We start from the raw sequence: 144,179 nt of genomic DNA, 5'->3' as shown, positions 1-144,179 counted from the left end.
GAACCATCACATGGCATGCACCTTAGATGTCAGTAGTTAATTTGCATGTCAGTGAAACATTAATTTCATGAAAATTTTAAAGCTCCCTGCACTATTTATATCATAAGTGGAAGCACAGTAAGTGTACTACATGTATTTTATTGCACCCAATGTGCTTTTTTTAAAAGGCCAAGTTTAAATGATCAGTATTTATCATAGTCTGATAGTTTGCTTCAGTTCAAGACAACAGATCTGTGTTTTAGACTTTAAATTATTTTTAACACTAACTATAATTGAGATGTCTGGAAAAAATGGTGTGTATGTGGGAGATAGAGAAGATGAAAATCAGATTTATACCCAGAGGTAGCTGGTTAAATTTGGAAGTTTAATTCAGAGTTTGTAGTCTTAGTCATAAATATGTCACCCTGGGTCAATAATTTAGTTCTTTCCCTACACCCCCCCACCACAGGTTTACTTTTTTTTTTTTTTTTTTTCTTTCCCTGAGTTTTTCTATAGTGAAAAAGAACGGTTTTGCGGGTGGTCCCTTCTAAAAGCTGAAAATGGTTGTTGATTCAAGCACAAAGGGAAACAACCAGTGGGCACTTAAACTTAACTACTGTATTTAAGTACCTATGGTACTTAAAACAAATATTGTATTTACATAGCAAGAAATTTCATAAACCGAGGAGTCTGGTGGGGTTTAGCTTGACACTTGGAATTGTCACACTTGTCAATCAGGTCAAGCTACTGGCTGACTGGGGAGCAAGGAGAAAAGCCAGTAGGAGAGTGAGAAAGAAGAGAAAGGGAAGAGAAATGTCTGGAAGTCTCCAGTCCATTACCACAGATTCGCAATGACTTTTCAATATTTATTTTCATCTTCACATCATCCTCAGACTATTTGGAGCTTAGTATACCCAGAGGGGAATTCTTTTTAATGAAAATATTTGGTTACTTTGCTTTACCAGTTGGTCCTATTAATAGTGTTTTCTAGAAAGTGGAAGCTGAGAATCATTAAAGATAAGGTCTAGGTTTTCAATTTAATGCAACAGATGTGTGTATATACATTGAATCATTATTAGCTAGTCTGTTATGTGTTTATGGCTTCTATATCCAGCTAGATTATAAGTATCTTTAGATCAGAAATCGTTTCCCCGACATTCCCTCAGCATTTGCAATGTTAGACCTTAATGATATTTACAGACTTAATTGTATTTCTAAACACTTATTCAAATTAATTTTGATGGTCTGTCTCCTTCCACAATGAAAAAAAAGACATCTTGACAAAGAAAATATGTAAGTAAAACAAGATAAGGTCATTCAGAAAGATAACACACAAGTGCATTCTGTAGAGCCGTATATGATCGATAAATTAGATCTCTGATTGGCTCTGAGCTTTTTAGTGGTCAAAGAGAAAGTGTGATCAGTTAAGAAATTCACATCACCCCTAAGATTAAAAATACTAATTTATCAGGGGGGAAAACTACATGTTAAAAGTATATACAATCATTAATTTGCAGTCCTTTAGATCTTCATTTCATAAATGTTTACATTTTTGTTAATCCTGTTTATCTCCATTTTCAAGATAATCTAAATGAATATTGATTATTAAAAATAAAACCTAGTGGAATACTTTTCTTCATATTAGTTTATGGGAAGGAAAACTAAATTTAAGATCTAAATGCACTAATTTGAATCACTTAACCAATCTGTTTCTGGTTGCATCTGGTTATGAAAATTGAGTGTCAAACCATCTTCCTCAGTAAACACTGAATAAGCACAACTCACAGAAGAAACTGAACTTTTTAAATAAAACTTTTCCAAAATAAGCATTGACAACTTTCATTGTTACATAAATAGAACAGTGCTCCCTCCCCTCCCACTGATACCCACTCCTGGCCCAAAAAGAAAGAAAGAAAAAACCATAAGAAAGCAGTGGGTAGTTTTCATTACTTAGTATGAAGAAAATGAATGGAATTAAAGTCATCATTGAAATGCAACAAAGCAAAGGCACTGTGATACTCTATTACTTCTACTGTTTGCCTTACCATATGTGAAGTTAGTACCTGAATTACCCAAATGTAAATTTTGTGCTTCAAAGCTTGGACTTTTAAAGGTCAAAGAAGTATTCCTCAATGAATTTTATTGAGGTGAAACCTGCGCTCTCTGTGTTAAGCTTAATTCCCACATTTTCAACAGCAAATTCCCTAACCAGACAATGCTGAAGATATTTACAGATAAACTTATGACACAGAAAAATAACAAAAGATTCAGAACCAACAGGGTATTAATTTAAAAGGCACTTAATTTTGAAGAAGAAAAGGGGATCAACAAGAACTCAGAAGGGGTCTGAATGATAGTAAGTATATAGCACAAATAATTCTCTATTTGGGGGTCCTGAGAAATTTCAGCAAGTGGTTGTGGGGTAATGAATGTTTGTAATTCATTAGCTACTATTTTAAAATGCAAAGCACACCATGACATCAATGATGTTCTTTTTAATCTCAACAAACAGGCTATTACAATTAAAGCACTTGCAAAAAGACAGTATATTTAAATATAGATTTTGATGAGATTTCAATGTTTTAATAACAATGACTTAAAAAGATTTCAAAATTCTATTGGAAGAAGAAAATGTCTTATGAGATTGGTTCAAAAATGCATGTGCTTGTATGCACCAATCTTTTATGAGTATTTAGTAACAGCCAGCATTTCTATCCTGAAAATTTCTTTTCCTCGGGATCCTGTAATAAGGTTTTAGTATATCTTTAAGAAAATAATCACTATTTACTTAAAATAACATTTTCCCAAGTAGAGAAAATAATAGCATTCTAAAGTGCTTGATTTTCTTTTCTCACTTTCCATCTTCCTTCAGCTCCTAGACAACAAAACAATGGTTCTTTCTTCATGTGGAAGAGTAAACTCCATAAACACAAATGGCTAGAGGGCCTCACAGCAGTGAAATTATGGCTTCACAAGGACTTTTTTTTTTTATGAAGAAACAAGTTTAAAAGGACCTTTCTCAATTTCTCAACATACTTTAAAGTCATGCATATTTCAATGATATAATTAAACTGGCAACACTAAACATTGCTGACTGATAAATGAGGCCAAAATAATTAAGTTCTGTTCTTTGTACAATCAAGATTTAGTGTAGCAATCAATCTGGGTAAGAATTTGGAGTCTGGAGACTTCAGAAGATGAACAAGCAAGTAGCTAAAACTGGTCATGTGGGAAGCTGGTTAAATGAGTATACATTTTATACATAGCTGTGGATACCTTTCATATTTTAATCTTCATTAGAACCTGGTTGATTCATCGCTCATGTGGTCCCATACTAAGCTGGACATGGCATGCACAGAAACAAACAATAGAACTGTATAAAAGATAAGTCTGTGTATTCAATGAACACTATGGATATTTAAAATCTAAAATAATGACAGACTGAAAATATATAAGCTTTTTTTCAAAGTCAATCCCTCACTAACGAGAGACACAAAAACTGTGATAAAAAGCAATAAGGATCTAAATACTAAGAGTGATAAAAGGAGAAAGAGAACACACTATACTTTCCACATATATATTTGTGGAACTATGAGTGTGATTGGGATGCCTACTCAGGCCTTCCATTTTTATTTTCTTCTGCCTAACTCTTGCTTCCCTCCTTAGAATAAATCACACAGCTTTCATTACCCTAAGTAACACTACTGCAAGAGTTTCCCCTGTGGAATCAGACTATGGTCAGAGAGAGGTACTCATATTATTTCTCCTGGGGTCTGGAATTCCAGATTTCAGCAGACTGATGCACTTAGCAAGTCCATCAGGCAAGTCAAAGTAAATATAACTAGCGCAGTTAAGTAAGTGTGCTAGTAACTATTGAGATTTACAGAAATATATATACATACACATATATACACACGTACACACATATATACACATATACATATATATAATTTTTAAAACTCTCTCTTGTTGGATCAGCTTAAGAAGAAACATCCTTCTCAGGAAAATGCATCTTCCTTTGTAGTGGGCTAGGGAACAGACATCAGGATATACCTGATGTCTATCAGGTATCACTGCAATTTAGGGAATTGGGGAAACGAGTGTCCTCCTTTTCAACAAAATGAGCATACATTAGTTATGTTTTGGCATCTCCAATTAGGGATAGCTGGTTCCCTTTGACTCTGGGTGCACATGTCTGCCTCCATGAATGTCAGCATGCGGCTAGAGTGGGGGAGCAAAGTCTACACCAGCGCTTGGCCCTTTGTAAAGTGGGAATTGCACTTTCCCTAAAAACTGTTTCTTTTCCAGAAACCATGCAACTCGACCAGCTGAAGGCACAGACAGAATGATAAACACACAATCCCCCAAATGAGGGGGAAAGGGGAAAGGGTGGGGAAAAAAAAAAAAAAAACACCCGCCCAAAAACCTTTGAAGATAAACAGGTGCTAGCAACAGAAAGCAGCCAGTTGCCAATAACACTTAAAACTCCATTTTCCTTACTCTGTAAACAAATTCAATGGGGAAATACCGCGCTGTGTTTCTGAAGGTTTAATTCGCTAGGCTGTCGCCGTGAATTAGAGTCAGATCTAAGTTTCACACTCAGCAGCTGTTTTCACTGACGACTACTGTTGCCCTCCCAGCTCCTAGAAGTCTGCTTCCAAACTGGTAAGCCCTTTCCTCCAGGCACCCTTGACCTCACTCCTCCAAGTCGTCACTTGTATGTATGGCCCCTTGAGCGGCGTCTGTCGCTCAGCCCGGCCCCAAGAACAGTAATCGCGAACAATGAGCCAGACAAGGGACCCACCCAGCGAACGCCTGCTCGCCAGCCGCGCGCGAGCCCGCCAGCGCGGGACGCTCGAGCTTCGGGGCTTTCAGCGGCCCGTCCTTTCCCTTCCAGAACCAGAGAAAAGCAAGAAGGTAGGTGGATCCCACACCCGGACTCCCGTGAGCACCCAGTCAGCCTCCCTCTCAACACCCGCTGTTAAAGATGCTGTATCTAAAAAAGAAAACCAAAAAAGGGGGCGGCATGGTGGTCCGGCCGCTGCCCACCCGAATCCAACTGGCCCAGCAAGGGCGCGTAGGCACTCACTTGCGCCCGAGTCCGTGGCAGGCTGAAATCCCGAAGGATTTGGGGTGGGGGCAAGAGGTGGGGCCAGGAGCCATAAAGTGGCTTCCGCTCCTTCCCCACCCCCGCTCCCTCCCCGGCCTGGCCCGGCTCTGGGATCGGGCAGGACACAAAAGACGGGTCGCATCCGTGCCAACAACTCTGCCACCGCCTCCGTCTGCGCTGCGCAGGGCCACCCGGCGGCGGGGCTTTGCGGCCGGGTCCCGGTGCCGGCCGGGGCGCACTCAGAGGCTGGAGCATCCCTGGACGCCGGCGGAGCTCTCTGGTCCGCTTTTCGCGCGGCACCCCGCAACGGGAGCTCAGAGCTCCACAGATAAAAGAGGCTGAGGCGGCCGAGAAGAATTGAGAGAAAAGGCGAGACTTACTCGGGGGCGGACTCCCGCTTCGGACTCGGCAGGTGTCAGGCACCGCGGGCCCAGGGCTGAAGGCGCTGGCGCAGCTCCGAGCTGGGCTCCACTTGGCGAGCACGGGAAACTCCCCTCGCCCCTCGGCCCCGCGCGCGCTCCTCGCTGTCCCCGCACCGAGCGACGCAGGCACGCTCCCCACTGTCTCCTCAGCCCCGGTGGGTCTCGCTGCCCTCCTCCCCCGGTCCGCCTGCTCCCCCACAGACCACACCCTGTCACCTCAGCGGCCCTCCACTCCTTCCTCTTTGACACTTCCACCCGTTACTCCTCCGTCTGCGTCCTCCCACCCCCTCAAGCCCACGTGCTTCTGCCGCTCCGGCGGCTCCGAACTTCCCCTGCCCGAGCCCCCACCTCGACTCGGAGAACCCCACCGTCTCCAAGAGGAGACCGGGTCCAGCTCTGGGTAGCATGGCGGCTGGCTGACCTTTAGGTCCTCGCCTATGTTCCCCAGCCCCTGGTGGACACAGGACCCATCATTTTGATGTTGTTAATGCGATGGGTTAGGCATTGAGTACTATATATAAGGATGTAATTTTTGATGTGCCATTTGTCACTTTTAATATCGTAGACGTTTGTTCCCGTGTGTCACCTAGTAATTACCTAGCAGCTATTCACTGGGCGTTGGGGATGGACTGTCAGCCCAGCTTTTTCCAAATGCAAAACGCCCAGCAAAATGCCTGAACAATTTTTTTTACCCAATCCAAACCCAAAATACCATTTTCTACTGACCCCTCCCCTTTCTTTTAGCTGTTGTTATAAAAAGATTTTTATATTCACTTCTCCCTATTCCGCATAGAGATTTCTTTCCAAGGGCTCCCTCAGCACTATTCCTAGTTCCATGATAGTGCTTACCACCCATTTGGTGTTCTGCCTTCACCTGCCTCTGTTACTGGCCCATAACTTTCTCTAGGCAGAACTTTGTCATGCTGGTAACTTTCTCAGCAGCTTCTTGTATAGTCTCCACTATGTACTATATGCTCAGTATTTAAAGGAATGAAGTGTGGAATTGCATACTTGCCAGTATCCCAACTAACAGGTCATGTAGAAAACAAAGCTTTTTGCATTTTATTTGGGTGATTTTTCATGCATTCCTTAATGTAATAATTAAAACCTCATTTGTAGGTATTTCCTACTTTTTCTACCTTGGTGATGGTCATTAAGCTTGAATTGCTAAGTGTTTGAACTGAGGCTCAGTGTCTCTGCAGACTAGCATAAGCTGCCTGGGCTGATGTTCTTATATTACCATCCTGCCCTGACTATTCAGCCTGTCCTGACTGTCCAGTGCTACATCCTAAAGCTACCTACCGGATCTACAACCTGCCCAACCAGCTCTCCTCCAAAGAGAAAAATTTACCCTTTTCATACCCTCTTCTGTAACTCTTAACCCCCTTAAGTTCAAAGCAAAAAACAAAAAAAATTATCTAAGCTCAGACTGCATATAGTACTTATTATCTTAACTCTTACACTTAAAATTCTTTTGGTGTATATTTTGCCTCAGCTATCCTTGTGTCTTACACAAGGATTCTTATTTCTTTGGTTTCTTCATTGAAATAAATATTAACTAACATTTATTAGAGACAGCATGTAACAACTAGTTATTGTTCTGAGTACTTGACATATATATATGTGTATATATATATAATCTCATTTAATGCTCAACAACCCAACAACCATATGGAGACTATTTTATAAATGGAAAACAGAGGGACAGAAGAAGCAGGGTCACATAGATAGTAATGAATGAAGCAAGGATTAGATTCCTGACAATCTATTTAGAAGCTGCTGTCTAATCACCCTGCTATGTGACTTTCCACAGTCCCTTGCTCCTAATAAATGTTAGCAAATATTTTAAAATAATGAGTATTTATTTTTCTACACTTAGTTTCATAGCAGGAGAAGAAAGACAGTAATGAAATGAGAAGAATTTTACATTATCAGTGGCATATGATTGGCTCCGACACCACCAGAACTGCTTTCTTTGGGGTATCATGCCCCCCCCCCCCGTAACTGGTATTTGAAATATGTGAGGGACCCAATTCAGGCTCATGATTTCAGGTGTGTGAGACAGCAAAGGCTTCAAGGTTGGATTGCGGATCTGTCTAGTCTAAAAGGACAACCTCACCTAAACTGACTCCTGGGTAAGGCTACCAACAAGCTGATTTCCGTTCTTCAGGGACCTTGATCCATGCAAGGCATCCCCTCAGTCCCTGTGGCAGACTGAATAACGACTCCCAGAGACATCCATATCCTAATCTCTGAAATTTGTGAATGTTACCTTATGTGGCAAACAATGGGCTTTGCACATGTGGCTAGTTAAGGATCTTGAGGGCAGATTAGCCTGGATTGTCAAGGTGGGCCCTAAATGAAATCACATGTCCTTATAAGGGGGAGCCAGAGAGATGTTCAGCACAGAAGAGGAGGAGGCAGTAGGACTAGAGGCCAGGATTCGAGTAATACAGCCACAAGCCTACGAGTGCCACCAGTGCTAGAGGAAGCGAGAGAGGGATTCTCCCCAAGAGCCTCTTGAAGCAGCATGGACCTGCCTGCACGATGATTTCAGCCTGGGAAAGGGATTTTGAATTTAGCCTCTAAAACTGTATGAAAATAAATGTGTGTTGTTTCAAGCCACCAAGTTTGTGGTAATTTGTTTTAGCAGCCAAAGAAAATGAATACAATCCCCAACTCTAGAAATAATTTCTATACCTGGAAATGAAATAGAAGAAAGATCTTCCAAACAGTTGTTCAGGCCCCTCTTCTGTGGCTGGCAGAGCCAATCATTTGGGAGAGGAGAGGGGCATTTGATCCCTAGCACAATATTATAGGGACTTACCAGGTGGGTAACTCCTGCCAATGCAGGAGACACCAGAGATCCTGGTTTGATCCCTGGGTCAAGAAAATCCCCTGGAGGAGGAAATGGCAACCCACTCCAGTAATCTTGCCTGAAGAATCCCATGGAAAGAGGAGCCTGGTGGGCTATATAGTCCATGGGTTTGCAGAGAGTTGGACATGTCTGGGCACACACATAATATTATAGAAAAGTCTTCCATTTTAGGTGTTGTCATTACTTCCAAACAATAAATGCAAGCAATAACTGAGATATACTTTTATAAATCTATTTATTCTAATAATTTTTGAGGTTTTTATTATTGAACCACCAACTAAAAATCTTAATTTATCTACTTAAAATAATTGTAATATATACTGGAAGTATATATAACTTTGCTCTGTATTTCCAAGTCCCCTGTAAATGTGTTATCATACTTTCATAATTTAAAAAAAAGAAACTTGAAATTTTAAATTTGTTTCCCATTATCCATATTTATAGTCCCTAAAATGTATAATGGTTTAAAAATATATATTCTATAATTTTCTAGTGAATAGCAAAAGTATATTTTCATTGAGTTAGATGTGTTAATCTGTAAAATGAAAAATATACATAAACTCTCCATAAACTTTGTAAACTTTTTCTCATATTTTGCCATATTTGGAATCTCAGAACAAATAAACAAAAAATGTGGCCCAGTCTTTCAAACTCTGTGAGACCCTACTAGCTGAAATTAAGAACTAGATTTTTCTATCTGCTTTTTTTTTTTCTTGTTTAACTAGGGCTACCAGATAAAATAACCCAACTAAACTTGAATTTCAGATAAAAATAATAATTTTAAGTATGAATCACTGTGCCATGCAATATTTGAGACAATAAAATGTCTATTTTTCAACCTGTTGTGAGTCATCAATGTTTGGGATATGGAGACATGCTTATTCTTAATAGTTATTGTTTATCTAAAATTCAGATTTAACTGGGTACCCATATGTTTATTTTTTTCAATCAGACAAACCTGTTTGGCTTTTCTGTTGCTTGTGCATTTTCCTGTTCTTCAGCTTTCCCCTGACCCACTACCCCTCCCCACCTCAATTTTTATTAGAAGTAACTAAAATGTTTTCACTTAAAACAAGGCTAAAGTTAGATTTGATCTCTCACTGCTGGCCTAGGGCTGATGCCTTGCTCCATACAGAAGAAAAGAGAATAATGTGACTCTTCTAAGATTTGGTTGCAGAGCATAAATCTCCTCCAGGGGGAATTCCCATTGTCACACAGAAACACAGAGTGTTTCGGTCAGTTCAGTTCAGTCGGTCAGTCGTGTCCAGCTCTTGGCGACCCCATAGACTGCAGCACGCCAGGCTTCCCTGTCCATTACCAACTCCCGGAGATTACATGCTACTATTTATCATAGCATGCTACTATTTATCATACAAATAGTAGATTGGATTAAGCTGAAGACTGTTCTTTCTTTTGAACTAGTATTCCCCTGTCATTCACAGCCCTTTTGCCAGCAGTAGATGAATATTCTTTGCCCCTTTCATGTCGTTTCCAATTTCTGGCACTTGGATTTATAGAGGGTGAAATGAAAGGGGAAGGGGAGGATAGATGATAATTTGTATGACTTGTATTGAAACATAAGGGACAAATAAAGCAAGTCAGGTAAATCACTAAGTTATCTGAGATTTAGTTTCTTCTTCTGTAGAAATAGAACACAAACCCTTTACATATACTTTATAAATCTCTAAGCTCTTACTTGCACCATTTTTTACATCCTTTTTGGATGTATAATATTTTCCATTTTGAATTAAAATTAACTGGAGACTTGAGAGAGTCAGATAGTTCATGATTTGAATTTCCATGATTTGGATTTCAGTTCCTCTGCTTATTAGTTAACTTGGTAAGTTTTTAATTTCTCTAAACTAATTCTCACCCTAGAATAGAGGGATAACACTAATCACCCCATAAAGTTGTCTTGAAATTACATGAGAAAATATCTGTAAAATGTTTCACACAATATCTCATACAGAATACTCTATCAATAAATGGTAACTATTAATATTTTTTTTGCCTCACTTGATACAATGATTCCATTCAGTGCTTTATCCCCCATTCTTGGCTACTACAATGATTTGCACATATTAAGGGCTCAAAAATATTAAATGCATGAAGGGATATAAGGTAATTTATATGAAAGTGCTGTGAAATTGACAAAGTGTTGTCAAGCTTTAAGAGGTTAGTACTGATAGTAATAATTAATAAGTAATAATAGATAACACCATTGAATCTTTGATTCTGGCTCAGCTTTGAAGAACTTCTGTGCAAGAAATGTTTGATGCTTAACCTTTTTCATCTAAAAATTAAATTGGGAGAGACACTGTCTACACAACAGCAACATCTCCTGATCAATGGAAAACGGTTTATTCATTTTGCTTTGCTCAATAAAAATTACCATTCTTCCTTCAAAGACTTTTTACTCTATTTCTTTCACTGTACCTATATGAATTAGTCTTGGGTGAATTGGACACAAATATCTGCTTCCCCTCAAAAGTGGTTTTCATTTGTCTCTCCTCTATCAGAGTGCAGAGTTCAGCAGGCCACAGCCAATGTGTTGGCCCCACAGTCATCAGGAATGCAAGCTCCAACATCTCTGCACTGCCTCTTAGCTGATGATGTCTGTTGGGACTCCAGTAATCCCTTCTCCTTTATGTACCTGAGGCAGAGGGAAAAGGATAAAGGGCAAAAAGGGTAAAAAGTAAGCCCATGCAGGTGAATGTCTTCTTTAAAGAATCTTTCCCAAGTTCTACTAGATGAATTTCACTTACTTTGTGTGACAGAAGAAGCTGGGAAATGTCACTTTCAGCAGGACTCATTGCTGCCTGAATACTATTAAGTTCTGTTACTCAAGAAAAAGATGGATATTAGGCAAATACCAAATATGTTTACCATCGACATCTTCACTTTTCCCTTTCATCTTCATCCTCTAGGTCCTGGTTTGCTATCCAGTTGGCAACTCTTTGAGTGTTCTGTATCTGAATCATTTTCTCCTCTCTTTCTGTATGTCTTTTTCATTATTTCACAAATCCATTGCCTGTTCTTGTATTAGTTACTTAAGCACCCTAATGTGTGTGCTCAGTCACTTAATTGTGTCTGACTCTTTGTGACCCCATAGACTATAGCCCACCAGGCTTCTCTGTCCATGGAATTTTCCAGGTAAGAATACTGGAATGAGTCGCCATTTCCTACTCTAGGAGATCTTCCTGACCCAGGGATCAAACCTGCATCTTTTGTGTCTCCTGCATTGGCAGGTGGATTCTTTACTACTGCACCAGTTGGGAGGCCTAATCACCCTAAAGTTCCTCATATATATCATTTTTTATTCAGTTCTAAACTACTCTTACTAGCCACTATTTTTTCTCAATGCTGGCCAACTCTGCCCTTTGACTACAATCATTGACTTTACATTTTTCCACATTTAATCCAGATGCTTTCAGAGTCTTTGATCCTTTGTGATTGAGAAAACATTAGCCTCTGATATGATATCTGTTATTTGCTTCAAAATAATCCAGTGTTGGGAGGGGGGAAAAGTCAGTGATGTGTAAATGAAACAAGATTAGCCATGTCTTGAAATTATTGAATTTGATGATGGATTTGTAGGGGGTTCATTATATAATTTGGAGAAGGAAATAGCAACCCACTCCAGTATCCTTGCCTGGAAAGTCCCAGGGACAGAGGAGCCTAGTGGGCTGCAGTCCATGGGGTCACAAAAGAGTCGGGCACGACTGAGCGACTAACATTTGTATTATATCATTACTTCTAATCTTGTGCATGTTTTAAAAACTTATACAATAAAAAGTAAAGAAAGAAATGATTGCTTGAATCTCTGTTTGCAAATCTGTTGAGGTATAAAGTCCTTCCCAAAATTTATTCACAAAACTCCAGGAGGCTTACATTGTGTTGGTCACCTACACTTCTAGGATCTTCTCTCATATTGGTGTCACTCTGCCATCCACATCTTCCCATATATGATTCTCAGTCTTTTCACCAAACACACACACATACAGATAAGATACATACAAAGTAATTTGAATCAGATAGTCTTTAAGAAGAGCTATTGACCATTGAAGTCTTCAGGTGACATACTGTGTAACAATGTAAAAGACTACATTTCTCTTCATTCCTTGTGGCTATGTGTATACTTTTTCTTTTTCTTCCTCCTCACCCCCCACACTAACTGAAATACAGACTTGAATTGTAGGGGCTGAGCACCTATCATAGACAATGAGTCAATACATTTAGATGGCAGAGCGTCAGGATACAGGAGTCTAATTTTCAGAAAAACAGAGGATACCATATCAGCTCTAGACTGTCTTGGTTTTGTTTATGAACTCAAGAGAAATAAACATCTATCTTTTTAAGCCACCATTATTATGTTGCATGTGTTTTTCTATTACATGCTGCCAAACATAATCCTACTTGATATACTTACCAAAGGATTTTCTTTTTTTAAACAAGTGCAATTCTGGGCCTAAGAGAAATTATATTGTCAGATCGAAATAATTTGTTTTTTTCTTCACTTCATTACATCAAATTCTTGTATCATTCTCAGGACCAGTTACAGACTTTCTGTTTATCTCCTTGACTTGCTATTATCTGAACCAGTATAATAAATAAAGTATATTGCAAAGGTCAAATCTAAACTAAAAATTTAAATATCACATTAAAAGAAGAATACATTAATTATTTCAATCATCTCTTGTTGCTAACAAATCACTCCAAAATTTATTAGCTGAAAACAGCAGCATTTTATTATTTCTCATAGTTCTGTGAACTTACTGAGATCAATCGCATGGTTTTTCTGTTCTGCATAGTGTAGCTGAGGTCATTCAGGTGGGTATACTCGGCTGGAAGATATGCTGTGTCTGGAACATCCACTGTGACCTTTCAGCCTCTAGTGCCTTCCTTCTTCTGGCCTTTCATAATTTTGTTGTCTAGCCTGGGCATCCTTACAGCATGATGGCTGGCTTCTAAGCAAGGCTGTTCCAAGATGACAAGCCCTAATATGCAAGCACTTATTAAGACTCTCCTTGCATTAGGCTTGCTAGTTTCTAGTTGGACCAAACCTATAGATGAGAAGATTGAACACAAGGAGTTTCAGTAAATTATCCAGTCTTAGATTTAGAAAGTAGTAGAATCAGGATCTAAAACTACCTAGGCTGACTCCACCTGATAAGAGCAATTATAGTGGGGGCTACAGAGTTTGGACGGAGAAGGCAATGGCACCCCACTCCAGTACTCTTGCCTGGAAAATCCCATGGACGGAGGAGCCTGGTAGGCTGCAGTCCATGGGGTCGCTAAGAGTCGGACACGACTGAGCGACTTCACTTTCACTTTTCACTTTCATGCATTGGAGAAGGAAATGGCGACCCACTCCAGTGTTCTTGCCTGGAGAATCCCAGGGACGGGGGAGCCTGGTAGGCTTCCGTCTATGGGGTCGCACAGAGTTGGACACGACTGAAGCGACTTAGCAGCAGCAGCAGCAGCACAGAGTTTGGAACTTGATAACTGTCTATTTAACATATGTAAACTTTGACTCTCCAGTTATTTCCAATTAAAAAAACAAAAGGCAGCATATTGTGTAACTTTTCTGGGTAAAGCCATAAGTATGTTTTGAAATTTATAAGCTATAATACAAAAGCTAAAAATATGAGAGCTGCCTTATCTTAGTGTATCCTCCATAGTGCTGGGCAGTCACTGTGCCACCCAGGAGCTGTCCATGATGTGGTTGGACGCTGTGTGCCCTGGAACATGGCTGAAGCACGGCTGTTACTAGAACAATGGGGATTGGGAGGAAGGCTGTGTCTTCCTCATGTTGAATTTCCAGGCATAATGCTGCCTCCCTGAGAGCTGAGACTCACTCTTCTTGCAATGAATGCAGATGTACAGAGACACTTAGGTTGCTGGCTGAGTTTGCATGAAATCATTAGCTCATTTCAACACCACTAGAGAAGCCTGAAGGGTATGCATGAGGCACTTTAGCATTTTTAATGACATCCATTTCAGTTCACATAATTATGCCAAGGATGCAGTGGACTCAAATCAATTGTTTTAGGTAGTAAATGGAGCCCAAAACGCACTGTAATATAATTTATTTTGCAGAAATATCACAAGATACTTCACAGGTAATTATGTTTGATGTCAAAAAACACAAACCCTGGATATGAAAATGTGTTATGTAGGTTGCATTTAGAAAAGTGTTGCATAAGGTTAACGTAGTTTGCAAAGATTAGGGAAAAGGAAATTTCACAAGTAGAACTCATTTAATTAAAGCAATGACGAGGATAAAATTTTAAGGGCTTAAGAGTGAGAGGGGATTCCTGTAGGGCATCAATTCCTATTGTCCTTTGGTTTAAAACCTACTAAATACACTTAATGCATATACTAACTACAGTGACGTATTTAATATCTGTCTTTTTTTGAGTGTATACCATTTTGGTTGTCTGTGCAAACATACCCTAAATTATCTGTCCCTCCTCTCCTTTACTGCCTGTTCCATCTTCTGCTATTGCTCTCTTTCTTGTTCCCTCTGTTCTAGGCACATTGGCATCCTTGCTGTTCTTCAAACACTACTGTTCCTTATGCCTGGAACATCTTTCCCTTAGCTGTATGTACACAAAGTCTCTTAACCCCTTTCAAATATTTGCTTAAATTTCACCTTCTCCATAATGTCTTATTTAAAACTGTACCCCACCACCATCCTCAGTATTCCCAACCTCCCTCTTCTACTCTACTGTTTTTTAGAGCAAAAACCACTTTCTAATATACAACATAATTTACTGCTTTTTATTATCTCTCTGTCTCTGCTGTGTCCAACTAGAAAGCTCAACAGCAGTCTGAATCCTTTTCAGTTTCTGTTTAATGATGTACCTCAAGAGCCTAGCACATTGCCTAGCACATGGAAGATAATTAATATTTACTGAGTAAATAATAAAATTCTAGACTGTGCAATGTCTATTCTTAAATAAGCCTTCAATGGCTACATGAGTTTTTGCATTGTCATGTAGATATACCAGAGTGTAATCCTTAATAGTATGAGAAATGGAGGGTGAATTGTCAAAGAAAAAATCGGAGAAAGGATCTGCACTCCCCAGAAGCAGTGTTGTTCTGAGATAAGGTAGGTAGGGTATGATGTTCTAATGCCACAGTTCTAGTTCAACATCTCCAGTAACAGTTGTAAAAATTGTCTGGAAGAGGCATAGGGCTAAGAATGAGCAGCATGACATTTTAACTTACCTCACTTTCAAATAAATCCCTATTTAAAAACTCTGTCTTACAAAATTGTTATTTAAGGGCATTCTTATGGATTTACTACTAATTTTTTTTAAATTTTAGTTAACAAGTTTATTTACTTTGAGGTAAGAATTTTTCAAACAAGTCTCATTAAAAAGCTTTAAGTGGTTAATACAAACTAGAATGGTATGATGAAAGTGATTTTTGGCCTATATCCAGTCGTAAATTAAAAAAAAAACAAAATAAGCATGCATTAAGATTGATTGCCAGTGTCTCATGAACAAAGGACGTACGAGTGTGCCTATGTTTAACATCCTGGGCCTAAAAGATTTCTAAGGTCTCTTTCAGATGTATCATTCTCTGTGAAAGAAAAAGTATTGTTAGCAGAAATTCTGATAGGGGAAATTTCAAGTGAATATATTAAGGATCATAATTCATTGAAAAGCAAAGCAATGAAAATAAAGCATCATTGAAGAAAGAACTTCCATGTTAATATATGGCCTTACTGATATATATTACTTAATATATGAGGTCTCTTCTCATCTCATTAAAATATACCTGAAAAACAATCAAAAGACAGGAGGGGTGTGTATGTGTGTGTGTGTTCCTTTTTCACTTATTTATTATCTGTTTCTCCAATGAGGCTGTATGTTTCATAATGGCAGGAACCATATCTGATTAGTTCTCTAGTCCCTAAGCATAACAGAAATTATTAAATATATTTTAAATGCATGAGTTGTAAAGATTGGTGCTTTTGCAACATGATCTAAAGGAGGAGGTCATAACATTTTGGTGGGAAAATAGTGGCAAGAAAATCATCATTTTGATTCAGATTTTTTTCCTTCTCTGACAGCTGCAATTATAACAAGTGTTTCTATTAACAAGTCATAGACCAATAGTAAATAGTTACTTTTTTCAATTTTTTACTGAGAAGTATTAAGGAAGTCCTAGGAGTAGAGAAAACTGGAAATTCATTCATTATGCTGTGCCCTACTCCAATTATGTGTAGCATTATTTGGGTTTCAGTTTAAATACATTTATTTTAAATGCATATTTCTAAGCAATTAACTTCAAAAAATAAATCATTAAAATATGCGAAAAACTTGACAACTTCCAAGAAATTAAAAATAAGATTTCTACCTAGCAAACTAAAAAGAAAAGCAAATTAAGCAAAGTTTACAAATTTAAAGGCAGAAGTAAAGAGTAGGTAGTAAGCAAAAAAAAAAAAAGAGAAGTTTTAAAACTGAGATTAAGTATATTATGACATTTATATGTGAGTTAAACTCCTCTGTTAACAGCAAATGCAAAAAAGAAAGAAAGAGATGGAGGTAGAAGTCACAATAATAATATCAAAATGGAACTCAAGGGGAAAAAGATATTGAACAAGACAGTGGAAAATTCTACTGATAAAATCCATTATAAAAGGATAACAGTAATAAATCTCCATGAAGACAAATTATAGCAAAAAATATTAGAAATAATTTGACATAAAAAACAATTACAGTAAAGTGCCTTTGCTTAGTACTATCACACTATGACTAATCAAGACACAAAGTGATTATGCACAGACACTTATGAGTAATATCACTGTATACTCACAGATAGAAAATATATATTTTGTCAAATGCCTGAGGAATGGTTATAAAATTATTCATATCTAAAGCCATTCAAAAACCTCAACTTTCTGAAAAATGGAAACTGGATGGGCAAGATTACATCTTTTGTCCAAGAATAAACAAAACTAAAAATTAATTAAGATTCCATTAGATACCAATTTACTTAAAGAGGGAATAGAAATGCAATTAAAAAGTATTTAGAACATAATTGGATTGAGAATAGTATGTATCAAAATTTCTGGGATAGTTAAAAATACACACTCAAAGGTAAACATATTCTTAGGCGCTGTCATTTAAGAAAGATAAAATAAATGAAATAAGCATTTTTATGAAGTTAGAAAGTTTTAAAAAAGGCAGCCCCAAGGAAAGCAGGAAAAACCAGTTAGAAATTACTAAATAGAAAAAAGTGTAGATAGATAAAAATTTGTAGATTTTTCTTAAAAGGATATTTTTGGGAAATATAATTATTAAAAAGAAAATTATTTTAAAAATAAAGTATTAAAAACAAAGGGGACAGATTTTAACTTTACACAACAACTTAATGTATAGTTGTATACAAGTATACCAGGAAGTCCTAGGAGTAGAGAAAACTGGAAATTCTTATTATATATGTAGCTATAAAAAGCCCTTGGTTAAGAAATTTTTACAAGCAAGTTTTTCTGAGTTTGCAAGAAACAGGTAATTACAGTGTTATGTGAAAAATTCCAGAGCCTTAAAAATACATAGAAAACAAACCAAATAATTTGTTATCTTCATATTGAAAGAAAAAAAGTATATACTTTTGTATACCCCATTTTTTCTTATGAGTACATATTACTTTTATAATCAGAAAAAATATAGGGCCAAATTTAAATGACTGAAGGAAATAAAATTGATTCAATTGTAATACTTTGGTTTATAAACTTGAGGGCAGTATTTTGCATAGTATGAGTTGTGCCTATTTATAGCTTTTTTCTGCTAAGAAAAATAATAAGAACTTATTTCTTAGGATTGTATAATCATGAATTAAGACTTAAGAGGCTTGCCTAAATAGACATCACTTACTTGTATAATGGAGAAGGCAATGGCAACCCACTCCAGTACTCTTGCCTGGAAAATCCCATGGACGGATGGAAAATCCCTGGTGGGCTGCAGTCCATGGGGTTGCTAGGAATTGGACACGACTGAGTGACTTCACTTTATTTTTTCACTTTCATGCATTGGAGAAGGAAATGACAACCCACTCCAGTGTTCTTGCCTGGAGAATCCTAGGGACAGGGGAGCCTGGTGGGCTGCCGTCTAACAGTAATTAAATAATTACATTCTGATTATATTTAATGTTTATACTAATATACTAATATCAATTCAATAACAGTTGTACACATCTTTATTTCTTAATCCAATAAAGAGATTGTATTTTTGTCAATCTATTCAGTTACATCAACATAAAATTCTCTCACAATTCTGTTCGGTTTTTTAGATCAGACTGCTTTTTAATGGATGCCCTTAGGAAAAATTCCAGGGTACAGGAAAGAGTATGAAGTCCTACAGTTAGCATTTATATGATTGTGATGCCATAAAGCTAAGTGATAACTCTGTAATGGGTTGGGTATGTGCAAGGGTAGTAGAACCCATTAAAACCTTATTGCCTATATTCATGGGGCTTCTCTGCCTCCACTTCAGAGCATCCTGATTGAGTACTATCATTGGGTTGTTATCACCAAAAATAATTATGATAAAAAACTGGAGCTCAGATTGTCTTGATAATAGTTAAAAGAAACAGAGGTTTTTGTTGTTGTTGGGAATATTTCCTTATGTATGTGTCCAAGAAAATGCACATATTTTATTGGGTTGGTTAAATTTTTATTAGTGCATTATAGTGATTCTTTATATGATTTGGATATGAGTCCTTTGTCAGATAAATGTATCACAAATATTTTTTTCTCAATGGATCATCCTTTCATTTTCTTGATAATGTTATTTGAAGATAAGAAGTTATTAATGTTGGTAAAGACTGTTATCTGTCTTTTTATTTCACAGACAATGCTTTTTATATCTTATCTCATAAATTTTTGCTTACCCCAGGGATATAAAGGTTTACTCTTGAATTTTCTTTTTTCATGTAGGTCTGTTGTTCATTCTGAATTAAATTTTGTGTATATTGTGATATTGGATTGAAATTAATTAATTTCTATAAAGATATCCAATTGTTTTAGCACATTTGTTGGAAAGACTTTTTAATTCATGGAACGGAATTGATATTTCTTTGAAAAATTATTTGACATAAATGTGTGGTAAAGTCAAGTAAAGTGAAGTGAAAGTCACTCAGTCGTGTCTGACTCTTTGCGACCCCATGGACTATACAGTCCATGGCATTCTCCAGGCCAGAATACTGGAGTGGGCAGCCATTCCCTTCTTCAGGAGATCTTCCCAACCCAGGGATCAAACTCAGGTCTCCAGCATTGTGGGCAGATTCTTTACCAGCTGAGCCACGAGGGAAGCCCTCATGGTATGTACTGTATGTTATGTATATATGTATATATTATGTATATGTATATTATGTATATATGTATGGTATGTTAATGGAAACTATATTTTGTTTCCATTGCTCTGTAAGCTTACCTTTATATCAATACAATGCTATCATGATTACTGTAGCTATATTCTAAGTCTTGAAATCAGGTAGTGTACATCCTTCAACTTTGTTCTTTTTTCAAGATTGTTTTGACGATTCTAAATCCTTTACTTTTCTATATGAATTTTATAATCAGGTCATAAACAATAACAAAAAAATGCTGCTGTAAATTTGATTGAGATTTTATTAACTACATTGATCAGTTTGTGGAAAATGAACATTTTATCAGGTTTGAGCCTTCCAATTCTTGAAAATGGTTTATTTCTGTTTATTTAAATATTCTTTTAATGCCTCTCGATGCTTTTCAGTTTTAAGTATAGAGTTCTTACATGACCACACCATCATGGTTATCCAGGTCATTAAGAACATTCTTGTATAGTTTTTTTGTGTATTCTTGCCACCCCTCCTTAATCTCTCTTGCTTCTGTTAGATCTTTACCTTTCCTGTCTTTATTGTGCCCATTCTTGCATGAAATGTTCCCTTGATATGTCCAATTTTCTTGAAGAGATCAATTTTTTCCCATTCTATTGTTTTCCTCTATTTCTTTGCATTTTTCATTTAAGAAGCACACACATATTTTAACATATGAAAAAACAGGTGATCTGGTTGGTTAGTGAGGTAAATGGCTTACATATTTGAACCCTTATTAATGTTACCCTTTAAATGTTACTTTTAAAGTATTAATATCTATCAACTCAAACATTACATTTTTGAGCCTTTAATAAATTAAGGGATTTAATACTAGTATTTTGAAGAGATGTGGTCATAAGGGTACATGGAAGAGGTCATTCCCAAAACTTTTGTGTTATTTTTAAATTTAACAAAGTACTATAGTTCTCTAAAAGTTCAAACAGGAAAGAATAACAACTGACAAAGACTGACTAACAAAATTATGTTTTCATGAAACATCACTATATTAAGGAATTTGGGAAGTTTATCTTCCAGATACATATGCCCATTATAAGATTGTGATTCTTCCATTTGTACCAACCAGGAAAGTCAAGACAATCATATTATTATCCTTGCTTTCCCTGTATCCCAAATTCCCTTCATTACTAGGAATCTTTGGCACCAATTATTACACTGTGCCAGTGGCCCCATTTGTATTCCCTATAAACTTGTGAACCCTCATCTCCACCATGAGCTTTGTTTCTCACTTCTCCAGGCCTGTCTCTGGGGTGTTCTGATCTGACCTCATGGGGGTTACGTGAATGACTCCTTTCCCTTTTTGCCTTCAGTTTGTTTATGGATAAGGGAAGGGAAAGTTGGAAGCTAAACTCACAATATTTACTAGACGCACATTGGAAATACACATTTGTGTCGTCTATAGAATTGGTCTTAAGTTCTGTAGATGTAGAACTTTAACTTTAGAAACAAAGCAGGAATAAAAATAGTTCTATTGAAGAATCGGGAGCTTGCAAGAAGTTACCCCATCCTTTATGGGAGATTCCTGACATCCGGAGAGTTGGCAAGCTCAGGCAGTACTTTTGTATTTGAGAACAAAGAGTGTAAATCCTTTTATAAAGTTAGGCATCCCTTTATTCACAAAATAATCACATCCTATTTTATCTGTTTGTAGCTTTGGATTTTTGTATTCTAAGTTAAAGCCAAGCACACCCACGGTAAAAACAAAAGTATACTGCTTTGTTCTGTAGTACTTTAAAGCCTCTATTTCCTATGATCAAACTACAGGGCAGCATACAAATGCGTTCAGTATATGTAGAAACTCTTTTTTTTTTTTTTTCAGACAATACACAAATATTTATTACTTTTGTTTTTAATTACCTGCTTACTGACTTTAAATGAGTTCTTCCTCTTAATATTTCACTTGTAAAGCTTTCATATACTATTTTTTTTTTTTTGGTTTCTTTTTTTTTTTTAATTTTATTTTATTTTTAAACTTTACATAATTGTATTAGTTTTGCCAAACATCAAAATGAATCCGCCACAGGTATACTCTTAACATGTGTTGGGAAGATAGATTCCTTTCCAGGTTCATCTCAGGCAGAGCGACTCCCACTTCCTATACCAGACCCCACCACACATTCCCTAGTTTGTTTTCTGTTGTAATTATAAACAACAAACTTTTTACCTCTGAATTGTTATCCTCTTTAAAATCTCCATTATGTTTCGTAAGCTGTTTCTGCCATTTGGATTGTCCTTTCTTTCCTTTTTACTGATTAATTCTCAACCAGTTCTTAAGATCTCAGGTAAAATTTTCTCATCTCTGAATCCTTCCCTGAATTGCTAGTTGCTATTGGAATCCCAGTAGCAGACTAAACCCATTTTTATTGGGTATTTACAAAACAAGAGTTTGGCTCTTCCTGTTGTTCACGTGTGTTAACTAGATTAAGCAGGGCATGTCTACTGAGACTATATTCCAAATGCTAAGGACAACACTGATGCTTGGGAAGTGCTGGCTGAGTGACTGAATGAATAAATGAATGAATTTTTAATTTTTCTTTCTTTTGCTTTCTTGAACTCTCATTTGCTCTAAATAGTTTTCCATGCGCTTAACACATTCTAAAATATTATGTACTTTTGTTATTTATTATATTTGTTGTCAATGTTTTCCCATTAAGGCAGAGTACCTCTCTTTAGTATGTGTTAAAATTTATTTAAGGAATGATTAAAGTAAATCCTACCGAAGCCCATGTACTCTGGAGCCCTTGAGTCACAACTAGAGAATGTGTGTGCTGCCACTAAAGATCTCCACATAATGCAACAAAGATCTCACATGCTGCAACTAAGACCCAGCACAGCCTAAATAAATAGTTTTTAAGACTATGCTGAATTTAAGTATAATTCTTATTCCTAGTTGCCCTTTAGGTCTAATATGTGCATGTCTGCTCAGTCATGTCTGACTGTGACCCATGGACTGTAGCCCACCAGGCTCCTCTGTCCATGGAATTTTCCAGACAAGAATACTGCAGTGGGTTGCCATTTCCTTCTCCAGGAAATCTTCCCAACCCAGGTATGCAACCAGGGTCTCCTGTAGATTCTTTAGCACTGCATCTCCTGGGAAGCCCTTAGGCCTGGTAACTTGATGTAAAATTCCTTAGCATTTACACAGGAAACTTTGTAAAAAACGTTTTGAGTCTCTGTTAAATATTTAACTATCAGCTGAATGTGGCTTCGCTGATGGCTCAGTGGTAAAGAATCTACCTGCAATGCAGGAGCTGTAAGGAGAAGCAGGTTCAATCCATGGGTCAGAAAGATCCCCTGGAAAAGGGCATAGCAACCTACTCCAGTATTCTTGCCTGGAGAATCCTATGGACAGAGGAGTCTGGCAGGCTACAGTCCGTGGGGTGGCAAAGGGTCAGGCACTGACTTAACACTCAGGCACTCATTAGCTGAACATGATCACCTTTTTATCAGCCTGAACAAGTTAACCCAAATAAGTTTATCAGATTGGCCCTAATAGGAAACAAAGCAGGGTAAAGCACTCTTTCATTCACCTGATATTTCTCTAGCATTGCCTCTGTGCCTCTGTTCAGTAAATTGGGCACGGTATACTCTCACAGAGGGCTTCCCTGGTGGCTCAGTGGTAAAGAATCCGCCTGCAATGCAGGAGACCTGGGTTCAATGCCTGGGTCAGGAACATACCCTGGAAAAGGAAAAGGCAACCCACTCAGTATTCTTGCCTGGAGAATCCCATGGGCAGAGGAGCCTTATGGGCCAAGGTCTGTAGGATCACAAAGAGTTGGACATGACTGAAGCATCTTAGCACACATGCATGCACTCTATATCAAAGATTGAGCACCGCTATATACATCAGCATGGATTAATTTCAGAAATATATTTTCTGGTGAAAGATAAAAATCACCAAGAATACATAGGTAGGATTTAATTTATGTATAAAATGATCACTATAGATTAAGAATCTGAGAATATTGATTATACTGGAAAAAAGCTAAGGAGATAATTAACTCCATATAATCAAATTTGTATTATTTATGAGTGGGCTGGGTAGAGTGAAGGTTGTTAGATAAGTGAGGCGAACACAAGGTCTTCAAAGTGTTGGTCATAGTCTATTTCTAGAATGGGGTATGGGAATATAAGGATCCTCAGTTATTACTCTTTTTACTTCATTATAAATATAATTTCAGAAATATTTGATAATTAATAAAACCATTAAAAATCAAAACAGAATAACACCACAATGAAAAGAAAGAAAAAATATTAAATTGTACGCCAATTTAGCAAATGACTAGACTAAAATTTCATATATAAATAAATTCTCAAAAAGCTAATAGATCTTGGCCATTTTCTTGAGGGGTATAAAACTTGTATGTAATCACAAATTTTCTGAAAATTGCCATGCAATTTTCTTGCCTCATGTTCTATTAATAACATACTAATTAAATATTAATAAAAGATTCATAAATGGTTAAACACATTTAATGGTGCAATTTGCTTAGGAAATTTTACTGCAAGGTATACACACAACATATTTTCAGAGGCGTATTATCTTTGGTGTGTTGTGTGTGTATTTGTGTGGGTGCCTGTGTCTAATTTCTCTATAAGACTCACAAAGAGATGCAGAAATTCAGAAACCAACCAAACTTACCTGTCTCTAAATTGTTTTCACTCTGCTTCCTAGAAAACATTTAAACTCATCCTCTCCTCCACATTCAGACTGTCTTTACCTTGGTTTAGTAGTCATTTCTGGTTTTTACTATTTACATTGCTTCATAGCTATTTTCCCTGCTCCATCTTCTTTCTCTGCCAATTCAGCTTTCACAGAACTTCTAGCCAGATTGATCTTCTAAAACACAAATCCTGCCTTAAATTCCTAATTTTCTACAAAATAGAACCTAACCTCCTCAGAAGAACATAAAAGTCTTTTAGAAATCCAGGTACAGCCTATTTTTCTGAGTCTTTGTGCTTCAGCTTTACCAAACTACTTCCCAAATAGTTCTGCTTCCCCTGCTGTGCCCTGCAGTTTCATGCAAGATCACCCCTCTTGGCAGTTAACTGTCATTGCTGCACTCTTAATGTTGGTGGCTCAGAAAGTAAAGACTCTGCCCATAATGAGGGAGATAAGGATTCAATCCCTAGGGCAGGAAGATCCCCTGGAGAAGGCAATGGCTATCCATTCCAGTATTCTTGCCTGGGAAATCCCATGGACAGAGGAGCCTGGAGAGTTACAGTCCATGGGGTCCCAAAGAGTCAGACATGACTGAGCGACCGACACTTTCATTGTGGATTAGTTTTTTTGTTTGTTTTTTTTTTTTAATGAACCCATATCTAAATTTCTAAAACTTGGCTGCATTTTTACCTCCCTTGTTCTTATCTCTTCTAACCTTAACCCATCCTCTAGCACATTTAGGCATTTTTGTCTCCTGTACTTCCCTAATATGTAGGACATATTTCTGTGATAGAGTTTTTAACAAAATGGTGGAATCATTACTCCTTTGTCTCTTCCTCTGGCCTTTGTGCACCTTGGGAGAACAGATTGAAGCCTATTAGTATTTCTGGGTCTAAACATTATCTGGAAAATAGTTTTGCTGAATAAGTAAGACAATTAAGGTGGTGAGACCAATGAAGAGGGAAAATATGGATGTGGAATTTGGCCTAAACATGGGAAGAAAGAGACATATCATGAATTTCAAGGTAAGGAGTAAGGAAATTAAACAGAGGACACAGTTAAAAAACGTTTCATTCATTCAGGGTGAAATATTCCTCATCAGGTACCTTTTATTGACTAGAACACTAAGAAAAAAAATCACTAAACAATGACAATGAGTCCAGACAATTGATGGTTAAAAAAAAGAAACAGAAAAGAAATAAAAAGATTTTATTTTTGGTGCCTTCAATCTGTGTCTAGAAAATGCCAAGCCAATATTTTGGGAAGAAAACCAGTGCACATAGGTGCAGAAGCTTCTTTTTGGGCAAACAGAATCTATGTGATGAAATGTTTGATCAAAATGTTTATTTGAAATGGTGGTGTTCTACGAGGCAGAGGAAAAGTTTCTATCCCAAACATTTGCTTTTTGTCATTGTAAAAGAGAGTTCAGTGAATCCAATTAACTGAGCAGAAAAGAATACCTAAGGCCAGATATATTCCTTTATTCCTTCCCAGAGGGTTAATACATTGTTAAGCTTATTTGGGCACTCTAGCATTTGTCTGGGCTTCTGAGAAGTCAGCTAGACTGTATGTACTTTCTGGGAGGAAAAAATAAATAAATAAATAAAGGAAGCACCTAGAGCCTGCTTGATCTGTGTAAACTGTTCCGAAGTCTCACTCTGTGGCTTCTGTCTGCAGCCCCACTAGCTACCATTTAATACAAGCCCACCTATGCCAGGCACTGTGAAAAGCACTTTGCATATAATTATGGTCTCATTTAACTGGCACAGCAGTACTGTAAGGAACAACATTTACCTCCATTTTACAGAAAACAATTTCAAGTTAAATGAGTTGCTTAAGGTCACATTTCACAACTAGTTAAGCAGTTGAGGTAAGAATCGAGCACAGGACTTTCTGAGTTAGTTGCAAGGTTTAACAAATACAGGATACTCAAGCATTGCTTACACTACAAAATTAGTCATTGTTTACTTTAAATTCAAGTTCAATTGGGTGTCCTGTATTTTTCATAGCAGGCTTCCCAGGTGGCTCAGTGGTAAACAATCCACCTGCCAATATGATGCCCTGGAAGAGGAAATGGCAACCCACTCCAGTAGTCTTGCCTAGAAAATCCATGAACAGAGGAGCCCGGCAGGCTATAGTCCATGGGGTTGCAAAAGGGTTGGACATGACTGAGTGAGTGAGCATGCACACGTTTGCCTAACAACCTTATTTTGAGTGAGTCTAACACCCCTATCACATGGTCGCTCTGTCGACTGCTTTGGAAGATAATTCCAGGGATAGTTCTGGGTGAACATATTGACAAAACACAGTCAAAGAGCAGGCAAATCTGGAACTAACAATGAGTTGCATGTCTTCCATGTGACAGATGCAGTCACTTACCCAGGTTTTTACTACCTGTGAGTCTTGAATTAGGACCATGGGTTGAAGAAATTGAAATTCAAGATCAAACCCAGTTACAAAGGTAGATGCCTATGATGTTGATGAAGATTTGGGGCTCACTTGCATGGCCCATAGTCCCCATTTTATTTTGTTTTCACATAGAAGATCCCATAAATTATACAAGCTTTGGACCCCCCCCCCCCAACCTCAGTTTGTCCTATACAATATGTTTATGTCAGAATCAGAATGCAAAGCCAAAAAAAGCATACTCTTCTCCAAATAGTTTGCTTTTCAATTATTTCTTAAAACTAGCTCATCAACATACCAAAAAAGTATTCAATGCATGTTTGGTAAATGGATGAATAAACAAATGTATGGATAGAATATTTGATAAAACTTCAGAAAATTCATGCTTTTAAACACATTATTGAGAATTTGGTTATTCACATTTTTATACAAGTCATGATCACCTGACTTTTTTCTTCATATTGTGCCATGTTTTCTCCCTGGAGATAAGTGCAGTTATTTAACAGTGTAACATCTGTTATGAAGAGCATGATTAAAAATGGGACCCTCCTTCATCCCATAGGCCTAGTGGATGGTGGTTACAAGGTGGTCCCAGAGTTGGTCTCTTCTGTGGCTATACTTTCTATTAATTAAGCTGGGATGTCCCAACATGATTCTATTGCAATTTCATTTGTGTTACAAGGGGGTTTCCCAGTTGCTTTTACCTTATTAGACTGTTTAGAATTTATCTTCTGCCTAGTTACTCTTAACATTATAGAATGTTTGGATAAAGCTTCATCTAATATGGACTCTAGGCATATTTTTTACTCAGTTAATTACTTTCCTGCACATTGGGATAATTGCATGTTTTGCCTTCCCTAGAGCAAGGGCATTCAAATCAGTATTAGGAAGGCTGGAGAGACAGGGGGACAAGTTAGGCATGGTAAGCTTGATCTTATATGTACTCAATAACCATGCAACCAGTGCAGAGTTGAAACTTGGTAATGAAGATCCTGAAGCCACCTCCCTTATAATTTGTCCTCCCAATACTGCAATCTGGCATCATAATAAAGCAAGATTCTGTAAAGACATATAGCCTCAAATGGTAAAGTTGAAACTAAGCTATATTTAACTTTAAATCTCTTTCTTCCACCAATAACCAAACAAACAAAACCCCAAAAACCTGTCTGTCAGAATCCTGTCAATTTTAGAAATATCTGTCTAATTTTATTCTGATATATTACAATATATTTATGCATACATAGTAGATCTGTAAAATATAGAAGAGCACAGAGAATAAAATAAAAATCAGCTGTATTATCTAATAGCCACTAACACATGTATGTTGTTTTCCAATATTTTCACACTTACATATGTACATGTGAACTTTTTTTAGAGTTGAGATCATATATTATATTGATGTTACTATAATTTTTATGGCATTCTCTTGTACAATATGTCTAGTAGAACTTAAGAAATAAGCAGGACATTAGTTTGCAAATGGGTGTGAGCCAACTTAATAATTAACATCATGTGAATACTTAGATTGTTCACTGCAATCCTCTGTTTAAATTCAGGTCTCTAATGGTTTATCATCCAATGATATCTATCAGTAAAAGAAAATATGCATAAATGTCTGGATTTAATGACTTTAATTTCATTAAATTAACCTAAATTTAAAGTATTTTTCCCTCTTAAACCTGCATTCAAAGAATGGGGTGTTACCCAATCTATAAATAACTCTGTTGCATTAGAGGTACAACTAGAACCACAATAAATGTGATAATTATTGTTGCTTTTCAGTTAAGAGTATTAGTATTCATTCATAAATCTGTTAATAGACTAAAAATATATAATGTGTTACTTAATTTAAAAGGATCCCAAAGCCAGTTAACACTTATGCTTTGCGAATTGACTTCTAATCTGATTTATCCAGCCATTCTTTTCTTTTTTTTTCAAATGAGTCACAACCTAGATCCTGACATCTGAGAATTCTTTGATTAGGTTCTCACAATGGGGTCAAAGCTCTACCTTGGGCTTCTTAGTCTTCAAACTCACATAACTGTTAAGCAATAAATTATGATGTCATTGATGAAAGTAATGCCAAATATTGTTTCTTCGTATTTTGACACCCATATGGATTAGATAGGTTGCAGAACTTTTTCTTTCAAAATTGCAAAGTAGAGCAAGGCAATGAGGTCTCTTTACCATTGCTGTTTCTAGCTATGGTTGCTTTTGTGGTCATGAGTCCTGTCAGAAGTTCTGGTTGCAGCTCCAATCAGAGACCAGTAGAAACTTATGCGCATTTGCTACCATGCACAGTAATGCTATCAGGTTACGGACCAATAGCAACTCTATAAATAATTATGTATAGTATTCTACTGCTAATCTGAAAAACGTTTCAGAGTATAGCATATTTATACCAGTTTCCTAACATATAGTAATTGTCATAAGAACAAATTTTAGCCTCCCCAGCTATATAGCCAGATTGTAAATATTTTAATAATTTCTATTTCAATTCCTCCATTCTCTAACTTATACCTTAAATCTTCAAAAAAGAGACTTATGGCTTAAATTAATTGCATATATATAATAAGACTTTTGAAAAAAATATAAAATCATAAGAAAAGGGAAGAAGCATATTTTATAGTTAAGAAATATTGACAATGGTTTAACTCTAAATTGGGGTCTAAGTATCCTAGCAGTTAAGACAAAACTAGAAGCACAAAATGTTCTATAACCTTTTTTCCATAATAAAATAAAATCTATTAATTATTCAAGACTGACAAAAATTTCCTAGTACAAATTAATGGAAAGAATTTATTGCAAGAGACTTTAATGAGAGGACTGTAATTGAATTATTTTCAATAAGCATTTTACAGAAAATGCCAACATTACCTCTAAAAGTTACCTTTTTTTTTTTTCCAATTGGCTGTAAGTTGCAGTCTTGAGTTTATCATACTCCTAGTAATTGTATATGATTTTTTTAGTGTTTGGCCTTCAAAATCAGGACTATATATATATATATATATATATATATATATATATATATAAATGAAGATTTTCCAGTGGTCATGTATGGATGTGAGAGTTGGACTGTGAAGAAAGCTGAGCGCCGAAGAATTGATGCTTTTGAACTGTGGTGTTGGAGAAGACTCTTGAGAGTCCCTTGGACTGCAAGGAGATCCAACCAGTCCATTCTGAAGGAGATCAGCCCTGGGATTTCTTTGGAAGGAATGATGCTAAAGCTGAAACTCCAGTACTTTGGCCACCTCATGCAAAGAGTTGACTCATTGGAAAAGACTCTGATGCTGGGAGGGATTGGGGGCAGGAGGAGAAGGGGACGACAGAGGATGAGATGGCTGGATGGCATCACTGACTCGATGGATGTGAGTCTGAGTGAACTCCGGGAGTTGGTGATGGACAGGGAGGCCTGGCATGCTGTGCTTCATGGGGTCGCAAAGAGTCAGACACGACTGAGCAACTGAACTGAACTGATATCACTGAGGAATGATTCTAGTAAGCATGTAGCTTTCATATGATACAAATTAATAGAGGTCTAAAGAGCAGCATAGAAAACATCTTTCATGAATAAAATTAGTCTTACATTTGTTGCTCCAGTGGTCTTCATGCTGGAATATATACTTTCCCCTGGGAGTCCATGTTCCACCAGGTCCTTAAGCAAGAATAGCTTTAAGGAAATCTATTTCCAAATATTCAACATGCCACATGTGTAGTTTCCTAGAATGGATATGCCTGACAGTTTTCTGGTGGCCAATGCATCATACTGAAAGTTTCTTGTCTGTTATACTTTCTCAATTTCTCTTTTCTAATTGTTTTTCTCCCAGTTTGCCATAGGAAGTCATAAATTTCATACAAAGGGAATCTTCATATGGTACATTGCCTCTGTGAGAGGGCCCAATCAAAGGGATAATTTAAATGATACTAATGACTGAGAAATGATTTCTTTTGCCAGTCAGGTGGCTTCTAATTCTTTGCTTTTGATAAAACTGAATGAAGAAACAAATCTAGTAATTAGATCATTACAGACATATTTTTAGTGAGAGATCAATATGTGATTTTGCCTTATAACTTGAAAGGAGTTCAATGAATTGTTTCATTGCCATAATGAAATTCTTTGAATTCTCATCTCTTTAGAGGAGAGCAAGTTATCTCACTGAATATGTCAAGTAAAAAATAGAAACAGAAATGAGTCTGAATTTTTAAAAGAGGGTGCATAAACTAATTGAAACAAGAGCATCCATCATGTATTTCATTAAGAAATGCATTCTTAATTATATTTTACTTCCTATCCTTAGTGATTATTGAAATTAATGATAAATTTATTTTGCTTCTGTCAACATAGATGATCATAGAAAATTATAAACAAATATATTTGTTCATATGTACAAGCTAAAATTAAGGGTTATAGGATTATCTAGAGAAGACTTTCATACATTAAATTATTTTATAAAGAATAGATTGTATATGGAAGTAGAATGGAACTATATGAACAAGATCCAAAAGGAATGATGGTAGATTTTCAAAAAAATACCTTATTCATTTTTTCTTCTTTCATAGAGGATGGTGGGCATTAAAATCACAATAATAATTAGATTTCCTTGAAAATATCTGAAATATGTTTCAATTGTTTGAAATCTAATAATTTTGTTTTTTAAAGTTAGTATTTTAAAAAACACCAGATCTTATACATTTTAAGTAGTATTTTAAACTTAAAATAATGACAGGAAATTCTAGATGTCAACTTAAAACGTGCAAGGTGATTCATAGGTTTGCAAGATTATTTTAGAGAATATAAATAAAATGTTAGAAAGTCCCTATTTTCATCTATGGTGTGTAGATATCATCTCTTTCACCTAGACATTTGATGAAGTATAGAAGTGCAAGGCTTTTTCATCTCAAAAGAACCAGCAGTGTGGAATTCTGTAATCCTGACTGATCTACTCTAAACACTTAAAAAGCCCAATCAGGATACAAGGTCATCATAGCTTGGTATGAAATGAGCCAATGTTTCGCCCAACAATGAAGCATCAGATCCTCCTAAAAACAAGACTTTGATCCAAAACCCACATGATTTTTGTTTTGTGTCTACAGTACATGGAGTCTTTCTCTTTTTCCAATACAACATCTTTTTCTAAGGTACACCCACTTTATCCCCAAATTTCATGGTTTAATGTATGTTTTATTTTTCTTTAAATATGTTGCTCTTGGCAAACACTATTGACATTTCTGAACTTCAATAATAAAGTAAATTTTGCAGGTTCTTCCAGACTGAAGAATCAAGAAACCTCTTCAGTGCTCACATTCCAAATGAGGGCATTCTTTGCTGTTCACTGGTTCTGTGTCCATTGGTCCTGGTCATATGTATTGTTGCATTTCTGTGGTTAGCTCTGTAGAGTGCCTAGCCTTCCCTACAGGGTGGCTCCCCGAAGGCAGTGTGGTACAGCAGAAGAGAACAAAATCCAGAGGAAGGAGATTTGAGATATTTAATAGATTTGACACTACTGAGGTAAGTAAGCATGCGTACTTTTCTACACTGCACATGACCTTGGCTTCCTTATTTATAACATAAAGATATTGGATAGATGCCACAAAATTTTCTTCAAGTCTTAAAAGTTTGTGACTTTATGTGGGAACATTTTAGGATGATGAAATATTCTATTTTATGGTGATTGTCATGGTTATGTTTTTGTATACATTGTAAAAATTCACTGGTGAAGTTGGTTGTACAGCTGACAAAAAAATTGTGACTTTCAGAAATAACACTAATAGTAACACTTAATGACTGTTGTGTGTCAGCTACTAATTTCTTTACATGTATTGTTTCATCAATGTATCATATATTCTCTAAAAATTTGATACAATTTTTATCCCCATCCTAGTGAGGGGTAACACTAAGATCTAAAGATGTTGGTGACCTGACTGAAATCTCACACATGGTGAGTGGCAAAGCCAGAACTCAAATATATGTCTGCCAATCCAAAGTCTGTGCTTAAATGATTTCTTTACTATTAGAAGAAAACCAGAGAATGGGGCATATTTACTGACTGACTCCCTCCCAGGTCCACATATCAGGAGCAAGACAACATTTTTGTTTGTTTCTTTATTTTGCTTTGGTTTTAATCCTTACCAAGGATTAGTGAGCATTTCTAGGATCATCCTAGTTTTCTCAGCAGGCCTAGGAATCCATTCCTTTCTTTGTGGACTCAAAAACATCACTACTTACATGGAAAAATGCAGAAAATGGGGCATGCAAACTGAAAAAAAATCATAACAGAAATTTATGTTTTTGTTGTTGATGTATATACATGTTTTAATTTAAGATGCACTCAACTGATTGTAAATCAGTGTGTACACATAGAGCCTTAAGGGAATGCTAAACTTTGCCTCCTTCCTAACCTGAATGTTGTCATATTCCCCTATAAATCAACTCTGCAATGTGTGCTTTTGTCAGAATATGTGCTGTGTCAGGCGGTTTTAGCAGTGAACTTCTATAATCAGCAAGGTTATGTGGGACCTTATTTTAAGTAGCAGCAGACAAACATGTCTAAAATAACCTATAGACGAAGGCTTGGCTAACAAAACCAAGTTCCAAAAAGTGGCCATTGAATTTTTTTTTTTTTCCCACTAGAATTCCTTATAGCAGCCCATATTGTTTTGGGTATAGTTAAATGCCTTTTTGAAGAAAAATGTAATGATAATATATGTATTTTAGTGATATATGGCATGAAGCAATGACTAAAATACTCTTTTTACAAATCAACATGAAAGATGCCTAAATTGGGAGAACTGATGTGTAGTGTTCAGGGGGACTGAAATGTGTCTACACATTAAAGATTGATACTGGGAGTCTTTCCCAAGAGAACATTAACTGTATTTGAGTTCTAAAAGTTCCACCCTCAGTAATTTTGTCTGAGAAAGTATCATTGGATTTCTTTGGGTCATTGATTTTCCTAAAGTACAAGTGCTATCTGTTTCAATCTTTGAGATCTAATTATACTCATTCTTACAAATTAAGAGTAAGTTTTTATATTATGCCCAGAAATTCTTAAGTATAATTTCATATTGGGGTTCTAGAATTAAATCTAGAAGATTTAATTGGTAATGTTAAAATACATTTAGAAGTATTACAGGTTATCTTTTTTTGGGGTTGGGGCAGAGGAAGCTAAGATTACGTTAAGGTTAATTTACAAAATGTGCTAGAAGGAAAAAAAAAAAAAAACAAATGCTCTCATTCGATTTCTCAAAATTTAGTGTCATCCATGTTAAAACCACCCAGTGAGATTCTCAAAGGACATGTCCTACCCTTGGCTTGCTTTTAAATCAAGCCTTATTTTTGTGTGCAGAAGCAGAATGAATTATAAATGATTATAACATTTAAATTCTAGGTTTATTTTCAAGTGTAGTTGATTTGACTTAAATGGGAATTCTGTAGCTATTTAGTAATTAGGAATGATAGTTCTCTGCAATTCATAATTGGACCCAAAACAGGTGTTTTCTTTCTTTTTTTAAAATTAGAAATATTTTCAGCATTGGCAGAAGAATATATTTTCAAGTGGCTATGAGGTAATGAAATTTTAACTGAATGTAAAAGACAGAAGGTTCCACTTTTGCTATATTTTTAGAATGTATTTTTATTGAACAAATCAAAGCAATCTGCATTCCTAATTAACCAGTTTAAATAGCAGTTAATCAGCTAGAGGTGGTGGTTTAAATGGGCATTAAATAATAGTGATAAGAAAATTAAAAGGAAATAAACTGATACAACTATGTGTAACTGGTTATTCCAGAATATATAAATATATGTACTCATGTGTGTAAATTTGAACTATTCATGTTATGAACTAAGTGTTAATTAGAATAAACACATATTATTTCACAATCAGAGTCAAAATCATGGATTGTAATTTATTTGAGACCATTAATGACCAAATGAGTCTAAGAATTATGTAATCCTAATGTTATTAATAAATGGCCCTCAGCAATTTCCCAACCTAAATTGTCAATTTAAAAACAGTTTAGATTGAGTATTTCCAATTACATTCCCAAAGTAGGATATACTTAAATGGTTTCGGACCACAAAATAGAATTAAGAGGAAGGTTATTACAAACTAGACCTATGAAGAGTATTCTTCCCCTCATTCGAATGCACCCTTTTTTACTAATAATACCAGTTGGCTCATGAGACTGTTCCCAAGACTGACCACAGAAACAAAACAGATAGTCTGCAACGAGCAATGTTACCGAGATAAAGATTTCCTTCTTCTTTCAAAGTAATGTAAAATAAAAAGTCTCTGATTTACATGAAATGATGAATTAGGAACCAATGACCTAAACTAAAGATGTTTACTGGAAGGTTACAGAGATTTGACAGATGGTAGGTCATTCCTCTTCCTGTTTTGCTTCATTATGTATCCAAATAGTCATATGTATGCTGCTGCTGCTGCTGCTAAGTCGCTTCAGTCATGTCCGACTCTGTGCGACCCCATAGACGGCAGCCCACCAGGCTTCCCTGTCCCTGGAATTCTCCAGGCAAGAATACTGGAGTGGGTTGCCATTTCCTTCTCCAATGCATGAAAGTGAAAAGTGAAAGCGAAGCCACTCAGTCGTGTCTGACTCGCAGTGACCCCCGTGGACTGCAGCCTACCAGGCTCCTCCGTCCATGGGAGTTTCCAGTCAAGAGTACTGGAGTGGGTTGCCATTGCCTTCTCCGGTCATATGTATAATGTCCATTTAAAGTTTCCCTGTAATTAACTACTTTTCTGTGTTTAGAATTTACCATATTTTAAAGTTTTCTTTGGCTTTTCCTCTTTGAAAAATTAGAGCAGACTCATTTGAAATATTCTAAATATAGAGTAAAGCAGAAAAAAGAAAAGAAAACCCACAAAGGGTCTTTTTTCTCAGTGATGAACATTTTGAAGAATTGTGTGATTTAAATGATTCGGAAAGCCCCTGATATTAGTACTATACTGTGTAAATACAGACTGTCGTGTTATCAACTGTATGTCCACAGGTAGAGCATAAATGACTACAGAATTAGAGACAGGTACAGGGGTTGTTTGGACTCAGTTCAGTTCAGTCGCTCAGTCGTGTCCGACTCTTTGCGACCCCATGAATTGCAGCACGCCAGGCCTCCCTGTCCATCACCAACTCCCGGAGTTCACTCAGACTCACGTCCATCTGGTGTTATCTGCATATCTGAGGTTATTGATATTTCTCCTGGATTCCAGCTTGTGCTTCTTCCAGCCCAGTGTGTTCTCATGATGTATTCTGCATATACGTTAAATAAGCAGGGTGACAATATACAGCCTTGACGTACTCCTTTTCCTATTTGGAACCAGTCTGTTGTTCCATGTCCAGTTCTAACTGTTGCTTCCTGATCTGCTTTCAGGTTTCTCAAGAGGCAGGTCAGGTGGTCTGGTATTCCCATCTCTTTCAGAATTTTCCACAGTTTATTGTGATCCACACAGTCAAAGGCTTTGGCATAGTCAATAAAACAGAAATAGATGTTTTTCTGGAACTCTCTTGCTTTTTCCATGTTCCAGCAGATGTTGGCAATTTGATCTCTGGTTCCTCTGCCTTTTCTAAGTTGGGACTAGGTGTCCATTAAATTGAAAGGGATCACTCTGTAAGTCACCCCATCTACTGCCAGTATCCTTAATTAAGGGGAAAAGGCAGGGGCAAGAGGGAATAGCTTTGAACCATTCTTGGGCTGTCTTAAGTCCAACCACATTGCTTTTCAAGGCAACAGTGCTTTCTAGCATACTCACTGGTGGTTTTATTCTAATTCCCTTTTCACATATTTTACATTCAGATTCTAGCTAAGTGAGAACCCTTGGGCTCTACATAGAATTATGACCTCGTCCTGGTTAGTGATGCTAATCATAGAAGAGGTATGAATGAATTTTCAAATAGGTTAAAGAATGATCTGAGAATTAACCAAATTGTATCACAGTCCTGACATAAATTTATTAAAATCCTAGTATGATAACCCATTGGGCAAAACTTTCTCCTCCTTTCAGTTGCTGCCTTATAAAATATCTATTCTTTTTTGAGCTTAAGAAATGCAGTAGCCTCAGAGAAATTCCGAATAATTCTGCTAATACTGAACATAATGGCTAAGACAAAGTTCATTCCAGAACTCTAAAAAGCTCATCTTGCCAGACAGACACCAGATGTATATAGTTTTGTATTAAACAGAATTCCTCCTGCTAGCAGGGTTTCTCAGGTGGCACTGGTGGTAAAGAACCTGACTGCCAATGCAGCAGACTTGCAAGAGGTGGATTCGATCCCTGGGTCAGGAAGATCCCCTGGAGAACGAAATGGCAACCTGCTCCAGTATTCTTGCCTGGGAAATCCCATGGACAGAGGAACCTGGTGGGCTACAGTCCTTGGGGCTGCAAAGAGTTGGACAAGACTGAACACACACACACACACACACTAGCCTTCTAGCATACTGGTTATTGAAATATGAAATATACTGTGATCTGTTTATATTGGATCTTTATCAGAGCACACACCTTAGTCAATGTCAGAATGTTGCTGTTGTTTAGTCACTACTGCTACTGCTAAGTCACTTCAGTCGTGTCCGACTCTGTGCTACCCCATGGACAGCAGCCTACCAGGCTCCCCCGTCCCTGGGATTCTCCAGGCAAGAACACTGGAGTGGGTTGCCATTTCCTTCTCCAATGCATGAAAGTGAAAAGTGAAAGTCAAGTCACTCAGTCATGTCTGACTCTCAGACGACCCCATGGACTGCAGCCTACCAGGCTCCTCCATCCATGGGATATTCCAGGCAAGAGTACTGGAGTGAGGTGCCATTGCCTTCTCTGTGTTTAGTCACTAGGTCATGTCTGACTTTTTTGCAACCCCAGGAACTACAGCCCACCAGGCTCTTCTGTCCATGGGATTTCCCAGGTGAAAATACTGGAGTGGGTTGTCATTTCCTTCTCCAAGGGATCTTCCTTACCCAGGGATCGAACCCATGTCTCCTGCATTGGCAGGCAGGTTCTTAACCACTGAGCCACCTGAAGCCCCAGTGTCAGAAGAGTGAAAGAAAAACCTAATATTGTGTCTGAGGCCTACCACTAGGAGACTAAGAGTTTGAACAGCTTCCTAGTGACATTTTCCATGTCAAGGTTTAAAAAAGAAGAGAACAAAGGTCACTTTGACAACTTACTTGATTGAATTACTTGGCTGAACCCACAGTATATGAACATATTGATGAATATTTTTCCATGATAGACAAAAATGATAATCCTCAGGTTTGTTTTGAAAAATGGGTTTCCATCTTATTTCAGCTCCTAACCAAAGAATCAGCCTATTTCTCAAGGAAATTTGTCTCTTGGCATTTCTGCCTTCAATGCATCAAGCTTGTACTCATATATATTTGTGTCTGGCCTTTTAACAGCTATGCCATCTAGCAATCAAGTATCTGATTTGATTTTCTTCAAATATCTAATCTCAGGTACTGTATCCTCACAGCAGGCAATTTTTATGTAAAATACTGGTAGCAAATCTAATGGATCTGATGACAGTTTTAAAACCTTTCTACATTAATGACCTTTCTATTGTATTTGTGTCATGTCTTCTATATGCTGTGATGAATGAAACACTGCCATTATAATGTCCTAAGTAACCACTCTGAATGGGACACCATCTATTCTTCAAAATTGTGATTACCTAATGCAATATATTGTTACAATTTATGACTTCCAGGGAGAAAAATATTCCTTTAACTTAGATGAGTATTTAGTTATAAATGTGTGATTATGTGGTTACTTTGTGATCTGAATATATTTAGAAAATGTAGACCTGTGAGAACTGGTCCTGTTTTGTTATTAGAGCTCCATGTATTGATTCTGTCGTGAAGTCTTCAAATTCCTCTTTTGGGAGAAAATATGGGACAGGTGATGTAAGGGATATTAGTGTGTTGTCAAATATGCAGAACTAAATTTAGCAATACAATGTAAAACAAGCAAGCTTCATTGAGTTATATGTGTCATAAAATAAATTGTAAGCACTTAAATTGTATAATTTGATCAGTATTGATCTATGTGTACACCCATGAAACCATTACCACAAAAGAAGGAACATATCCATCATCCCCCAAAGTTTACCTGTGTCCCTTTGTAAATCCTCAGTTCTACTCTCTTCTGTCAACCTCCAACCCATACCCAGGTGACTACTGATGTTCTTTCTGTCAGTATTGATTAGCTTTTCATTTATAGAGCTTTAAATACATAAAATAATACAGAATGCAGTATTTTTTGACTGACTGCTTTCATGGAGCATAATTACTTTTAAAATCCAGATATGTTCTTGTGTTTCTATCAATAATTTCTTCTTTTTACTGCTGAGTAGTATTCCACAGTACAGAGACCAAAATCTGTTTTCCTATTCATGTATTGATGAGCATTTGTTTGAGTGGTTTCCATATCTGATTGAAACAAATAAAGCCTCCTAATCCTACAAAACACTGATAAAAGAAATACAGTTTCTGCTATGTATGCCTTGAGATGAGAGAGATATAATCTGTGTTCTGGAATTGAAGATGAGAATTAAGATGTCACTTCTCTCCAGTTTGATCTATATATTTATCTCAATCTCAATGAAAATTTCAGCAAGCATTTTTATAGATATTGACAAGAAGATTCTGAAATTTATATGGAAAGGCAAAGCAACTAGAATAAATAAAATGATTCTGCATAAAAGTATGAGGTTAGAGCATTCAAAATACCTAATTTCAAGATTATTCATAAACTGTGGTAACTAAAAAAGTATGGGGTTGTTGAAAGGATGTAATGCATAGAAAATGGAACAGATTACAGAGGCCAGAAATTGGCCCACACATATATGATCAGTTTATTTTTGATAAAATTGCATAGGCCAGTTAATGGACAAATGGTTGTCTTTGAACAAATAGTGTTAGAACACCTGGATATCTCCATACTTAAAAAAAAAAAAAAAAGATGGGAGAAAGAAAAGAGAAACCTCAACACATATTAACACATGTTTCACACTTTAAATGAGAACTGACTTGAAATGACCCACACCAGTCTTCTTGCCTGGAGAATCCTATGGACAGAGAAGTCTGGTGGGCTACAGTCCATGGGGTCACAAAGAGTGGGATCTCCCCCTCCCCTCCCCTTCCCGTGTTGCTCCTCCCACGGATGATAGCTTCTCCAGGCGCAAGCTGCACCTGCGGAGCTCCCTGGTGAGCGACTGGGCACACCAACTGTAGGTTAGTAAAGCTCTGTGGTTTAAGAAATGCCTGCAATGAAGGAGATGTGGTTTTGATCCCTGAGTTGGGAAAATCACCTGGAGGAAGGCATGGCAACCCACTCCAGTATTCTTGCTGGGAGAATTGCATGGACAGAGGAGCCTGGCAGGCTACCATCCATAGGGTTGCAAAGAATCAGATGTTACTGAAGTGTCGTAGCATGAGCAATTATGTATATATTTTGCTCATGCATCTATTTCATTTCCTTAGTGAAGACTCACTTTGAATTTATTGTTGGAATTCTCAGTGGTTTATTCTCTCTTGCATGTCATTAGAAAGGCTACTTAGCAGTGTACCAAAAGGCATTTTAAATGAAATGCACGTTTGTCTTAACCAGTTTTTGAATATGAGTTATCTTAGAAGAAAATGGTGGTGAGGTATTTCTAATTAAGTTGGCCTGATCCATGTCACTTTTCCAAGTCTCTTTCTAAAGAAACTTGTTGCTTTCCTTCTTAACGCATTAGAATTTTGCAAACAAAGAATGATTTTAAGTAATCTGTTTTTGAAGAGCAATGTAGAATACCTCCTAAAGTTTAAGACGAGCATGCTCTATGATATATTGTACGTGTTTAGTCACTAAGTCGTGTCGGACTCTTTTGTGACCCCATGGACTGTAGCCTGCCAGGATCCACTGTCCATGAAATTTCCCAGGCAGGAATACTGAAGTGGACTGACATTTCCTTCTCCAGGGAATCTTTCCAATCCAGAGATCCCCAGGGATGGAACCTGTGGCTCTTGCCTCTTCTCCTGCATTGCAGGCAGATTCTTTACCACTAAGTCACTGGGGACGCCCCTATGATATAATAATTTCTCTTATTTTCTATCCTAGAAAAAATTTTGCACACATATACATATAGTAGGATTTCTTTATACAGGAACACTTTAACAGGAAAAATTGCAAACAACTTTTTAATAACACAAGATATATTTAATCAACCAAATATTACACTGAAATCAAAGTGATTTAACTAGCTCTACTGGCTTTTTCTCTGGGTGAGGCTAGACTGCAGAGCCTGTCTTGGTGTGGGACCTCTTGGAGGCCGTGTTCTGGGCAGAGCTCAGGGACAAACCACGCCCCTCCAAAGCCTCCCCTGCGCTTCCGGTCTTCCGGTTGCTCCTCACCTGATTGATAGCGTCTCCAGGTGCAACCGGCACTTGTGCTCTCTGGACGCAGCTATGACCGCTTCCCTGTGAAGGCCTGCCCTGTGAGCGTCCCGCCGCCACGACGACTTGGTCTTGGCACCCGAAGTCCTGTGGTCCTTGGTCGGTGTCTACAGGTGCGACTCCCTATCTTCTGAGCTCTGGGTCAGGTAGTTGGGGCACGCAGGAGGGGGAATGGGAGGAGACGAGGTTTTCCACCACGCGCATTTGCCCTGGCAATACTTCTGGAGCCTCCCCACAATTCCTAGTCTGGATCCGTGAGTTCTGAGCTCCCAGATTTCTTCTTCTCAAGTTGTCCCCTCAGGTTGTCTCGTCAGGCTGACTGTTCAGGATGCCTCCGGTAACCTAGCCAGACTCAGATGAGGTTTCTTGGCTTTTTGTTTTTTCCAAATCTATACAAATAAAATTCAAAAACCTGATACAGAGTGAAAAAAAGTTTTTAAAAAAGAGAAATGCCCTTTATGTAAATAGCCGCCCCACATGTATTGTTTCAAGATGCCTACATACTTAATAGAACTATATAAACACGAATTAAAATCATATTTCCTAGCCTTATGATAGTAGTTCCCTTTTAGAAGAGAAGAAGAGAAATAGATCTGGGGTGGGTTTAGCTGTATCTGTACATTTTTATTCCTGTAAATAAAGAGTATAATCTGAAACAAATACAGTGAATTATAAGTGTGGCTTAAATATGAATAGTACTTACAAGGATTTTTGTTACATAATTTGTTATATGATAAATAGTACTCTGTGCTTTAAAATGAAAGGTATGTTAAATAAATAACCTGTAACTTACATATCAATTTATTTGCCAGTCCAGTTGGAAGCTTCCAGATACCTTTGTATTCCACTTATTTTGAGAGCACAACCCTTAGTGGTCTTACAGTACGTTAATTCAGTTTTTAAAATTCATTCATTCATTTTTGGCCATCCTGGGGCTTCATTGCTGTGTGCAGGCTTTCTCTAGTTGCGCCAAATGGGGGCTACTCTTCCTAGCGGTGAGTGGGCTTCTCCTTGCAGTGGCTTCTCTTGTTGCAGGACATAAGGTGTGTGACTTTCAGTAGTTGTGGGGCAGGAGCTTAGCTGCCCGGAGGCATGTGGGGTCTTCCCAGACCAGGGGTACAACCCATGTCCCCACATTGGTAGGTGGATTCTTAACCACTGGACCATGAGGGAAGTCCACAATTTTTTTATTGTCATAAAATACACATACAATTTTATCTTAAGCATTTTTTAAGTGTGCAATTCAGTGGCATTAGGTAAAATTCACATTTTTGTGCAGCCTTTATCACTATCCTTTCCAGAACTCTTTTCTGCTTTTCTTCTTACAATACTGAAACTGTGCCATTAAACAATAACTCCCCATCCCATTTCCCTGAGCAACTATTAATAGTATTTCATTTTCTATCTGTGTGATTTTGACCTCATATAAATGGACTTACATAGTATTTGTCTTTTTGTAACTGGCATATTTTACTTAGTATATGCCCTCAGTGTTTGTTCATATTGTAGCATATTGCAGTGTTTCTTTCCATTTCCTTCCTTCTTTTACTGCATTTGCTTATCTGTTCATCCGCCAATGGAGACTTCAGTTGCTTCCACTTTTTACTATTGTGAGCAATGTTGCTATGACCATGGATGTACAAATATCTCTTTGAGATTCTGCTTCAAATACTTTTCAGTATACATCCAGAAGTGAAATTGTTTGGATCATTTTATGATTTTTATTTTTTTGAGGAAGCATCATACTGTTTTCCTTAATGGTTATATCATTTTGCATTCTCATTAGTAGTGCACAAGTGTTTACAGTTTCTCCACGTCCTCACCAATGTTTATTATTTTCTGTGTTTGTTTTGATAGCAACCATCCTACTAGGTGTGCGATAGTACTTCATTGTATTGAATAGTTTTGCTTTGCATATTCCTAATGATTGATGATATTGAGCATCTTTTTGTGTGTTTGTTGGCAATTTGTATATCTTCTTTGGAGAAATGACTGTTCAAGTTCTTTGCCTGTGTTTGAATTGCATTGTTTTGTGTTTGTTTTTGAGTGTTAGGAGTTATCTATATATTTTAAATATTAATTCCTTATAAGAAATGTGATTTGCAAATATTTTCTCCCATTCTATAGGTTGTCTTTGTACTCTGTGGATAGTGTCTTTGGATATACGATTTTTTAAAAAACATCATGAATATGTTTATTTTTCCTCTTGTTATCTGTGCCTTTGGTGTCATACCCAAGACATTGTTGCTAATCTGACATTGTAAAGCTTGGATCATGAATCTTTTTTGAAGTAGTTTTTGTATATGGTCTTAGGTTAAAATGCAACTTTTTTTTTGCATGTGAATATCCAGTATTCCTGCAACCATTTGTTGGAAAAACTGTCTTTTTTCTTAATGGTTTTAGCATCCTTACTGAAAATCATTTGAATATATTGACCAGTACTATACTCTTCTGATTACTGTAGTTTTGTTTTGCACTTAGCTTTAAAATCAGGAAATGTAAGTCCTCTAGCTTTCTTGATCTGTTTTAGGATTCTTTTAGCTATTCAGTGTCCCTTGAGATTTCCCATGACTTTTAGCAGGGATTTTCCATTTCTGCAAAAAACTCACTGGGACTTTGATAGGTTTTGTATTAAATCTGTAAATCGTTTCAGGTAATATTATCATTTTAAGAATGTTAAATAATATTAAGTCTTTTAATCCGCTAACATGAGCTTTATTTCTATTTTTAAAAATATCTTTAATTTCTTTCACCTGTTTAATAGTTTTCTTTGTATGCTTTTCAATTCTGTGGTTAAATTGATTCCTAAGTATTTTAATCTTTTTGATACCATTGAATGTAATCATTTTCCTAATTTATTTTTAGTTGTGTTCATTATTACTGTATAAAAATGGAACTGAGTTTTGGGTGTTCACTTTCTATCCAGTTACTTTGCTGAATGTATTAGTTCTAACAGGGTTTTTTTTGTTAACTTTTCTTTTTAATATTTGAAGTTTTATATATATAAGATCATAGCATCTGTTAACAGGGATCATTAGACTTCTTCCTTCCTATCTGGACACTTTTAATTTGTTTTTCTTGCCTTATTGTTCTGACTGAGTGTCTCAGTACTATGTTGAATAGAAGTGGGAAAATCAAGTTAACTGCTCCGCTCATGACTTTGTAGGAAAAGCTTTCAGTTTCTTATAATGAGTATGATATTTTCTGTGAGTTTTTCATATATTGGTTTTGTTATGTTGAGGTAGTTTTCCTCTATTCTTAATTTTTTGAGTGTTTAATTGTGAAAATGTGTTGAGTTTTGTCAGATGATTTTTATTTTTATTTTTGGCATTTATTGAGTTGATTGTGTTGATTTGGTCCTCTATGCTGTTAATATGGTCTATTTCATCAACTGGTTTTTTTTATGTTAACCATCTTTGCATTTCAGAAATAAATCACACTTGGTCATAGTGTATAATCTTTTAATATGTGATCAAATTCCATTTGCTAGTACTTTATGAAGGTTTTTGCCTCACAATATTCTTAAGGGATATTGATCTGTAGTTTTTTCCCCAGTGTCTTTGTCTGACTTTGCTATCAAGGTAATGCTGGCCTCACAGAACTAGTTGGGAAGTTTTCTCTTCAGTTTTTGGATAAGTTTGAGAAAGAATTTTAGTTCTTTGAATGTTTGGTACATATCTCCTTTCTAATTATAGGTCTATTCAGATAGTCTATATCTGGTTAGTCTCAGATTTTCTGGTTTAGTCTTGATAGGTTTTGTGTTTCTAGGATTTTCATCTAGATTATATAACTTGTATAATTGCTCTTAATACTTTTGTATAGTCCTTTTTATTTCTATAAAATTGTTAGTAATTATTTTGGGTTTCTGGATTCAATCCCAATGTTCATGTGGGGATTTCCCACATAACATCAAGCAATTTTCAGGTGTCAGCAGGTTATCACCCGTGTTTCTGCTCCATTTGCTATAGATTGGAGGTTCCAAAAACAGCTTTCTTGAACTTAAGATACCAGTGACAAGTCCAGGTTGTTGCCTGTATTTCTGAATGACTGAGTATAATTCAGAAGTTCCCATGACTTCCTCTGTAGGTTTGACTAATTTACTAGTGCATGCGTGTGTGTTCAGTTACTCAGTTGTGTCCGACTTTTTGTTACACCATGGACTGTGTCCCACCAGGCTCCTCTGTACATGGGATTTTTTAGGCAAGAATATTGGAGCAGGTAGCAGGTAGCATTTCCTCCTCCAGGGGGTCTTCCCCACCCAGGGATTGAACCCATGTCTCCCGCATCTCCGGCATTGGCAGGTGATTCTTTACCACTGAGCCACCTGGGAAGCCCTCAATTTGCTAGAGTAGCTCACAGAACTCAGAAAAACGTTTTACTTACTAGATCACTGGTTTATTATAAAAGGATATAACTTGGGAGTAGCCAGATAGAAGAGATGTATGGTGCAAGGTATGGGGGTAGTGTGTGGCACTTTCATGCCCTCTCTAGCTGCAACGCTGTCCCCTAAATTGCCAGGTATTTGTCAACCTGGAATCTCTCCAATCCCCATTATTTTGGGTTTTTATGGAGGCTTCATTACATAGGCAGGATTGATTACGTTGTTGGCCATTGGTGATTGATTAATCTCCAGTCCTTCTCTTCTCCTCTTCCTAGAAGTTGGGAATGGGACTGACTAAAAGTTGGGAGTGAGAAGTTGGCTCCACTGACAACCAACCAATCCTGTTCCCAAAGTAACCTCATTAACATAACAACAGACACATTTATTGCAAGAAATCTCAAGGATTTTAGGAATTCTGTGTCAGAAACTGGGCCAAAGATCAAATATATATTTCTTATAGATCTCAATACCACAATAATGTCCTCCCTTTCATTTCTGGTTTTAATATTTAGAGTCTTTTTTCCCCTTAGTTCATCTAGCTAAAGGTTTGCTAATTTTGTTAATCTTTTCTGAGAACCAACTTTTGGTTTTGTTGATTTTTCTATTCTCCATATTGTTTATCTCTGAACTAACCTTAAATCTTTATTATATCTTTTCTTTTGGTAGCTTTGGGTTTAGTTTGTTATTCTTTTTCTAGTTCTTTAAGTTATAAAGTTAGGCTGCTGATTTGAGATCTTGTTTCTTTTTATAGCATTTATACCTATAAATTTCCCCCTTAGCACTCCTTTTGGAGAAGGAAATGGCAAACCACTCAAGTACTCTTGCCTGGAGAATCCCAGGGACGGCGAAGCCTGGTGGGCTGCCGTCTCTGGGGTTGCACAGAGTCGGACATAACTGAAGCAACTTGGCAGCAGCAGCACTCCTTTCATTGTGTCCCATCAATTTGATATATTGTATTTTTGTTTTCATTGGTCTATCAGATCAGATCAGTCGCTCAGTCATGTCTGACTCTTTGCGACCCCATGAAGCACAGCACGCCAGGCCTCCCTGTCCATCACCAGCTCCCAGAGTTCACTCAGACTCACGTCCATCGAGTCAGTGATGCCATCCAGCCATCTCATCCTCTGGTGTCCCCTTCTCCTCCTGCCCCCAATCCCTCCCAGCATCAGAGTCTTTTCCAATGAGTCAACTCTTCACATGAGGTGGCCAAAGTACTGGAGTTTCAGCTTTAGCATCATTCCTTCCAAAGAAATCCCAGGGCTGATCTCCTTCAGAATGGACTGGTTGGATCTCCTTGCAGTCCAAGGGACTCTCAAGAGTCTTCTCCAACATCACAGTTCAAAAGCATCAATTCTTTGGCGCTCAGCCTTTTTCACAGTCCACCTCTCACATCCATACATGACCACAGAAAAACCATAGCCTTGACTAGATGAACCTTTGTTGGCAAAATAATGTCTCTGCATTTGAATATGCTATCTAGGTTGGTCATAACTTTCCTTCCAAGGAGTAAGCGTCTTTTAATTTCATGGCTGCAGTCACCATCTGTAGTGATTTTGGAGCCCCCAAAAATAAAGTCTGACACTGTTTCCACTGTTTCCCCTGTTTCCCCATCTATTTCCCATGAAGTGATGGGACCAGATGCAATGATCTTCGTTTTCTGAATGTTGAGCTTTAAGTCAACTTTTTCACTCTCCACTTTCACTTTCATCAAGAAGCTTTTGAGTTCCTCTTCACTTTCTGCCATAAGGGTGGTGTCATCTGCATATCTGAGGTTATTGATATTTCTCCCAGCAATCTTGATTCCAGCTTGTGTTTCTTCCAGTCCAGCGTTTCTCATGATGTACTCTGCATAGAAGTTAAATAAACAGGGTGACAATATGCAGCCTTGACATACTCCTTTTCCTATTTGGAACCAGTCTGTTGTTCCATGTCCAGTTCTAACTGCTGCTTCCTGACCTGCATACAGATTTCTCAAGAGGCAGATCAGGTGGTCTGGTATTCCCATCTCTTGAAGAATTTTCCACAGTTTATTGTGATCCATACAGTTAAAGGCTTTGGCATAGTCAATAAAACAGAAATAGATGTTTTTCTGGAACTCTCTTGCTTTTTCCATGATCCAGCAGATGTTGGCAATTTGATCTCTGGTTCCTCTGCCTTTTCTAAAACCAGCTTGAACATCAGGAAGTTCATGGTTCACATATTGCTGAAGCCTGGCTTGGAGAATTTTGAGCATTACTTTACTAGCATGTGAGATGAGTGCAATTGTGCGGTAGTTTGAGCATTCTTTGGCATTGCCTTTCTTTGGGATTGGAATGAAAACTGACCTTTTCCAGTCCTGTGGCCACTGCTGAGTTTTCCAAATTTGCTATAAGTATTTTCTAATTTATTTATTTTATTTTTTTTAAATTTTATTTTATTTTTAAACTTTAGAATATTGTATTAGTTTTGCCAAATATCAAAATGAATCTGCCACAGGTATACCTGTGTTCCCCATCCTGAACCCTCCTCCCTCCTCCCTCCCCATACCCTCCCTCTGGGTCGTCCCAGTGCACCAGCCCCAAACATCCAGTATCGTGCATCGAACCTGGACTGGCGACTCGTTTCATACATGATATTATACATGTTTCAATGTCATTCTCCCAAATCTCCCCACCCTCTCCCTCTCCCACAGAGTCCATAAGACTGATCTATACATCAGTGTCTCTTTTGCTGTCTCGTATACAGGGCTAATTTATTTTTTGAATTCTTTGGTTAATTGATTTTTTAAAAAATTTCTACTGATTTGTGAATTCTGCAGTTTTCTCTCTTATTGGTTTCTAACTTCATATCATTGTGTTGGAGACTTTATTTGTGTCCTAACATTGTCCTGTATGGAAAAATGACCCATGTGCATTTAAGAAGAATATATATTTGGTTGTTATTTGGTAAAGAATTCTGCATATACCTGTTATACCTGGTTGGTTTATTGTGTTGTTCAAGTCCTCTATTATCTTTTGTCTGTTTATTTTATCTATTATTGCAATAGAGGTATTGAAATCTCCACTTCCTCTTGTAGAACTGTTTATTTCTCTGTTCAGTTCTGCTAAAACTTCTTCCTTGCCTCCAAAACCTCACAGTTGTGAAATACTACTGGAAATTTGTGTAAAAAGTTGCCAATTTTTATTGCTTTTTTAAAGCTGTATTTTCATAGTTTGGTTAAATTTGATGGCTTCTGTATTAATTCATTAGTGTTAAATTATATATAAAGCTTCACTTTTTTGTGTATATATAGTATATAGTAATAATTATTTTGGTAATTAAATTTTTTAATCAATTAAGCTAGATTGATTTAATTTTATTTAAATATATATAACAATCATTTTTATTTTTTAACAAATCAATAAAATAAGAGTTTAAAAAATAAAATTAGAAGAAATAGAAAATACCTCATTTTAAAGTTCATGTTTTCAATCTTTACTTTACAATTTGTTAGCTTCCAGACAATAGACATTCTTGTTGAGAAAAGAAGTAATAACAATTTCATATATGTATATATATATTTTTTTCATCAATGTTCAAAAATTTTGTCATCTTTCCATGACCCCTGACAGCTCTGCCAATTACTCTGTAGAAGCTTGAACACAGGAAATATAGCAATCTCTAGTGTCAATCATGAAAATTAGGATTCAACTCCATGAGCAGCTCATGTAAGAACCTGTAGACCAGGAGACACAGCAGTGAGATAGGAGACAAAAATTATTATTCCATTTTAATTATCCTAAGGAGACTAGAGGTATAAGAGAATAGTCCACTTGACTAATGCAGAGATGGGATGGGGAGAACCTACTATAATCTTCCTAAAGCTGAGCAGAAATCTCCAACATGATCTGGAAGGCCCTGGGTAGCTCTGTTTAAAAGTAAAGCATTGTTCAATCTATCAGCAAATTTTAAAGTGTGATCTAAGAGTTACCCCACTGAAGATCAAATTTTGAATTTGAGGACTTTATCCTCCTATATCTCCTGAATTAGTATCTATGATATTGAGTTTTAATAATTTGCATTTCTAACTAGATAGCCAGTAGATTATTTCTAAATAGTACTTTATGGAGACATAACTGTATATAGTAAATTATGTGTGGTGACCACCCAGAACAAGATGTAGAACAATTTTATTGTTATCCCATAAAGTTCATCTTGGTCTTTTTCAGTCAATTCTCAGTACTCCAACTGTGTTAAGCACAATTCTGACTTTTCTCAACATACATTGGTTTTACCTGTTCTTGAGCCTTAGCAACATGGAACCTACCATAGATAATTGTTTCTGTTTTCCTTCTCTCAGCATGCTATTTTTGAAGCAAAGTAATTTTTAGGTACACTAGAAGTTGAAAACCAAAGTTCTCTGGAACAGAAATTATCATAAGGAAGCCTGTTTTTGGAGCTCCTCTGTGATGGGATGGACTCTTTTCAAGCTATTCCATTTTAAGGCTGTATTGTACCTGAGACAAAATCCATTACATGGTTGCCAAATAGTCTGTTGTGTTCCTCCTGCATTCATGATTTCACACACAGAGGCCAAATCAGCTGAAGAAATCAACCATTGATTTTTATCATCCTGCTTTTCACATTTCTAAAGTTATGTTTGTCTCCATCTTGAAATTCTTCAAGAAGTTTAATAATAGTACAATGACAGCTTGTCAAAATTTTAGTAATATTTGGCTTTAAATAAAATAATCACAAGTGGCTGAATAATTCAGCATTCATCATTTCTTCTCAGAATCCTCTCAGCTTGATTTCTACAAGATTTCACTCAAGAATTGTAAGTAGTTTCTCAGAATGGGAAGTATAACATAGCAGGAAAGCAAAGTTACAATTATCAGAGAAGCGTGAAAATTATGATGGAAAACACCTATTAGACCACCTAGGCTTCAGCTCTGCAGAGGAGATTTTGGTTATTGTGGTAGGTTGCCAGGGGTTTTGCTAAATTTAGTGATTTGAGCAATTTGGTTTCTGCTACTCTTTTGGCTAAGTTTTCTGTAATTGATTAATTGTTGCAGGATCAAAGTTTTACTGGGTATGTAACTTAATTTTTGCTTCTAAGTTGTAAAAATATCCTGTGTTTCTCCTCTATTCTCACACTACTACCTACTTCACTTCTGACATCAGATATGTGGCTTTTTACACACATCAAGCAGTTCTCCAACACCAGGTGGATGTCCCATAATTCAGTTCAATTCTGACACTATCTGCCTCGATATATCAATAGCTTCATATCTCGCAAGTAAATCTGTCCCACAAGACTTCCCCCACTTCAGATGCCAATCATAAATTCAGGTTGTCACTGTACTTCTGTCAGGCTGTATACACCAAGATTCCTATAATCCCTTCCTTGAGTTTTATTATTTGTTAGAATGGCTCACAGAACTCAAGGGAAACTTACTTATGTTAACTGGTTTATTATAAAAGATATAATTAGTGATATAGATAAATAGCCAGATGAAGAGATATGTAGAGCAAGGTACAGGAGAGTTCTGAGTACACTAACATCTGTCTCCCTATAGTTGGAGTGTGCCACCCTCCCAGCACCTGGATGTATTCATCAACCCAGAAGCTCTCCCAGCTCTGTATTTTTGGTTTTTTTTTTTTTAATGGAGGCTTCATTACATAGACTTCCCTGTGGCTCAGCTGGTAAAGAATACCCCTGCAATGCAGAAGACCTGGGTTCAATACCTGGTTTGGGAAGATCCCCTGGAGAAGGGAAAGGCTACCCACTCCAGTATTCTTCCTAGAGAATTCCATGGACTGTATTGTCCATGGGATCTCAAAGAGTCGGACATGACTGAGTGACTTTCACTTCACTTCACTTTACTTCATCACACAGACATGATCAATGATTAACTCAGTCTCCAGTCCCTCTTCCCTTCCCAGAGTATAAAAGGCGAGGCCATGAGTTTCCAGCTTCTAATCATGGCTTGGTCTCTAGTGGTTAGCCCCCAACATGAAGTTATTGATGGGCCCACCAAGAGCTGTCTCATTAGAACTAAAGACACTATTGTCATCCCGTGAATTCCAAGGAATTTGAGAGCTTCAGAAACCAAGGTCAAAGAGACAAAATATTAGAAAAAGAAAGATATTTCTACTTCTCTTAGCTGTGGTTTTTCCAGTAATCATGAATGGATCTGAGAGTTGTACCATAAAGAAGACTGAGTGCTGAAGAATCAATGCTTTTGAATTATGGTGCTGGAGAAGACTCTTGAGAGTCATTTGTACTGCAAGGAGATCAAACCAGTTAATCCTAAAGGAAATCAACCCTGAATGTTCATTGGAAGGACTGATGCTAAAACTGAAGCTCTAATACTTTGGCCACCTGCTGCAAAGAACTGACTCATTGGAAAAGACCCTGATGCTGGGAAAGATTGAAGGCAAAAGGAGAAGGGGGCAGCAGAGGATGAGATCATTAGATAGCATCACTGATTCAGTGGACATGGATTTGAGCAAATTCTGTGAGATACTGGAAGACAGGGGTGCCTGGTGTGCTGCAGTCCATGAGGTCACAAATAGTTGGACATGATTTAGTGACTGAACAGCAACAATGAAACTTGTCTTAAGCCATCATAAAGGATTTAGGAGCAACATGCCAGATACAGGGGGCAGAGACCAGATTATATATTTTTCATTATTTCACACCTTCTCATAAATTTCCTTCTACATACTAAAATACTAAATACTACATAAAAACTAAATACTGCATACTAAAATAATGTCAACTTGCTTTTCATTAAATAATCATCTCCTGGCCTCTTATGTCTGAAGACTTGATGACGGAAGTTGGAAGTGACTTGTCTCACTTCCATACTGCTATTTTACTAGCACACCTCTTTGAGTGGGTGGGGGAAAGCGTGTAAGATTAAATTAGAAGAAAAATCTAGACAATGGGTGATCTCTGCATAGCTAATGGGCAGCAAGGGAATACTCATTACAAGCACTAATGAGAGATGGCCATTAAAGATAGTATTAGCTAAAATTGACCCTATCAGGAAAATATACTGGGGTGATTTGGAACCTTAAATATTCCCTTTTTCACTTGCATCATTAGCACAAAGAGCCTTTTTTAAAAAATAATCTTTCCATAAATTTATATTTTGTTCTATTTAGTTTCTTTCTTAAATTAGCTATCAGTGTTTTCAGAAGAAAGATATATAAACTATCATTCAGTTTATAGATTTGTAAATTGTTCTCAACCTAAAGCAAATATTTATCCACACTGGATCCTTAACACTATCCTGTTCTAAACATATTTCACCAAGAGATATATCAACTTGTATGTCTGGGACTTTCAAAATGGTCAGTAAGAGGCTCACAGATTACCATCACAGTTTTACAGGATGCAATGGTTTCTGCTCTCATTTATTGTAGGAATGAAAGCCACTATAACTCTGGGTCACTTGAATGTCCTAGTAGCCCCATTACCTTCTGCTTCAAAGAAGAATACCTCATTGAAATTGTTACTAATTCTAAGCTGAGGTCTTTTCCATCTCTTTGACCTTTGATGCTTTCCCATTGATTCAGCATGAATTCTGTTTCATAGAGATGGAGATAAAATGCACATTTTCTCTCTGTGTTCCATTTTGTACATTTCAGAGAAATGGACATTTTATAACTTTGAAGTTTGTGCTAAAAGATTAGGTATCAAAAAAAAAAAGGAGAAATATTTGATTTCCAGAAATCTTAAAATGGGTAAACCCTCCAAAGTGATCTATAAAAACAGAACATTTGAATTAGGAACAAAAAATATGTGGGTCAGAATTGTGGCTTTGCTGTCTGAACCTCATTTTCTTCTTCTGTGAACTGGAAATAGTAATACTTGTTCCACCTGTTGCAGAGGTTTTGGCTCTTTTTGTGTGTTTGTGTGTGTGCGTGTGTGTGTAAGAAGATCAAAGGAGGTTATCTATGTGTACTAAGATTATGTGTACACCTTGTGTACTAAGAAGTACTGTGGACATGTTACCTGTTGCTTTTACTGCTCTTGGTGCTGGTGCTGATGGTGATAGCAAGCATTCTGCCAAACTGAAAGTCAGACAGATTGGAATTCAAATCCAAGTCGCTTTTGTACTTACTGCATGTCATATTTTTATATTATAGTTTCCTCATCTATAAAATGGCATTAAAAATTAGTATCTATAATCAACTCACAGAAGTGTAACTTTAAATAATATATAAAGCATATAGTTCTTAATAAATGCTAAAGAGATAAGAGATAAATGTTACTTTTCTTTCTAATTCCTTCCTCCACACCATGTACACATATGCACACATACTGTAAAAAATAAATTTGAAACTAGGGAAAGAATTGGTCATTTATAGTCTAAATCTGTGTGTGGCTAAATCTGGCCCATCATCTATCTTAGTAAACAAAGTTTTATTTGAATAATACCACACTCATTTGCTTACGTAGTATCTATAGATGCTTCAGCAATATAATGACAGATTTGACTAGTTGCAACAGAAATTATATGGCCTACAAAGCCTAAAGTATATTTACAGGCCCATATGGCCAATAGGGGTTTCCCAGGTGGAGCTAGTGGTAAAGAATCTGTCTGCCAATGCAGAAGATGCAAGAGATGCTAGTTCCATCTTTGAGTTGGGAAGATCCCCTGGAGGAGGAAATGGCAACCCACTCTGGTATTCTTGCCTGGAAAATCCCATGGACAGAGGAGCCTGGCGGGCTAGCGTCCATGGGGCCACAAAGAGTTGAACACAACTGAGTGATTGAGCATGGCCAAGAGAAGAAATTTGCTTATCTCTGGTCTAGAAGAAGGTCTAGATCTAATATTAAAAACATAAGAAGTAAATAGTCCTGTCACCAAGTGGTTACTTAAACTTGGCGGTATAGGTGTACTCAAACTTTTTGGTGTCAGCACAACTTTACAATTAAGAAAACTTTTATTTGTGTTGGTTCTGTATTTATCATATTTGAAATTAAAAGCAATTTTTAAATTACTTGTATATTAATTCATTTAAAATAACAATAAACTTATTATACACTACAACAAATGACTTCTTTGAACAATAACTATTTTTCCAAAGGAAAAAAAAGATCAGTAAAAAGATTAACATTGCTTTATGTTTTTGCAAATCTTTTCAAAACTTGGGTTAATGGAAGATTCTGGGAATCTTATATTGTGTCTGGATTCAATCTATTCTAATATCACATGTATATAGCCTCTGTGAAATCCCACTGCACACTTACAGCAGAACGAGAGTGCAAAAGGAAAAGAATTTCCTAGCATTATTAAACTGTGGTGTCGGTGAAGACTGTTAAGAGTCCCTTGGACTGCAAGGAGATCCAACCAGTCCATCCTAAAGGAAATCAGTCCTGAATGTTCATTGGAAGGACTGATGCTGAAGCTGAAGCTCCAATACTTTGCCCATCTGATGTGAAGAACTGACTCATTGGAAAAGACCCTGATGCTGGGAAAGATTGAAGGCAGGAGGAGAAGGAGACAACAGAGGATGAGATAGTTGGATGGCATCACCGATGCGATGCACGGGAGTTTGAGTAGGCTCAGGGAGTTGGCAATGGACAGGGAAGCCTGTTGTGCTGCAGTCCATGAGGTTGCATGACTGAGTGACTGAAATGAATTGAGCATTATTATGATAATAGTTTTGAATTTGGGGGCCCCCAGTTGTCCCAGATTGCACTTTGAGAACCATTTTTATGTGGTTGCATGTATGGGGTTTCCCAGGTGATTCAGTGGTAAAGAATCTGCCTGCCGATGCAGAACATGCAAGAGATGTGGGTTCAATCCCTGGGTCAGGAAGATTCCCCTGGAGAAGAAAATGAAGAAGAAAAACCCACTCCAGTATTCTTGCCTGGAGAGTTCCATGGACAGAGGAGCCTGACGGGCTACATTCTGTGGGGTTGCAAAGAGTTGGACGTGACTGAGCATGCACATACGTGAACTTATAGTAAAATCCAAACGGAGATAATAATCTATAACTCCTCAAAAAATAAATTTAAATGCTTTGGATACTTGATCAATTTTACTCTGCTTCACAGCAAATCATTTTTTTTTTCTGAATACAGATATATTTTGTTAAGCAAAAGAATGTCTAAAATGTAGTCCTTAATTTGAAATCCAACATATAAAACCATGTATTTTCTATTGATCTGCATTAAAAAAATAAGGACAGATACACATATGCTGGGCTTAACACAATTTTACAGCTAAAATGCTGTGCTTTCATTACTGAGGAGGCACACTATACTAGCCCAGAATCGGGGTTTTATGAGGATCCATTTTTAAATATAGTTGCTTCTACTATTACAAAGTCTCTGGTGTAAAATGAAAGAAACATATAAAGTTTGATGTAAATAAAATGATCTTTAAAAATTAAAATATAATACATGCCCGTTGCAGATGACTTTGAAATATATGTAAGCAAAACCCCAAATAAAAATATATCCTAAACCACTAGAAACAATTACCTTTTGAATTTTTTTGGTATTATTATTATTGTTTTAAATAGATACCTTTGGTTCTATGTATCCAAAACTTAAAAACTGGTACTGCATTATTTTATCTTTCCTAAGATATTCACTTGGTTAAAAACCTCCAATACTCTCTTAACAAAATCTCATAATAAATATTCATTTGAAAAAATTAAAGTATTTTAAAACATTTTCCTTAAAAATTATTTTGTTTAGGATCTAGAAAAATTATTTAGGAAAACATTATTTTTGCATTTAAAGTAAAAGTACTCAGTTCTTTTTTATTAGAGGATAGAAAAATTAATGAAATTCTCCTTAAGATTTAAATAAGGTATAATAAACTTGTGTAAAATGCATGACTGCAATAAGTTTGACATTATTTCAGTCAGAAAAGATTGGGTAATGAAATGAATAATGTTGGGATCCTGATCAGCTGAACGGTGAAAATTTAATTTTTTAAGAATAGATTGAATAATGCTAAAAAAATAGAAAAGAGATTTTGACTTATAGCCATTAAAATCCCCCAGTCATATTTAGGATAATTAAACTTAAAAATGACAGTGAACTCAAGAATTGTATTAATAATAAGCTGCTATGATGTATGATATGTATCACTGTACATTATATGTACATTTTCAGTTTTGAAAGTCTGCAGCTTCAAACTACCTCTCACTTCATCTGTATAGTCAACACATGGCAAATTGTAATAATAGCATATATTAATGAAAGCGTATGTTTACTGAATATCTGTTTCATGAAAAATATAGTCTTATTTTAAGAAAGCATATAATTTATCTTATAAAATATTTTCTTTTCTGCCAGCCATGTATATCTTTTACAAAACGGATACAATAGCAGTAGTGGATTAATAGTCCATCCTCATTAATATCAATAGAAATTAATTATCAAAGGAATGTGAATTAATATAAATTTCTCAGTGAAATGCAGAAGACTGTTTTGGACTCAGAGACCATCCGTTTTGTAACTGAACTAGGTTTTGTGCTTCTACTGGGTATTGCAGCTATAAACATGAAAAAGAGATTCACATTTCAGAAGAAGGAACTTTAAAGAATCAGGTGCAAAGTGCAGGGAGCATTAATTCTGCATAGATGGAGTAGGATAGTCTAAGTTGTGGCATGTGGAAGAGAATCTTTTCACACATGGGGGATCTACTGGTGTAAGAAAACTTCCATCAAAAAGTGGCTTCCTTCTAGGTATTTCATATGACATAAATATTATCATTTTTTCCCATTCACAAATCATCTTTTCTTCTGGAGTTTTCTCCTTCTGGAGAAGGAAAGTCCAGGGTAGGAAATGTTTAATTGTTACAATCATAAAGTGTATATTCATTTGCTAAGTCTGCACCAGAGTAAGAGAGACAAAGTTCTACCTTTAGCAATATGTCCATCAAATTCTCTTTTACACTGAAGAAATGATACAGGAGTGAAAGTAAGTCATGTTATTCTGGGGGTAAACTTGAAAATCCTCTTTAATTCATGAAAACTAAATTATTCATAATTATGAGACCTTATTAACAGCAGTACATCTTTGTGACACTTTGTGTGCCTCAATACTAAAGGTTGAGACTTTCTGTTAAAAATGATGCTATATGATTCCCACTCACTTTGCTTCATAATCCTCATAGACTCTTTTGCTTCCTGATTCTTCCATGCCTTGTATAACTGTTTGTCAGGTCTAGCCAGTTCTTACTCCTTTGAAATGTATTTAGTTTCTATCCTTTCATTATCATTTTCATTGCCACATCTTAATACAAATTTTTGTTATTTGTTATCTGGAAAATCACAAAGTTTTCAAGCTATGGCACATTGGGAACTGAGAATATCTGTGTGGATATTTTGCGTTTTTAATGCAGTTGAATATCAGTGTACTGATATTTCACAGTGCATGCATGAGGTCACTCTTATTGTGTTACATAAAAGTGATGTTTCAATGGGGACATTGTGTTAAAGTAAAGTAATGTAAAAATTGGAATAAATATTATAAAGTTTTTGAGCAAAACTCAAGATTGATTTCTGATTAAAAACGAAACAAAAAATTTCTTGAAAAGTAGAAATACCAGTATTCTTAAAGATGTATCAAGCATGCCAATAAAATTTCTGAACAGTATCATTTTATTAAATTCATTACTGTTGAATGAGCAGGAATCTTAGAGTTAATAATTAGCATTTGGTATTTCTGAGAACTCAGATCAATGCAATCAAATATAAAACAAAAATAAGTAATTACAAAGAAGTGATAGCTTTTATTAATTATAAATAATACAGATACCAGTTCAGTTCAGTAACTCATTCGTGTCTGACTCTTTGTGACCCCATGGGCTGCATCATGCCAGGCTTCCCTGTCCATCACCAACTACCAGAGCTTGCTCAAACTCATGTCCATTGAGTTGGTGACGCCATCCAACCATCTCATACTCTGTCATTCCCTTTCTCCTCCTGTCTTCAATCTTTCCCAGCATTAGGGTCTTTTCTAATGAGTCTGCTCTTCACATCAGATGGCCAAAGTATTGGATCTTCAGCTTCAGCACCAGTCCTTCCAATGAACATTAAGAGTTGATTTCCTTTAGGATTGACTGGTTTGATTTCCTTGCTGTCCAAGGGACTCTCAAGAGTCTTCTCCAACACCACAGTTCAAAAGCATCAATTCTTTGGCACTCAGCTTATCATCCAACCTTCATCTCCATACATGACTACTGGAAAAACCATAGCTTTGACTAGATGGACCATTTTCGGTAAATAATGTCATTGCTCTTTAATATGCTGTCTAGGTTGGTCATAGCTTTTCTTCCAAGGAGCAAGTGTCTTTTAATTTCATGGCTGCAGTCACCATCTGCAGTGATTTTGGAGCCCCAGAAAATAAAGTTTGCCAGTATTTCCATTGTTTCCTCATCTATTTGCCATGAAGTAATGGGTTGGATGCCATGATCTTAGTTTTTTGAATGATGAGTTTTAAGCCAGCTTTTTCACTCTCCTCTTTTGCTTTCATTAAGAGGCTCTTTAGTTCCTCTTTGCTTTCTTCCATAAGGGTGGTGTCATCTGAGTATCTGAGGTTATTGATATTTCTCCCTGCAATCTTGATTCTAGCTTGTGCTTCATCCAGCCCAGCATTTTGCATGATGTATAAGTTAAATAAGAAGGGTGACAATATATACGGCCTTGATGTACTCCTTTCCCAATTTGGAGCCAGTCTGTTGTTCCCTGTCTAGTTATAATTGTTGCTTCTTAAGCTGCATACAGATTTCTCAAGAGGCAGGTAAGGTGTTCTGATATACCCATCTCTTTAAGAATTTTCCAGTTTGTTGTGATCCACACAGTCAAAGACTTTGGCATAGTCAATAAAGCAGATGTTTTTTCTGGAACTCTCTTGCTTTTTTGATGATCCAACAGATGTTGGCAATTTGATCTCTGGTTCCTCTGCCTTTTCTAAATCCAGCTCGAACATCTGGGAATTCACAGTTTATATATTGTTGAAGCCTAGCTTGGAGAATTTTGAGCATTCTTTGCAAACGTGTGAGAAGAGTACAACTGTGCAGTAGTTTGAACATTCTTTGGCATTGCCTTTCTTTGGGATTGGAATGAAAACTGACCTTTTCCAGTCCTGTGGCCACTGCTGAGTTTTCCAAATTTGCTGGCATATTGAGTGCAGCACTTTCATAGCATCATCTTTTAGGATTTGAAATAGCTCAACTGGAATTCCATCACCTCCACTAGCTTTGTTCGTTCGGTATCTCTAATTTTCTTAAAGAGGTCTCTAGTCTTTCCCATTCTATTGTTTTCCTCTATTTCTTTGCATTGATCACTGAGGAAGGTTTTCTTATCTCCCCTTGCTGTTCTTTGGACTTCTGTGTTCAGATGGTGTATCTTTCCTTTTCTATTTTGCCTTTAGCTTCTCTTCTTTTCTCAGCTATTTGTAAGGCCTCCTCAGACAACCATTTTGCCTTTTTGCATTTCTTTTTCTTGAGGATGGTCTTGATCACTGCCTCCTATACAATGTCACAAACCTCTGTCCATAGTTCTTCAGGCACTCTATCAAACCTAATCCCTTGAATCTATTTGTCACTTCCACTGTATAATCGTAAGGGATTTGTTTTAGGTCATATCTGAATGATCTAGTGGTTTTCCCTACTTTCTTCAATTTAATTCTGAATTTTGCAATAAGGAGTTCATGATCTGAGCCACAGTCAGCTCCTGGTCTTGTTTTTGCTGACTGTATAGAGATATATGGAACCTTAAAATGATCATTACATCTGATCATGACGTCTACCTTAAAAAATAATACTAGGGTAAAAAGGTATCAATAATGATGATTTTTAAAGTTATTTGTCTTAACAAAAATTTTGAAAGATCTAAATGTTCAGTTATAGGCAAATGATTTATGAATATGACACATTTTGAATGGCATTAAACTTGATTTTAATGAGGCATTTGAATCACTCAATGTCTGTACCTTAAGACCCTGCTGAAACATAAAGAATGTTATAATAATAAATATGTAATATTATGGTAGCTATGTAAAAAGAAAAAGAACAAAATGGAAGGAAAATAATGGAATCTGAATAGGGATTATCTTTGGACAGTAGATTCTTAGTTTCTTTTATTTTACAAATTTTAAATTTGCAAACTTACTACCATGAGAATATATTATTTTTATAATTAGAAAACATTAATTGAGTGCTAAATAAATAAATGTAATTCAGCTTAGAATTCACTTCCTCCAAGGAACCTTTCTTGATTAATCTCACTGACATTGATCATTGCTTTATGCTGTGCCCCCATACTTATGCATTCAGTTCATATTATATTAATTTGCATGTTTTAAAAATCAATTATGAGCATAATTATGTTATTTCCACACATACATAGTGTAGTCTTCACACAGACTTATAAACTTCAGAATACAATGAGCTGCATGTGTATTTCCTACCTTGTTTCTACAATAATTCATGTGATAGTTTTCAGAGATTGAATGTTAAGTTACTGAACACCTGATGAAATGTGGTACTATCTGACAAGAGGAATAAACATGAAATATACATAAAATCCAATCCACCATTCTCTAAATTCTTTATTGCCATAAACCTTAGTTATTGAATCTTAAAAAATACATATTTAAAAGTTGAATATTATACTTTGTTAGCTGTATATTATCATTTCAAATCAAAATGATAAAAGTTTATCCAATAATACTGTCCTTGTAAAAAATTTTAAGCTCTCACTTTCTTCCACTGCTACATTTCTTTTGTATTCATGTATTTCTTAGTTCTTCCTGAGTTTTCATCAGAATTCATCTAAAGTATTTTCATGTAAAGTTAGATATTAAAGAAAAAATGGATAACTGTTTCTAGTTTAGGTAGAAGTCATTACCGCTGCATTCCTTATTAACATATATGCACTGTTTCTTTGTGTCCCAGATGTTCAAGCATATGGGAATGAAAGAAATCAATGAATTGGAACCTCTTGATTCAGTTATTCTGGTGACAAACAATCTGTATTGCTCATTGATGATTGTTTTACCCTTGACAAAGTGGCTGCAACAGTTGCTTGCAGATGTAGATACACTTAATTTCTTTTCTCCACTTCTCACCCCATTGTATTTGTTATTCTGCATCAGAGAAAAATTTAAGAAACATGGCATTAACTGCATGCACTCCCACTTATTGTTTAGCTGAGGAATGCTAATAGTATTTCCTATTGAATCCAGATGAGAAAACATGACACATTAAATGAAATAATTTAGTGAAGATTTTTACTCATTTCAGGGAGCAGGACTGAACAATAGTTGTGCATCACTCTTGAAAAAGGATAAGAAAATAGGCTCCAATGAAAGTATATTTTCCCAGAAGCAAAGGAAAATTATAGATATATAAATTAAAATAATATTTTAAAGTTAGGTAATATAAGGTATGAAATTATTGTGTCATATACAATTGATGTGAAGGTGAACAATGATGCAGAAATTCAGAAAGTAAGAAGGAAAATGAGATAGATGAATAATGGTTGCAAGGCTAATTCTTATGCAATTATCAGCTGTTTAGTTGCTAAGTCATGTCCAACTCTTTGAAACCCCATGGCCTGCAGCATGCCAGGCTTCCCTGTCCTTCACCATCTCCTGGAGTTTGCTCAAACTCATGTCCATTGAGTCAGTGATGCCATCCAACCATCTCATTCTCTGTCATTCCCTTCTCCTCCTGCATTAAATCTTTCCTGGCATCAGAGTCTTTTCCAGTAAGGTGGCTTTTTGCATCAGGTGGCCAAGTATTAGAGCTTCAGCTATCAGCCCTTCCAAAGAATATTCAGGGTTGATTTCCTTTAGAATTGACTGATTTGATCTTCTTGCTGTCCAAGGGATTATCAAGGGTCTTCTCCAACACCACAGTTCTAAAGCATCATATCCTCACTGCTCAGCCTTCTTGGTGGCCCAACTCTCACATCTGTACATGACTACTAGAAAAACCATAGCTTTGACTAGACCAACCTTTGTCAGCAAAGTAATGTCTTTGCTTTTTACTATGCTGTCTAGGTTTGTCATAGCTTTTCTTTCAAGGAGCAAACATCTTTTAATTTCATGGCTGCAGTCTCTGTCCACAGTGATTTTGTAAAATCTGTCACATTTTCCATTGCTTCCCCATCTATTTGCCATGAAGTGATGGGACTAGATGCCATCATCCTAGTTTTTTTAATGTTGAGTTTTAAGCCAGTTTTTTTCACTCTCCTATTTTACATCCATCAAGAAACTCTTTAGTTCCTCTTCATTTTCTGCCATTAAGTTGGTATGACCTGAATATCTGAGGTTGTTATTCCTCCTGGAAATCTTGATTCCAGCACAGAATTTCACATGATATACTCTGCATATAAGTTAAATAAGCAGGAAGACAGTATACAGCCTTAATGTACTCCTTTCCCAATTTTGAACCAGCCCATTGTTCCATATAGGGTTCTAATAGTTGCTTCTTGACCTGCATACAGGTTTCTCAGGAGGCAGCTAAGGTGGCCTGGTATTCCCATCTCTTGAAGAGTTTTCCGCAGTTTGTTGTGATCTGCACAGTCAAAAGCTATAGCATAGTCAATGAAGCAGAAGTAGATGTTTTCTGGAATTCTCTTGCTTTTTCTATGATCCAATTGATATTGGCAATTTGATCTCTGGTTCCTCTGCCTTTTATAAATCCAGATTTTGCATCTGGAAGTTTTTCATTCACATACTGTTGACGGCTAGCTTGAAGGATTTTGAGCATTATCTTCCTAGCATTTGAAAATGAGCACAGTTTTGTGGTAGTTTGGACATTTTTTGGCATTGCCCTTCTTTGGGATTGGAATAAAACTGACCTTTTCCAGTCCTGTGGCCACTACTGAGCTTTCCAAATTTGCTGGCATATTAAGTGCAGCACTTTAACAGCATCTTTTAGGATTTGAAATAGCTCAGCTGGAATTCCATAATTTTCACTAGCTTTGTTTGAAGTGATGCTTCCTAAGGCCCACTTTACTTTGCAATCCAGGGTGTCTGGCTCTAGGTGAGTGACCATACCATTTTGGTTATCTAGGTCATTAAGACCTTTTTTATACATAGCTCAATCCAAATTTGAAAGAAGTAGAGTGTTGATAATATTACATTTAATGTATATGTGATATTATAAAGGTAAATATTGCAACATAGTTTAAAAAAGAAGTGAAAAACAAGTTAAAGTGGAGACTGAAGATAATTGAACTTGTCCTGCTTGTTTTAATGAAAAATTTCCTATAACCAGCATATATGCTTGAAAATAAAATATTGAGAATAGAGAGCATACTTGGCCATTGTAAATGTCAGTCAGCTATTAGCTGTTTTGGTTGAGGCTGTATTTCTACAGGCAAATTTTTGCTAAAATATGTGATTCACTACAAATATTATTTGTTTTTCAAAAATGTTTCTAGCCCAAAGGTTGAAACTTTGAGGTTATTATCAAAAATACACATTCAAATAGAGCAGACAGCTTAGAATGTTAAATGGATCATAGTAGCAGAGGCAAATTCTAACAACAAAATGGAAAAGAATACAAACAAAGAATCACATAGAAGAACATTTAATTTTAACATTGAGGAAAAACTTTAAACATGAGTTCTATTCAATTATACTTTAGTTCAATAAACACAGCAAAACACATTGTTTTTCAAGTGAGATAAAATCTTTCTGATTTGCATGCAATGTCAGGAGAAGGATTAATATTTTGGAGGCATTGTGATAAACTAAAGCATTTATTGGGTTCTGTTTGCACTTGCTACACATTGTTTTTAATGTGTGTATTTTGGCAAGTTTTGATGTCTAATGTGGAGCTTGGGTATGATGTTTGAGCAATTGTTAGCAATATGTGATATAAAAAGTTATCTTCTGCTGTTGTAGGTGAGCGTAGACATGTGGTGTTTATGTAGGTTAAGGAACTTGAAACAATTATATGTTTAGTTCAGTTTAATGAACATTTATTGACAATGTGCTAATCTTGGGGAGGAGTGAAGATAACGGTAGAGGATAGGGATAGATTTAAGTTTGGTAAGCCATACTGCTAACCTCAAGGCCTGACAATACATACAAGTCAGAAACACAAAGAGCTTATTGAAATGCAAGGAAAATTTCTTAGAAAATTTGCATCAGTTTTGATTGGTGCTTAGGGATTGCAGATTATGTTAGAAGAAAGTCATAGCAAGACATAGGATAATTTCCTTCTTGCACAATATCAGATTTCTTAGTTTTAGCAACAGGAAGATGCTTTTAGTTTCCTTGAACCCTTGAGATTGTCTGGGAGGACGGTGGTAAGTAAGATTGCTACTGAATGAAGACTTTGGCAGAGAAAGGAATTATCCATCAGTTATTGGATAATAGCTTTTTATAATTATGCTACTTTCCCATTTGAAATTGGACTGATATTAACTCCAGGTCATGTTTTCCAAGCATTAAATAGTGCTTCTCCTGGCCTCTTACAGCTCCAGGTAGACACCTGCACACTCAACTACCTTCAGTATTGAGCTAGTCCCTGCCAAAACTGAAAGCATTTGAGAATATTGAACCAGAATTCAGGCAGATCTGGAAATAGGATTGCTGCTGTAAGTCCAGTATCAAGGTTCACAATGAATCATTAATTTCTTACTAACCGAGTCTAATGGATTTTCCCATTAGTTATAATTCATTTTGCCTTGATTACATATCAATACAATTCCCCTACTGGATCTACATTACTCTCCCAAATGTTTTGATTGATATACTGACAAGTCACCTATGGACTTTTGGTTACATGTTCCAGTAACTAGTGTGTCCATGTATGCTTAGTCACTGCAGTTGGTATCTGACTCTTTGTGATCACATGGACTGTAGCCCACCAGGCTCCTCTTGTCCATGGGATCCTCCAGGCAAGAATATTGGAGTGGGTTGCCATGCCCTCCTCCAGGGGGTCTTCCCAACCCAGGGATCAAACTCACACTGCAGGCAGGTTCTTTTTTTTTTTTTTTTATTATAAATTTATTTATTTTCTGCTGAGTCACTGGGGAAGCCCTCCAATAGCTGAAGTCTCCTTTAAAATAAAATCACTCACATGACCATGCTTGTCTGATACTATCTCTATGTATCAAATAAATGTTTCAGTATCAATAGTAGCTTCATTCAAGCTTGAATTTGTTTTGCTTTGGGTGACAGATCTGTAACTAAGTTGAATTCACCTTTCCGGTCTGGTTCAATGTTATCTTCTTTCTCTTACAGTTACCAAGATGCCGTTTTTCCTTGAGGCTAGGAGAAGGCAATGGCAACCCACTCTAGTATTCTTGCCTGGAGAATCCCGTGGACAGAGGAGCCTGGTAGGCTACAGTCCATGGGGTCACTAAGAGTTGGACACGCCTGAGCGACTTCACTTTCACTTTTCACTTTCATGCATTGGAGAAGGAAATGGCAACCCACTCCAGTGTTCTTGCCTGGAGAATCCCAGGGACGGGGGAGGCTGGTGGGCTGCTGTCTATGGAGTTGCACAGAGTCGGACACGATTGAAGTGACTTAGCAGCAGCAGCAGCAAGTCTGTTAGTATCTGTGTTGCTGCTGCTGCTGCTAAGTCACTTCAGTCATGTCAGACTGTGCAACCCCATAGATGGCAACCCACCAGGCTCCTCTGTCCCCGGGATTCTCCAGGCAAGAATACTGGAGTGGGTTGCCATTTCCTTCTCTAATGCATGCATGCATGCTAAGTTGCTTCAGTTGTGTCCGACTCTGTGCGACCCCATGAACAGCAGTCTACCAGGCTTCTCTGTCCATGGGATTCTCTAGGCAAAAATACTGGAGTGGGTTGCCATTTTTTTCTCCAAGTATCTGTATTGAGAACCTCTAAACTATGTCTTAGGCTCTTTCATAATATTGTTGACTCTTTCATAATATTCTTCATAATGAAAAAAATACATTCTAAACATTATTCCCATTCTAAGAACCTCAGCTGTTCATTTGCAACAAAAATGAAGTGGAAACTTGCCAACTGCTGTGGTAGTAAAAGAAGGTAAAATCATTGTTCTGAATTATTCATAAAATCACAAAATTTAAGGGCAAACACTAAACAAGAAAGCATTACTCAATGACCTGAAACAGAGATTTTCTTTAGTTTCTCATGTAATTTGAAATGTACTGCAATTCACATTCTTGCTATTATAAATGTATGGATGATTCTCTTAGTGAAAAGCACCCAATAGGATTATTAGACAAACAAGATGAGCTATTCTCCTCTTCCCTTCTCTGAAAGCAATTTTCACACTGACATGTCTACAAATGTGTGTTTTAATAGACCCAGTCTCTCCATGATGTCATTTTCCCCCTGAATATCAGAATATATATTTATTTCTGTAGAATTATTTAGCTCTCAGGTGCTGAGTTACTGTTTCCCTGGAGCTGCATTGCCCAAAGTAATATGGACATTTTTCTCATTTTAACTCTCACCTCATATGGTCCCTTGGTTTGTAACATTTTGCAGCTGTTTTGATTTTTTTTTCCTCTCCTTGGAAATTCTTTGCAAATTCAGGAGAAAAGGTGTTGATATTTTTTCCTTATTCAGAAATTATGGTGGATGAAAAAAATCTGATTAGGTGACTCCATTGCAGCTGGTCCCAACTTTTCACTAAAATAATTGTGAGGGAACTGAAAAGGTGAGAACTCAGGCCATGAAAAATTTAGAATATAGGACAACAGTATGCCACAATTTGAGGAAAAGCATCAATAACTTAGTGAGAGATGGTGGTGAATTTGTAAAAAGCAATAAATAGAAGAAAAATGCCTTGATTCCTTTTTTTTGTGACAAAGAAAAGACATCCTGAAAATAAGTAAGAAAACTCTTTTATTTCATTTATATTCAATAATTGTTTCCTAACAGAATATTAGGACCTATGCCAATAGGAAAACCGTGTAGATATATCTCTTTATTCTTCTGTTGCTGGTGTTGACATAGGAGAGGAACTTCCATCTTCACTATTCCTCTAACCTCCATTTTACTGTACTCTATATTATTATATCAAATAATATCAAAACATTTAAACTGAAATAGACTGCTGACTCTCTAAACAGGATCTCGATCTAAGATGTAGCAGAAGTAAAAGGATTATGTTTGCACATGAGAAATGAAAGTAAGAACTGTGAAGAAACTCTGGAGAGTCCATAAGTCTTTGAGCCTAATGTCTGGAAGAAATGGCAGCTGGAGGCGGATGACCTCTCATCACCTTTATTGTTTCTCACATAACAATATTGCAGTAAGCACCTAACTGATTGTGCTTCTAGCTTTGCAGTACAGTATCTACTCCTTAAAATAGAAGAATCCTTTTGAAATATAAGGCAGATCATTTCACCTTTCTGCTTAAAAACACTATTCTGCTTTCTATGGCTTCCCATTTTATCCAGCATAAAATTCAAAGTTCTTACTGAGCCTATAAATGCCTTTAGGGTACTGTCCCTCAGCTATGTCTCTGAAAAACTCACCAGCCTCCCCACTGATCATTCTTGTCAGTCACACCAGTGTCCTTGGTGTTGTTTTGAAGTAAGCCAAGCACGATTTCCTTTCACGGTCTTTATCCTCACTGTTTTCTCTGTATGTCTTACTGGATGCCTTGGGCATTCCATATGGTTTACCTCCTCACTCCCCAGTTCTTTGCTCATATACTATTTTAATACAGATATATTTATGAACTAAAATTGTACTCACACATTCTTGATTCCCCTTTTTTGATATGCTTACAGCATTTAAGACTACTATTTACTAGTTTATTTGTCCTTTCCCATAAAATGTCAGTTCAACAGAAATATTTTTATAGTAATAAGAAACATATAACCCTCAACAATTTTTAAGTGTACAGAACAGTATTGTTAACTATATTGTCAACTATTTTCATCTTCCTATCTAAAACTCATTGAAAAGCCAACTCTCTATTTGTCTCTCCTGCCTTTCCTTGGCAAATTTAATTTTACTTTATCTTGAGAGTCCTTTGGACTGCAAAGCGATCCAACCAGTCCATCCTAAAGGAGATCAGTCCTGGTTGTTCATTGGAAGGACTGATGTTGAAGCTGAAACTCCAATACTTTGGCCACCTGATGTGAAGAGCTAACTCATTTGAAAAGACCCTGATGCTGGGAGGGATTGGGGGCAGGAGGAGAAGGGGACGACAGAGGATGAGATAGTTGGATGGTATCACTGACTCAATGGACAAGGGTTTGGGTAAACTCTGGGAGCTGGTGATGGACAGGGAGGCCTGGCGTGCTGCAGTTCACGGGGTTGCAAAGAGTTGGACATGACTGAACAGCTGGACTGACTGATCTCTGTAAGTTTGACTAACTTTGTTGTTGTTCAGTTGCTAAGTCGTGTCCGACTCCTTGTGACCCCATGGACTGCAGCACACCAGGCCTGCCTGCCCATCACCATCTCCCAGAGTTTGCCCAATTTCATGTCCATTGAATTGGTGATGCTGTCCAACCATCTCATCCTCTGCCACCTTCTTATCCATTGATTTGTTTTTATATATTGCACAGATTTCTGCAGTGAAATCATCTGGATCTGGGATTTTAACCAACATGTAATGAAGATTCATGTAAAAATCAGCTACTTACTAATTGGTTGTATGTTCATTTGGTGGAAGAATTTATAAATTCTGCTTTTTATGTAAGTTCTTCACATTGTTAGGGAAGATCTTATTTCAGATAAGCTCTGGTTCCATCTTTCAGTTTTGAATTTGAACATCTTTTCTTCATTTGTTTTATCAGGACCTTGTCTATTTTTAATTTAAAAATCATTTACTGTCTGTAGTCATTGAGTTAACAGAGAGAGCTGGTTTATCCAGAAATACAACAATTTCTTGGGTGAAGGTAAGGTATATTTTGCTTTTAAATCTCTAACATATAAATTCTAAAAATAAAGTTTGGGCAGTTTGCTTGATTCCTGAACATATGTAATGAATAATTTTACCAAAGTAAGCAGGCATTCTTAGAACACTTTAATATAATGAATAACTAGAGAAAGTTTTTAATATAATGTTAGCAATTCTATTTAAACAAAGAAAATCTACCAAAATTTTCATTTTTTATAAGACTAAAGTTCACATTAAAGTCACTTAGTACTCTTCATTTTCATTATTTTAGAAAATTTCTATTAGTTTCTGATTTTCTATGTATATGATGTACAGAACACTAGTATTATATAAACATGGTAATTCAATATCTATTTTTCACATTTTATAACAATGAGCTTTTAAAATTCTTTTTTTTTTTTTTTACCGTTATATGCCTCTTACCCTTATCCCTCAGAGGGCAGACAGAATGAAAACCACAATCACAGAAAACTAATCTGATCACATGGACCACAGCCTTCTCTAACTCAGTGAAATTATGAGCTATACTGTGTAGGGCCACTGAAGATGGATGGGTCATGATGGAGAGTTCTGACAAAACGTAGTCCACTAGGGAGGGAAATGGCAAACCACTTAGTATTCTTGCCTGGAGAACCACATGAACAGTATGAAAAGGCAAAAAGATAGGACACTGAAAGATGAACTCCCTGTCGGTAGGTGCCCAAAATGCTACCGGAGAAGAATGGAGAAATAACTCCAGAAAGAATGAAGAGACAGAGCTAAAGCAAAAACAATGTCCAGTTGTGGATGTGACTGGTGATGGAAGTAAAGTCCAATGCTGTAAAGAACAATACTGCATAGGAACTTGGAATTTTATGTCCATGAATGAAGATAAACTAGAAGTGGTCAAACAGAGAATGGGAAAGACTAGAGATCTCTTAAAAAAATTAAAGATACCTAGGGAACATTTCATGTAAAGATGGGCACAATAAAGGACAGAAATGGTATGGACCTAACAGAAGAAGAAGATATTAAGAAGAGGTGGCAACAATACACAGAAGAACTATATAGAAAAGATCTTCATGACCCAGAAAATCATGATGGTGTGATCACTGATCTAGAGCCAGACAACCTGGATTGCGAAGTCAAGTGGGTGTTAGGAAGCATCACTTTGAACAAAGCTAGTGGAGGTGATGGAATTCCAGTTGAATATTTCAAATCCTAAAAGAAGATGCTGTTAAAGTGCTGCACTCAACATGCCAGCAAATTTGAAAAACTCAGCAGTAGCCACAGGCCTGGAAAAGGTCAGTTTTCATTCCAGTCCCAAAGAAGGGCAGTGCCAAAGAATGTTCAAACTACCGCACAACTGCACTCATCTAACACACTAGCAAAGAAATGCTCAAAATTCTCCAAGCCAGGCTTCAACTGTACATGAACTATTAGCTTCCAGATGTTCAAGCTGGATTTAGAAAAGGGAGAGGAAGCAGAGATCATTTTGCTAACATCTGTTGGATCATCGAAAAAGCAAGAGAGTGCCAGAAAAACACCTACTTCTGCATTACTGAATACACCAAAGCCTCTGACTGTGTGGATCACAACAAACTGTAGAAAATTCTTAAAGATGTGGGAATACCAGACCACCTGATCTGCCTCCTGAGAAACCTGTATGCAGGTCAAAAGCAACAGTTAGAACTGGACATGGAACAACAGACAGGTTCTAATACAGGAAAGGAGTATGTAAAGTCTGTGTATTGTCACCCTGCTGATTTAACTTATATGCAGAGTTCGTCATCCAAAATGTCAGGCTGGATGAAGCACAAGCAGGAATCAAGATTGCAGGGAGAAGTGTCAATAACTTCAGATACACAGATGACATCACTCTTACAGCAGAAAGCATAGAAGAACTAAAGGAACGCTTGATGAAAGTGAAAGAGGAGAGTGAAAAGTTGGCTTAAAACTCAGCATTCAGAAAACGAGGATCATGACATCCCGTCCTATCCCTCGATGGCAAATAGATGGGGGAAACGATGGAAACAGTAAGAGACTTTATTTTTGGGGGCTCCCAAATCACTGCAGATGGTGACTGCAGCCATAAAATTAAAAGTCACTTGCTCCTTGGAAGAAAAGCTATTACCAACCTAGAAAGCATATTAAAAAACAGAGACATTACTTTACTTACAAAGGTCCATCTAGTCAAAGCTATGGTTTTTCCAATAGTCATGTATGGATGTTAAGAGTTGGACCATAAAGAAAGCTGAGCACTTAAGTTTTTATGCTTTTAAACTGTGGTGTTGGAGAAGACTCTTGAGATTCCATTAGACTGCAAGGAGATCAAACCAGTCATTCCTAAAGGAAATCAGTCCTAAATACTCATTGGAAGGACTGATGCTGAAGCTGAACCTCCAATACTTTGGCCACCTGATGCGAAAAACTAACTCATTGGAAATGACCTGATGCTGGGAAGGATTGAAGGCAGGAGGAGAAGGGGATGACAGAGGATGAAAGGGTTGGATGGCATCACCGACTCAATGGACATGAGTTTGAGCAAACTCCAAGAGTGGTGATGGACAGGGAAGCCTGGCATGCTGCAGCCCATGGCATAGCAAAGAGTCAGACACGACTGAGTGACTGAACTGAATTGAACTGAACTGTTACCAAACTACACATTGAAAAAGTTAAAACATCTCTATTTATATTTTTATGATCATATAGAGGTCTTTACTTTCTTCCCCAGAATAGCATGGGCAAAATCTGTAACTCATACATTGTGATTTTAATTACTTAAGGCTCTTTCCATTCTGTGACAAATTTTAATTTTCTCTTTTGCATTTCATGTCACTAACTTTTAAACATTCAATTTTCACCCAATTTTGTGCACTGTAGGACATATATTAACCTTCCTGTCATAATAGTTTCTGCCTTCTTTGACGGACTAGCTCTATTATGAAAACAAAATAGTTGGATATTCTTTAAACTAAAGAAGAATTTAAAATAATTTCATTGTAGAGACTGTAATGAAAATGTAAGTTAATTCTAAAGATTCCAGTTAGAAGGGAACCATTTGAAGATGAATGTTTTAATACACAACTGTTATGTTGAAGCTGAATTTGGCTATGAGCTACATTAATTATGCCCCTTTGGTTTGAATGATGGAGTAACAGATAATACCTTTTTGAAAGGAAATCAAATCTGAAACATGGTAGTGAAGTCTAATCCTTAACCAAGATACTTTTGAGGAAGACATGGGTTGATCTATAATGAATATTACTTGAAGTAATAACAATCTCCTATTTTACTTTTTCAGAAAACATGCAATTAAGAAGTTTTCTAAATGTATACATAGATACTTTTGTGTAAATCGTATACAGAAAGTACCTGATTAATTTAGATATGTGAATTCTTTAGGTTCTAAAGTAGACTTATAGTCACTTAAAAGAGAAACTTCTGGTTAGTTTCTCTGACTTTTATCCCTTTCAATCCATCATTAATTCTGTGGATAGAATAATTTATAATGTGGCTTTAATCACTGCATCTTTTGATCAGAAACCTACAAATATTCTCAATTTTCTTCTTTTTATATTTAAATTCTTCTTCATTGCTTTAATCTTTCTCCTTTCCTTGGTCCCATAGTACTTAACTAAGATTATTTTTTTTTAAGCTTTTTAAACTCTGCTCCTAAGCACATTGGTTATTCTTTTCCTTCCTTCCTATTTGTTATCCTTAGGTCAAACCCATGACCTCTTTTGTGTTCTCCTGGCCAAGAATGTTGTTCTCCATCCTGCCATATAACTATTAGCCATCCTTCATTGATTGGATTGCATTTTTTCCCCATTCTTAACTATTCCCTCCTTGATCACTGTCCTTTTTGAATTTTTTTCCATACTTATAAATCATCCCCTAAAACATACAGCTTAATTGTATACTCTTGGATGTTATTTTAGTATTTGTTTTTGTTTAAATTTTGAAATAATAGTGAATAGGTAGGAATAAGCAGGCCAGAAATCATTCTGAGACAAACTTAGCTTGTATTATTGCTGTAACTACATGATCTCAAAAGGGACTGAAAATGTCCCTGAGCCACAGTTTTTCCTCAGCATAGTTAATGTACCATTTTTTTGTACCTAACATGATGTTTTCACCACCAAGAAAATGTCCTTTGGCAAAAATAACGTTTCACTAGTGTATATGGAAACTTGGACTATGTGGCTTCCCAGCTTGCTCAGGAACTGGTGAAGCCAGGGCACATAGTTGGGTAATCCTCCTTTTGTTTATCTTATATCCTCACTGCATGCAGTATGGAATCTGTCTCTTTCCCTAATATGTACCCATTACCATGACATGAAGGCATGAAATAGTCATTTATGAATACTAGAATGGCTGCAGCTGTTACCTGGTATTCCCTTTAAAAAAAAATCGAAATACCATTTTATAAATGATTATTGTAAATACTCTAATAGTCCAGAATGGACTAAGTGAATTAAGTATAATAAGTTAAAATATAATTTTCTCTGTAATTCCAAGTGCCATATCCTTTTCTCTATCTCTTCATAATTACTGGTAAAAATTTAGATTATATCATATATATACATGCATATATAAAAATACTATTTATGATATGTAGTTTCTGATATTTCATTAAAAAATACATTGAACATCTTACCATTATTTGAAAGTCTGTAAAGTGCTATTTTTTAACCTATATTTATTTTTCTAAGTTTTTTCTGATTGGATCATTTTTTTTTTTTTTTTTTTTTTTGCAGTCTTTCTTGAATTTGTTGCAGCATTGCCTCTGTCTTAGCTCTTTAGCCTTGAGGCATGTGAGATCCCAGCTCCCTGCCTGATGAGGGATCAAACCCACATCCCCTGCATTAGAAGGCAAAGTCCCAACCACTGGCCCACCATGAAATTCCTTTTACCCATATTTAAATAAGTCATAATTGATGAAAATTTATGGCATTTCCATCTTATCCATTTTGTAAACAATTGTATAATGAAAAACCTGTCATCTATTGGTTTGCATATTTATTCCATTATTTAATTGGGTCTGAAACGAGAAGGGGAGTTGACAATTTTCAAATGTTTCTCAGGACCACTCCCCTCACATGCTTTTGGGAATGTAGGTCATCTTAGGTTTAATCAGTGACAGGGACATGACTAGTATTTAGGTTTAATCAATGACAGGGACATGGCTTGCTTTTACCAAGTAGAGGTCAGAGACGGTGTGCATCCTGCATTGGGCCAGACAGTCCTAGACAAGGAAGAATTGTTTAGTCTGAAGGTCCAATTGTGTAACCTTTGGAGAAACATGGCAGCAGGAAGTATTTCACTATCTGCTTTAAGAAATGTTGCAGTAAATATGTATTACTCATAATCTGGAAAACAATATGCTTCCATTTAAAATATTAACCTTCCTCCATAACAACCAATAGAATTTTAATATAAATGAAAGGCTGTTTTTTTTTCCCATACAAATGCATTAGACACCCCCTCACCCAAAAGAGAAAGAATATAAATAGATAAATCAAGAAGAAAGAGAAACTGGATGAATTTAAATGGTTCTGAAGAATACAGAATGTAAATATTGGCCAACATATTTAAAGTGTATGTGAAAAGGTTAAGTTTTAGAAAAAATGTAAAAAAAGTCTGAATTAAGAGAAATTAAAACTTTTTAAATATTCCAACAACATAGAAGAAATGGAAAAAGTTGCAAGGTCATACCACCCAAATAGCTTAAGGCCTACATGCATATCTCAAGCAGGTCCTATTAAACTTAACGGAAAAGTTAATTCTTATGCTGTTTAAAGGTTTTTTCTTGTTAGTGAGAGCACAGGAAATAAATATAGCTCTGCCTTTAAGTGTGCGTGTGTGTATGTATTTAAGATTGCTTTCTTTTTTTTTATTTTCATAGCAATATGCATATCTAATTAAATTGGAGGAAATATTTCCCTTTGATTACAGGATCTCACAAATTTATTTCCTTTTTTCTTTTTAATTAAAAAAATTTAACACATTTCTGTTACCCTTTACCTCATGCCTGTGGTAACCAGCAATCTGTTACTGTTATCTGTATCTCTGGGTTTTTCATTTTTTTGATTTTTTCTTTGATTTCACATAAGGAGAGCTCATATAAGCATTTGTCTTTCTCTTTCTGACTTATTTCACTTAGCATCATGCCCTCAAAGTCCATCTGTGTTGTCTATGTTAAATATTTCATTGTTTTTTATGAATCAATAATACTCATATTATTGAGTATTGAGCAGAGACATTACTTTGCCAACAAAAGGTCTGTCTAGTCAAGGCTATGGTTTTTCCAGTAATCACGTATGGATGTGAGAGTTGGACTATAAAGAAAGCTGAGCACTGAAGAATTGATGCTTTTGAGCTGTGGTGTTGGAGAAGACTCTTGAGATTCCACTGGACAGCAAAGAGATCCAACCAGTCCATCCTAAAGGAGGTCAGTCCTGAGTGTTCATTGGAAGGATTGATGATGAAGCTGAAACTCCAATACTTTGGCCACCTGATGTGAAGAGATGACTCACTGGAAAAGACCCTGATGTTGGGCAAGACTAAAGGCAGGAGGAGAAGGGGATGACGAAGGATGAGATAGTTGGATGGCATCACTGACTCAGTGGACATGAGTTTGGGTAAACTCCGGGAGTTGATGATAGATAGGGAGGCCTGGCATGCTGTGGTCCATGGGGTCCCAAAGACTCAGACACGACTGAGTAACTGAACTAAACTGAACTGAATACTCATATATATATGAACTTGAATAATACTCTTGAACAATATTATATATTGAATAATATTTCTGAATAGGCTGAAATGTATTTCAATTAGGTTATTTTCCTATCTTGGCTATTGTAAATAATACTCAGTGAGCAAGGGACATTACTAGAACATATGGTAGTCTATTTTTAACTCTTTGAGGGCCCTCCATACTGTTTTGCATAGTACATACACCAGTTTACATTCCCACCAGCAGAGCTCAATGGTTCCCTTTTCTCCAGATTGTTGCCAACACTTGCTGTTTTCTGTCTTTTTGATAATAGCCATTCGAAACAGGTGTGAAGTGATATCTCATTGTGGCTTCAATTTACATTTCCTTGATGATTAATGATGTTTGCTGCTAAGTCGCTTCAGTCGTGTCGGACTCTGTGTGACCCCATAGACGGCAGCCCAACAGACTCCTCCGTCCCTGGGGTTCTCCAGGCAAGAGTACTGGAGTGGGTTGCCATGTCCTTCTCCAATGCATGAAAATGAAAAGTCAAAGTGAAGTCGCTCAGTCGTGTCCTACTCTTAGCGACCCCATGGACTGCAGCCCACCAGGCTCCTCCGTCCATGGGATTTAGCCATATAAATTTTTTTGTTTTAGAAAAATGTCTATTCAGATTCTTTGCCCATCTTTTAAATTGGATTGTTTGTTTTTTGGTTATTGTGTTTTATGGATTCTTTATATATTTGGGTTATTGTCCCTTTATCACCTATATGACTTTCAAATATTTTCTCCCATTCAGTATGTTGCCGTTTTCCTTTGCTTTTATTGCTCTTGTTTTGTTTTGGTGTGAGATTAAAAAAATCATCACCAAGACTTATGTCAAGGAGCTTACCACTTATGTTTTCAGAAGGTCTTACATTCCTGTCTTTAATCCAGTTTGAATTAAGTTTTGTGTATGGTGTAAGATAGTGGTCTTGTTTCATTCTTTTGCTATAACAATCACATTTTCCCAATACTACTTATTGAAAAGACTGTCCTTTTCCCATTGAATATTCCTAGCTCCTTTGTTATAAATTAATTGACTATATGTGCAGGTTTATTTCTTTTCCATCTGTTTCACTGATCTGTGTTTTTATGCCTGTACATACTTTTATTAGGAGAAGACAATGGCACCCCACTCCAGTACTCTTACCTGGAAAATCCCATGGATGGAGGAGCCTGGTAGGCTGCAGTCTATGGGGTCGCTAAGAGTCGGACACTACTGAGCGACTTCACTTTCACTTTTCACTTTCATGCATTGGAGAAGGAAATGGTAACCCACTCCAGTGTTCTTGCCTGGAGAATCCCAGGGACGGGGGAGCCTGGTGGGCTGCCGTCTATGGGGTCACACAGAGTCGGACATGACTGAAGCGACTTAGCAGCAGCAGCATACTTTTATTTATAATAACTATACCTTTGAAATATAGTTTGAAATCAGGTACCTTGAGGCCTCCACTTTTGTTCTCTTCTCAAGATTCACTTGGCTGTTCTGAGTTGCTTGTGGCCCATACCAGTTTTAGGATTATTGCTTTGAATCTATAGATTGCTTTGGGTAGTATGTTTATTTTAACAATTTTGATTCTTTCAGCCCATGAGCATGGGATATCTTTTCATTTGTTTCTTTTATATTCATTTCTTTTTGTATGTGTCTTGTACTTGTCATGTCCTTGGTTAAACTTATTTATAGATATTTTACTCTTTTTGGTGCAGTTATAAATGGGATTGTTTTCTAAATTTCTCTTTCTGATAATTCATTATTAGTGTGTAGACATGCAACACATTTTGGCTGTTTATTTTATATACTATAAGTTTACTATAAGATTGATGGCTCAGACGGTAAAGCATCTGCCTACAATGTGGGAGACCCGGGTTCAATCCGTGGGTCAGGAAGATCCTCTGGAGAAGGAAATGGCAATCTACTCCAATACTCTTGCCTGGAAAATCCTGTAGATGGAGGAGCCTGATGGGCTACAGTCTGTGGGGTCGCAAAGAGTCGAATGTGACTGAGGGACTTCACTTGTTTACTACTATAAGATTTATTTGAAAAAAAAAAAAGAGAAGAATTTTAAAAAAGATTCATTTGTTTTAACATCTTTTTGATAAAGCCTTTAGATTTTTCCACATATAATATTATGTAATATGTTAATAGTGACAGATTTACTTCTTACTTTCCGATGTGAATGTCTTTAATATCTTTTTCTTGGCTAAATGCTCTTGCTTATACTTCCAACACTATTTTGTATAAAATTGGTGAGAGTAGCATCCTTATCTTGTTCTGATCTTAGAGGAAAAGCTTTTAGCCTTTGACCATTGAGTGTGATGTTAGCTGTGGGCTTGCCATGTATGGTATTTTTATGTTGAGGTATGTTCCCTCTATACCCACTTTAAAGCTTTTAGTATATATGACTGTTGAATTTTGTCAAATGTTTTATCTCCATCTATTGAAAAGATCATATGAGTTTTATCCTCTTATTGGATTGACCCTTTTTCTTTATGTAACACCTACCTTATCTCTTGTTACTCTGTTAAACTCTATTTTGTCTGATATGAGTATGTTACTGAAAGTGGGGTCTGCTACTCATCACTCAAAAGCTACTACAGAGGTAAGGTTGGTGGAAAGGAAGATTTGCATTATTTCAGGTGCAGGCAACCATGGAGGGTGACAGACTCCTGGTCAAAGGCTGACTCCTCCTTTGACAATCAGTGGGCAAGAGCTTTTATAGACTGAGGGAGGGGGCTCCAGGCAGAAACAGCACAGTCAACTCTAATAGTCATCTTGATATTAGTCATGCAATGGTCTGATCAGCATCATCTTAATTGTTTTAAGAACATTTAGTCGTTAGTTCCAGGGTCAGTTTGTCTCCATCTCTTTAAGACAGGTCATTGGAATTGTGGCAGCTTATATCATAGTCACAGTCTGGTCAACATAGTTAACTTCTTGTACCTGAAGGGGTTTTAGTATCTATAAGATAACTCAAGAATATGGCTCAGAATATTATTTTAAAAATAGCCCTTGCATAGGAGCTAAAGGTCCTTGACTAAATGACTAAACTATTATTATTTAGTCTTGTTGGACTGTTTTCCTTTGTGTCTGCATTTTCTCATTTCTCTGATTAAAGTTATTCTTTGGCTAAAATTATTCCTCAGACAAAAGGCAGGCTGTAGACATGATCAGGGGAGGACTGTAGGTTCCTGCTCTATTTCATATGGCTACCCCAGGGATTTTTTTTTTTTTTTTTGCATGAAATATCTTTCTCCATCTCTTTGCTTTCAGTTTGTGTGTATCCTTACATCTGAAGTGAATCTCTTGTAGGCAGCATATAGATGGATCTTATTTTTGCATATATTCAGCCACTCTATCTTTTTATTGGAGAATTTAGTCCATTTACATTTAAAGTAATTATTGATAGATATGTACTTATTACCATTTTGTTGTTTCTTGACTCTTTTAGTAGGTCCTCTCTTTTGCTCTCTTTTGCGGTTTAATGACTTTCTTTAGTCATATATTTCTTTATCTTATTTGTCTTTATTACAGGTTTTTGCTTTATGATCACTGTGAATCTTATGTATAAAAACTTCTCAGAGAAGGAGTAGAGAGAGGAAGGGATAGAAATTTTAAATTTGAAGAAATAATGGCTGAAAACTTTCCATATCTTGTGAAGGAAACAAGCATCAAGATCCAGGAAACATGGAGAATTTCAAATAAAATGAACTTAAAGAGATTCACATGATGACATATTAAAATTAAATGTCAAAACTTAAAGACAAGGAAAGAATATTAAAAGCAGTAAGAGAAAAACAACTTATTATGTACAAGGGACTAACAACAGGTTTTTCAGCAGAAGCTTTGTAAGCTAGTAGGCACTGGCACAATATATTTAAATTGCTGAAAGGAAAAAAACAAAAAAACAAAATTTTAACCAGGAAAACCTGGAAAAGCTATAATTCAGAATTGAAGGAAATATAAAGCTTTTTCCAGAGAAGCAAAAGCTAGAGTTCATCAGCACTAAGCCAGTCTTATAAGAAATATTAAAGGAACTTTTATAAGCTGCAAAGAAAAGGTGCTAGTTAGTAACAAGAATACACTGAAGGAAAAAAACTCACTGGAAAAGCAAATATATGGTAGAAGTAGTGTATTCATCACTTATAAAGCTGGTATATAAAAGACAGTTCAGTCACTCAGTCATGTCTGAAGTTTTGCGACCTCATGGACTGCAGCACACCAGGCTTTCCTGTACTGTACCATGTCCCGGAGTTTGCTCAAACTCATGTCCATTGAGTCGGTGATACCATTCAACCATCTTGTCCTCTGTCATCCCCTTCACCTCCTGCCTACAATATTTCCCTTTTCCAATTTTGAACCAGTCTGCTGTTCCATATAAGGTTCTAACTGTTGCTTCTTGACCCACATACAGGTTTCTCAGGAGGCAGGTAAGGTAGTCTGGTATTCTTGTCTCTTGAAGAATTTTTCACTGTTTGTTGTGATCCACACAGTCAAAGGTTTTAGTGTAGTCAGTGAAGCATAAGTAGAAATTTCCCTGGAACTCTCTTGCTTTTTCTATGATCCAACAGATGTTGGCAATTTGATCTCGTGTTCCTCTGCCTTTTCTAAATTTAGCTTGTGCATCTGAAAGTTCTCAGTTCATGTACTATTGAAGCCTGGTTTGAAGGACTTTGAACATTACCTTGCTAGAATGTGAAATGAGTCTAATTTTGCAGTAGTTTGAACATTCTTTGGTATATAAAAGAAAAAAGTAGTAAAAATAACTGTGATTATAATAAGGGATACATAAGATAAGAGGTAAAATGTGACTTATAACAGTTTTTTATCATTAAAACAACTGAAAAAATGAATATAAACGAGAAAACACAAAACCCAGTTATGTTAAAAATAAACACCATGAAAAAAATTCTTAAGCAAACTCTGAGGAGTAGTTGGGCAATGCCATGACAATTTATTCTGTTCTTCAAAATAAGGCAACAGTAGGTGCAGACACCTGAACAAATATGTCACATCAAATGCATATAGATTAGTCTCTCTTGAAATTCCATAGTTTGATGGTAAATAGTTTAATAAAATGGTATAAACTTATAGGATCAAAGAGCAATATTTTTGAAGATAGGACATGTAAATATTAAAGAGGCTGAAGAGAACTGAATTTTACCCTGTCAATGGGGAGATCTGATCTCCCTAAAGTCTCTTGAATTAATGGTATAAGATACCATTGGAAGTATAGAGAAAAGCAAAGATAAAACTCAGGAAAATTGGTTAGAAGTATGTTTTTAATGCTCAGATTACCAAGTCTAGTGAATGCCTTTTGGCCCCTCTGGCAGAATAGTGAAGGTTTATCCTCTGAAGAGGTAAAAGGGAATCTTGGGATGGGTGAAATCAACTTTTTGGTGATACATGAAATAGGGGCTAAAACAAACATGTAATACTAAAAGCTGAGATATCTCCAATCTTTAATCCTCTGTGGGTTCACAATATCAAGATCTATTAGTTTTGTACCCTCAGAGGAGGAAACTGAATCTGCTTTGAAGAATCTACTTTAGTCCAGTGAAATAGACTAAAGAATATGTTTATAAGGGGCAGTCCCAAGGAAATAGTCCACTTAGATTAGCCTGTAGTGAAGCCACAGTTGAAAAGTATTCCTCATGAACTGAGAGATTATTGTCAACATTTGTTGCACTGTTCATAACCGTTATGAAAATCTAGGAATAACCAGTAAGGTAAAAGAGACAAAACTAAATAAAATCTCTAGAAATATACTAAGTTTATACAGGGGAGGAATGAGACTTACAAATAATCTCCTCAGAGATAATACACCTACACAACAAGAATAAGATGTGACATAAAATGAATCACTAAAAACAAAATTATTGAAAATTAAAAAATATTGCAATAATATAATTTAATAGTATTATAGATTTGGAAGATAAAGTTGACTGAATTTCCTGAGAAAGTGAGAAAAATATAAGAGATGAATATTAGGAGAGAACTGTTTGGTAAAGTAAAGCATCAGTCCAAAAGGGCAGCAATACATAGGGGAATAATTCTATAATTAAAGAGCAATTAATACAATGGAGTGTGGTATACATAAATTAAATAATTTGTAATGGATAACAATTAGAGTTCATAAGTTTTCACATTGAATTTATACACTGGGGTTCAACCCAGTAGATGAAAATAGACCTACCAACACTAAGAATAATAATGAAAAAATCAGCTCACTGAGAAAAAGAACAGAAGATAATTCCTGCTGTTTGAGAGGAAAAACAAAAATAGGTCACTAGAAGTCAATGAAGCAAAAGTTTATAAATTGGAAAATTATTTCCAATGTAGTATAATATACTTAGCCAAACTGTTAAGCAGATATGAGAAAAATCACAAAAAGCATTTTTGACATTAAAATTTCCAAAATGGTACTTCCACTGCATAGTATGTTAGAAAGTTACTGAAGAATGTTCTACTAAATTGAACAGTAAGTGAGGAAAGAGAAGGGCACAGTGTATAAGGAATCTCCAGGTTGTTAAAGAAGTAGAATATATTTAAGTGATTATCTGTGTATATTAGCAGTAAAGAAAAAAATCTTCAAGGAGATAAAATTTGTCTTTTGAATGTATTGATAGACTCATTAGACAATGGAATTGAGCTCATTTTTTGATACATATATACAAAACTAAACAAAACAAAAATAAGAGAATTATCAACTCAAGGAAGGAAAATATTGAAAAGAAATACGATCATTTATACTTAAATGGATCGGTTGTGAGTAACATTAACATAGTCATAATAATATGAACTCTAACTATTGACCAAACAACTTTAAGATATAATTATATTGAGAGGATGGGAAGAAGAGTTAAATCTTTAGTTGTCAGAATAGTGATTGATAGAAAATACTTAATGATGAACAATAATGAAGTTTCAGTATTAGACTATTATTTAGAGATATAAAAACAAAATCCAAAAGCAATGCTAAAGTAATTGAAAGTCGTATTTTCTGAGGAGGGAGAAATGGGATGCAAGGAATAGGATATTGCCATATTCCATAATAAGATTCGAATAATTATTTGACCATTTAACCTGTGTGATATATTAATATAACATTTTAAAATTAAAAATAAAATAAGAAGAAAGAATTGATGTGTGATCTTCAGATCATGGAGATTAGAATCCATACAGGAACTATAGCCTACAAGAGTTTTACAGTAGTTTTATAAGTTTTACACTGATAAGTGAGCATGTTGAGCTGTTTTTCACTGTGATTTTGAATATATAAAGGAGTCTTAGCAGTAAGTACAAATTTTAAGTTAACATGCAGCATATTAAATTTTTTTAAACACTTACAATTTTATATTTTAAACTAGGAAGATTTATTCTATATAAATCTAATGAATTTAAAAATAATTTTAAAGGGGGACTTTGATTAATGTTTGGTTCCATTTACAACTTTTTAATTAGACTCCCTTAAAGTTTTTAAACTGCATTTATAAATTTAGTGTGCTCAATTATCTTTGTGAACATTTTAATTATCTAATAAACAAAACCTTCCAGAGTACTTAAACAGTCCTGATAAAGATAATAAATCAAACTAATAACATGGTGAATCTTAAGGTGTCTTAAATGTTAAAACACTACTGCCAACTTAGTAAAATTTCTTATATCTTTCAACTCAAAAAGCAATGCTTAAAATAATCACTTGGTTATGTACTTACAGTGTGAATTTAAAGTGCTAATCTGTAGATATTTAAATTACTAACATCAATTATTGATGTGTATACCATCTTTAAAATATGAATATTATAGTTTTGATCTATTTAATCATTTCTCTACTTTGAAAAAATTCTTTTCCCAGGGAAAAAATTACCATGAAAACAATTAAGCTTTCTTAAGCAAATGGGGTTTTCAACTCAAGTAAATTGTAGCTACCATCACAGGCTGCTTCATTAATGGACATTTCACTTGGGTATTGATTTCTGGAGTTGCAGATATTCAGGGTGATTGCCTTTATAAATATGGTGAACAAAATTTGAACCTTTTATAAAGTTATACTAATAAATAGAGATTCCAAGTCTATGAACTCTGAAGAAGGATGAAGTGACGGAGGGACAACTCGTGTTCATTAGATTCACCATACCAATGTGTCTTCTTCACATTATCTTACATCCAGTTTGATTTTAATTAATTTCCCTGCTCAGATTGTTTAAGGACTAAGTTGGATTAAAAATCTATTGTATGATTCTTGTCAGAGTACTTCTTATATTCTTATTATCTGCCCAAGTCATAACTTTTCTAGATATTTAAATGACATTAAATGGATTTTTCATCTCATATCTATATTGAGCTCAGTGGTCATAGTTTCCAAGGCTAAATTAATGATAAAGCCAGACCAGTTTACTGCTGGCCATGAAAAGAATGATTCCCACAGATTACTGAGAAATTGCTGAGAATTGCTGAGAAAATGTTCAGGGAAAATAAAATGAAATTGAGGCTGCTTGTTGACATAATTTACTCTACAAATCTCCTCCTTCACCATAGGTATATCAGTAAATGTGATCCTCTAAATACCAAAGCGATTATATAGAGAGCAAAATCCAAACTATAAAATGTTCATCTTTTATAGCAAAATGCTCCCAAACTGGGAATTAGAACACAAAATTTACATAAGGAAAACTAAAACCATCAGTCAAGATTAAGAACTGAAATGATGCTGAATATCAGCAAATTGAGAGGTAACAGTTTTAAAGTAATAGGTAATCTAGAGAATAACAAAAGTGAGAGCCCTAAGACTGTAGACAAAATGAGACCTTCGAAGGGGAAGCTAAAAGAAAGAGCATAACTAATGTAATTCAGGAAATTTCCAACACTGTGTTTTAGAATTTTGGTGAAGAGACCATAGCTCTACATAGAATTTTGTGTATAGCATTAAACAGCTGCCATGAGTGAAGGAGAAAATCAAAGCTAAAGAGAGGAATTCATAACTAATTCAAAACAATCTCAATGACACTAAGAAAAGTAAAATAAAGATGATATTATTCAAACACACTTTGATATAATACAAAACTGAAAAAATAAAAAATGAACAACTAATAAAACTAATCAGAATTTCTTTAATAACAATAATACAAAACCTGAATTTCCCTTCAAACATCTGAACAACTCCTAATAAAATTAAAGCATAAATCTCCCCCAAAATGTAAACTTAAAGCATAAAGAAATAGAAAGAATGATAAATAGAAATTCACTTTATAGCTGGAGGAAACTGTAAAAATGTATCTTAAGGAAATTACTAGAACTGTATTAAAAATGTATGCTTTTAATTTCATGGTTGCAGTCACCATCTGCAGTGATTTTAGAGCCCAAAAAGATAAAGTCAGACACTGTTTCCACTGTTTCCCCATCTATTTCCCATGAAGTGATGGGGCTAGATGCCATGATCTTCGTTTTCTGAATGTTGAGCTTTAAGCCAACTTTTTCACTCTCCTCTTTCACTTTCATCAAGAGGCTTTTTAGTTCCTCTTCACTTTCTGCCATAAGGGTGGTGTCATCTGCATATCTGAGGTTATTGATATTTCTCCCGGCAATCTTGATTCCAGCTTGTGCTTCTTCCAGCCCAGCGTTTCTCATGATGTACTCTGCATATAAGTTAAATAAGCAGGGCGACAGTATACAGCCTTGATGTACTCCTTTTCCTATTTTGAACCAGTCTGTTGTTCCATGTCCAGTTCTAACTGTTGCTTCCTGACTTGCATATAGGTTTCACAAGAGGCAGGTCAGGTGACTGCAGCCATGAAATTAAAAGACGCTTACTCCTTGGAAGAAAAGTTATGACCAACCTAGATGGCATATTGAAAAGCAGAGACATTACTTTGCCAACAAAGGTCCGTCTAGTCAAGGCTATGGTTTTTCCAGTGGTCATGTATAGATGTGAGGGTTGGACTGTGAAGAAGGCTGAGCACCGAAGAATTGATGCTTTTGAACTGTGGTGTTGGAGAAGACTCTTGAGAGTCCCTTGGACTGCAAGGAGATCCAACCAGTCCATTCTAAAGGAGCTCAGCCCTGGGTGTTCTTTGGAAGAAGTGATGCTGAAGCTGAAACTCCAGTACTTTGGCCACCTCATGTGAAGAGTTGACTCATTGGAAAAGACTGATGCTGGGAGGGATTGGGGGCAGGAGGAAAAGTGGACGGCAGAGGATGAGATGGCTGGATGGCATCACTGACTCAATGGACGTGAGTCTGAGTGAACTCCGGGAGTTGGTGATGGACAGGGAGGTCTGGCATGCTGTGATTCATGGGGTTGCAAAGAGTCGGACATGGCTGAGCGACTGAATTGAACTGAACTGAAGTGAAAAATGTATGCTAAAGTTCTCATCATAGCACTATTCATAAATCTAAAATGTTATTAGCAATAATTGGATATGGTTATATTGATTATGGTGTTTGAATATCCTGGGACATAATGTGGTAATTTTTAAAAGTTCATGAAACATTTTTAGTAAATTGGAAAAATATTTTTGATTTGTCAAGTTCAAAATTCTGAAGACTAACTTACATATAGTGTGTAATTTCAACTATTTTCTAAATTGCGTAGAACAACCCTAAAAGCAAATGCAACAAACTACCAGTAGTGGAATTTTATAGTAAATAATAAAACAAATCCTTTGAACTACTACTTATGTTCTTATATATTTTCTCCCTACAAGTAAGTTCAAAATGTATGTTTTACACCATTGACTTCCCACTAAGCGTTGTGGCTTTATCCCTATTCCATTCAGTGGACTATAGGTCACATAACTGTATGTGTCAGTTTATGGCTGTAGTTCTGATATTAATATTAACCCTCTTATTACTATTGCCCCTTTCACAGTGTCCTAGTTTGGACAATAAATTATATGAATATCTGACCTATAGGAAACCTAATGTTCACCCTGATTTTACATTGATAGCTTACAAAATTCTGGATAAGTAACTGATATATTACCATTCAATATCACAATTCAGTATCACAGTAATCCAAGTCTATGCCCCAACCAGTAATACTGAAGAAGATGAAGTTGAACTGTTCTGTGAACACCTACAAGACCTTCTAGAACTTGTTTTGGCTGATTGTATAGAGCTTCTCCATCTTTGGCCACAAAGAATATAATCAATCTGATTTTGATGTTGACCATCTGAAACACATGGTCAAACACATGTGTTTTTGTGTGGTCAAACACACAACACATTTTGTGTGTTGACCACACAAAAAAAGAAGTCCTTTTCATTATAGGGGACTAGAATGCAAAAGTAGGAAGTCAAGAAACGCCTGGAGTAACAGCCAAATTTGGCCTTGGAGTACAAAATTAAGCAGGGCAAAGGCTAATAAAGTTTTGCCAAGAGAACACACTGGTCAGAGCAAAACCCCTTTTCCAACAATAGAAGAGAAGACTCTACACATGGACATCACAAGATGGTCAACACCAAAATCAGATTGATTATATTCTTTGCAGCCAAAGATGGAGAAGCTCTATACAATCAGCCAAAACAAGACTGGGAGTTGACTGTGGCTCAGATCATGAACTCCTTATTGCCAAATTCAGACTTAAGTTTAAGAAAGTAGGGAAAACCACTAGACCATTCAGGTATGACCTAAATCAAATCCCGTATGATTATACACTGGAAGTGACAAATAGATTCAAGGGATTAGATCTGATAGACAGAGTGCCTGACGAACTATGGATGAAGGTATGTGACGTTGTACCGAAGGCAGTGATCAAGACCATCCCCAAGAAAAAGAAACGCAAAAAGGCAAAATGGTTGTCTGAGGAGGCCTTACAAATAGCTGAGAAAAGAAAAGATGTGAAAGGCAAAGGAGAAGAGGAAAGATATACCCATTTGAATGCAGAGTTCCAAAGAATAGCAAGGAGAGATAAGAAAGCCTTCCTCAGTGATCAGTGCAAAAAATAGAGGGAAACAATAGAATGGGAAAGACTAGAGATCTCTTCAAAAAATTAAAGATACCAAGGGAAAATTCCATGCAAAGATGGGCTCGATAAAGTACAGAAATGGTACAAACCTAATAGAAGCAGAAGATATTAAGAAGAGTTGGCAACAATACACGGAAGAACTATATAAAAAAGATCTTCATGACCAAGATAACCATGATGGTGTGATCACTCACCTAGAGACAGTTATCCTGGAATGCTAAGTCAAGTGGACATTAGGAAGCATCAATATGAACAAAGCTAATGGAGGTGATGGAATTCCTGTTGAGCTATTTAAAATCTTAAAAGACGATGCTGTGAAAGTGCTGCACTCAGTATGCCAGCAGTGGCCACAGGACTGGAAAAGGTCAATGTTCATTCCAATTCCAAAGAAAAGCAATGCCAAAGATTGCTCAAACTACTGCACAACTGCACTTATCTCACATGCTAGCAAAGTAATGCTCAAAATTCTGCAAGCCAGGCTTCAACAGTTACATGAACCACGAAATTCTACATGTTCAAGTGGGATTTAGAAAAGGCAGAGGAACCAGAGATCATATTGCCAACATCCATTGGATCATTGAAAAAGCAAGAAAATTCCAGAAAAACATCTACTTCTGCTTTATTGACTATGCCAAAGCCTTTGATTATGTGGATCACAACAGACTGTAGAAAATTCTTAAAGATATGGGAATACCAGACCACCTGACCTGCCTCCTAATAAATGTGTATGCTGGTCAAGAAGCAGCAGTTAGAACGAGACATGGGACAGCAGACATTTTTCAAATCGGGAAAGGAGTATATCAAGGCTGTATATTGTTACCCTGCTTATTTTACTTTATACAGAGTACATCATGAGAATTGCTGGGCTGGATGAAGCACAAGCTGGAATCAAGATTTCCAGGAGAAATATCAATAACATCAGCTACACAGATGACACCACCCTTATGGCAGAACACGAAGAAGAACTAAAGAGCCTCTTGATGAAAGTGAAAGAGGAGAGTGAAAAAGTTGGCTTAAAACTCAACATTCAGAAAACTAAGACCATGATATCCGGTCCCATCACTTCATGGCAAATAGATTGGAAAACAATGGAAACTGACAGACTTTATATTTTTGGGCTCCAAAATACTGCAGATGGGGACTGCAGCCATTAAATGAAAAGACACTTGCTCCCTGGAAGAAAAGCTATGACCAACCTAGACAGCATATTGAAAAGCAGAGACATTACTTTGCCAACAAAGGTCTGTCTAGTCAAAGCTATGGTTTTTCCAGTTGTCATGTATGGATATGAGAGTTGGACTATAAAGAAAGCTGAGTGCTGAAGAATTGATGCTTCTGAACTGTGGTATTGGAGAAGACTCTTGAGAGTTCCTTGGACTGCAAGGAGATCCAACCAGTCCATCCTAAAGGAAATCAATCCTGAATATTCACTGGAAGGACTGATGCTGAAGCTGAAACCCCAATACCTTGACTGCCTGATTTGAAGAACAGACTCATTGGAAAAGACCCTGATGCTGGGAAAATTGAAGGTTGGAAGAGCAGGGGACAACAGAGTATGAAATGGTTGGATGATATTATCAACTCGATGGACATGAGTTTGAGTAGCCTCCGGGTGTTGGTGATGGACAGGGAAGCGTGGCCTGCTTTAGTCCTTGCGGTCACAGAGAGTCAGACGTGACTGAGTGACAGAACTGAACTGATATATATATATATAAGATTTTGATCCCTATTATAAAACAGAAATAATCTCTCTGCTGGTTAATGTCATAGGAATGTTGTAAGGGTTAATGAAGATATATTTGGAAAAAAAACTTTGTGTTCCTCAAAGAAAAGTACTACGTCATTTTCACTATTACTTTTCTTTTCTTTTTTTTTTCATTTTCACTATTACTTTTCTCTACTAGGCTTGCTTAATGGGAAGTCAGAGGAAATCAAGATTTTGTGAGTATCAGCAGTGAAACCAAATCAATCACACATGTTCTGGCAGCACATTTTATACAACTGCTTCAGAACCCAGTGAACTTAAAACTCTCCTAAATATATAAATTAATAGAGAAAAATAGACTAAATTTTGACTCTAAATTGGCTGTTCAATTAGGAGTTATGAGTAAACATATTGAACTTTCCTTTCTGAATGAAAATATTGTGCTCTATCAAGTATGAACCATAAGGTGTGTTTGGAAGCTGAACAAAGACTGTTCATTAAGCTTGAAAGGGACAGATCTAAGCCATCCTGCACTTTGTAACCTGGCATCAGGCCTCTAAATCAAACTTATTATTTTAGGGGCCAATTAAATGTTTTTCAGTAACTCAGTAGAAAGACAGCATCTTCACAAAATATTTCCAGCACCTTTTAAATTGGATACCTTGGTCTGGCACTAAAAGATTTTTCTTGAAATTCTTACAATTCAAAATCAAAATCAATAAATCAATCCAGTTCTGAGACAGCAAAGTAGATGAAAGGCAACACCAAAGTCGATTAAAGTTCTAGTGGTGATTTCCCAAGTGTAACGGGTCCTTAGTTTGATTAAGACTCAGAGGAGGCAAGTCTGGCTCTTGGTTGCTTTGTTCTCCCTAAAACTAACATCCCTTGAGTTAACTATCATACCATACCAGATACTTTGAAGCTGAAACGTAATACTTTATTTTTTCTGACATTGCAAGTGCATTACATATCACCAAGTTTTTTTTTTTTTTTTATCTTTTCACAAGAGAAACTGTTTCCCTGTCTATCTAAAATTCATACCTTGACCTTACATGTTTGTCTTTGAGAACAAATCATCTTTCTTCCACTGTCTGTCAATTTTGTCTCTTACTCTTTGCTGTTTACTGGAGGCAAGGATGGCATATCTATGTATGATAAGTTGCTTCAGTCATGTCTGACTCTGTGCAACCCAACGGACTATGTAGTCTGCCAGGCTCCTCTGCCCATTGGATTCACCAGGCAAGAATACTGGAATGGATTGCCATGCCCTCCTCCAGGGTATCTTCCCGACTGAGGGATTGAACCTGCGTCTCTTAAGTCTTCTGCATTGGCAGTCAGGTTCTTTACCACGAGCGCCACCTTGAAAGCCCTTATCTGTATCATTTGACTATTTGTCAGAATGAAATGAAGGCTTTCCTGCTAGCTCAGCTGGTAAGGAATCCACCTGCAATGCAGGAGACCCCGGTTTGATATCTCAGTTGGGAAGATCCCCTGGAGAGGTATAGACTACCTACTCTAGTATTCTTGGGCTTCCCTGGTGGCTCAACTGGTAAAGAATGTGCCTGCGCTGCAGGAACTGGGTTTGATCCCTGGGTTGGGAAGATCCCTTGGAAGAGGGCATGGCAACCCACTCCAGTATTCTTGCCTGGAGAATCCACATAGACAGAGGAGCCTGGCGGGCTACAGTCCATGGGATTACAAAGAGTCGGACATGACTCAGCAACTAAGCACAGCACAGAGTGACAGTTCTTGGAGAGTGTTGAGTGGTTATTTATGCAAAAGTGAACTAGTTATTTACTATTACACTAGGTGCAAAAGAGAAATAAATGCTGAAAACTGGCATTTCTTAAAATGTTCATTTTCTTCCATTTTATTTTACTTGGAACACAGATAAAAGGCACATCTTAATTCAATTAGGAGTAATATTTAGTTATTAGTCTGTAAGAATGTTTATATCTTAGAATTCTTTCCACATTTCTGATTCTAAGAAATTTAATTGAGGAAAATATTTTTAGAGCTCAATATTTCTAACTAAGAGTTACATGAATATATATAGAAATTAAAAAAAAAATACAGCAATGAGTGTTACCACACCTGGACTTGGATCTGCTTGCCTGCTGGCAGTAAGTCAATCTACTGACACCAGGTTGTGGCAAAGGAAACACCGTGTTTACTGCGGGGTGCAGAGCAAGGAGAATGGACAGCTTATGTTCAAAAGACCCAGCATCCTAATGGCTTTCAGGGAAGGGTTTTTAAAAACTCAGTGTGAGGGAGGGGGCTTCAGGACATATCATCAACTCATGCTCAAGTCAACGAATTTCGTGTGATGTCCTGGCATCAGGTGAAGTTTCAAGTGTCATCAGTCTGCTGGTGTCAACCTCTCATGGTGCTACATGCTTTCAGGTAGCAGTTTTCACCTGGGCTGGGGGTGGGGTGGGTCTGCTTCATGTGAAAACAACTGAGGAAGTGTGTCAGTCTTTTATATCTTTCAGGGAACTGGGATTTCAGTGACTCTGCTGTGTGGTTGGTTTATAGTCTAAATTTTAAACTCTTGAACCAGCTGTTTGAGACTCAGAAGAGGCTTGGGAAAATAAAGCAAAACCTTCTACTTCAAAGAAAGGGACACAGGGTTTTGTATATGGTTTCAATCCCTCCTTGCCCTTGATAGTTCTCAGTCTTGAGGGGAACAGATTTGGGACAAGAAAGGGAATATTTTAGATAGAGGGATTAATCATAAGCTCAGCAGACAAACTCAGTTTTACGGGAACTTGATTTTATGAGAAGATCATCTGAACTTGAGAAAACATTGCAAATATGAAAGGAAATCATTTGGTGCATTCATTTTAGTGATTTTTATAAATACATTTAGTAAATTCTTGCCTTTCAGTTCAGTTCAGTTCAATTCAATTGCTCAGTTGTGTCTGACTCTTTGCGACCTCATGGACTGAAGCACATCAGGCTTCCCTGTCCATCACCAGCTCCTGGAGCTTGCTCAAACTCATGTCCATCAAGTTGGTGATGTCATTCAACCATCTCATCCTCTGTTGTCCCCTTCTCCTCCTGCCTTCAACCTTTCCCAGCATCAGGGTCTTTTCAATAAGTCAGTTCTTTGTATGAAGTTGCCAAAGTATTGGAGCTTCAGCTTTAGCATCAGTCCTTCCAGTGAATACTCAGGACTAATTTCCTTTAGGATGGACTGGTTGGATCTCCTTGCTATCCAAGGGACTCTCAAGAGTCTTCTCCACCATCACAGTTCAAAAGCATCAGTTCTTTGGTGCTCAGCTTTCTTTATGGTCCAACTTACACATCTATACATGACTACTGGAAAAAACCATAGCTTTGACTAGACGGACCTTTGTTGGCAGAGTAATGTCTCTGCTTTTCAATATGCTGTCTATGTTGGTTATAGCTTTTCTTCCAAGGAGCAAGTGTCTTTTAATTTCATGGCTGCAATCACCATCTGCAGTGATTTTGGAGCCCAACAATATAAAGTCTATCACTGATTCCATTGTTTCCCCATCTCTTTGCCATGAAGTGACAGGACTAGATGCCATGATCTTCGGTTTTTGAATGTTGAGTTTTAAGCCAGCTTTTTCACTCTCCTCTTTCACCTTCATCAAGAAGCTCTTTATTCCTCTTTGCTTTCTCCCATAAGGGTCATCTGCATATCTGAGGTTATTGGTATTTCTCCAGGCAATCTTGATTTCAGCTTGTGCATCATCCAGCCTGGCATTTTTCATGATGTACTCTGCATATAAGTTAAACATGCAAGGTGACAGTATATAGCCTTAAAGTACTCCTTTCCCAATTTTGAATCAGTCCATTGTTCCTTGTTCTTTTCTAACGGTTGCTTCTTGACCTGCATGCAGGTTTCTCAGGAGGCAGGTAGGGTGGTCTGGTATTCCCATCTCTTTTAGAATTTTCCACAGTTTGTTGTGATAACGCATTCAAAAGCTTTAGCATAGTCAGTGAAGCAGAAGTAGATTTTTTTTCTGGAATTCTCTTGCTTTTTCTATGATCTAATGGATGTTGGCAACTTGATCTCTGGTTCTTCTGCCTTTTCTAAATCCAGCTTGAACATCTGAAAGTTCTCAGTTCACATAATGTTGAAGCCTAGCTTGGAGAATTCTTGCCTGTAGGGTGTTTTTGTTATTGGAAAGGGCTGCATGCTCTTTCATTGACTGTTACTTAATTTGGAATAATTAGGAATATTAAATTTGAGTTCATTGTTTTTATGTTTTCCCATGCAGGTTGAACATTGTGGCTGTAGCTGCTTTGCATTCATATTGGCTTAATAAGTACTAGTTGGAGTTTTGTGAAAATACAGACTTATGCACTTTCTCTGATAAGAGACAGTTTTGGTTCCTGGTGGTTTTCTTTTGCCTACATTTATATAGCACTAATCTCATGAAGTCAAGCTTTAGACTAGCATGTTACTGATTTACATATTAAATAAGCAGTTACCTCTGAATTGCTTTCCTTTATGATATTCTCAGATGCAAATTCTTGAAAGAGAGAATGTGGTCAGAGTCTTATTTGATTTTGTTTGATAATATTTTTGCCTCTTCTCAGTTTAATTTGACCTCACTTAATGGAAACTATGACAATAGTAGTGAGAGCTTTTATAGTGGCGCTGTTATAACCTCTGGATATGGCAGCTATGGACTTCATGGACTTGATCTTTTTGTATAGGAAGTAGGCATGAGATTACTTGCCTACTACCCAAGCTCTGGTTTTGGTTCCAGCGCTTCTGCATGTATATGTGTGTGTGTGTGTGTTTATATATATATATATATATATATATATATATATCTCCACACACATTCATTTGCTTCAGTCATGTCTCTTTGTGACCCCATGGACCATAGCCCCCCAGGCTCCTCTGTTCATAGGATTTTCCTGGCAAGAATACTTGCAGAAAATTCTTTACCCCTGAGCCACCAAGGAACGAATTGTTCTTTGTTATGTATCATGTGTATTTTGTGGGAGGGGTTAGGTAATGGAGGATGAAGAAGGAGTGCAAGATTTAGGGAGATCACAGAAGTGTACATAATTCATGATGGGTTCACTGAACAATTATACCTATGAAATGCCAGCAACCTCATCTGATTCAGTCGTAACTGAATCCAAATACTTGTAGGTGGAGCATATCAGAGTCTTTTCTTCTCATTCTGAAGCCAGATGACTCGAGTACCATATCCGAACATACCTGTTTTTTGGTCATGCCACTTTTACTTACAAAGCACTTCTGCTTCCTCACCTATAGTATAGATGAGACATTCTATTTTACATGTCTCTCATCAAATTATTGTCATGTTTAGAAAACAATTAAAATCACATAAAATAATTCATAATATACTGTAAGTGCTAAATAAGTTGCTTTGTAAATAGCAATCCCTCTTTTTGTTATTCTCACTGTTATAATCTATGAAAAAAGTGAAAGTGTTAGTCACTCAGTCACGTTTGACTCTTTGTGACTCCATGGACTATAGACTGCCAGTCTCCTCTGTCCATGGGATTTCCCAGGCAAGAATATTGGATGGGCTTGGCATTCCTTTCTCCAGGGTACCTTCCTGACAGAGGGATCCAAATCCTGGTCTCCTGACTGCAGGCAGATATTTTTACCATCTGAGCCACCAGAAAAGCCAGTTTCACTTAAGTGATTTTTGTAGTAATAACTTTCCCTTTGAATACTACATGCTTATCATTTTAAAAATTTGAACAATATCCAAAAAGTGCAAAGAATAAACCAACATATTATCCAAAATTACCAGATACAATCGTGTTAAGTGTCAAAGTTCATTTTTGGTGATTTTTCTGTTTTCTGTTAGTAGCTTTTGGTATTGTTTAAATTTAAAAAATAATACTCATGTACTATTGTTATAAGGCTTCTCTGATGGCTCAGTAGTAAAGAATCCGCCTGCCAATAGAGGAGATACAGATTCAATCCCTGGGTCAGGAAGACCTCCTGGAGGAGGAAATGGCAACCCACTCCAGTATTCTTCCTGGGAAAATCTCAAGGACAGAGAAGCCTGGCAGGCTACGGTCCATAGGGTTGCAATGCACTGGACTTGACCGAGTACACATGTGTGCATGCGTGTGCATGCACGCACACACACACACACACGCACACACACACACACACACAACTATCATTATAAAAGCTATAAAATTGTATCTGGTTCAAATTTCATATATTCTAAAAATTTGAATGGATTGATTGCTGTGTGTGTGTGTGTATGAAAGATATACATATACAGGTAACAAAAGATAAGAGATATTTCTGAGAATCTATTTTAGGTAAAAGTAGTACATTTATTTCCTTTAGTGCATTATTTCCTATAAAATTCACATTTTCATTAAGAGAAGATAAATCAGATGATTGAGTCATGATGGTTTGTTAAATTTTAATTATATTTGGTGGTGTCAGTGGTAATGAACATGCTTACCAATGCAGTTACATGTAAGAGACTCAGGTTTGATCCCTGGGTTGGGAAGATTCCCTAGATCTTGCCTGGAGAATCCCATGGACAGAGGAGCCTGGTAGGCCATGGTCTATAGGGTCACAAAGAGTCGGGCACAACTGAAGCAACTTAGTATGCGCACGCACACACACACATTCACACACACACATATATATATAGCAAAAACTTAAAAGTACTCAAAATCTACCCTATTAAAGGAACTATCACAAAACAAATACCTCAATAACTATTAGAAACATTTTCTGCAAAATAGACCATTACTTCTTACTTTGTTTTCAAAGGTATCCACTCTTCAGGGTATTCTTTCCTTGGTGCTGTGGAATGTATATGTCTACTATGTGGCAGGCTGAGAATGGCTCCCAAAAATATGCCCACATTTTAATCCCTGTAAAGTTTATTTGAGAAAAAAGGGTCTTTACAAATGTAATTATTCAAGGATTTTGAGATGATATTGTCCTGGGTTGTCTTGGTGGTCTTTAAATGTCATCACAAGTTTTTTTAATAAAAGAAGGCAGGGAGCAATGTGACAGTGAAAGCAAAGAGATTTGAAAGTGTGATGCTGCTGGTTTTGAAAATGTAATATAGGGTCACTCATCAAGGAATGTAACTTGATAGGCTGTAAGAGGTGATGAGCAGATTATCTTCTAGAGTCTCCATAGGGAGTATAACTCTGTGAAACTGAGCTAAGGAAACTGACATTAGACTTCCAGCTTCATCTAGCCTGAGCTATGAAAGAATAAATTTCTGTATTTTAAGCTACTAAATTTATTGTAATTTTTTAGAAGAACCACAGTAAACTAGTACAGAGTCCTTTTTTTAATCAGTGAAGTTGCATGCTATTCTGATTTGTTGGATTTTTGTTGTTGTATAATATTCAATATAGAGTTTTAAAATTTTTTCTACCTTTTCTTTTTTAAGGCAAATAATGCTGTGAATATCTGCATATATATGCACATGATTTATAGTGTAAATGTGTAAGTGGGTAGCTCACACATTTATTTTCTTTCCAACATTGTTTGAGAATTATTGTTCTATGTCTTAATAGTTATTGTTGTTAGTATTTTAATACAAGTTAGTCTGGTATGTGTACAGTGGTATCTCTTTATAGTTTAAATTGAATTTCCCTAATGAATAGTGAACAATTTTTGTGTTTATTGGATATATCAGGACCAATACCAGGATGAGTCAAGAGAAGCATGTAGGTACACAATATAAGGATGGAATTATTTTTTCTCCTTTCTTTTCCCATTTTTGGTGCATTATTTCTAATTTGCAAGCAAAAAACACATAACTTATAATAAAATAACATATTGTTCTTTCTCCTTTTTCCCCAACTTTGTTGTACCTTAGATGTACATTTAAAGCTAAATCCATATAGGTATCTATGATAAAAGTGTTGAATATTGAAAGAATAAACACTTTAAACGTTAGCAGCAGCAGGCACTTTAATATTATTCAACCCTCTAATCCTTCAGTATGGTCTATTTTGTTTGTGGATCTGATTAATTTTTTCGGTACTCTTTCATAGTTTTCAGTGTAGAGGTCTTCCACATCTTTTGTTGATGTTGTGTATAATTATATAATTTTGTTGTTCTTTAAATGACATTTAAAAAATTTCATTACCCACTTGCCTGTGTATAGGTAAGCAATTTTTACTTTTTGTGCATTTGTCATAATTTCAGCTACCACTTTAAACTTACTTTTACTTCTGATTTTAGTTAATTTTGAATCTTCTTTGCACATAGCCAGGTCCTCTTAAAAATATTTACATTTTCTTTGTAGTCTTTATAAATGTAAATTCTTTTTATTGTGTAAATTCTTTTTATTTTATTCTTTTATTTACATTCTTTAAATGTAAATTCTTTTTTATTGCACTAACTGGGACCACTAGAATATCTTTGGTAAATTTTTTGCTTTCTATAGAATCTGTATAATGTTCTCTCTCATTTATTGGCAAACTTTGTTCTTTCTCTTTGTCTCCCCATCTTTTTTTCTCTCTCTTTCTGAAATAAATACATGATTATTCAAGAATTATAAAGAGTATTTATTGATTTTTCAAGGAAAAACTATTTCTCTTGATTTTTAAAAATTGTATGTCTGTTTTCCTCCTAGTGATTTCTTTTCTTTCATATCTTCACATGTGCCTATTTATTTCTATTTGTTTTGAGTACTAGGCACTTGAAAATAATTTGAAGTCAAGAAAAATGTTAACTTTCCTTAGAGTAATTAAATTGCTCCCCAGTCCCTGGGATTCTCCAGGCAAGAACACTGGAGTGAGTTGCCATTTCCTTCTCCAATGCATGAAAGTGAAAAGTGAAAGTGAAGTCGCTCAGTTGTGTCCTACTCTTCGCGACCCCGTGGACTGCAGCCCACCAGGCTCCTCCACCCATGGGATTTTCCAGGCAAGAGCACTGGAGTGGGGTGCCATCGCCTTCTCCGACAGGAAGCTAAAGGCACTAGCATTTCAGTGTTATTTTAATGCAACTATAGAAGTACACAATCTAGAAACTGATTTTGTGTACCTGTGTAGGCTGGTGTTTCTATAATGTGGTTCTTGACCCCAATTCAAAGCTTTGAGGGCCCTTTTTACCTATTATCTCTAGCAGATAATCTTAGTTATCTGACAGGATTGGTAACACTACCTTGCCAAGCCACGTGGAAGCCTGAAGCAAAAGGAAAAATCAGTAATATTGATTGTGTCTTAAAAAAAAAAAATTGCTATGTTGCTTATCATAGATTTTTAAAAAATGAACTTTGATTTAATGAAATATTACATTAAAATATTGTTTACTTTGAGTGCTTAGCTTTTTTGGCACCACACCTGTGGCAAGGGCCTCCCTGGCCGACCCGAGATCAGGGCCTGCACAAGACCTAGAGATTTCACATTTATATCCACTTAGGAGCATTTAACCAACAGATGAGACCTTGACCTTCTATGTTTCTCTGTAGCTTATTACAAAGAAATAGTATATTACAAAGACATGGTAAGAGATACTGGGAGAGGGCTAAATTTTCATGTGTAGTAGTTCCAGAAAGATGCCTATATAATCCTGACTGAATTACAGAATTTAGAGATTCCTTATTCACTGCTATATTTATTCTTTATCCTCTCCAGTTTGTTGCCCTTCCAGAGAGCCAGATAATGGGCATTGGTATTAGACAAATATGGATAGAAGTTCCACTTAATATGACCTTGGATGAGTTACTTTACTTGTCTGAGTCTCAATTTTCTTGTCTGTAACATGAGAGTGATTTTCAGCTTATAAGGTTCTTGTGTGAATAAATAACATGTACAGAAAAATCCATCACAAACCTAGTCCATAATGTAAGCAATAAATATCATTTTTCTATTCTGCTCTTTTGCTTCCTACTCAATTTGGTACAATATGGTACATGCAGTGTATTATTCCATTCTATCATATAGAACTGAAAAAAAAATTCAAATGCTTCTGCCAGTGTCTTTTATTGCTGTGATCATAAAGTGTTATACAGACCTCAATGATAGAATTTCTTCATTTGGAGTTGACTCGGTTATATATATGAACAGTTTAATACTTCAAACATAGCAAGAGGAAGGAGTTGGTTTGTTGTATATAACAGAAGGAGAGAAATAATAGGACTATTAAACCCACTCTAACTCCTGATCTAAACCCCAATATTCAGTTAAATTATTATGGCAATGCACAAGTTTAGGAATTCATATTGCTGTTTCTAAAATCCCCATGTGTTTTTAGTTGTGGAAAGAGAAACAAAGGAAAAAGAGAAAACTTATTTATTTTACTCCCTAAGCTTGTTCTCACTCTGTGGGGGTATAAAAAGATATTTACATACAATAACAAAACCATCAGGAACTTCATCTTAAATAAACTTCAGCAAACCATTTTCTAATATTTGTGTAACAAAATATAAACCTCACTTCTTGAATTATTTTGAAATTACATACTGCTGCTACTGCTAGGTCGCTTCAGTCGTTTCCGACTCTGCACGACCCCATGGATGGCAGCCCACCAGGCTCCCCCGTCCCTGGGATTCTCCAGGCAAGAACACTGGAGTGGGTTGCCATTTCCTTCTCCAAAGCATGAAAGTGAAAAGTGAAAGTGAAGTCGCTCAGTCGTGCCCGACTCTTAGCGACCCCATGGACTGCAGCCCACCAGGCTCCTCCATCCATGGGATTTTTGCCTTCTCCGTGAAATTACATAAGCTTTTGTTTAAAATTTTAATGATATTACTGATATATCAAATAACTATAATTAATATCAAAAATATGAAAAATTGACACTGAGTCTCAGATACCCTGTGTAGAAGCCCAGCCTCATAGTAAAAAAATAAACTGGCCATAATTATTTAAATTTGTTTACAAGTAAAACAATACTATCTGAAAAGGAATTACTAACAAATGTAATGAATGATATATAAATTAAGAACTAAAAATCTGAAGGACAAATGTGTTAAAATCTTTGCTTCAAAGTAAAAAAAATCAGAAATTTTGTAGTTTTATTTATCTTATTCATGTTTACTTGCAATAGAATATGAATATTCATATGTAGACAAGTAAGTCAGTACTAACATGCAAAGAATCTTTTCTGTGGATTTTATTTAAATTACATCAGTTCTGAATAAAAATATATAATTAAAACCAATAAATTGAGGTATCTTTCTATAACTACCCTTTTAAAAAATGGTAAATAGCAAACATGTTCATGAATAAACCATCATTTAATGTTTCATCAAGAAAATGTTTCTTCATTAAAGAACTTTGTGGCCTAAACTTGTGATAGTGCTCAGTCATGTCCGACTCTGCAACCTCATAGACTGTTGCCTGCCAGGCTCCTCTGTCCATGGGATTTCCCGGGCAAGAATACTGGAGTGAGTTGCCACTTCCTTCTCTAGTGAATCTTCCTGACCCAGGGATTGAACCTGTGTCTCTCACGTCTCCTGCACTGGCACTGTCACCATGGATAGCGATATAAACTTGGGGGTACTGACATGCTTAAGTTGGCAAGGTACATGTCCACACACATGCCAGTCTTTGTGCCAGTGTGCTTGTATCCATTTATTCCTGTTCTTTGATACATCTATCATGCATTGTATTTCTACATTGTTATATCAGTTCAGTTCAGTCACTCAGTTGTGTCTGACTCTTTGCCACCCCATGAATCGCAGCACACCAGGTCTCCCTGTCCATCATCAACTCCCGGAGTTTACCCAAACTCATGTGCATTGAGTCAGTGATGCCATCCAGCCATCTTATCCTCTGTTGTCCCCTTCTCCTGACCCCAATCCCTCCCAGCATCAGGGTCTTTTCCAATGTGTCAACTCGTTGCATCAGGTGGCCAAAGTATTAGAGTTTCAGTCTCAGCATTAGTCCTTTCAATGAACATCCAGGACTGCTCTCCTTTAGGATGGACTGGTTGGATCTCCTCGAAGTCCAAGGGGCTCTCAAGAGTCTTCTCCAACACCACAGTTCAAAGGCATCAATTCTTCGGTGCTCAGCTTTCTTCACAGACCAACTTTCATATCCATACATGACCACAGGAAAAACCATAGCCTTGACTAGATGGACCTTTGTTGGCAAAATAATATCTCTGCTTTTAAATATTCTATCTAGGTTGGTCATAACTTTCCTTCCAAGGAGTAAGCGTCTTTTGACTTCATGGCTGCAGTCACAATCTGCAGCGATTTTGGAGCCCAGAAAAATAAAGTCTGCCACTATTTCCACTGTTTCCCCATCTATTTGCCACGAAGTGATTGGACCAGATGCCATGATCTTCGTTTTCTGAATGTTGAGCTTTAAGCCAACTTTTTCCCTCTCCTCTTTCACTTTCATCAAGAGGCTTTTGAATTCCTCTTCACTTTCTGCCATAAGGGTGGTGTCATCTGCATATCTGAGGTTATTGATATTTCTCCCGGCAATCTTGATTCCAGCTTGTGTTTCTTCCAGCCCAGCGTTTCTCATGATGTGCTTTGCATATATACCACACAATAAATTAATAGTTTTTAATTGAACAGTCATGTTTTTAAATAAATTATGAAACTATATAAATGTATCCACATATCTCTCATTTCTGATACTCTTTATATCTTTATACTCTTTATCTTTATACACTTTATATCTTTAGTATATTTGAGTTTACATTTTGTATCACTATTCTTCTTATACAAAGATCTTTTTAAAAATATTTCTTCTAGTGCTGTTCCATTGGTAACAAATTTTCTTACCTTTTATTTTAACTCTAAAATCTTTAATTTTGCCTTTACTTCTGAAGATTGTTTTTGCTGGGTGTATAATTCTGAAATGATACTTCTTTTCAGTGCTTAAAATATTTTTTCAGTTGTTATCTGGCATAAATTTATTCTAATAAGAAGTTAGTAGTATTCTTTATCATCATTCACTTCTGCATTATGTGTATTCCTAGCTGGATATATTTACAATATAAAATTCTCATTTCTCTCCTGATATTCTCTCCTTATATCTTCTTTCTCTTTCATTTTTTTACTTTAAATCTTTGCCATATTTTAACATTTAATATGAGCTTGTCTTCTACTGACAATGTTCTGTTTATCTGCAGGTCTACTTCTATAGCTTATTTGTTCTGATTATGTCACAGTTTCCTCTTTTTTTGTTTTTTTTTCTTTGTTTAATGACTTAAACTTTACTGCTTGATATTTTTCAGGCTATGTTATTGAATGTCTTGATTTTTGTTTTCTATGAAATTGTGTTGAATTTTTTCTGAGCAGGTAGGTAGTTTACTATCAGGTAAACTTGATTCAGTTATACTTTATTTTAAACTTTCTAAAACTTAGATCATTTCTTTTGATAGGGCTAGATTGTCCCTAATTATGCATTACTTTTCTGAATTTTTAAACACCTGAGGATGTTTAGTGAGGTCTTTTCACTTTGACTAGTTGAAACTCGAATATTTCCCAACACTGTATAGCCTCTAAGTTAATTGGTGCTCAGTAAAGTTTTTCTCTCTGGCCTTGTGAAATCTTACTCAGTGTCTATACAATTTAGTATTCAGTCAAAAACTCAAGAAGATTCATATGTATGGTTTTGGATTTCCTCCTTGCTGCAGCTCCTTTCTCTCTGGGACCTTGCTCATATTTATAAATTCCAGTCATCTCAGCTTCATCCTATAATCTCTTTCCCTATCTAGAAAAATTACTTTTATCTATGGGCTTCTCCTTCCTTTATTGCAGTTTTAAAAGTAACTATATATATAGAAACTCAGCCTTGAATATGGAGTTCACTTTAAGAATCACAACTCTGTATTGTTTGCTGTACAATGCTTGAAAACTATTGCATCATATATTTTTTCTAGTGTTATAGTCGTTTACTGCAGAAGAATAGTCTGAAATCCATTATTTTGTTATGACTAGAACCAGAAATCAAACACTCTGGTTTTAAAAGAGCACGTATTATGTATCTGCTATCTGCTGTGCACCATACTAAATGTTTTCAAATATGTAATCAAATCAGATTTACTATTTGCTATTCACCAAATAGGGTTTACATTTTATTATTTTGGGAGAGAGGGACACCTTGAGCAGACTGTTTTCACCACTATGCATTTTCTCATGCTGAATATTTTTGGTATGTTATTTGCATACTGCCTAAATTCTGTTTATCTTAAGGGATTTATGGCACCTTTTTTTTTCTGCATTTTCCCCCAGTTCATTTTCCAAACCCACCCTCCTTTCCCAAATTTATATTTTCATAAAATGCTTTTTGATTCACCTCTATTATAGCATTTACCCTGTTGAATTATAGCTGTCTTTTATGTGCCATAAACCCTAGCAGAATTTTAGGCTGTAGTTGCATCTTGCTCATCTTTGAGTCTATGCCTGTAAGACTGTATTGCACACATTAGGTCATCTTTAAGTGCTGCTAAATTGAATATGCTCTATCTGACTTAACTCACATAATAATCTTGTGAGATAGATAGTATAATAATCATCATTTTTAGCATAAGAACTAAGGCCCAGATTTGGTAGATATTTTAATTTCAAGTTGCTAGAGTCAGTGCTGGAGGAGGAAATGGCAACCCACTCCAGTGTTCTTGCCTGGAGAATCCCAGGGACGGGGGAGCCTGGTGGCTGCCGTCTATGGGGTCGCACAGAGTCGGACACGGCTGAAGCGACGCAGCAGCAGCAGCAGCAGAGTCAGTGCTATAATTTCATACAATTGCAAAACATCAGAATTGAAAGTGTCAATAAAATGAATTAATGTAACTCCCCAAATGCCCAAATTTCAGTGCCCAAATTTCTTCTTCTTTTAACAACAGAACTCTATTATGACCTTTCTATTTGTATTCCTAACCCCTTAAAGCAATCAATATCTGATTGATACCATTAATTCCTTATAGTAGTTCATATTTACTGCTCTAAAACTCCTAGTTCCTTTACTCATCATTGCAATATAAAATTTGTCTCCAAGTTCATCTACTGTCAAGCCCTCAAATATTTGAAGACAGCTCTCATATCATAAAATCTTTCTTTCAAGCTAAACATCTTTAGTTGTTTATCTGCTCTTGGTGTGTATAACCTGGTTTCTGCTCCTTACATCAAACATTCCACAGTTGTAGCTCAATTTTTTAAAGTAATCTTAAACTCCAAAACAGATTATTTTATATGATTACACCGATTACTATGAGACTGTTATCTTAGGTGTAATTCCAAAGTTCCTATTTTACCTTTCCAAGTTAAACAATGCATAACATAGATAAAAGAAAGTTTCCCTCTGGTAACTGGAAGAATTGGTTATGATTTACAGATGGAAGTGTAGGATAGTGTTCCTGTAGGACATTCAACTACCTTTTCAAGAGATGGACCATACATATATTTTTTCAGTTATCTGCCCTCTTCCCCCAGTCCTGTTGCTCCCTGACGCTCCTTTGTCTAGTGAACAAAAGGAAATAAGAGAGGCAGTGAATGAGTTATATGTGAAACACACTCTATCTTATTTCTGACCACTGTTTCTAGATGGATAAGCAATGAAACAGAGGTGAATATGGATTTTATGAGTCTATAGAATTAGGCAATACAAGTTCAAAAATTAATTCTGCTATCTTAAAAAATAGCTTTCATTGTAAATCAACAGCTGATGGGTGGGAGTTGTACATAAAGGGGGAAATATGGGCTTAAAGAGATTATGAATAGGTATTATAAAGAATTAACATTTTAAGTGAGTGAATTAAGTAAACTCTTGGCTGGATTGAAAGTTTAGATTCTGGTTGGCTGTAGTTTTCTCTTCAGTTCCAGAAATATGACAACTCCTAATTTAGAACAAAGACCCAAATTCACAAAAATTGGGAAAAGCACCCTTCCTCTTACCAGGTGGAGGATATTAACAGAGCCATCAAATCATCCATAATGCCATTATTTTGAGATTTTCCTTCCACTATAATAGTCAGTGAACTTTCAACGATACCTCACTTAATTATTTGATGTGTATTGGAAACTCAGAATCTTTCTCTGTGAATTTGGTTTAGCCCATGAACCAGTATATCCCATGCATAAAGAAAACGTCAGTGTTCATGTGTTCCTGAATAGGCTATCTCAGCCACTACTTTTCCAGGCCCTGGAGAATTCCTTTCTCATATAAGCACATGTAGACACTCACATGTGTGCACAGTCACAAACCCACACACACATGCTCACACACATGAAGAATGCACCAACGCGTACTCCCCTTGGTGGTGCAGTGGTTAGGCCTCTGCCTGCCAATGTGAGGGACATCCTTGGTCCAGGAGGATTCCACAAGCCTGGGAGCAACTGAGCCCATGTGTTGCACCTACTGAAGCCCATGCCTAGAGCCTATGCTCCACAACAAGAGAAGCCACCACAACCAGAAGCCTGTGCTCCACAATGAAGAGTACCCCTCTACGCTCCTGCACCGCTCACTGCAACTAGAGAAAGCCTGCACAAAGCAACAAAGAGCGAGGGCAGCCAAATAGAAATTAAAAGAAAGAAAGAAAAAAAAAGTTACTGAGTTGAATTGTACCAGCTTTGCAGGAAAGCTAAAAAATGTGGATATTTACAGTTATCTTCCTTTTAAAAAAAGAAAATGCATGAACATTTGGCTTTACACTCTGTGTTGGCTCAAATCTCCACTTGCCTTCAGATTTACCCTCAGATTTTGGGAGACCAAATTAGACAAACCTATTCTACCTTCATTTCTGTCATCCTTGATCTTGCCTGGGAGCAATAATATTATAATCCTTCAGATTTACTATAAATATTTGAATATTTACTTTCAAAGGTTGATTTGTCTAGGTAGAACCTTAAAATCTTCAAACATACTATGTGATGTGCATACAATCTCAGAACTGGTTTATCACGAATCTGTGTAATATGAATCAGCAACAATTACACATTACAACATCTGCTGGACCATACCTTAATAGCAATACTTTGCATAGAAGGACTTGTTGACATGCAGTGCCTGTTTGCAGAGAAGTTAATTATTTGCTGGAATTTGCTGAGGAAATATCCAATGCAATATGCCAATATAATGTACATATTTCTTATAAAATACCTGCTGTGAAGACCATCTTGCTATCCTAACCTGGGTAAAATAGTGTATATGACGAAAGTTTCAATGTGGCTGAAAACTCAGGGGCAAGTGTTTTATCCTGAAAATCAATTTCATTCTTCCATTGCCACATTTTAAAAACTAAGAGACAATTATTATGAAGTGATTTCATGGAGCAACTAGTATAGGCAAATATAGAAATAAGAAGATTTAAGTCAGGGTAAAATCCTGAAAGATGATGCTGTGAAAGTGCTGCACTCAATATGCCAGCAAATTTGGAAAACTCAGCAGTGGCCACAGGACTGGAAAAGGTCAGTTTTCATTCCAATCCCCAAGAAAGGCAATGCCAAAGAATGCTCAAACTACTGCACAATTGCACTCATCTTACATGCTAGTAAAGTAATGCTCAAAATTCTCCAAGCCAGGCTTCAGCAATATGTGAACCATGAACTTCCTGACATTCAAGCTGGTTTTAGAAAAGGCAGAGGAACCAGAGATCAAATTGCCAGCATCTGCTGGATCATGGAAAAAGCAAGAGAGTTGCATAAAAACATCTATTTCTGCTTTATTGACTATGCCAAAGCCTTTGACTGTGTGGATCACAATAAACTGTGGAAAATTCTGAAAGAGATGGGCATACCAGACCACCTGATCTGCCTCTTGAGAAATTTGTATGCAGGTCAGGAAGCAACAGTTAGAACTGGACATGGAACAACAGACTGGTTCCAGATAGGAAAAGGAGTTCGTCAAAGCTGTATATTGTCACCCTGTTTATTTAACTTCTATGCAGAGTACATCATGAGAAATGCTGGACTGGAAGAAACACAAGCTGGAATCAAGATTGCTGGGAGAAATATCAATAACCTCAGATATGCAGATGACACCACCCTTATGGCAGAAAGTGAAGAGGAATTCAAAAGCCTCTTGATGAAAGTGAAAGAGGAGAGTGAAAAAGTTGGCTTAAAGCTCAACATTCAGAAAACAAAGATCAGGGCATCTGGTCCCTCCACTTCATGGGAAATAGATGGGGAAACAGTGGAAACAGTGTCAGACTTTATTTTTTGGGGCTCCAAAATCACTGCAGATGGTGACTGCAGCCATGAAGTCAAAAGACGCTTACTCCTTGGAAGGAAAGTTATGACCAACCTAGATAGCATATTCAAAAGCAGAGACATTACTTTGCCAACAAAGGTCCGTCTAGTCAAGGCTATGGTTTTTCCTGTGGTCATGTATGGATGTGAGAGTTGGACTGTGAAGAAGGCTGAGCGCTGAAGAATTGATGCTTTTGAACTGTGGTGTTGGAGAAGACTCTTGAGAGTCCCTTGGACTGCAAGGAGATCCAACCAGTCCATTCTGAAGGAGATCAGCCCTGGGATTTCTTTGGAAGGAATGATGCTAAAGCTGAAACTCCAGTACTTTGGCCACCTCATGCGAAGAGTTGACTCATTGGAAAAGACCCTGATGCTGGGAGGGATTGGGGGCAGGAGGAGAAGGGGACGACAGAGGATGAGATGGCTGGATGGCATCACTGACTCGATGGATGTGAGTCTGAGTGAACTCCGGGAGTTGGTGATGGACAAGGAGGCCTGGCGTGTTGCGATTCATGGGGTCGCAAAGAGTCAGACACAACTGAGCGACTGATCTGATCTGATCTGAATAATCCTAGTTCTGCTTCTGAAAATATTGTCATTGTGCAAAGCTTTGGTTGGTGGGATCGTTACCACAAGGGGGACTCCTTCCAGGGCCCCAAAGTGGGCTCTTTAACGCTTGGAAATGAATTGTCTTAGGAGATACACACACTGACAAAGCAGAAGACTTTATTGAGAAATGGCACTCAGGCAGACAGTAGCAGGGTAAGGGAACCCAGGAGAACTTCTCTGCCACGTGGCTCATAGTCTCTGGTCTGAGGGTGGTGGTTTGCTTTCTAGGTTGTTTCTGGCCAGTCTTCTTGCCTGTGTCCGTATTTGGTCTGACTCAGGTTCCTTCCTGGGGACTCATGCATCTCTCAGCCAAGATGGATTCTAGTGTGAGATGTTCTGGGAGATTGGCAGGACCTATGATGGGCTGGCATCTCCTCCCTGCTTGTAGCCCCTCCCAAATTCTGCCAGTTAGTTTTCTGAGGCGGCACCATATTTCTTCTCAGGTCATTCTGTTGTGAGACAACTCATGCAAGTGATTATTATTGTGCCTGGCCAAGGTGGGCGGTTTCAGTCAACAGTTCCCTAACAGGATTGCACCAATAAAACTGTATCAGTACCATCAACCACATTTGAGGATCCAGAATGTTCATACCTGTACCCTAGTTCTTTAATATCATAAAGGGAGAAAATGTAATAATTTGGTGGCAATGTCATCATAAGTACAATAATGGAAAATGTAGTCATTAGCAGAATTTCTGTAACAAAATTAGTTACAACTGAATTTAATAAGATTTTGGATTCATTTTATGATAGTAATGTTTAGCTTCAGGTGAACACTGAATTTGATGCTCAACCTCTGACCAAACATTTATTTGGTTCATGTCTACTTAATAGATATTTGCATATTTAAAAGTCAGTTTTAAATTTTTTTGCTAGCAACCTTCATAACAAAGACATGCACAATTGATTCATAGTCTGATAATATGATGGGAAATAAATGCAAATGTATACATACAGGGATATATTATAGGAACATGTAAAAAAGTAGAACCATTCAAAGGAGAAACGATTTCATAAGATGACAAAACTCAAACTAAACATATATTTACTAGTATATGTAAATGAAATAAAATGAAAGAAAAAAATACTCATATTGGACAAGAAAAAAAGTGTTGGTTTTCCTGTTTATTCCACCAGATCCCTTCTCCAACTTTTGCTGCTCCTTTGTGTACTCTGGGAGGCAAACTTCAAACTCTATCACTTGGTTCTCCTGCCAGCTGGCTTCTAGTCAAATTGGGTTAATTCAAGTTACTAGTAAGAGATCAGAGAGCATGAAGAGAAAAAAATCATGGCATTTCTTCTCTATTTCCCTGCTGATTCTGCATGACTATACTTTCTACCAAATAACCCTTCTTAACATGACCAGCTCTTCCTGAGCTTTCATAATGCTATCTATACCCTTTGTCTCTTCAGGTCTAAGTTAAAAGTTTTTCACTATTTCTAGTCTCTGAGTATTGTAGCATCCTTTGCTGAGTCCCTAAATTCTGCTCACATTGAGGAAAATAGACCCTTAACTTAAGTCTGTAAGGTGGACCACTGAAGCAGAAATTTGTTTCTTGCAAGGATACTGACTGATATAGTGGCTGTTACAAAGTGAAGTATGGAAGAATATCTTTCTTACAAAGAACACCAAGCAATGGCATTTTGTACTGCCCAACATGCAGAAAGAGCACTTTGCAGCAGGTCCAGTTGGTCCTGTAAGCTCCCCTGCCGTGTAGGCAGTATGACTCATTAGATCTAATAGTGCAGAGTCTCTGAGACTGAGAGTGATGCTGTTTGAAGTTCCAGCTAGGTCCTAGAGGAGTATTTCAGTTCATTTGGCTAAGATTTTGAAGCAAAGCCACACCTGCTTTTCAAATATTCTCTATATGAAAAGCAATTTCTGACTTGCTAATGGGCCCAGGGATAAATAAAATGCTTGAGAATGGGATACTGGGTAACTATGTGATTTGAAGTGTTTATACCAACTAGGTGTTATTGCTCTCTGAGTTATCAAATCCTAAAGTGCAGGTACATTAGCATTATAAGTTATAAAATGGAATTATTTATATGAAATGGCCTGAATAGGTATGGGAATCACAAATCCATTAAATAAGCAGATAATTCAGTCTCCTACAGTATATGCTTACTTATTTGCTGAATCTCCCTCAATCCACATTTGTATTTATCAGAATAATTGTCTGAAGAGAAGGTGTTCAGTAATCAGGTGAGTCAGATGTGTGACCTCTCCATGGATGGCTATCTGTAAACTTCTTTTACCAGTGACTCTGGTGCTTACTTAGTGGGTCCATGTGGTGATCCTGGTAGCACGGATGGTGAATATGCATGAACTGAACAAAATGGACTACCCTGTAGTAAGTCTGACCTGGCAGCTATCGCCAGTGTCTAGCCAACCACTGCCAGAGGTAATGCTGAGCTCCTAATATGCTACCATTCCTTAGGGACCACCAGTCTGGTGGCAGGGTGATTACATTGAACTCTTTACATTATGGAATAAGCAATGACTTTCCACATAGAAATAGATACACATTCTGGAAATGGGTTAATCTTTTCCTGCCCTCAATGCTTCTACCAGTATCACCATACATAGCCTTATAGAATACCTTATTCATTGCCATAAAGTCCAACATTGTGCCTTTGATCAGGATACTCATTTTACAGCAAAGGAACTGTTACAACAGATTCATAGCCATAAAATTCAAGTTTTCCCACATGTCCAATCACCAGTAAGCTGCTGGCCTGATAGAATGATGGAATGGCTTCCTGGAGGTTCAGTTACAGTGCCAGCTGGGAGACAATATTGTTTGAAATTGTAGTACTGCCTAATGGATTATACCATCAGCCAATTCATATTTCCATATGCCCCAAAGCCAGATCATGAAGGTCCTGGAACTAAGAGGTATAATTGAGAGAAATCTTTCTCATTATTTTACCTAATATTCTAGTTATAAAATTTTGTTTCTCTTCCTGAAACCTTGTACATATTAGGTGACTTTGGGGGTTTCTTTTTCCAAGGAAGGAAGACTTATGCCTATGTATCTATTAAATTAGGTTTTAAAACTATACTCTTATGATGTTTCACTTCTAATGCCAGTGAACTAACTGGCAACAATGAAGTTTACTCTATGATTAATTCTGTAACAAGAGAAAATTGAGCTAGAAGGACTGGTCTGGAGTCCAGGGGATTCACTATAGAGAGTTTTATCACTTACATGTGCCATAAAAATAGTCAGTGAAACAACCTGGCCACCAAATAAAGACAGACTTGCCAAAGACTGTGAAAGACTATGAGACGAAGATTTGGGTCAACTCATGAGACAAATATTCCTGTCCTTCAGAAGTTTAGCAAAGTGTATTTTGAAAATGAAATGGATACTAGAAAAAAATTCTAATAACCAAATTGGCTTCATGATCAAAGGCAAGAACAGTAGCATCTAATTATCTTATTTTCTGTTAATTGAGCATTTCTTTCTTCTTACCATACTCTTTGCTCTCTTATGTGAAGATTACTGATGGTGGGTAATATTAAAATTTAAGTTTCAACTGGGAGTATGGCTGAATTTCTGATACCCTGTCACAGTTTAAGTCATCATGGAACTGTAGTTTTCCCTGCACTGGGGATGCAATTTTCTTAATCTTAGTAAAAGCCAAAAATGGATACTGAGTGGGCACAGTGATTTGGTACTTTTCTGTTTGCTTCCTAGGTCTATTTTCTTTCCTTCTCCATCTTCTTTTAGGTCATGGATGCAGAACTGGACATCCAGGTCCCTTTGTGGTCTGAATTCTAGCAGAATACTCTCAGTGGGTGACTTCAGTAGGGTTCAAGTTGGGAGGAGGGAGAAGAGGGTATTTCTTTCTTGTTTCCTCCCTGCTTTGGTCCTGTGCCTCTGGCAGCATGTCTCCATGTATGGCTTCTGCTGGGGGCCTTTCCTCATAGCTCCAGCAGTCACTTGGCTTTGGTGACACTTTCCATCCCTTTGTCCCTTTATGGCTTACTGCAGTTGCTGTGTCTCTGTTCCCAAGCATCTCTTGTTTTCTCTCATGAATTTTTTAAATCCTAGCTATAATTCTGTAAACAAGCTCTTTATTTAGTTCTCTACAGTTGAACCTCAGAGAGGAATCATGATTTCTTTCAGAATTATCTCTTGTATCAATGCCAGTGATTTATTGTGTATAAGAAACATAATAAAATTTAACTCAAAAAGCTTGAAAGGGAAACTTTAGGCAAAGACATGGCAGGCAAATGAAACTAAGAGAAAAGCATGGATCATAATTTTAATATCAAGTTAGATTGATTCATGGTTGGTAAAAAAAATATTAAAAGGATAAATTGTTGTTGTTGTTGTTCTGTAGTCACTAAGTCCTGTATGACTCTTTTGTGATCCCTTGGAGTGCAGCCCACCAGGCTCCTTTGCCCATGGGATTTCACAGGCAAGAATACTGGAGTGGGTTGCCATTTCCTTCTCCAGGGGATCTTCCGGACCCAGGGATCGAACCCACATCTCCTGCACTTTCAAGAAGGTTCTTCACCACTGAGGCTCAAGGAGGCTAAAATGGACAAATACAGACATGTTTTAATACGAAGATAATATACACAAATAACTATTATAAATATTAATTTACCAAATACTGTGTCTACATAATTTATAAAGTAAAAACTTCAGGAAGTAGAAACATATTTTTAAAAGAAAACTTACAGTGTTCTTTTCTCAGCTAATAAATGATCAAGTGGGAAAAACAGTGAGATTAAGGAGGGTAAAAATAACTGTTGGGGGGAGAACTAATAGGTGGATATTCATTTGTATGTTCATGGACTAAGCTAAATTCAACAAAGTATTTGGCCTCAAGAAAGACCTCAGGATATTCAAAAAAGGAGAAGCAATGCAGAGCTTAATCCATGATGATAATGTAATATGACAAGGTATTAATAATAACAATTGTAAGCAAATTATCTATACCAGTTGGTGTAGAAGATTCTGTCATCTCATTGGATCAAAGAACAAATCAAAATTATAACTGAAATCTAACTAGAAAATAATAATGAAACACCATGCTTTAAAACATTTAGCATAGCTGTAGCAGCATTCAGAGGCTATTTACTATAAATAATTTAACATAAAAAAGAAAAATTAACAGTATTTAATTAAAGAATTAAATTACAGTGAAATGGATCAAAAGAAAGGATACATGAGGATTAAAAATGGAAATGGAAAGGAATGAATTAGAAAATAGAAAAGGATATAACTATTGAATAAACCCAAAAGCCAATATTTAATTTAAAATGAATTTAATCCAAAATTTAAAAATTAATATATATGGGGGCAGGAGGAGAAGGGGACGACAGAGGATGAGATGGCTGGATGGCATCACTGACTCGATGGACGTGAGTCTGGGTGAACTCCGGGAGTTGGTGATGGACAGGGAGGCCTGGCGTGCTGCGGTTCATGGGGTTGCAAAGAGTCAGACACGACTGAGCGGCTGATCTGATCTGATCTGATCTGATGTATAAACTAATAATTATGCTCATTATGGCAACATAAAAGAGGAAACATACAAAATTATAACATAGGGGAAGTTACCATAGGTTATACATAAAGATATAGTTCCATTTCTATCTATCTATCTATTATCTTAAAATATAGTTTTTTACTGGAAGGGCAATGTGAGTACTTAAATCTTTTATCTTTTGTTATCAATTTTCAAAGTAAGGAGTTGTTTTAATAGCTGCCTCAAAAGATAAAAGGTGACAAATGAATTTTTTTAGCTTTTCTTTTTTAAAAATCATTATGGACTCTTGGATTTTCATTGATCCAGTGTGTTCCAACTGACTAAAATCATTTTTCTTTTTGAGGCTAAAGTTGTCACGTGGTTGACCTGTGGGAAACCTTTTTTTTCTTTTTTTTTTTTTTTGTTTTCTTATTTTATTTTATTTTTTAACTTTACAATATTGTATTGGTTTTGCCATATATCAAAATGAATCTGCCACAGGTATACATGTGTTCCCCATCCTGAACCCTCCTCCCTCCTCCCTCCCCATACCATCCCTGTGGGTCGTCCCAGTGCACCAGCCCCAAGCATCCAGTATCGTGCATCGAACCTGGACTGGTAACTCGTTTCATATATGATATTATACATGTTTAAATGCCATTCTCCCAAATCATCCCACCCTCTCCCTCTCCCACAGAGTCCAAAAGACTGTTCTATACATCAGTGTCTCTTTTGCTGTCTCATATACAGGGTTATTGTTACCATCTTTCTAAATTCCATATGTATGTGTTAGTATACTGTATTGGTGTTTTTCTTTCTGGCTTACTTCACTCTGTATAATAGGCTCCAGTTTCATCCACCTCATTAGAACTGATTCAAATGTATTCTTTTTAATGGCTGAATAGTACTCCATTGTGTATATGTACCACAGCTTTCTTATCCATTCATCTGCTGATGGACATCTAGTTGCTTCCATGCCCTGGCTATTATAAACAGTGCTGCGATGAACAGTGGGGTACACGTGTCTCTTTCCCTTCTGGTTTCCTCAGTGTGTATGCCCAGCAGTGGGATTGCTGGATCATAAGGCAGTTCTATTTTCAGTTTTTAAAGGAATCTCCACACTGTTATCCATAGTGGCTGTACTAGTTTGCATTCCCACCAACAGTGTAAGAGGGTTCCCTTTTCTCCACACCCTCTCCAGCATTTATTGCTTGTATCTTTGTGACATAATCCTGTTTCTCCACCGAATAAAATGATACCATTTTCTCATTATGTTTCTCTTTTTGAAACTTTTCATTGAAATATAATATACATACCTTAAATTATACAAATCATAAGCATACAGTACAGTGAATTAGGGCTGGGTGAATAGACTGTTGAATCTACAGACTAGGTTAAGAAGTGGAAGACTAGCAGGATCTCAAAGGTTCCTCCTGCCCCATCCTAATCACTATCCTAGCCCTTCTGCCACAATGTAGCCTCTATCCTGATTTCTAATGGGACAGAACAACTTAAACCTAAAAAGTTGATATAAGTGTATTAATGCAGAATGTGCTTGTTTTTATTTACTCCTCTTGCTCAATGACTGAGAATCACATACATAATTGTATCTTTATCATATTTATTTTGCTAGATGTATAGTAGTCCAATATATGTGTATAATACTATTCTTTCTTTCCTATCTATCTTGTTAGACATTGTTTTCAGTTTGAGGCTATTATAAATAATTTTTGTGAATATTTATAAATATTTCTAGTAGTGCATATATACACATATTTCTATTGATAAGATACCTAGAAATGAAATTCCTGAGTCACACAGTAAGTGTAAAATGTAGTGGATAACACGAAACCCTTTCCCAAAGTAGTTGTTCAGGTTGTATCCCCAAAAGCATTGTGAGAGATTTCCAGTTGCTCCAAAACTTCATCAACACTTTAAATTTTCTTTTTAACTTTTCAATTTGTATTTGGGTATAGCCAATTAATATATGTTGTGGTAGTTTCAAGGGAACAGCGAAGGAATTCAGTCATACATGTATCCATTTTTAAAAGGTATTCTGGTGGGTGTGTAGTGGTTTCTCATGATAGATTTAATTATCATTTAGTTGGGGATTAGTGAACTTGAGTACTTTTACAAGTATTTATTGGATATTTGTAGAGCCTCTTTTGAAAATGTTTCTTCAAAATTTTTACCATTTTTCTGATAAGTTGCCTCATTGTTGGAGACTTTGTGTATTCTGCATGTAAACCATTTGTCACCTGTATGAGTTGCAAATAATATTCTAATTGGGTTGCTTTTGAACTCTTACTGGCACATTTTGCAGGACTGTAATATTTAATTTTAATGTAGTTCAAATGATTAATGTTTTATTACCTATTAAAAATCTTTGTCTGTCTGTGCCCTGAAGATATTCTACTATATTATCTTCTAAAATTATAATTTACATTTCCCATTTAGATCTACAATAAATGAGAGTGATTCTGAGGAGTGATGTGTGGTAAAAAATCTACTTTTGTTTTTTCTTATGGATAGTCAATTGCTAAGAATTGTTTATTGAAAATATCATCTCTCCTACACAACATTGCCCCTTTTGTCAAAGAACCAGATTGTTCTCCTTCTGGACTCTATTCTGTCATATTGCTTTATCCTTCCTTGCAATATTCCTCCCTCTCTTCATTAAATAGTTTATATGATACGTCTTTATATCTTGTACTATGAATACTTTAGTCTTCTTATTTAAGATGTTAGTGACTCTTAGCTTTTGTATTTTCATCTAAATTTTAGAGTTAATGTGTCAGTTTTGAAAATAAATAAGTCTGCTAGAACTATGATTGCCACTGTAACCAACTGATTACTTTAGGACAATGAGCACATTTAGGCTTTAAATATGTGAACATATTTTATCTCTTCATTTATTTAGGTTTGATTAAATTTTGCTCAATAATGCTGTATAGTTCCGTTGGAATTTTACATAAATTTGATTAGATTTATTTCAAGGTATTTGATGTTTTGATGCTATTCTAAATAGTATCACTTTTTATTTTAGTATTCTCTCTGTTGTATAAAGAAATAAAATTTTAAATAATGACCTTACTGCTTCACTGTGTTATTTATAATGTTATTAGAAAGTTCTCTTGTATATGAACACAAACGTATAGACTGCAATCAAAAGTAAAATTTTTCCCTTTCTCATCGTTACTCTTTTACTCCTTGTCTTTGCATTGGCTTTGGATAAAATAGAATGAAATGGAATGAAAATGATGATAGTAACAAATATTGCCTCACTTTTTATCTTGGAGGGAAAACTTTTAACATTTCAGATTTTTTTCTCATATTCTTTGAAGATGATATTTATCAAATTAAAATCTACTAGTTTTCTGAGCTTTTGTATAAATTGGTTATGACTTTGAATTGGTTTTTATTTCTATGCCATTCTTCATAGATATTTCTTTTTATTCACTAGTGAATTATACTGATTGATTTTTAAATGTAACTTTGGCAAATTTGGGGAAAGGGGGTTATATTTAAAATTAATAGGAAAGTTGAAAGAAAAATATAAAAAAATCCCATACATTCAGATTCTCCAAATGCATAAATTTTCCCCGTTATGATTTTCTCTCTTTTTCTTTCTGAAGCAGAGTAATTGGCAATATTGTTCCCTTTATCCATAGTTCAGTTCAGTCGCTCGGTTGTATCCAACCCTTCATGAACCCTTCATGAACCCATGAACCGCAGCATGCCAGGCCTCCCTGTCCATCACCAACTCCCAAGTCCACCCAAAACCATGTTCATTGAGTCGGTGATGCCATCCAACCATCTCATACTCTGTTGTGCCCTTCTCCTCCTGCCCTCAATCTTTCCCAGCATCAGTGTCTTTTCCAATGAGTCAGCTCTCTGCATCAGGTAGCCAAAGTATTGGAGTTTCATCTTCAACATCAGTCCTTCCAATGAACACCCAGGACTGATCTCCTTTAGGATGGACTGGTTGGATCTCCTTGCAGTCCAAGGGACTCTCAAGACTCTTCTCCAACACCACAGTTCAAAAGCATCAATTCTTTGGGGCTCAGTTTCTTTATAGTCCAACTCTCACATCCATACATGACCACAGGAAAAACCATAGCCTTGACTAGATGAACCTTTGTTGGCAAAGTAATGTCTCTGTTTTTAATATGCTATCTAGGTTGGTCATAACTTTCCTTCCAAGGAGTAAGCGTCTTTTAATTTCATGGCTGCAGTCACCATCTGCAGTGATTTTGGAGCCCCCCCAAAATAAAGTCTGACACTGTTTCCACTGTTTCCCCAACTATTTCCCATGAAGTGATGAGACTGGATGCCATGATCTTAGTTTTATGAATGTTGAGCTTTAAGCCAACTTTTTCCCTCTCCGCTTTCACTTTCATCAAGAGGCTCTTTAGTTCTTCTTCACTTTCTGCCATAAGGGTGGTGTCATCTGCATATCTGAGGTTACTGATATTTCTCCCGGCAATCTTGATCCCAGCTTCTGCTTCCTCCAGCCCAGCGTTTCTCATGATGTATTCTGCATAGAAGTTAAATAAGCAGGGTGACAATATACAGCCTTGACATAATCCCTTTCCTATTTGGAACCAGTCTGCTGTTCCATGTCCAGTTCTAACTGTTCCTTCCTGACCTGCATACAGATTTCTCAAGAGGCAGGTCAGGTGGTCTGGTATTCACATCTCTTTCAGAATTTTCTACAGTTTATTGTGATCCACCCAGTCAAAGGCTTTGGCATAGTCAATAGAACAGAAATAGATGTTTTTTCTGGAACTCTCTTGCTTTTTTGATGATCCAGCAGATGTTGGCAATTTGATCTCTGGTTCCTCTACCTTTTCTAAAACAAGCTTGAACATCTGGAAATTCACAGTTCACGTATTGCTGAAGCCTGGCTTGGAGTATTTTAAGCATTACTTTACTAGCGTGTGAGATGAGTGCAATTGTGCGGTAGTTTGAGCATTCTTTGGCATTGCCTTTCTTTGGGATTGGAATGAAAACTGAACCTTTCCTGTCCTGTGGCCACTGCTGAGCTTTCCAAATTTGCTTGCATATTGAGTGCAGCATTTTCACAGCATCATCTTTCAGGATTTGAAATAGCGCAACTGGAATTCCATCACCTCTACCAGCTTTGTTTGTAGTGATGCTTCCTAAGGCCTACTTGACTTCACATTCCAGGATGTCTGGCTCTAGGTCAGTGATCACACCATAGTGATTATCTGGGTCATGAAGATCTTTTTTGTACAGTTCTTCTGTGTATTCTTGCCACCTCTTCTTAATATCTTCTGCTTCTGTTAGGTCCCTACCATTTCTGTCCTTTATTGAGCCCATCTTAGCATAAAATTTTCCCTTCATATCTCTAATCCATAAACTACTAATAATTAGCCTGTTTTCCTAAGAACTAAGGCATCTCCCCAACAACTGTCAAAATCAAAAGTACAACTATAAAATCAAAGTTTACTTATCTATATTTAAGAATTAAAACCTTTTTGTATATAAACACCAATACCATATATTAACACATATGTATGGAATTTAGAAAGATAGTAATGACAATCTTATGGCAGCAAAAGAGACGCAGATGTAAAGAACAGACTTTTGGACTCTGTGGGAGAAGGCAAGGGTGAGATGATCTGGGAGAATTGCACTGAAACATGTATATTACAATATGTATAACAGACAACCAGTGCAAGTTCAATGGGTGAAGCACAGCACTCAAAGTTGGTGCCCTGGGACAACCCAGAGGGGTAAGATGAAGAGGGAGGTGGGAAGGAGGATCAGGATGGGAAGACACATGTGCACCCATGGCTAATTCATTTCAGTGTATGGCCAAAACCATCAAAATAATATAAAGTAATTATACTCCAATTAGAATAATAAAGTAATTTTTTTAAAAGGAAATCTTTTAGGCTGTTTTCAATTTTTTATATGTTACTGGCATTTTTCTGTAAAATTTTTGTGTATGATTTTTGCATTGCATCAATTTTTATGATAAGGCTAGATTGTACTTTTCTTTCATGTGGTACATTGTCAGATTTTCTATCAAGATTATTTTGGTTTCATAAAATGTTCTGAAAAGGGGTTTCACAGTTTCTATTTTCTGTATTTGTCTACAATTATTATTATTTTCTTAAATCTTTAAAAAATTTTATAAGTGAATTCAGGCATTAGTATTCCAAAATTAAAAATAGTAAACATTTAATTTCATAATACATCACTTAGCTCAGAGTTTCTGTTTTTCTTGTGTCTATTTTAGTAAGTATTTTTCTTGATATTTATCTATTTATTATGTGTTTAAATTATTGGCATAAAATTAGTCATAAGTTATCTTAATAAAGTCATGTTAATTAGTCATTAGTCATCAATAAAATTTTAAGAGCATATTTGTTAATGCATAATCTACATTTATTAAAATTCACCCTTTTTAGAAATATGGTTCTTCTGTTAGCTCCTTATCTTTTCTTTCCTTTATTGTGCCCATCCTTATATGAAATAGTCCCATGATCTCTCAATTTTCTTGAAAATATATCTAGTCTTGCCCATTCTATTTTTATCCTCTATTTCTTCTCATTTTTTCATTTAAATGTACACCAGTCAGCTAGAGATAAACAAATTGTAATACATAGAAACAATAGATTGTTAGCAATTATAAAAGGACAAACTTCAAATCAATGCAAGAACATGGATGAATCTTACAAAAGACATGAAGAAAGACAAACAATTTCATTCCATTTATATGATAGTCTGGAGAAGGGAAAACTATAGAAACAAATCAAATCAGTGATTACCAGGGCCCATAGGTAGGAGTTGGGGATTTAGTACATAAAGGCACTTATTGGCATGATGGAAATATTCTGTATTTTGATTCTGATGGTGGTTACATGATTGATCACTGCCCCCTGTACAATGTCATAAACCTCCGTCCGTAGTTCTTCAGGCACTCTATCAGATCTATTCCCTTGAATCTATTTGTCACTTCTACTGAATAATCATAAGGGATTTGATTTAGGTCCCTCCTGAATGGTCTAGTCATTTTCCCTACTTTATTCAATTTAAGTCTGAATTTTGCAGTAAGGAGTTCATGATCTGAGCCACAGTCAACTCCTGGTGTTGATTTTGCTGACTGTATAGAGCTTCTCCATCTTCAGCTGCAAAGAATATAATCAATTTGATTTCGGTGTTGACCATTAGTGATGTCCATGTGTAGAATCATCTCTTGTGTTGCTGGAAGAGGGTGTTTGCTATGACCAGTGCATTCTCTTGGCAAAACTCTGTAAGCCTTTGCCCAGCTTCATTTTGTACTCCAAGGCCAAATTTGCCTCTTACTCCAGGTATCTCTTGATTTCCTACTTTTGCATTTCAGTTCTCTATTATGAAAATGACATTTTTGGGGGTGTTAATTATAGACGATCCTGTATGTCTTCATAAAACCATTCAACTTTGGTTTTAGTGTGCATTTTTCTAATGAATAATAATACTAATCATCTTTTCGTGTGTTTACTGGCTATTTGTAAATCTGTTTTGCTCAAGTGTTTGTTCAGATCTTTTTCTCCTTTTAATTTTTAAATTTAAAGATGATTATTTCATATTCTGCTAATATTTTACATCTTTAGTTTTCAAATAACTGAAAGGGTTAATTCAAACATACTGGCAAAATGTATAGTATTTTATAATCTATATATTTCCAATAAAATGTGTAAAGTTGTGATACTGATTAAAAGTCTGAAGAAGTAAAAGAGACAAGAGCTTTTCGAGCTGTTAGAGAATTTATCATTTTTTCTGGACTGGATATAAAAACCAAAACTTATCTTTTGGTATTGGTCATGCTGAAAGAACATCTTCAGGAGGTTTTCCCAAACATACTAAAAAATGTTATTTTTATTTTCAGTCTACTTTGGTCCCTTTTTTTTTTTAATTTAATTTTATTTTTAAACTTTACATAATTGTATTAGTTTTGCCAAATTTATAATTATTTATCCAAGTCGCCATACACTTATTCTAGGCAATTACTTTATGATTCTCTAATTCATTTTCAAGTAGAATTTTAAGCTCTTTTTCCCCCCTTGGATTTCTTGAACCGATGATATCTGTGAGAATTATGCTTTAAAAAGCAACACAGAAAGTTAACCAAAAGTAAAAAATTTTATGAGCAGTGAACACTATCATAGCAAATATTAGTACTCCATACTGTCAATATGATTCTATAGTTTGTTTGCAGATCTAATGAAATAACATATGACTCTCAGAAAATAAGAAGTTAAAGATTGACTTCTTAAATATGTCATGTCTTAGACCTAAGACTTTTTTTTGGCTCCAGGTAGGAGGCTGTATCCATTTGCTTCTTAGCTCTTTCTCCAATAAGACTATGTCTTTATCAGGTGGAGAGTTTGTGTTTTTCTTTCTCTTTTTTTAATAAATGGTAGTTAAAAACATGTAAGAAATGAGCAGGTCTCTTTTACGGCACCAGTTACATATAACCCCGTTGTAACTAATCGTCTGGAAGGAACCAAGGGAGGGCTTTATCATGTGCAACAGGGCACTCTATAGTGTGTAACATGCATTTCTTTCTTTGGACATAATCTGAATTAAAATGTTACTATTTCATTAATAAATATGATATTTAAATCAGCAAATTAAAAATCACCACTATGTGTTCAAACTCCCTTAGATGACACTTCACTAGTCAGAACATGGTAATTATTTTGAAAAATCAGCTATTCCAAGGTAACTGGGCAGGTACAATATTTTATAAAGTAAATTACCAGTTACCATCAACATTCATCAGGGACTCATTTGGATTTTATTACAGGTTGACATTTACTTATTTGCCCAATTTAAAAAATTACAGCGGTTGCATGACTGCCCCAGGGCGCAGCTGTAGAAAATTAACACACTAATCACATAAATTATCATAAATAAAAGGTTATAAAAGTAATAGCGTACAATTTTTTAAAAGCAACTTATGACATCCCTAATAATACCTTAAATTTATATAGCACATTGAAATTGTCAAATCTCCTTTATCTCTATAGTTTTGAAGTTTAGAAACTCTGGCATAGGAATGCTATTATTGATACCATTTCAGAAGTGGGAAAGCAGAAAACCTAAAATAGCTGTTCAGTTGACCTAGGATTAAACAGCTAGATAGGTTCAAAGTCAAGTCAAGAGTTAAATCTCCTGAACTCCCAACACTCCATTTTTTCCCTCTGTATTTCTCTTTCATTGAAGAGTGGAATCGGAGAAGGCAATGGTACCCCACTCCAATACTCTTGCCTGGAAAATCCCATGGATGGAGGAGCCTGGAAGGCTGCAGTCCATGGGGTTGCTGAGGGTCGGACATGACTAAACGACTTCACTTTCGCTTTTCACTTTCATGCATTGGAGAAGGAAATGGCAACCCACTCCAGTGTTCTTGCCTGGAGAATCCCAGGGATGGGGCAGCCTGGTGGACTGATGTCTATGGGGTCGCACCGAGTCGGACACGACTGAAGTGACTCAGCAGCAGAAGAGTAGAATATCACTTACCCTCTGTGTTCCAATCTATCAACACATTTAGTGAACTGAAGATCACGAGTATATCCTGATCTACCTCCAGAGCCGCCAGTCTTGTCTAAGCAAACATTGTCTCTTGTCTAGACTACTTATTGTGATAATTTTCCTCCTTCTCGCCCCCATAAAATGCATATACTACAGAGTACCCAACTGATTAAAAAAAAAAAAATACAACTGAGTTTTACCATTTTAATTTTTATAGTGATCTATGGATCCATGTAATGTTACTCCCTCTTCAGTGTCATCTCTTATCACTCTCTACCACCCCAGCTCTGCTTCCTTTTCCCTGACTGTTGAGCATGCCAAGACTGATTCTCAGTTCAGTTCAGTTGCTCAGTCATGTCCGACTCTTTGTGACCCCATGAATTGCAGCATGCCAGGCCTCCCTGTCCATCACCAACTCTCGGAGTTCACTCAAACTCACGTCCATCAAGTTGGTGATGCCATCCAGCCATCTCATCCTCTGTCGTTCCCTTTTCCTCCTGCCCCCAGTCCCTCCCAGCATCAGAGTCTTTTCCAATGAGTCAACTCTTCGCATGAGGTGGCCAAAGTACTGGAGTTTCAGCTTTAGCATCATTCCTTCCAAAGAACACCCAGGACTGATCTCCTTTAGAATGGACTTGTTGGATCTCCTTGCAGTCCAAAAAGCATCAATTCTTGATGCTCAGCTTTCTTCACAGTCCAACTCTCACATCCATGCATGACCACTGGAAAAACCATAGCCTTGACTAGATGGACCTTTGTTGGCAAAGTAATGTCTCTGCTTTTGAATATGCTATCTAGGTTGGTCATAACTTTCCTTCCAAGGAGTAAGCATCTTTTAATTTTATGGCTGCAGTCACCATCTGCAGTGATTTTGGAGCCTGAAAAAATAAAGTCTGACACTCTTTCCACTGTTTCCCCATCTATTTGCCATGAAGTGATGGGACCGGATGCCATGATCTTCATTTTCTGAATGTTGAGTTTTAAGCCAACTTTTTCCCTCTCCTCTTTCACTTTCATCAAGAGGCTTTTGAATTCCTCTTCACTTTCTGCCATAAGGGTGGTGTCATCTGCATATCTGAGGTTATTGATATTTCTCCCAGCAGTCTTGATTCCAGCTTGTGCTTCTTCCAGCCAGCATTTCTCATGATGTACTCTGCATAGAAGTTAAATAAGCAGGGTGACAATATACAGCCTTGATGTACTCCTTTTCCTATTTGGAACCAGTCTGCTGTTCCATGTCCAGTTCTAACTGTTGCTTCCTGACCTGCATATAGGTTTCTCAATAGGCAGGTCAGGTGGTCTGGTATTCCCCATATGCTACTGGAGATCAGTGGAGAAATAACTCCAGAAAGAATGAAGGGATGGAGCCAAAGCAAAAACAATACCCAGTTGTGGATGTGGCTGGTGATAGAAGCAAGGTCTGATGCTGTAAAGAGCAATATTGCCTAGGAACCTGAAATGTTAGGTCCATGAATCAAGGCAAATTGGAAGTGGTCAAACAGGAGATGGCAAGAGTGAACATCAACATCCTAGGATTCAACGAACTAAAATGGACTGGAATGGGTGAATTGAACTCAGATGACCATTATATCTACCACTGCAGGCAGGAATCCCTTAGAAGAAACGGAGTAGCCATCATGGTCAACAAAAGAGTCTGAAATGCAGTACTTGGATGCAACCTCAAAAATGACAGAATGATCTCTGTTTCCAAGGCAAACCATTCAATACCACAGTAATCCAAGTCTATGCCCCAACCAGTAATGCTGAAGAAGCTGAAGTTGAACGGTTCTATAAAGATTGATCCTACCTCTGAGTTTTTGTTGTTCTTATATTTTGCTCTCTTTGGAATGTTCTATTCCCTGATTTTTTGCGGAACTTATTTCCTCTTTCTCAGAGACTTCCTTTGATAACCGAACCTAATCTGGCTTCTCCTCTTTCCTTTTTCTTTCCCTCATCCTGGCTTCCAGTCATTCTTTATCACATGATTCTGTTTTATGTGTATAGCATATGTCTTTTGTTACCAGGAATTATCTCACCCATCTATTTATTTACTTGTTGATTGTACATCAATTCCGATGAATTATAAAATCCACAAAAGCATTGATTTTGTATATCTTGGTCACTTCCTGTAACAGATGCTGTTCATCCTCTACTCCTCCGCTCATGTCTCTTGAGGCCATCCTAGAAATCACCTGCACCTCCAGTTGACCTTTGTTTTATATTCCCAAAGCTTTCTATTTCCACACCTTCCTGCCTGAGGGCATTCTTTGGTCATTCTTCCTGGAAGACAAGAAATGCTGGAAAGTTGATGCTTCCAGGTACAACACTCAGTCAGTAAATAAAATCAGGAAATCATAAGTAAAATACACAGTTTTCTCTTTACTTGGGTAGACAATTATAAGGTCAAATTTATAGGCATGTTTTATATCTTTCAGAGTCTCCAGCATAACCACACACAGTAGTAAATAACTTATTCATGCACATTTCATTGACTCTTATTTATTTCTCTTTTCTTTGTTGTTCTTAATTAAAATCGAGATATTTTTACATTTCCATATCTCCAGTGCTTGTTCAGATTTGTCGTTCATTGTACTGTCACTCTCCCTGCTTTGTTTCTATCCTCCTTTTTTCTACCCTAGCTTGTCTTGCCAATGCTAATGATTTTTCTTTATGATTTCCTCCTCTGGTTTGTAGTAATTTATTTTTCATCTGTATGATGTTTAAGAGCAATTTATGTTAGTATACAGTGAGCACTGAATATTTTGGTGATTGGTCAGCAATTCTTGTAGGGTATATTTAGGTAAAAATGAGAATGAATCCCTTATGACATTCCTTTCCTATACAAAGGAATGGATTTTCATGGCAAATGCCTGGTCACTCCAAATGAATTTGGCTCCTTTTCCTCAATACCCATGCTTTCTTCTTCTGTAGTTGAATTTATGGCCACCCCCCAAAAGACTATATTTTCTTGCCTCTTTCAAAAAGATGTGGCCCTATGAATAAGCTTTGGACAAAAGGATGAGACAATGAAGGAGATATGGGCAATTTCATATATATGCCTTTGAAAGGAACAGATGTGTCTTTTCCTTTCCATATTCCCCTACTTTTTGGCTATAATAAAGATGTGGTGGTGCGATGTTCTTGGGCAACATAGAAAAAAAAGTTGGATCCTTGCAACATGGATGGAACTCCATATCCATACCTGGTTTCTTAGGACCCTGTGAAGCAAGCTGCTATACCAGTGTAGGCTTAATGTGAAGGAGATAAAAACTACCTAGTTTCAGCTAACCATGTTTTGCATCTTAGTTCCGTAGAGCTGACCCATGGATGGTCCTAATGATTAGGGATGTCCAGCAGAAGATCACACTGTTACAGTCTCTCTCTTTTCTTCCTTTCTCTTCATTCTCTCTTTCTTTATCTTTCTCTCTCTCTCTCTTTATATATATATATATAACATACATTTATTTCTATAATAAATTGGCACACACCCATAAAAATCAAAACACATATAACTAGAACATGTGATGTATAAAAAGAACACATTTCTTAAAAAGGATGGATTATTTGGAATGTTTCTCCTCAAAATAATGTGATACAGATTTACTCTCTTTGAGGTTATCTGTGAGATCTATGCATGGGTGTGATAGTATGCAGGAATAACAGCAAGGACATATTCTGTAGTATTCTCCCATCATAGTAGGGATCCCTAGCCTGATTCTTTTGACAGATGTTAATATAGAATTTGAATTACAAGTAATCTAACCATGGGTGAAAGATAATAGTGTTTGACATAGCTGTTTCAAAGTATCACTGGAGAAATTGTAACACATGAAAATTAAAAGTTATTTTTCATCTTTTGTGGTTACCTCTGAGTTAGTTGTATTATTCAGCCAATTACACTCTCAGGTATTCTAATTCTGTTTTTAAAATTATGATAGCGAAACTCTACATGTTTGTGTGAATTGTAAATAAGAAAGTGTATATACTAAGTAGTGAAAGTGAAGTCACTCAGTCATGTCCGACTCTTTGCGACCCCATGGACTGTAGCCTTCCAGGCTCCTCTGTCCATGGGATTCTCCAGGCAAGAGTACAGGAGTGGGTTGCCATTTCCTTCTCTAGGGGATCTTCCTGACCCAGGGACTGAACCTGGGTCTCCCGCATTCCAGGCAGATGCTTTAACCTCTGCGCCACCAGGGAAGCCTACTAAGGTCTACTAAGTAGACCACCCCACAATTCTATAGCCCTCTTCCACTTTCAAACCATGTCCTGAATGGCTCAAAACAAAGCAAGTGGAGTGTGTGAACATGCTTGATTCTTTCTCATGTACTCCTGTAGCTTAGGAATCTGTTGATATAGAGCATCTCAATGTGCTTACTTGTCTTCTGACTTCTGGGTAGGCACTGTCAGTGATCATCAAGGAGGGAGATAAAAGATCTGACTTCTTCTGGGTGATCACAGCATGAATTGTCCTCAAAAGAAAAATCACTGCTCTTCAAGGTGGCTCTCTTCACATAGACATTTTGTTTCCAGGTTGTGATGAGTCTGTTATTCTCTGCCCCTTTAGGCCTAGAGACAGTACCAGCTGCAGTGTACATACAGCATTATTCTTTTTGGTGTATCTACTCACAACTTGTAAATAGCTCATTTTTTTAATATACTGTATTCAGATATCCCCATTTAAGTGTATCATATATTTCTTCCCAGAACCTGAGTGCTATAGTTTGAAAAATCAGCTTTTAGTGAATATTTCAAGGGAGATTTCTTCTTTCTTTCTTCTTGCAATATTTCTCACATATTCTTACACTTGTTTAAATGTTACAGTAGATTCAGTAGTTAGAGCGGAAAAGATTTAGGACTGAAAATCATTATGCCAAATTAGAAAAGCACATCATACTGAGTTCTGTGAAGACATTAATATTACTTTGCTATACACTATGTTCATAAGGATCGCAATCATTTTTATCTATTTCTGCTTTTTTGATTCCCAGAAAAATCACTCCCCCCCCCAATATATATTCTTTCCTTGGGCTTCCTGGTGGCTCAGCAGTAAAGAATCTGCCTGCAATGCAGGAGCCACAGGAGATGCGGGTTCAATCCCTGTGTCTAGAAGTACCCCTAGAGGAGGGCATGGCAACCACTCCAGTATTCTTGCCTGGAGACACTCATAGACAGAGGAGCCTGTGGGCTGTAGTCCATGGAGTCATGAAGAGTCAGACATGACTGAAGTGACTGAGTACACACGCATATTCTTTCCTTGGAAGCCTTAAATCAAATCTAGCCTAAATCAAATGTCTCTCAGACTTCTTTTTTTGGAGGCAAACCTCCTATTTAGATTAGCATGGAAGTTTTTCTTTTATTTACCTCTCTTCAATGCTTGTAATGAGTATCATATTTTCATGAAGACTCTTTTTAAAAAAAAGTCTTTTATTACTTTTAAAAAAATTCCTAAAAGGTTTATGGAAGACTGTAATTTCAAAGCTTTCGGCAGTTTTCTGTATTAAAGAGGTTGTGACATGAATTTACCTTTGCAGTTTCTCTTTTTAATAAAAAAAATTACAAAACTGTGATCTTTAATTATGCAAATATAAGGCAAGTATTGAACAATTATTCCTGAGAAAGGCATGCGTTAAAATAGAATCCTTTTATTTTTAACAAGTTTTTCTTGGTGTTACTGAAGGTCAAAAGTTTTAATGTAGATTATTAAGAAATGTTACAGATTATCCTTGAAATTCAAAAGAAATATAAACTTGCCTCCTAAAAATCAGTGATAAAAGTAAGAAATCAGTGAATAGACATTTTAAGACTAGAAAGCCAAGTATTCTGGTTCGTACATGTGAATGGGAGTCTAGTCAGATATTCTGCAAATATTCTGCCTTGTGGTCAAGTAATGGTTTCTTTTTTATGTAACAATTTAGATTTCATCATCCCTGAACATTTTCACTTACTCTTGGGAGGAATGCTTGTATTTTGTCTTGTCCAACAAGTCATTTTATTAGATTGGCAGCAGGTGTCACAGAGAGAGTAAGAAAAGATGTGCAAGCCTGATTTTCATCCCAGAGCAGTGGAAATATAGTCAAAAGGAGATTGGGCTGGGCAACAGAAACTCGACCTGGACCAGAACTGATGTCCCAAAACTGGATCAGTACTTCGCTTTAGGATACAATATCCTGCAACTGTATGTGCTAGAATCATTCTATGGTTATTCATCAAGTAGGTTCGCCTTAAGATGTGGAGATGGGTATCCTCTGAGAGCTTTAGAAATACTGAGTATAGATCTTTCTTGTGAGAGGAGACAAGAAAGGAGGGCTGGAGAGATGAACTGGGGTTTTGGCCATGAGGTGTTTTCCTCTCTGAGCTCTGTGGGTATTGCCCTTGGAATAAGGGCAGTTGGGAGAGAATATGTCCTTGTGCAATAGGTAGTTCACCTGGTGCTTCAGGTGAAGTGAAATGTATACGCCTACTCTGAGAAATCTAGAAACTATTTGGGGAAGTAAGACTAATGAAGAAATTGCTACAGAATACTGAGATGCAATTTTGAATTACTGTAATTTCAGGACTAACAAATAATATGACCTTGTTTTGTAACTCGAGAAAGAAATGGCAGCTCACTCCAGTGTTCTTCCCTGGTGAATCCCATGGATAGAGCTACCTGGCAGGCTGCAGTCCACTGGTCTCAAAGAGTTGGAAATGACTGAAGCAACTTAGCACATTATATAATTACAAGCTTGCCATATATAATTATTTTCATTTAATTTTGTAGAAGATAACCAATGAAGTTTGGTTTCTCCATTCTTGACCAGGCTTGATTAGAATAAAGGTGATGTTTTCTGCATAAGCTTCCTATCTTTTCTAAGTATCAACCAGAGTGGGGGTTGGCATTAGCAGTAGAATACAAGGTTCTAGAAATTCAAATTACTTTATTTTCTATTTTCATTCATTTATACATAAGTGCAATCCAGTTAAACATAAAGGGCAGCCTCCCAAGAGAAAATAATCTTAAGGGCTCTCAAAATTGGGCAATTTGTAGCAAGGGGTAATCATCATATTATCAGTTTATAAGAATAGCTACCATTTATGAAGTACTTACTGTTTTGCTAATATGCTTTGCATATTTTATCTGTAGTCCTTTTTAAAACAATGCAGATGAAGTGTTATTATTCTTATTGATGACAAAGCTAGAGACTCAGAGATGTTAAGTGACTTACTATAGATAGCATGGCTAATAAGTGGCTGTGTAAAGATTCAGACTGAATTTGGGTTGGATCCCATGCCAATGAGTTCAGCCAGCCAGAGTACTGCCAGAAAGTTTTGTTCAGATGATGTACCTATGAGTTCTTTGGTCTTTTTTTTTTTTCCCTTTTCATTTTTACTTCATAAGCTAACCAAGCTATCTTCTTTCCACAATACTGTCTATGACTTGGTCATCCAAATGATAAATCTCTTTTGTCATTACCTATTGATATATCTCATGAATACCACTTAAGTTAGTTTATGACTTCTAGTGAGTAGCCAGTCTCTTTTCAGAGAGTAAGAGGCTGCAGGTTCTTTGACTGACATAACATCATTTACTACATCAGTTCCTAAATTATTTGAATTGTTTGCCTTATTCATCTTCACTCACAGCTAATCCAAAATTGACTAGAGTTGGGATCAATGAGATTCAAATTAAATCTTATACCTTTATTTGAATCATTAGTCAGATAGATTTGATTTACATCTTTCTATTCCCTACTCCACCAGAAGCATTTACTTGACACAGCTTAAGCCATATTACATAATTTTCACAAGTCAGACAAGAATGTCAATTTAAGTTTTAGAAACTACACCGTGTACATTTGCAGTGATTTATAATGTTATCTTATTAGATTAATTCTACAGCTGTATCAGAAAACTGCACATCTAGATTTGTACATCTAGACAGTTTTACATTCATCATCTTCAGTTTCTTCCAGAAAGATGCATTTTTCACAAGGTTTGAGCTGTTTCTTAGATGAGCTGCTTGAATTTTGCATAAATGAAGTCTCTCAAATATGGTGGGAAACTTTACTAAAATATTCTGAAACAGAAAGATCACTTTTGGGTTATACTGCAACTGTTGGTTTTGTTTCATGCCATCTTGCCATTAAGTCTCAAATGAATGAAGGCTAGTACGTAGAAATACAAATAGTTATTTGCTAGGTACTGTGCCAAATGCTTCACCTCCATGATTTTATTTAATTCTTATATGCACATTCAGAGGCAGGTTTTATTATCCGTGTTTTATTTATCAAAACAAAACAAAACCACACACAAAGAGGTAAGCGATAATATGCCAAAAGCCACGATGTCCAAATGACTCTCAAATTCTTTCTTTAGCCACTACACTACAGTGTGTGCCTCCCTGGGCCGCACTCGACATCTAACTCATTATTTCTGGACTGTTTATTTTAGTGGTTGCCCTGCCCCTTCTTTGCACCTTCCGTCCTTGATTTGATCCACATCATTTTTGAAAATTATGTTACTCTTTGGAAATTTAGCAATGTTTAAAACTGCTCAAATTTGGTAAGAAAGGAGGGAAACATAGCTCAATCTAGCCTACTTATTTACCAAGGTAAGACAAAAAAGATATGCCCATGTTATGTGTGAGATAAGATGATGTTCTAAAATATCAAGTTACTTATCCAGGTATCAGCAAGGAGGACTAGGGCCAGCAAAGGAAGCTGAGGTCTCTCTTCATTTTAATTCTTTGGAAAGTATATGTTGTCTTTGTCCTTGTGAGAGTGAACAGCTAAATTATGTTCTTTAACGATAGTTGTTGTTGTTTAGTCACTAAGTCGTGTCTGACTCTTTTGTGATCCCATGGACCATAGCCCTCAAAACTACTCTGTCCATCCATGGGATTTCCCAGGCAAAAATACTGGAGTGGTTTGCCATTTCCTTCACCAGGGGATTTTCTTGACTTAGGGGCTGAAACTGTGTCTCCTGCATTGGCAGGCAGATTCTTTAACCCTGAGCCACCCGGGTAGATATCACTTAAAACTTACTGTCAGGCCCTCTGATTGGAGATATGTGTAACACTGACTTACTGTGACCTAGGAAAGGCTGCCAAGGATGTCTTCAACAAAGGATATGCGTTTGGCATGGTCAGATAGATCTGAGAACCAAGTTATGTAGTGGAGTGGAATTTTCTACTTCTGGTCATGTTTATACCAATATAGGGAGGGCAACCTAGAGGTCAAATACAAAGTCTGTAACTGTGGGCTGACCCTCACCCAAGGTGGTACACAGACAGTACTCTTGGAAGAGAAATCTCTTTGGAGAATAAGTTGGCTGAAGGGTTGAAACTGACTCTTGATACCATTTTTGTACTAAAAATGGTATCAAGAAAAGAAAAGAAGAGTGGAAAATTAAAGGCCTCATATAAACAGGATTGTTTCAGTCTTGACAGTAGCATTGATATAGATTTTTCTAGACCAACCATCTATGATTGGGCTATGCTGGCCTTTGAAGGTTGGTTTGCAGGCTATCAGATGAATTTTGACACAGCCAAATCCAAACTGTCACAGAATAATTTTCCACTGGGTTACGAGGCCACAGACTTCCAGCTGCACACTCACATGAACAATGGCACTGAATTTGGAGGGTCCATCTACCAAAAGATGAACGAGACGATGGAAACATCAGTAAACCTAATGTGGACGATCAGCAGTGATGACAGCCTTTAAGGCATCCCTGCTAAGTACAACCTGGATATAGAACTTCTCTATCTGATAAAGTAAATAGTATCAGTCTGATTGAATTGGGTTATACTCAGACCCTTTGACCCAGAGTGAAACTCACCCTGTCAGCTCTAATTAATAGAAAGAATATCAATGCAGGAGGCCACAAGTTAGGGCTGGGATTTGAACTAGGTTTTAAGTAAAGCATCAGCATGTCCCTAGAGATGAAGAGAAATGAACCCACTATATTTTGACCTTAAAATTCTTCTGTGAAATTTCAATAGTGCGAACTTTTTATTATTCTGAAGAATTGTAATCCTCTCCACACTGAGGCCTACCTAATAAGTCCATCCTAAGGGAGGTACTTGAAGGAATGTCTAGAAGTTGTCATGTTCCTGCTGCATTTCAGTTCAGTTCTGCAGTGTTATTTTAAACTTCTTCCTCAGCAATAGTGTAGTGTCATGTTAGAAAGGAGTTGACCCAACCCTGCAGTTGTCCATCACGTCCTACATGTCATACACCACTTTTTTATGACCTTGTAATGTATTTGCCTCTGTACTATAGTGGAATCTTTGGTTTTGCATTGGAATAAAATAAAATAAACCCATCATATTTGGAACATAAAAAAACAAAAACAAAAACATATTGTGTAAAAGGATAAAGTTTAGAGGTCACCATTTCTAAAAGGAAGGACAAACTTTGATTTTCTAAGGTTAGGATCCAAAATACAGTTTGTGTCATAGTATATGAAGCTAGGTTGATAATGAAAATGAAAGAGAATGGAAGCAAGTATTCCCTTTATTCATAGTCAGATGTCACAGATAAAAGAATTTATAATGCATTAATAGAACAAATATTAAATACAATTGAAGGATATAGGGAGATTTTCCAAGAAAAATTAACATAATGTGATAAATTCAAAGATTTCAACAAGTCATTAAATCTGTTTCAAAGTAGCTGTATAATTGTACCATCAGAAGAATTTTAATTATCCATAAGAGTTCATGGTAACTGAAGCATTGAATGAAGATGAAAACTTTTTTTTTAAGATTTCTTACAATTAGATAATATATGAAAACAAATGTGCAGTTAGCATAAGTTACAAAATTTTTAAAAATGTTTAGCTGGTATGGTCAAGAAATTCTGCACTCCTCTGAATTAAGTAATGTTACTAAATAGACAAGTTTTTAGAAAATATCAAATCGCTAATGATGACATAGCACTCATTAAAGGGAATTGACACTATTCTAACACCTTGAAAAATGAGGAACAAATTTAATTTCATGATAATAAATCTTAGTTGTTTTAAAGCGTGAAATAACATTGTGTTTTCTAGTATTTTAGTTTCTTCTTACATCATAAATAATCCACACAAGAAGTATGACGACTCTCAAAAATGACACATTATCATTCTCTTATTATAATAGTGGTTGTAGAAGTCTATTAGGCACAGTTAATTTGTCCCTAATCACTTTTGTGTGCTTAGTCGCTTCAGATGTGTCCGACTCTGTGCAACCTTGTGAACTGTAGTCAGCCGAGCTCCTCTGTCCATGGGGATTTTCTGGGCAAGAATACCAGGGTGGGTTGCCATGCCCTCCTCCAGAGGATCTTCCTGACCCAGGGTTCGGACTGGTATCGTTTTTGTCTCCTGCATTGGCAGGCAGGTTCTTTACCACTAGCACCACCTGGGAAGCCCCTCTAATCACTTTTACTTTCCCCCATTTGTATTCAGCTTCAGAATGAAAACCCCGTTGTTCCCCATCTGTGGCTAACCTTGACTGCTTTCTCTGCCCATTTTATTTCAGCAGTTTGGGCAAGCCAGCTAACTAAAAAATTCTGTGTAGTGCATAGAAAGATGACAAAAAATAAATTTCTCAATTCTATACAAAGTTCCTTAAAGAGATTGAAAAATACTCAATTTTTGTATTGCTGCATAGTTTTACAAAGAGGGACAACCAGTTTTAAGTTTTATATGCTACTAGAAGTATCTCACTTTGTTGTATTTATTCATGGTTATTGCATTTTTAATCCCATAAACATGGAACTGGAAAAAATATATAGATAATATCATAATGTATTATTATGGAATATATTTTTGTATTTATATGAAATTTATATTTATAAATTATATGTGCTTAGTCACTTCAGTCATGCCTGACCATAACCCATGAGGCTCCTCTGTGCATGGGATTTTCCTGGAAAGAATATTGGAGTGGGTAGCCATGTTCTCCTCCAGGGGATCTTCCTGACCCAGGGATCAAATCTGTGCCTTCTCTTTGCAGGCAGGTACTTTACCTTCTAAGCCACTGGAGAAGGCAGATAAATCATATATTATAGTATATTATTATATAATACATTTTTGTATTTATATGAAATTTATATTAATAAATCATAGATACATTTAAGGAAAAACTCACGTACCCTCATCTGTCTTTGGATTTATCTCAATCCAAAGGTAAGCTATAGAATTTAAAAATGTGTGGAAGTTTAAGGCTATTGGATTAATGAATGGTTTAAATAGAGATAAGTATTATTTCAGTTATGTGTCCATAAGGTTCTTTTGCAATTATTTTAATTCAGTGACCTTTTATAGTTCCATCTGAGTCAAAGAATTCTGCAGTGCTGGTAGAAACTTTGTAACATTTTATAAATAGAAGTTGAATGAAAAATAGAAGAATAGAAGAGTTAACTGTGTCTACAGATAAATAAATAGTCTTCAAAATAGTGATTGGTCTTGGGTGACAAAGCTTTGCTTTTGTGATAAAAAGCTTGCTAACAGTGTTTTAATTGAAACTTTTAATCTGAATGTTGTCTGAATTGTGTTAAATGTTACTTTCCTACCTTAATTCAGATTTTCTTAATCTTCATTTTCACATTGAGTATTGTTACACTGTCTGCCTCATTATGCTAAAGAAAGATGAAGTAAGCTATTAACATTCTGAACAGCCTATGAGATGTTATGATATAGAATGTCATTCATTTTTATGAGTTGGCTGTCAGTGTGGGCTGCAATAAAGTTATAATTCCTTCCTGGCATTATGTGATAGCTGATATTGCTGCAAAATCCTTATTAAAATTTCAATAATTGTAAATTAAAACAAAAATAAATGGTGTTTTTATGAAATACTTGTTTCTGAAAGTCAGGTGATACAGAACAGGGCTCTCCAAGATGGACATTATTTGCTTTGTAGATTTAAAACATCATAATTTCACTGTTTTTATCTTTACTAAAAAAATTAGAATCATTCAAAACTTTTAGCAACAGAAGCTGGTTTGCTTATACTGAGAGAAGTGAGATGACGAAGTTGCATTATTGCTTCACCAAATCTACTCTTAAATTGCTGCATGATGTCATTTGACAGAAAACTTGAAAGTTACAATTTGAATATTTTTTTTCTATTTAAATATTTGGTAGGGAAGGGACAGTGTTTTACATGTCATCTCATGGCCTCATTAAATGAATATGTTAATGTAGCATTCAGCTTGCAAATTTCCTCATGCAAAATAGAAAACAACTACAAGAGAGAGCCTCTAGGACAGTTAATGCTGTATTATTTAGCAAAAGTTATCAAAACATGCACATTATCATTCAAAACAAAGGAATTTATACTCAAGTTCACTCATATATATTATTTATGAAAAGTATGTATTGAAAGAAAGGAAATGTTTTATTTTATTTTAATTTTTTCACTGAAGTATAGGAACTATTTTAAGTTAAGTAGATGATAAATGTCATTATAATGAATGTGATTGGAAAAGAGTATATAAAGGAGGAATAATCATTTTATGTCATATGTTTCATAGCGTTTATTCTCATCTCTATCATCTTCATAAATTACTGAAACTTGAGGAGAGAAATTTGGTGCTTTTAAAGATCTGTCTAACTTTGTTTAGTAAGATACCACTAGTAAGATACCATGGACTTCCCCAGTGATGCAGCGGTAAAGATTCTGCCTGCAATGCCTGTTCAATCCCTGGGTCTGGAAGATCCCCTGGAGAAGGAAAGGGCAATCTACTTCAGTGTTCTTGCCTGGAAAGTCCCATGGACAGAGAAGCCTGGTGAGCTACAGTCCATGGAGTCGCAAAAGAGTCAGATACATCTTAGCAACTAAACAAGTAATATACCCAGAGTGAACTTGACAAATTTGTATAGGTCCATGAAATAAGATTAAGATTTGTATAGGCCCATGAAATAAGATTAATGTGCCAGTATAAAGGCAGTCTACCTAAAAATAGATTGATCCACTAAACTGTCATAGCACCTTAATTCTATCACTTAATAAAGTATCTTTATTATGAATCTTTATTTTGAATCTTTACTCATAAGTCTTTGTTATTCACTAATACTGTATATTGTTTTTGTTATTGTTTTATTTTGTTTTATGCTCCATTGGAGGTGAGACTTTCCACTACACTCCAGAATATGCCTGTCTTCTGGCCACCACAGTTAACATTTCCATTGCTTCTATCAACAGAACCTAATTGCACCTGGTGATGGTATGGATAATTGAGAAAGTAAAATATTATGGAATGAGCAAAAGATATGCCAATCCTATGAACCATCAGTAGAGTAATAGCCTAGTTGTATCTCTAAGTGTAATCCATGGATCTTGTGCATCAGCATCATCTGGAATGCCTATTAAAATATTGATTCAGGATCCCACCTCAGAGCTACTGAGGTAGAATCTGTATGCAATTTGCTTGATGATCAGCATGTTACAAACTCCAAGATAATTTCAATGGACATGGAAGTTTTTATAAGTGGTGTAAATAATTGTCAGTGATGATGCCTATGCTGCTAAAAGCTCTGAATCCAATGGTAATGTTCAAAAAACACACAAGGAAAGAGGCACAATGGTTTTCAAATCATTCCAGAATAGACAGGTAATTTTGTCATGGAAATCAACTTGGCAAATGCTTCTTTTTTTTCTTATTATTTTATTTAAAAATGTGTTGCTTCTAAATTGAGTCTCTTAGCCTTGACCCCATGGTCATCATTTGGCAAGGCCATTTAACTTACTCTTTCTGAGCATTTTAGGAGGCAGAATAGATCAGTAGATCATGGTTAGAACATGTACTGGTCAATGTCTCAGCAAAAAACAGATGGAATGCTAGATAGTGAGTGACCAGGGATGGAGCTAGGGACTGAAGGCACAAAATTTAAGAAGACACTCAATCTGAAGTGTGTGTAAGCACTCTAGGTGCATTATCTTTTAAAGAACAAGTGTTATACCTAGAAATTCCAGAGTAATGAGGTCAGGGCAATAGTTACCAGAACTCAGAGAGGATATGTCACCTAATAGAAGTAATCTTAGATGGAGGAAAGCCTGATGCCAGCAGCCACCTTACAAGGAGGAAGCCAGAGGAATAAATATGCACGTATCCCTCTCCTCCACTCTCTTTATTGGTTGAACATAACCAGAAGCTGGAGGGAAAGAGACATCTTCACTGGAGTCCATACTCCCAAGTCAGCTTTCCAGGGTCCCAGCAGGGTGGCAAAGACTGGGAAGTGCATCTGTGGTGAGGGAGACAGAAGGCACTGGGATAAGACAAAGAGCCAGAGTGCCTAGGCCTCCCAGTTCACCATCATCTGTCTTAATGTCTTAGGGCCTTGCTCATGTCTTCTACATGCAGGAGTAATAGCATCTGCCTCATAGAACTATTTTTAGGAATAAATTCATATCTATAAAGATTTTATTTACCTTTTTATTGGAGTATAGTTGATTTACAGTGTTGTATTAGCTTCAGGTGTATAGCAAAGTGAATCAGTTATACATATATCCACTCTTTTTTAGATTATTTTCCCATATAGACCATTAGAGTATTGAGTAGAGTGACCTGTAGGTCCTTATTAGTTATCTATTTTCTTGTTTTAGTTATCTATTTTATATATAGTAGTTTATGTATCTTGGAGAAGGCAATGGCACCCCACTCCAGTACTCTTGTCTGGGAAATCCCATGGATGGAGGAGCCTGGTAGGCTGCAGTCCGTGGGGTCGTTAAGAGTCAGACACGACTGAGCGACTTGACTTTCACTTTTCACTTTCATGCATTGGAGAAGGAAATGGCAACCCACTCCAGTGTTCTTGCCTGGAGAATCCCAGGGACAGGGGAGCCTGGGTGGGCTGCCATCTATGGGGTCGCACAGAGCCAGACATGACTGACCCAATTTAGCAGCAGTAGCAGCAGCAGTTTGTGTATCTTAATCCCAATCTCTCAGTTTCCCTCTTCCTTCTCCCCTTACCTGGTAACTTTGTTTGTTTTCTATATTTGTGACTCTACTTCTGTTTTGTAGATAACTCCATTTGTACCCTTTTTTAGATTCTACGTATATGAGATATCATATGATATGTCTTTGTCCATTATTACTCAATATGACAATCTCTAGGATCATCCATGTTACTGCAAATGGCAGTATTTTATTCATTTTATCACTGAGTAATATTCCATTGTATATATGTACTGCTTATTCATCCATCCCTCTGTTTCCTAGGGATATATGCCCTTGTATAGGATTGCAGGATCATGTGGTAGCTCTATTTTTAGTTTTTGTAAGCAACCTCCATACTATTCTCCACAGTGCCTGTACCAGTTTACATTCTGACCAACAGTGTAGGAGGGTGGACCTCTGCTTTTTGAGGTAAAAAGTAATTCAGAGATTCCCTATAACCTGCCAAATAAAGTCAAACTTTAAAGCAAGATATGGAGTCACTGACATGAGCTTACTTTCTGATTCAGTGTTCTACTGAACCCAATAAATTTTCTCAGCAATTGTTTATCTAAAAAGGAGAAAGTCCTTTATCATGCCCTTTTTAAAGATGTTTTTGCTGTATATAGGATTCTAGTTTGACATTTTCTTTTAGAACTTTAAAGATATTTTATTTTCTATGACTTGGAAAGTGTATGATGAGAGGCGTGCTATAATTTTAATTTTGTTCCTCTGATTGAAATGTTTCACCCTATGCAGTCTTCAATATTTTCTATTTATCTTTGGATCCTCACCTTTTAGCTAATAAATGCCTAAGAGTGTTCTTTATTTTATTTTAATTTATTCTCTCTAGGATCCATTGTGCTTCTTCAATTTGTATACTATTGTCTTATGAAAATATTGGAAAATTACTGGCCATGGGTCTCTTTTTCTTTAAATAATTTTTTATGTCCTGTTGTGTCTGTCTGTTTCTCTCTTCAGTTCTCTAGGATTCCAGTTATAGGTATTTTATTATGTTTTATTTTGTCTCACAGATTTTGAATGCATTTTTCTCTTCGTTATTGTTAGCTAACTTTTTTAAAAAAATTGTTTTCCCTCTTTGTTTCATAGGGATCATTTCTATTAAACTATCTTAAAGTACAATTTTTTTTTCTTTACTATATCCAATCTGCTAATAAAACCATCAGAGGAATTCTTCAGGTCAGATATGTTTTAAAAAATTTCTAACATGTACATTTGATCTTTTTTTTTTTTATAGTTTCTTAACTCCATTTAAAATTTCTGATTATGTTTATTGTCTGGTTTTTCCACTAGATTAGTTTACATATTAGTTAGTGTTAGTCACTCAGTCATGTCCAACTATGTGACTCCATGGATTGTAGCCCGTCAGGCTCCTCTGTCTATGAAATTCTCTAGGCAAGAATATTGGAGTAGGGTTGCTGTTTCCTCCTCCAGGGGATCTTCTCAACCCAGGATTTGAACGTGGGTCTCCTGTATTGCAATTGGATTCTTTACCGTCTGAGACACCAGCAAAGCCATTTTACATATTAATTATGCTTATTTAAATATTGTTTCTATATCTGGGCATATGCAGACCTTGTTCTGTTAACTTCTAATTCTTGACAATTGGTTCATCTTTTTGACTTTCTTCTTTTGTCTGTGTATGTCTTATAATTCTTGAAAAATGATGTACATTGTGATAAAAGAACAATAGAAACTGAAGTATATATTACTTATGCACAGTAATGGGCATAAATAACACTTCTGTTAAGCCATTTGTGTGTAGCTAAAAGCTCAACATTCAGAAAACTAAGATCATGCATCTGGTCCCATCACTTCATGGCAAATAGATGGGGAAACAGTGGAAACAGTGTCAGATTTTATTTTTCTGGGCTCCAAAATCACTGCAGATGGTGATTGCAGCCATGAAATTAAAATATGTTTACTCCTTGGAAGGAAAGTTATGACCACCCTAGATAGTATATTCAAAAGCAGAGATATTACTTTGCCAACAAAGGTCCATCTAGTCAAGGCTATGGTTTTTCCTTGTGGTCATGTATGGATGTGAGAGTTGGACTGTGAAGAAGGCTGAGCGCCGAAGAATTGATGCTTTTGAACTGTGTTGTTGGAGAAGACTCTTGAGAGTCCCTTGGACTGCAAGGAGATCCAACTAGTCCATTCTAAAGGAGATCAGCCCTGGGTGTTCTTTGGAAGGACTGATGCTAAAGCTGAAACTCCAGTACTTTGGCCACCTCATGTGAAGAGTTGACTCATTGGAAAAACTGATGCTGGGAGGGATTGGGGGCAGGAGGAGAAGGGGACGACAGAGGATGAGATGGCTGGATGGCATCACCGACTCGATGCACATGAGTTTGGGTGAACTCCGGGAGTTGGTGATGGACAGGGAGGCCTGGCGTGCTGCAATTCATGGAGTCGCAAAGAGTCGGACACGACTGAGTGACTGAACTGAAAGTCAATCTAGTTAGTAATTGTACTGGGTTTACATTTTTTGTTTCTATGATTGCCTTCAGTGAACCAAGTCAAAGTGAAAGTGAAGTTGCTCAGTCGTGTCCAACTCTTTGTGACCCCATGGACTGTAGCCTATCAGGCTCCTCCGTCCATGGGATTTTCCAGGCAAGAGTGCTAGAGTGGATTGCCATTTCCTTCTCCAGGGGATCTTCCTGACCCAGTAATCGAACCCGGGTCTCCTGCATTGCGGGCAGACGCTTTACCATCTGAGCCACCAGGGAAGCCCTCAGTGAACCAAAGGCTTCAAATTTCTTTTGTAGTGAACTGTCTTAGCTTGCCCATGTCTGTGGGCTGGAGTTTCAGAGGATTTCCCCAGTATTTCTTCTCTACCCTAAGCTTTCAGCAGGCCCTGTGTGCTGCCCTGCATGCTTTCATAACAAAGTCACTCTCTCTGCTTTAGTTCCTTCTTTTGTCACAGGCTGCTATTGCTTATGATTTGGTAAAGGATAATGGTTGATATAGGGAGATATCTCTGTTCTAATACAACAGCAGTCTTAAGCAGACATTATGTGTGTGAGGCAGACAAAATCACAGGGGTAGATTTTTTTTTCAATTTTTCCCATCCTCTAATGGTAGACAACTTGTGACTTTTACAAGGATGGGTTATCTTTCCCTTTGCCTCCATTCCCATGGCAGTCTAACTTTGTCTTTTATTGGTGGTGAGGGACAAGTTGAGTGCAAGTGAGATTCCCTCACTACCATCAGTGGCAGTAGCATTCTACTTTATATGAATATTGTAGCAGCATCTGGAGAACAAAAGGATTTTTTTCTCCTTCCCCAGTGGCAGCCAACTTTTATGTGGTATTAGGGTAGTAACATCTGGAGAAGGAAATGACAACCCACTCTAGTATTCTTGCTGGGGTAATCCCAAAGGACAGAGTAGCCTGGTGGGCTACAGTCCATGGGTTTGCAAAGAATTGGGTGTGACTGAGCAACTGAGCACACAGGTAGTGACCAGATATGAAAGTGTTTCCTTTCTCTTTCTCATTGACAGATGGCTTGTGCCTTATGTTAGAGCTGTCTGCTGTATGGGTCAATCTCCTGCTTCTCACTTAATGTAAGCCAATATTTGCTTTATAGCACAGAAAAGCCTAGCATGTGGGATAGTATATAGCCTTTTCTCTAGGGACTGCTGATCCTCACTTTATTTTCATACAGGATCCAGAGATCTGAAGGCTTCTACAGATTCCCCTATTCCACTGTAAAACCTACACAGACGTTCTGTGTGTCTTTTGAGGGGAATTCTTTCTGGTCTCCTGCCCTGTCACCATTTCTTTTCGAGCACCTATTACAGAAGCCCTTGGAAAAAAACCTAACAAGTTGATGTAGCTTGTATGTCTGACACTTCTAGAGATTTTAAACCGTCATACTGAAGCATAAACAGATTTAAGAGTTTGTTAAAAATACTTAACTGTTTTGTTATCAGCTACTTTTTCCTATGCTCTGACAATAGTAAGAGTTTATTAACATCATCTCTCACTGGAAGAGACTCTCATTCTTTGAAATCCACATCATCTGGTTGGCTTGTAATCTCAATTTTCTGAAGGATTCGAATTATGATTTTATACATTACCTAAAGGTTTTTCCAAAATCACTGCAGATGGTGACTGCAGCCATGAAATTAAAAGACGTTTACTCCTTGGAAGGAAAGTTATGACCAACCTAGATAGCATATTCAAAAGCAGAGACATTACTTTGCCAACAAAGGTCCGTCTAGTCAAGGCTATGGTTTTTCCAGTGGTCATGTATGGATGTGAGAGTTGGACTATAAAGAAAGCTGAGCCCCAAAGAATTGATGCTTTTGAACTGTGGTGTTGGAGAAGACTCTTGAGAGTCCCTTGGACTGCAAGGAGATCCAACCAGTCCATTCTGAAGGAGATCGGCCCTGGGATTTCTTTGGAAGGAATGATGCTAAGGCTGAAACTCCAGTACTTTGGCCACCTCATGTGAAGAGTTGACTCATTGGAAAAGACTCTGATGCTGGGAGGGATTGGGGGCAGGAGGAGAAGGGGACGCCAGAGGATCAGATGGCTGGATGGCATCACTGACTCGATGGACATGAGTCTGAGTGAACTCT

General features: G+C 36.6%; 1 pseudogene; it reads left to right on the top strand.

The window, feature by feature from the left end:
• The first annotated feature begins 25,393 nt into the window (after positions 1–25,393).
• On the top strand, positions 25,394–133,569 carry LOC102389315 (annotated as a pseudogene).
• The last annotated feature ends 10,610 nt before the right edge of the window (positions 133,570–144,179 follow it).

The sequence above is a fragment of the Bubalus bubalis genome, chromosome 11, assembly GCF_019923935.1.
Source record: "Bubalus bubalis isolate 160015118507 breed Murrah chromosome 11, NDDB_SH_1, whole genome shotgun sequence".
In the NCBI taxonomy this organism is placed as follows: Eukaryota; Metazoa; Chordata; class Mammalia; order Artiodactyla; family Bovidae; genus Bubalus; species Bubalus bubalis.
Note: the sequence above shows the minus strand (reverse complement) of the source record. Positions and strands in the feature narration are given on the sequence as shown.